We start from the raw sequence: 144,179 nt of genomic DNA, 5'->3' as shown, positions 1-144,179 counted from the left end.
TTGGCGCGCTTCAGGACGAGATGGTTCGCGACCAGCTAATCGAACACACCAACAACGCAAAGGTGCGTGAGACTCTCCTGCTGGAAAAAGACGGTCTGCTGCTGTCCACAGCAATTACCATCGCACTACAAGTTGAGGGAGCAGCTGAGTGGGCTGCTATGCTAAATACACAGCAAGTGGCCACCTCCAGTCAAGCTGCCAACGACTCCTCCCTCTACTCACGGCTGCCCCTCGGGACGCAACCCAGCCAGAGCGAGGCGGGCGCCGACTCCACTGGGGACGTCTTGCAACTGCAACGACGGCGTTCTCGGCCCCGCCCTCAACAGTCCTGTGGTAACTGTGGGTCTCGGTCTCATGTTTCAAGGGCTCAGAACTGCCCTGCCCGTGGCCAGACATGCCGTAGCTGCGGTAAGCACAATCACTTTGCCAACGTCTGTCGATCTTCCCCGGCTGGGTCAGAGGGCCACACCCCCCAGTCTTCAACCGCCGTCATTCACAAGGTGAGCTCTGGGCCAGTGTCATTCAAATCATGCACAGTCAACATTAATGATGTGTGCATTCCCCTGCTGTTGGACACCGGTGCAAGTGTGTCTCTCCTGAATGTTGATACCTACAGTCAATTTTTCGGTTCACTGCCACTGTCCGCACCCTCAGCTGTCCTCTGTGGGTATGGTGACTCCAAAATCGATCTGGTTGGCTCTCTCCAACTGACTGTCCGCTATGGAACCAAGCTGGTGCCTAATGCAGTTTTTCATGTGGCACGCCGTGGGGCCAACCTGATGGGCCTGGACCTGTTCTCCGCTCTGGGGTTCTCCCTCTTAGACACAAGGGGGGCAGCAATCCTGACTGTCGCCACACCTTGGCAGCAGAAGTGGCCATCGCTGTTTATGGGGCTGGGCTGCCTCTCCGCCTTCACCCATCAACCTCTCCTCAACCCTGCTGTGAAATCTGTCATCCAACCACTGCGCCGCATCCCGTTGGCTCTCCGTGATGGGGTCTCCGCCGAGCTGCAACAACTGCTGGAAGCTGGCATCATTGAACCGGTGGACGCGTCACCTTGGGTCTCAAACCTCGTGGTGGCTAAGAAGAAGTCGGGGGGCCTGCGTGTCTGCGTCGATCTACGTGCAGTAAATAAGGCAGTGGTCCCGGATAAGTATCCACTGCCCACCTCAGAAGAACTCACTGCTCAGTTCTATGGCTCTGAGGTGTTCTCCAAGCTCGACCTCAGACAGGGGTACTTACAGGTGCCCCTCCACCCCAGCAGCCGAAACCTCACAGCCTTTGTGACACATGCAGGAGTGTTTCGCTACACCAGGATGCCTTTCGGTCTCAGCTCCGCCCCTAGCTGCTTCCAGAAAATCATGGTCTCCGTGCTGGCTGGCATACTGGGCGTGGCCATTTATCTGGACGATATAGTGGTACACGGGCCCACCAGTGAAATCCACGACAAGCGCCTTAACATGGTCTTCGCAGCCCTGTCCAAGCACAAGCTAACTCTCAATGCTGAGAAATGTGTCCTCTCTGTGCCAGCCATCGACTTCGTGGGGTTCCGGCTGTCAGCGAGCGGTGTAACTCCACTACAATCCAACGTGGACGCCATTCAGGCCATCCCTGAGCCCAGCTCGGCCGCCCAGGTCGCCTCCATCCTGGGTATGACAAGTTACTACCTGAGGTTTCTTCCCCAGTACTCTGTGACCACAGCCCCCCTGCGCCAGCTGCTGCATAAGGACGAGCCATGGGTGTGGTCAAAGGCATGCAGTGACGCTGTGCGTGATCTCAAGACTCAACTGACTTCACCACCAGTGTTGGCTCACTTCAACATCTCCAGCTCCACCTTTGTGACCTGTGACGCATCAGCCACAGCGATAGGGGCCGTGCTGTCTCAAACCCAGAACGGTGTGGAGAAGCCCATTGCCTTCGCCTCCCGTGCCCTCAACCTGACCGAGCAGCGGTACTCCGTGGGTGAGCGTGAGGCGTTAGCCTGTATCTGGGCTTGTGAAAGGTGGCACCTCTACCTCTATGGCCGCTCCTTCACCCTCAGGACAGATCACCAGGCCCTGACAGCGCTGCTGTCCACATCTGGGACAGGCCACAAACCCCTGAGGCTGCACCGCTGGTCTGACCGCCTCCGCCAGTACAACTTCAGCCTGCAGTTCACCCCAGGCAGAGACAATGTTGTCGCCGACCTGCTCTCTCGCTCTGTCTCCACCCCAGCTCCACAGACGGACACTGACTGTGTGGAAAAGGACATTGTATAAATGCTACACACACCCCTCCAGGCCACTGTCTCTCTGCAGGAGCTGAGGGCAGCCTCCGAACAGGACCCTGTCCTCTCCCAGCTCCGCACCTACATCCAGAACGGCTGGCCTCACAAGGTCCCAGAGGAGCTGGCTGCGTTCGCCCGAGTCAGACAGGAGCTCTCCTGCTGGAACGACACCTGCGTGGCACGTGGGTTTTGCACAGTGGTCCCAGCTGCTCTCCGTGCACGTGTTTTGAATACGGCGCATGAAGGCCACCTGGGCATTGTGAAACTGAAACAGCGCTGCCGAGACCTGGTGTGGTGGCCGGGGATAGACAGAGATATTGAGGCTCTGGTGAAGGACTGTTCTGCCTGCCTTGTGAGTGGCAAGACCGGCCACCAGGCTCCCCCACCCCTGCAACCTCTCGCCTGGCCCTCTCAGCCCTGGGAACACCTGCAGTTGGACATTTGTGGTGAGATCCATGGAGTTCCCCACCACCAACGCTTCATGGTGGTCGCCTACGATCTACACTCAAAATGGCCTGAACTCACCACTTCCGGCACTGTGACCTCACAGATCATCATCGACTTCCTGGACTCTCTTTTCTCTCGCTGGGGCCTCCCAAAGGCCATCACCACTGACAACGGCCCTCAGCTGGTCTCTGCTGAGTTCACTGCTTATCTCGAAAGCAAGGGCATCCGTCATATACGCACTGCGTACTACCACCCCCAGGCCAATGGCGGCGTTGAACGTTTTCACCAGTCACTGAAGAACGGCCTCAGAGCACACATGGCCCAAGGGTGCTCTTTCACGCAGGCCATCCGTCACACTCTGCTACACTATCGGGCCACACAGCACTCGACCACAGGCGTCTCCCCAGCCTCTCTCATGCTAGGCCGGGAACTGTGCATGCCCCTTGACAGGCTCCGCCCCTCCACACCTCAGGCACCTCCCTCTGGGGTCAGAGCCTCAGTCACTCGTCAGCAGACGCGGATGAAGCAACGGTTTGACCAGTCAAAACGAACCAGGGTGCCAGACATCAATGTGTCAGACTGGGTCAGGGTCCGCAGGCCCCACAGGGACAATAAAATGGCTTCATACTGGTCCTCTCCTCTCCAAGTCACCCGTCAGCTGGGCCCAGCCACTTACCTCCTCAGCGATGGCACTCGGTGGCACTCCAGTCGTCTACGGAAGGTGTCAGCTCCGCCACACACAGCTGGTGACACAACCATAGCCATTCCCTCAGCATGGCGAGACGCCCCGGGGCTTCATGCAGCTCCTACACGGGCCCCAGACATTCCTGGGCCTCAGCTTCCCCTGCCATCTCCCTCCCCACCTCGGCCTGCCCAGCCTCAGGCCGCCCCGCGACCTGTTCGCACACGTTTACGCCCTGGCCACCTAGAGGACTTTGTGTCAACCTTTCATGTTTGAAATCCTGCCGGGGGGGGGGGGAATGTTATGTATGCACACATCGACAGTGCTGCATTTGATTTGGTGCTGTTCTATTGTGCTGGGATCGATTGGTGATGCCTGCGGGCTCTGGGTTGTTTGATCGGGTCTGCCTTTGATGCTGTGTCAGTCTAAATAAAGAATGCCACGGAGAGGTTGTGTCGAGCGACAGCGCTGTGTCCTTACGTGATTTCTAAACTTAATAGGGGGGGGGGATAATGTAACGAACACGGGTAAGTAGACTTGCTGACAGGGTGGACCCTTTAGTCGACTGGCTAACGTAGTCGCCCGTGGTGCGAAAGATGGCTAACGTAGTCGCCCGGCTAACGTAGTCGCCCGTGGCGCGTCCCGGATGCGGCTGTTCCTGGTCGCCGGCTCCCCCGTTACAATAATGAAGACCGTTTGAGCGGCAATAAACATTGATAAGTGACGTTGGTACCGGAAATTCTTCTGATTTTTACCTGCAGATCATTTTCGCTCAGCTCGAGATCCGCGTAAGAATCCCCGTTTGGTCATAAATAGTTGCGATCGTAATCTGATAAATTTTCAATTTAGAACTTTGTGACGGTTTTCTCTTTACAGTCTCGTTTAATTACATGATTTACATTGGCTATTCCTCACTAACCTGGCATGATTTAATCAGGTGAAAGGCAGTAAATGGACGTTATATTTGTTTCACACACACACACACACACACACACACACACACACACACACACACACACACACACACACACACACACACACACACACACACACATACATTATACAAACCACTTATCCTGCTGTCAGGGTCGCGGGGATGCTGGAGCCTATCCCAGCAGTCATCAAAATCCCAACAATCAAAATCTTAGGTTTACTTGGGGCAGATCTCCCCATGATCGTTAAGGGAAAAAGGCATTCAGTTTTCACTTTTCAAATGTATTTCTACCGTATGAGATTACATCGTACAGGGTACCCATCCCACCACTAGAGTACTTTATCACATCATGCACCACTATATGTCTTTAATTACACCGATAAATCAAATACTGTAAGTATGAAAAATTGTTTTAGACATAAAATAAGGAACGCTTCACGAATTTGCGTGTCATCCTTGCGCAGGGGCCATGCTAATCTTCTCTGTATCGTTCCAATTTTAGTATATGTATTGCCGAAGCAATACAACCTCAACTATTATCGCGTTAGTTATATATAGGGGACTACCGCGACAAGAATAGCCGTAACGGTATATATCTATTTACAGCTTTTTGGAAACACCATAGAGGCAACAAATAGTAAGAGCCGTGTGAGTTCGATTGGTTTAAAAAAGTTTGTAATGATTCTAAACTTACTTGGTGTAACACTTTATTTGCGAGCAATAGCAGCGTGGAACTCTGGGAGCTTTTGCGTCAGTCAACCAGGATTGGTGTGTGGTAGTGAGGAGACACGATGATTGGATAAAGCCACTCCCGCGCCGAAGAACGAGAAGGCAGACCACACAGCAACAAGTAGCAAGGACACCACCCTTCGAGAAGAGGAAATCGCGGGTATGTGGAGCGATCGTTGCTATAAATAGTAACATAGTTAACGCAATGTATGTCGGCTGTCCCCGCTTCGAATCCCGTGTCTACCAAAACGTTTTTTTGCAAACCACATACGAATGGATGGCTTTGCGCTACAATAATGTATGTACATACGCTGATTTTGCAGCCTTAACTGTCTAAATTAACATTTGGTTTTTAAGAGTGTTATGTACTAATTTGGATTTATTCCACTACTCGATCTTCCATTATTGTTCTGATTTTCTTTAGTCTTCTAAGGGCGTGAGTGTGATCGTTCAGCCAGGGGAGGTTATTTGATTTTTGTTTACTAGTTTTGAATAGTGCAACTTGGTCAAGGATGGATAGGCTCTGATTGAATGAATTTAACAGTGCATCTGGATTGGGGGGGGTATAGAGGAATTAAAGGATGAATTAAAAGCATCGCAGAATTTAACTGCAGAGCCATTGTTGAGAATCTGAGAGCATGTTTTAGGATAATGACTAGTAACAGTGAGTTTTGGTGGAACCTTAAAACAACAGTTTTATGGTCAGTTACAAGCATATCCACCAGATCACTTGAGAGAGAAACCAGATGAGAGTACAAGGTCAAAAATGTGACCTATGGAATGTGTGGCCCCTTTAACAGATTGAATTAGGTTAAAAGAGTCAATAAGATCCCCCCCCCCCAAAAAAAGAAGAAGTGAAGTCAGGGAATGGGAAGGACAACACACATAAATATTAAAATCACCAAGAATAAGCACCCTGTCATATTTTGGCATGACAATAGATAGGTCAGAAAACTCAGAAATAAAACTAACTGAATTAGATGGCCTATAGATTAAGATGCAAAGTAAAGGGGGAGGGCCAGTGATTAAAAAACATACAACTGCAAAGGAGGTGAAATTACCAAATGTAATAGGATGGCACTTAAGACCTAACTTATATTTTTTTTAAAAACCCAAAAAAAACCCCAGCTAGGCCACACCCTTTTTCAGGGGGCCTGGGAATATGCAAAATCAGGGGGCCTAGCCTCAATCAGGGGAACAGTTTCCCCTGGGGACAGCCATGTCTCAGTAATCACAAAAAGTCCAGATTATTAGAAACAATAAAATCATTAATGATAAAGGTCTTATTACCAAGAGAGCTGACATTCAAGAGGCCAACATTGTTTGGTGTCAAAGCAGAGTTAAAACCAACGGGAGTACAGCAAATAAGACGCAGATTGCATATATTTCCTCCAGATATTCGGTTGTTGTTGTTTCTCCTATTAGATACATCGTGTGGATGAGAGGCACGGTGCCTAATGATAGCATGTATGGGGGAAACTCCCGGTGAGAGGGTCAATGACAGATGAGGCCTGTGGAGGAAGCCAGTGGGCGGAAGAGTACCGTCGGGTGACACCACGCGGAGGCTCCGGGAGGGAAGCGTGGGACGTAAACTGTCAGTCACGTGGAGAAGACTGTACGGCGTGCTGCAGGGTGGCCGCTAGCAACCAGCTACCCAGCCTGTTTGGGTGGACTCCGACGGTTTTGAAGAAGGAGAGATGATCCCAAAACAGATTAAAATTGTCAATAAAACCAACATTGTGAGCAGGCTGAGGATTCTGCTGAAGCGCCCTGCTCCACGGGCCAGTGCCGGAATAGGACCGGAAATAAAAACACTTTCACACAAGTATTTAAAAAGCTGAAAAGGTCAATAAAATCCTTTTTGGCTAGTTCAGACTGCTGACGAGCTGCATTAGGGTCCAACGATGTCGTATACTGTTGTATCTTGTACTGATTCCAAAGCCATTTGGGACTACATTGTGAATTTGGGCAACACAAATAAATTGACTTGACTCGGTTTATGGTCTCCATCTGTGAAGCAAAGCACGAACCCATTATCCAACTATTTTAAATCTGGGTCAGATATAATAGTTGACTGGATATATCTGGTGAAGAATTGCACACTCCTCTGACTGTATCGGTGCCACATTTTAACAACTTCTATATAATGCAAACAATGGGTTTCTTCGTGATCTTTGATGTTTCCTGAGCATAAATGCCATTGTTAAAAGGACTTTAAATCGTATGCTTTTATTTTGGAAAGCAATACTCCGTAACCGGAAACGGTACTTCCATAAACGCATTAGAGCTTGACAAAAATACTCCCTTGCTTCTGGTGAACCACGTGATTTACCGAGAGCCAGAGAATGGGTGGGGTGTGGAGGAGGTGTGGGGAGATCATGGCAGAGACCCTGAGCGCTGCTCTCTAGTGGGGTATGAAAGAATTGTAATGGGAGGGTGGTGGTGGTGCTGCAAGAAACATGAAAATGTAATAGGCTATTTCACATTGAAACAAGTAAATAAATAAAATATAAATACATATATTAAGCACCAATAGTGTACGCTTGTAGTTTAATTTTGATATACTTTTATTGCTACAATTTCTAAAAATAATGGGGGTGAGTGTTAGAGGCATAGAGAAAATACATGATTTTTACTAGCACAGCAAAACGATTTGTAAACCATCACCGGACAGTTAACATGTACTGTTGAAGCGCACATTTTAAAGGTCAGTGCCTGTGTTTCTGTATGTTTTAATCCCCTTTATTAGAAATATATAGCATACTTTGCGTTACTCACGACCATTTTCCAACAGCATAATATTTCATATTGTAGCAAATTCGGAGGGCCAACCGCAGGAACCACCGCAGCCGGGACGCCAACACGTATCTCCCACACCGCAAGCGACAACGTTAACCAGTGGACGGAAGGGTCGGACCCCTTATCCAAGGGCTACCGGGCCTATTTATCCGTGATGGTTACATTGCCCCCTTCCTTAAAGTAGGGCGTCCCCGGCCGGACCGTCACAGCCGGGGCGCAAACTCGTGTCATTCCGCACCGCGGGCGACTACGTTAACCAGTCGACTAAAGGGTCCGACCCATTAGCCAAGGGCCAACGTGTCTTCTTATCTGTGCACGTTACAATATTTTTCACGCGTTTATTGTACCCTGCAGGAAGCCATTGCTTTCCATCCATTTCAGCACAGCATGTAAGTCAACTTGCAGAGACTTGAAATTTGATTTTAAATAGGTAATCCATCACAGTGAACATGTATGTATCAGAATCAGAATCCTTTATGTATGTACGTCAAGGCTATGTTATCGTTGCGGGATGAGCACACCACCCCAGAAAACTTCTCGCATGAATCTCCTCAAACAAATACGTGTCAATATGTTTTGTTTTGTTTGCCTCAGAGCCAGGCAAACAAAACAAACCCAAAAACGGCACTCTTGGTGGTCTAGTTATTTAGTTATATTTTGCATTGTCATATTTTAGGGAACTTGTTGCCAACAGGGGCGGATCTACGGGGTGGCAGGGGTGGCAGCTGCCACCTCTGGGACACAGTCTTGCCACCCCTGTTGCCACCCCATTTATAAATCAGATCATATGTTTTTAAAGTATATTTTAAGTACATGCATGGTGAAGGTCAATGAGACCCGCACCAAACTCATCTCAAACAGAAGTCGCCGATTTAGAATCCCCCCCCCTCACAGGCGCGGATCTACAGGGTGGCAAGGGGTGGCAGCTGCCACCTCTGGGACACAGTCTTGCCACCCCAGGAAAAAATCTCTAGATCCACCACTGGTTGCCAAAGCCCGTATATCAAAATGTGAACATCAACATGTATACATTCAGATACGGATACACAGACACTATTACATAAGCTACATAGTGGCGACTGCTGACCCAAATTTTTGGTGACGCAACTAAAAAAAAAGAAAAAAAGACGCAGCGGCAATCTCACTTTTTATCTCTTGAACGGTAGCAGCAATGGCTTCAATCAGATCATTTTGTATGGTCTTAGAAATCCCACAAAACACAGTGGATGATTTCAAATGAGCAGCCAGAACATCGGGAAAACACTTCTACTGTCTCACTGTAGTTTCATGCCCCCTAAATGCTGCTCCCGACGACCCAATAATGACACCGAATCAATCATCCTTTTCAGAATGTCACGGTTTGTCCGGACGGTGTCGTTATGCTTTGCGAGTATCAAGCCTCACATTTCCCAACAGACTTGATTGCACGGCTGCACTGACATGCTCCTTTGATTTTTCATGAAGCTTAACAGATCTGTCAAAATTTCGTAGATCCTCAAATCCATCTCTTGCAAACTTTGAAGAACACCCATCTCCTGCAGCAGGACACTGTTATGTCTGCACACATCGACAGTGCTGCATTTGATTTGGTGCTGTTCTATTGTGCTGGGATCGATTGGTGATGCCTGCGGGCTCTGGGTTGTTTGATCGGGTCTGCCTGTGATGCTGTGTCAGTCTAAATAAAGAATGCCACGGAGAGGTTGTCGAGCGACAGCGCTGTGTCCTGACGTGATTTCTAAATACAATATTGGCGACGAGGATGGCTGATATCTCTCTCCCACCACCTGTCCCCTTCCTGGCATTACCTGGCGAGCCTCCGGTACCATGGACTCGCTGGCTACATAGTTTTGAAAATTACATCATCGCCTCAGGGCTCGACGACGTTAGCCAGGCTAGGGAGACGGCTCTGTTGCTACACTGCTTGGGAGCAGAGGGTCATCGTGTGCTAGGGACTCTGGGGAACGTCACAAACTTTGACGAAGCTGTGGGACTTACGAGCACCCATTTCGCTGCTCCACAGAGTGCCCTCCTTCGGCGATTTATATTCCGTCAGCGACACCAACTGCCTGGTGAGTCTGTGCGGCAGTATGTAGCTAATTTGCGAGGGCTAGCTAGCTCATGCAAGTTTGGCGCGCTTCAGGACGAGATGGTTCGCGACCAGCTAATCGAACACACCAACAACGCAAAGGTGCGTGAGACTCTCCTGCTGGAAAAAGACGATCTGCTGCTGTCCAGAGCAATTACCATCGCACTACAGGTTGAGGGAGCAGCTGAGTGTGCTGCTGTGCTAAATACACAGCAAGTGGCCACCTCCAGTCAAGCTGCCAACGACTCCTCCCTCTACTCACGGCTGCTCCTCGGGTCCCAACCCAGCCAGAGCGAGGCGGGCGCCGACTCCACTGGGGACGTTTTGCAACTGCAACGACGGCGTTCTCGGCCCCGCCCTCAACAGTCCTGTGGTAACTGTGGGTCTCGGTCTCATGTTTCAAGGGCTCAGAACTGCCCTGCCCGTGGCCAGACATGCCGTAGCTGCGGTAAGCACAATCACTTTGCCAACGTCTGTCGATCTTCCCCGGCTGGGTCAGAGGGCCACACCACCCAGTCTCCAACCATCGTCATTCACATGGTGAGCTCTGGGCCAGTGTCATTCAAATCATGCACAGTCAACATTAATGATGTGTGCATCCCCCTGCTGTTGGACACCGGTGCAGGTGTGTCTCTCCAGAATGTTGATACCTACAGTCAATTTTTCGGTTCACTGCCACTGTCCGCACCCTCAGCTGTCCTCTGTGGGTATGGTGACTCCAAAATCGATCTGGTTGGCTCTCTCCAAGTGACTGTCCGCTATGGAACCAAGCTGGTGCCCAATGCAGTTTTTCATGTGGCACGCCGTGGGGCCAACCTGATGGGCCTGGACCTGTTCTCCGCTCTGGGGTTCTCCCTCTTAGACACAAGGGGGGCAGCAATCCTGACTGTTGCCACACCTTGGCAGCAGAAGTGGCCATCGCTGTTTATGGGGCTGGGCTGCCTCTCCGCCTTCACCCATCAACCTCTCCTCAACCCTGCTGTGAAATCTGTCATCCAACGACTGCGCCGCATCCCGTTGGCTCTCCGTGATGGGGTCTCCGCCGAGCTGCAACAACTGCTGGAAGCTGGCATCATTGAACCGGTGGACGCGTCACCTTGGGTCTCAAACCTCGTGGTGGCTAAGAAGAAGTCGGGGGGCCTGCATGTCTGCGTCGATCTACGTGCAGTAAATAAGGCAGTGGTCCCGGATAAGTATCCACTGCCCACCTCAGAAGAACTCACTGCTCAGTTCTATGGCTCTGAGGTGTTCTCCAAGCTCGACCTCAGACAGGGGTACTTACAGGTGCCCCTCCACCCCAGCAGCCGAAACCTCACAGCCTTTGTGACACATGCAGGAGTGTTTCGCTACACCAGGATGCCTTTCGGTCTCAGCTCCGCCCCTAGCTGCTTCCAGAAAATCATGGTCTCCGTGCTGGCTGGCATACTGGGCGTGGCCATTTATCTGGACGATATAGTGGTACACGGGCCCACCAGTGAAATCCACGACAAGCGCCTCAACATGGTCTTCGCAGCCCTGTCCAAGCACAAGCTAACTCTCAATGCTGAGAAATGTGTCCTTTCTGTGCCAGCCATCGAGTTCGTGGGGTTCCGGCTGTCAGCGAGCGGTGTAACTCCACTACAATCCAACGTGGACGACATTCAGGCCATCCCTGAGCCCAGCTTGGCCGCCCAGGTTGCCTCCTTCCTGTGTATGACAAGTTACTACCTGAGGTTTCTTCCCCAGTACTCTGCGACCACAGCCCCCCTGCGCCAGCTGCTGCGTAAAGACAAGCCATGGGTGTGGTCAAAGGCATGCAGTGACGCTGTGCGTGATCTCAAGACTCAACTGACTTCACCACCAGTGTTGGCTCACTTCGACATCTCCAGCTCCACCTTTGTGACCTGTGACGCATCAGCCACAGCGATAGGGGCTGTGCTGTCTCAAACCCAGAACGGTGTGGAGAATCCCATCACCTTCGCCTCCCGTGCCCTCAACCTGACTGAGCAGCGGTACTCCGTGGGTGAGCGTGAGGCGTTAGCCTGTATCTGGGCTTGTGAAAGGTGGCACCTCTACCTCTATGGCCGCTCCTTCACCCTCAGGACAGATCACCAGGCCCTGACAGCGCTGCTGTCCACATCTGGGACAGGCCACAAACCCCTGAGGCTGCACCGCTGGTCTGACCGCCTCCGCCAGTACAACTTCAGCCTGCAGTTCACCCCAGGCAGAGACAATGTTGTTGCCGACCTGCTCTCTCACTCTGTCTCCACCCCAGCTCCACAGACGGACACTGACTGTGTGGAAAAGGACATTGTCCAAATGCTACACACACCCCTCCAGGCCACTGTCTCTCTGCAGGAGCTGAGGGCAGCCTCCGAACAGTACCCTGCCCTCTCCCAGCTCCGCATCTACATCCAGAACGGCTGGCCTCACAAGGTCCCAGAGGAGCTGGCTGCGTTCGCCCGAGTCAGACAGGAGCTCTCCTGCTGGAAGGACCCCTGCGTGGCACGTGGGTTTTGCACAGTGGTCCCAGCTGCTCTCCGTGCACGTGTTTTGAATACGGCGCATGAAGGCCACCTGGGCATTGTGAAACTGAAACAGCGCTGCCGAGACCTGGTGTGGTGGCCGGGGATAGACAGAGATATTGAGGCTCTGGTGAAGGACTGTTCTGCCTGCCTTGTGAGTGGCAACACTGGCCACCAGGCTCCCCCACCCCTGCAACCTCTCGCCTGGCCCTCTCAGCCCTTGGAACACCTGCAGTTGGACATTTGTGGTGAGATCCATGGAGTTCCCCACCACCAACGCTTCATGGTGGTCGCCTACGATCTACACTCAAAATGGCCTGAACTCACCACTTCCGGCACTGTGACCTCACAGATCATCATCGACTTCCTGGACTCTCTTTTCTCTCGCTGGGGCCTCCCAAAGACCATCACCACTGACAACGGCCCTCAGCTGGTCTCTGCTGAGTTCACTGCTTATCTCGAAAGCAAGGGCATCCGTCATATACGCACTGCGTACTACCACCCCCAGGCCAATGGCGGCGTTGAACGTTTTCACCAGTCACTGAAGAACGGCCTCAGAGCACACATGGCCCAAGGGTGCTCTTTCACGCAGGCCATCCGTCACACTCTGCTGCACTATCGGGCCACACAGCACTCGACCACAGGCGTCTCCCCAGCCTCTCTCATGCTAGGCCGGGAACTGTGCATGCCCCTTGACAGGCTCCGCCCCTCCACACCTCAGGCACCTCCCTCTGGGGTCAGAGCCTCAGTCACTCGTCAGCAGACGCGGATGAAGCAACGGTTTGACCAGTCAAAACGAACCAGGGTGCCAGACATCAATGTGTCAGACTGGGTCAGGCGAGTCACCCGTCAGCTGGGCCCAGCCACTTACCTCCTCAGCAATGGCACTCGGTGGCACTCCAGTCGTCTACGGAAGGTGTCAGCTCCGCCACACACAGCTGGTGATACAACCTTAGCCATTCCCTCAGCATGGCGAGATGCCCAGGGGCTTCATGCAGCTCCTACACGGGCCCCAGACATTCCTGGGCCTCAGCTTCCCCTGCCTTCTCCCTCCCCACCTCGGCCTGCCCAGCCTCAGGCCGCCCTGCGACCTGTTCGCACACGTTTACGCCCTGGCCACCTAGAGGACTTTCTGTCACCCTTTCATGTTTGAAATCCTGCCGGGGGGGGGGGGGATGTTATGTCTGCACACATCGACAGTGCTGCATTTGATTTGGTGCTGTTCTATTGTGCTGGGATCGATTGGTGATGCCTGCGGGCTCTGGGTTATTTGATCGGGTCTGCCTTTGATGCTGTGTCAGTCTAAATAAAGAATGCCAAGGAGAGGTTGTGTCGAGCGACAGCGCTGTGTCCTGACGTGATTTCTAAATACAATAGACACCTCTGCTGATTTTTTACTCTGTACATGATTTGAATTGTTTTGAATAGACCGCTACGCCACCCGGACGATTGCCAATGAGTTATTTTGAAGGCAACAGATGTTGACGGGAAGTCACATTGCAGCAGCTTGACGCAGCGACTGTTCCGTTTGTTTTTGTTTTTTTTCTTCTCTTCCCTGTACTTCCCGAGAGTGCCGTGATTGACAGAGTCGCGTGGAGGGGGAGAGACAGACAGACAGACAGAGAGAGAGAGAGAGAGAGAGAGAGAGAGACAGAGAAAGAAAAGCAGCGGAGATCTTCTCATTAAGACCAATCTACTGAACGGTAAGTCACGCGTCTTGCAGAGACGACATCGTAAATAAGAAACATCACATCTTCGAAGTTCTGCAATGATCGCAACCATTCAGATGAATTTATACAACTTAATCTGAATTTAATCTGAATTTATACAATTTATATGTTCACTGGCTCATTTGTCGACCGACTTCGCCTTATGATGCAATTTTGCGGCGAAATAAAGACGTTTTGAAATGTCAATGCTAAAGAAGGGATGAACATTTTTTGTAACGTGCGTTATTGTTATCGAAGTCCGGAATTTTAGTTTCTTTTGTAAAATAGTGCGTGTTTGCCGTCTAGTTTTTTTTTTTTTTACAGGTTTTAGTGGCGCCCCCCCCAAAAGTGTCATAAATTCATTTTGGTCGCATAGCGTGATGCTATGGGAGAATGACATAATCGCCGTTCAGACCAAAACCGAAACAAATACAGGGACTTCTTCACGGCAACACCGTGTATGATTTGAAAAAAAAGAAAAGAAAAAGATGTTACTTTACTGTGAACATGGCTCCTCTTCTTCCGCCATCGTCTTTTGAACTACAGTTTACAAATAGACCAGTCTCGATTATTCCTTCGAGACTGGTCAAATACGATCCACTGGTTAAGGTGGTACGTTTACATGTTGATTGGGCCTTTGGGCTCGAGTTTAATTATAATGATAAAAAGTTTATAATTTTAAATATATATACACACCCTATGATCATACGAGACTGATGAATTTCTGAACAGGCTAGCCTTTGCTCATTCTTTTATTGAGGACAGTGACTCAACTTGTGTCCATGTAATTGGAGATTTTAATGCTGACTTGTCAGATAACAATTCTATATTTGCAAAACATCAGCTGCAGTTTTGTGATGATAGCAATTTAATACTATCTAGCAAAGTATTCTTGCCTGATAAGAGTTTTAATTATGTAAGTGAAGCGTGGCATATTACTTCTTGGCTTGACTATTGTATATGTACAGCAGCTGCCCATGCCTTTCTGGATAATATACACTCACTGGCCACTTTATTAGGTACACCTTGCTAGTACCGGGTTGGACCCCCTTTTGCCTTCAGAACTGCCTTAATCCTTCGTGGCATAGATTCAACAAGGTACTGGAAACATTCCTCAGAGAGTTTGGTCCATATTGACATGATAGCATCACGCAGTTGCCGCAGATTTGTCGGCTGCACATCCATGATGCGAATCTCCCGGTCCACCACATCCCAAAGGTGTTCTATTGGATTGAGATCTGGTGACTGTGGAGGCCATTTGAGTACAGTGAACTCATTGTCATGTTCAAGAAACCAGTCTGAGATGATTCGAGCTTTATGACATGGCGCGTTATCCTGCTGGAAGTAGCCATCAGAAGATGGGAACACTGTGGTCATAAAGGGATGGACATGGTCAGCAACAATACTCAGGTAGGCTGTGGTGTTGACACGATGCTCTATTGGTACTAAGGGGCCCAAAGTGTGCCAAGAAAATATCCCCCACACCATTACACCACCACCACCAGCCTGAACCGTTGATACAAGGCAGGATGGATCCATGCTTTCATGTTGTTGACGCCAAATTCTGACCCTACCATCCGAATGTCGCAGCAGAAATCGAGACTCATCAGACCAGGCAACGTTTTTCCAATCTTCTATTGTCTAATTTTGGTGAGCCTGTGCGAATTGTAGCCTCAGTTTCCTGTTCTTAGCTGACAGGAGTGGCACCCGGTGTGGTCTTCTGCTGCTGTAGCCCATCTGCCTCAAGGTTCGACGTGTTGTGCGTTCAGAGATGCTCTTCTGCATACCTCGGTTGTAATGAGTGGTTATTTGAGTTACTGTTGCCTTTCTATCAGCTCGAACCAGTCTGGCCATTCTCCTCTGACCTCTGGCATCAACAAGGCATTTTCGCCCACAGAACTGCCGCTCACCGGATATTTTCTCTTTTTCGGACCATTCTCTGTAAACCCTAGAGATGGTTGTGCGTGAAAATCCCAGTAGATCAGCAGTTTCTGAAATACTCAGACCAGCCCGTCTGGCACCAACAACCATGCCACGTTCAAAGTCACTTAAATCACCTTTCTCCCCCATTCTGATGCTCGGTTTGAACTGCAGCAGATCGTCTTGACCATGTCTACATGCCTAAATGCATTGAGTTGCTGCCATGTGATTGGCTGATTAGAAATTTGCGTTAACGAGCAGTTGGACAGGTGTGCCTAATAAAGTGGCCGGTGAGTGTAGAGATATGCAATGGGTTGGCTACCTCTGATCACATACCTGTTGCTATGTTGAGAATGTACCCCTGCTGGCTGTTACTGGTAATGCTGCTAATACAGGGACGCTAGATTGGACAAATCTGACTGAGGAGGATATTGACAGATATTCTACCCTAACTAACAGATTGTTTGATAATATTGCACTGCCTAGGGATGCTTTAATGTGCCTAAATATGAATTGCGAAGACCTACATCATGCTGCTGACCTCTGCATCATGTACGATAATATTGTGACGGCTCTTAATGTCTCCAGTGACCCCTTCCGTAAACAAAGGAAGGAATAAGGTGCATAATATCAAACCTGGGTGGAATGAGTTTGTGGCTGAACAACATCCTGCAGCTAGAGAAACCTTTACACTCTGGTCTGAGTCAGGAAGGCCTAGACAGGGGGCGTTGTTTGAGCATAAAAAACTTACAAATACAAGATTTAAATATGCTCTTCGTTTTAAATGAGAACACAATGAGAGCTGACTCACTTGCCAGGAAGTTGCAAAGTAACAATCATAATGACTTCTGGAAAGAGGTCAAATTCATGAATAATCATAAAACCCCTCTACCGTCTGATATTGAGGGTGTTTGTGGCTCAGACAAAATAGGTGAGGTATGGCGAGAGCATTATTGCAATTTATTTAACTGTGTTAAAAGTAATGCAGTTGTAGTGGGTAATGCTGATCTCTCTGTTAACACGGTAGTCGGGTCAGCTGATGTCTCAGATGCCATTATGAAGCTACATAATAACAAGACTTGTGGTATGGACTGCATTACTGCAGAACACCTAAAGTATGCCAGTCTTAGGCTCTTCCCAATGCTTGCCATGTGTTTCACTGGTCTTACGGTTCACGGGGTTCTTCCTGATTCTGTGATGTTTGTACTGTTCTATGATGTTTGTCCTTAAAGACAAGGCTGGCAAACTAAGTAGCCTGGACAATTATAGACCTATTGCCCTTGCCAGTGTTCTGTCTAAAGTGCTGGAAAGAATTCTCCTAACTAGGTTGGAAATATATATTCTCACGACTGACAATCAGTTTGGATTTAAAAGAAAACACGGCACTGATTTATGCATTTATGCTCTAAAGGAGATAGTGGCCAAATATAGAAGCCAAAATTCTACTGTATTTCTATGTTTTGTTGATGCTTCCAAGGCATTTGACAGGGTTAACCATTAGAAATTATTTATGAAATTGCTGGCTAGAGGTGTTCTAGATTATATAGTCAGAATTATTGTCTTCTGGTATGCTCATCTGAAGTTTCAGGTTAAATGGGACAATGATGTGTCTGCCCCATTCCATGTAGGCAATGGGGTTAGCCAAGGTCGAATTTTGTCTCCTTTTTTGTTCAATGTGTATATGGATGACCTGTCGAGACAGCTGAATGGGTGTAACACGGGCTGTCTTGTGTGTGGCTCTGTCATCAATCACCTCATGTATGCTGATGATTTAGTTTTAATTAGCCCATATAGTGCTGGACTTCAGCAGCTACTGAAGGTGTGCTTGCAGTATGGTGAAGAAAATGACATTAAATATAACTCCAAAAAAAGTAATGTCATGATTGTCAGAACTAGAGAGGACAGGAAATCAAAATTTCCTGTGTTTCTGTTATCAGATAGTCCTCTCGATACATGCAAGGAAATAAAATATCTTGGACATGTCCTCACTGATGATCTGACGGATGACAGAGATATATACCGACAATGCTGTAAAATCTATGCCCAGGCTAATATGTTGCTCCGGGAGTTCTCTATGTGCTCTGTTGATGTCAAGTGTTCATTGCTTAGAGCTTACAGTGCATCTGGAAAGTATTCACACCCCTTCACTTTCCCCACATTTTGTTATGTTACAGCCTTATTCCAAAATGGATTAAATTCCTTTTTTTCTCATCAATCTACACACAATACCCCATAATGACAAAGTGAAAAAGGTTTTGTAGAAATTTTTGCAATTTTATTAAAAATAAAAAACTGAAATATTGCATGTACATAAGTATTCACACCCTTTGCTATGACACTCAAAATTGAGCTCAGGTTCATCCTGTTTCCACTGATCATCCTTGAGATGTTTCTACATCTTGATTGGAGTCCACCTGTAGTAAATTCAATTGATCGGACATGATTTGGAAAGGCACACACCTGTCTATATAAGGCCCCGCTGTTGACAGTGCATGTCAGAGCAGAAACCAAGCCATGAAGTCAAAGAAATTGTCTGTGGACCTCCGAGACAGAATTGTATCGAGGCACAGATCTGGGGAAGGATACAAAAAAATTTCTACAGCTTTGAAGGTCCCGAAGAGCACAGTGGTCTCCATCATTTGTAAATGGAAGAAGTTTGGATCCACCAAGACTCTTCCTAGAGCTGGCCGCCCAGCCAAACCGAGCAATCGGGGGAGAAGGGCCTTGGTCAGGGAGGAACCCGATGGTCACTCTGACAGAGCTCCAGCATTCCTCTGTGGAGATGGGAGAACCTTCCAGAAGGACAGCCATCTCTGCAGCACTCCACCAATCAGGCCTTTATGGTAGAGTGGCCAGACAGAAGCCTCTGCTCAGTAAAAGGCACATGACAGCCCACTTGGAGTTTGCCTGAAAGCACCTAAAGGACTCTCAGACCATGAGAAACAAGATTCTCTGGTCTGATGAAACCAAGATTGAACTCTTTGGCCTGAATGCCAAACGTCACGTCTGGAGGAAACCAGGCACCTCTCATCACCTTGCTAATACCATCCCTACAGTGAAGCATGGTGGTGGCAGCATCATGTTGTGGGGATGTTTTTCAGCGGCAGGAACTGGGAGACTAGTCAGGATCGAGGGAAAGATGAATGGAGCAAAGAACAGAGAGATCCTTCATGTTAACCTGCTCCGGAGCGCTCAGGACCTCCGACTGGGGCGAAGGTTTACCTTTCAACACGACAACAACCCTAAGCACACAGCCAAGACAACGAAGGAGTGGCTTCGGGACAAGTCTGTGAATGTCCTTGAGTGGCCCAGCCAGAGCCCAGACTTGAACCCCATTGAACATCTCTGGAAAGGCCTCAAAATAGCTGTGCAGCGACACTCCCCATCTAACCTTACAGAGCTCGAGAGAATCTGCAGAGATGAATGGGAGAAATACCCCAAATATAGGTGTGCCAAGCTTGTAGCTTCATACCCAAGAAGACTTGAGGCTGTAATCGCTGCCAAGGGTGCCTCAACCAAGTACTGAGTAAAGGGTGTGAATACTTATGTACATGGAATATTTCAGTTTTTTATTTTAATAAATTTGGAAAAATTTCTATAAAACCTTTTTCGCTTTGTCATTATGGGGTATTGTGTGTAGATTGATGAGAAAAAAAAGGAATTTAATCCATTTTGGAATAAGGCTGTAACATAGCAAAATATGGGGAAAGTGAAGGGGTGTGAATACTTTCCGGATGCAATGTATGTTACACCTCTGTATACAGCTCATCTCTGGTCTTCTTACAGGAAGAGAAGTATGCAGAGGCTCAGAGTAGCTTACAATGATGCTATGAGGTTGTTGCTTCATGTACCCAGATGGCACAGTGCCAGTCAGTTGTTTGTGTCCTCAGATGTGCCTACATGTGATGTACTTTTTAGACAGCTAACGTATAATTTTATGTGTCGCCTGGATGTGTTGGAGAACAGCATCATAGAGGCTCTAACCAGCCCTACGAAAAGCTGCTATCGGTTCACATCCAGAATTCAAACGCACTGGCGAGACAGCCTGTATCTGTTATGAACTGACTGTGTTGTACGGTGCATGCGTGGACGCCTCGTGTGTGTGTGTGTGTGTGTGTGTGTGTGTGTGCATCATGTAGGCCTAAATGTTTTTTTTTTTAAATTGTATTGTTTTATTTTATTGTATTGTTGCTTGTATGCTATGGACCGGCTGTGTGTCCGAAATAAAGATTATTATTATTATCATTAATAAAAGCCATAACTTGTCTTGGACAGTTTATGTAAAAGTACCGTATAAAGTTAACACCACCGGCGTGAGAACCTGAGAGGACTAGGGTTTCATCATTTCTATTAGTTAATGGCAGTAATCATGCTTAAAAGTGTGTACTGGAATATTAGCAGGAAACTCGCTTGTTACTTTTGGGGGGCATACATTCCCAATTTCAATCCAGTTTCTCAAAACCTGTGACGGTTCCTGGAGTTCTAATGGTGGCTTATTCCGCTGTGCAACTGTAGATGGCGCAATGGCAGAAGGTTCTCAAACTGGATCCAGCCCGACAGGTGGCGGTGAGCAGGTTGTATGGAGAAGTTCTCCCTCGGGAGTACCGCCATTGCCTTGGCGATTGGATCGAGGACCAGAACTGGCAAGTCCCCTAATTTATGTCATGAAAATGCGTGTGAGCAAAAATACGTAAAACATGGTGCCTGCAAGGGACACGGTTACATAGAGTGCACACAGTGCGTCCGAGCCCTTATTGTTCCTGAGGGGTGGGGGCACTCACTCGCCCCAAATTGTAGTAATTACTTAAAATACATAAATAAATAAATAAATAAAACAACTATCAAACGTCATGGGCAAGTAAGTCCACAGAAGACCTCGGCTGTTAAAGACATTGGTCTGCTAGTTTGGGGACAGGTAGCGTGCAGCAGAAGCCCACAGTGATTTGTTTGGTTAGTGGAGAGAGACACTGGTGTGATTCAACATAGAAAGGCAGTATCCAGAGATGAACTGGGATTTCTCTGTTTTGCTCGGTTTCAATGCAGGGATTTGGCAGCTGATGATGAAGATAAAGCAACGGAATGTTTCCACAAACTCCTGTGCCACTTGGAGTTACAGGAGAAACTTTCTTATCAGATGAACAACATTTTACAGGGGCCGAACTTTCCAAGGATAAAATGTCACTTTGAGGTAGGACCCCTTTCTAAATTGAATGCTACCATTGACCCAGAACTGCGCTTGGTGTTGCTGTTGTTGTTTTGTTTTGTTTTGCTTTTTGCAAAGATGCTGGTATAGCAAAGAAACCTCCTGAGATGTAACTTGTGGGACCTGTGATTCTATGCAGAGCGAGAATAGTCTGTCTTGAGAAACCTAGAACAATTAGAAAATAGACGATTTTCCATTTTGCCTTGTTATGAGGTGAGTCCACGTATGGTTTCTCTACTCAAGAGATTCCAATCTCAGGTGAGGGCCTCCGAGTAACCTCCCTCATAAAAAAAAAAAAATCTTGTAAAAAAGGTACTTACCTTGGCTGGCCAGAGAAGATTGTTGCAAAAGAGGATTCCAATCTTTGTTATTTTGAAGGTATAGAGGTCTTGACAGAGGCCACGTCAGGGGGTTAAAGATGCAGTGTGAACAGTTGCAGCCTGGTTCAGAGCTTTAGATTTTTCCTTGAAATGGAGTAATAGTATGCTTCATCCTTTTTTAGGGAGTTGTTCCTTATCCGATGCGAGGGTCTAAGGACAGGATGCTGTGTTGCTGTAAAGCCCCTTGAGGCAAATTTGTGATATTGGGCTATACAAATAAAATTGACTTGACTCTTCTTTTTATCGCCTCAGAAACACTTTAAAGATTATCCCGTGAAGTTGGCCAAGCTTATTTGTGATTGTCTAAGTAAGGAGAGGAAGATCCTGGACTCCACCATTGAAACACAGGTTACACACTACCTACCCACCTACAGGTTACACACAGGGAGACACAACATGACTTTAAGGCCGATTATTATATCTTTAATTTGGTAAACAATGCCAATATTCCAGAACGGACCTTGTCAGTGTTAGTTTTGAGCAATTTCAGCAGGCAGTCTGAAAAGATGGCCTCATAGTTTATGATTGGTCCAGGACTCTAATCTCATTTCTTAACACACCCAGCAGCACTGGAGCTGTTTTTCAAGATGGTTGGTTTTTACAGCTTGAATCTAGACTCTGGTAAAGTCCGTCCATATCTTGGGGGGAAAAAACACAAAGACAGTCCGTTTATTTGACGTATTTATTTTTATATATTGTTCTTATATAGAGTTTTGTGTAGCAGGGATGTTAATGTAAGTTAATGCAAGAGATTGTTGAATTTAACTTGTAATGTTCAGTTAGGACCCCCACCAAATGAAAGCAAAGTAATGTAACCCTCTTGTTTTTGCATTTTTCTCAGGACAGCGAACCCAGAAACCAGGAGCAAAGTGACATGGGAAACAAAATCAGTGGACTGAGGAATGAAATTCTGGTAAACTCACTTGGACAATAAGATAACATGTTTTCCCAAGAGTTTTTTATTTTTCAAAAAATTTTTTTTTGTAGTACACAGATTTCAGTAACCAGTGATTTACTACCTGCAGGTGGTAAATAACATAAACTTCCAGGTAAAGCAAGGGCCTCACATTTTTTTATTGCAGTGTTTGTCATTCATTATCACATAAATTCATAGCAACTCATCCCTTTGTTTTAACGCCAAGCATCTCTTCTAAGTGGAGAGTGTGCAAATAGGAAGACGGATTAATGCATTGAAGGTGCACTTCCTATGATGAATGCAAAAAAAATGACTCATATACGCTATTCAAAGTTAGTGCTTGTAAAACAATGTGAGGCTGTGATCTTCATGCAGACCGCAGAGCAGCAGATCAAGTATCTGGAGAACCTACACGGTGAGCAGATTCACAGGATAACACAGGTTACAAGGAAAACATACTATGACACGTCTGATGTCGTGTCTTCGGCTTCATTTTGACAACCTGTGGCTTTTTGTCATTTCCAAGTTGAGCTGCTGAATGAACTGCCCCTGTCCCCGGCTCTTGCGAGAGATGGTTTGCTTTTAAAGGCCAAGAGTGACACCCAGAACAAAACAAAAGAGGTAATGCTAAAATGTGTGTTCAGACGAGTTTTAGTTTTATTTATTTGTTTGATTGTTTATTTATTTTGAGATTGCCCGAATGTTTCTAAACCAGAATGACTCATATACACTCATTGAGTATATACTATGTACATTGTTTGCATTTCGAAGATTGAGCTTACCAAATCACTTAATCTTCAGTCGAATATTAAATATAGTTTTTCATATGGTTTTTTTAGACAAATGAAACTCTCTGCCAATGTCTCAGTTTTCTGTAGTTCAAATTAAGCTGTTTGGATTCTTTTGAATTATTGTTTTGTTATTGTCGTGATATTGATAGTCTGCCCTAATTCTAAATGTGGAAATTTATTTCTTGGAACAACTCAAATTAAATTTGAACTGGTGATTTCTCATCCCACTCTTTGTGAAGACAGAATATGAAACAAAAGAAATATGGAGTAAAATACTCGTGTAATTGCTTTCTTCTCTAATAGTTTACTTTTTCTTTTTCTTTTTTGGCTCTGTAGATGTTGATTAAGCAGCTAGAGAGCATTTTAGGTCTGGCAGGGTCCATCGTCTCCTCTCTCATCTTTGAGAAGTTGCCTAAGTGGAAGAGCCAACAGCAGAACGTCTGCATTGGAGGCCCTACTGGCAGTTGCATTAACGAACTACAGTCTTGGTAAGAGTCAAATCAAGTCATCAAGTTCATTTGTATAGCCACAAAATGCTTGCGGTTCAGATGGGGGGGGGGGGGAAACCATCTATCCATCCATTATCCAAACCGCTTATCCTGCTCTCAGGGTCGCGGGATGCTGGAGCCTATCCCAGCAGTCATTGGGCGGCAGGCGGGGAGACACCCTGGACAGGCCGCCAGGCCATCATAGGGCCGACACACACACGTTCACACCTAGGGACAATTTAGTACGGCCGTCTTTGGACTGTGGGAGGAAACTGGAGCACGTAAAAAAAACTTTATTTAATTTTACTTTATAATTTTATTGTCTAGCCAGGTCTGGAAATTTGTCTTTAGCCTCACCAGGCACACACATTAATCACATATTGTACATACAATGCAGTACACAAGTATATTAGATGGGCTTCATGATGTATAGTACATAATATACAGCACATAGAATTGAATTACCACGGTTTATTGCACTGGCGATAAAGGACTGTTTGTACACCTTTTTATTTTTTAAGTGACTGGTATGACCAGTTTGCTGTCATCACTGATCTTCTGTGTTTATCACAGCTGGAGTGAAGGGAAATTTCACCGATGGTTTTGTGTATGTGCAGTCAGTACTGATGAGTACTGTAGTCGATTGAAGCAATAAAGCCCTCACCTTGTACTATATTGACGGCGAAATCGCTGATCGCCTGCTCACAGATTCTTTCCCACGGTGCCTACACATACCAGAATGCATTGCTGCATGCTCGCTTCTGTATTGTCATCTATAAAATATTCTGCGCTAGTGTTGCAGGACGTCATTTTCACCATCGCAAACATAGTTTAGCCTATAGAATGAGGATGTGTGTGTGTGTGTGTGTGTGTGTGTGTGTGTGTGTGTTTTTAACAGGATGTTTAGAGTACATTAGAGTATTAGAGTATCAGAAAGGTTGGTGCTAGATTGGATTAGCCAGAGCGATAGGAGGGACGCTCGCTCCGTGGGATGAAAGTGTTCGCATGGCTCTGATTGGCTCACCCCAAACCTAACCTTAACCGCTCACCTTAACAGAATAGCCGGAGCGTCATCAGTTGCCTGACAGTGAAACAGCCAATCACAGCGAGAGTGTCCCACCAACCCTACAAGGTTGTAGTTTTTTCGGCCGCCAATTGACATCACCATATGTAACTTGGCGGGCACAAAAAAACTCAGTTTCACTGACCAACCAAAGATGCAGAAACGATCGGGAAAACTGTAGGTGTTCTTCACGTGTTATCCCTGTCACAGATAAACAGAGATAAGGTTGGAAATCTATGAATTTTCCCTTTAAGCGTGTGTGTGTGTGTGTGTGTGTGTGTGTGTGTGTGTGTGTGTGTGTGTGTGTGTTGTTCGTATGCACATATTAGGTTCACAACAGTGGCAGAAGACCTGCAACAGCTGCGTGGGCAGCTGAAAAAGTTTCATGAGCAGGAAATGAAATATTCCTCAGGTGAACCATTTAACCTTCTCACTCAAGTGACACAATATGAGGAACACACGCATGACCTACTCAGAAGACTTCATGAAAAGTAAGCTATAGTGTATTTTCTGCTTCTCACTATTTTCTAGGTGGTACTTAACACAAACACATACTTACAGAAGGGGCTACTATTTGCTGGAAATGTTGACATATTTTGTTACACCCTTGCATTGCAGCGCTCTTGTGGTTGAGAAACAGCCCTGCATGAAATCTCTGCCTCAGCAACCTTTGATAGTCAAGACTAAAGTGGCTTTCTCTGTCAAAGTCAGGTAAAGTTACGCTGGAATTCATAAATTCCTCACACAGATCTACAAAAAGCTCCTGATACAAGCAACACTCAGGATCCCAGGCCAAAGCAGGAGCCAGTCGTGGCATTTGAACCAGCAGCACCCTTTGGCTACTGTCTTGCTTCTCATGCCAGATTAGTCCTCAAAACTCCTGTTATGAGGTGGTTTATAGTTGAGCGTGAAATGGCCGGGATAAAAGTCAGCACCTCCAAGTCTGAGGCCATGGGTCTCTTCCAGAAAATAGTGGATTGCTCCCTCCGGGTTGGGGACAAGTTGCTGTCTCAAGTGAAGGATTTCATGTATCTCAGGGTCTTGTTCACGAGTGAGGGTAGGATGGAGCGGGAGATTGACAGGTGGATTGGTGCAGCATCAGCAGTAATGCGGACATTGTACCGGACCGTTGTGGTGAAGAGGGAGCTGAGCTGGAAGGCAAAGCTCCCAAATTTACCAGTCAAGCTTCGTTCCAACCCTCACCTATGGTCATGAGCTTTGGGTAGTGACCGAAAGGGTGAGATCGTGGCTACAAGCGGCTGAAATGAGTTTCCTCCGTAGGGTGTCTGGGCTCAGCCTTTGAGATAGGGTGAGGAGCTCGGACATCCGGAGGGAGCTCGAGTAGAGCTGCTGCTCCTCCGTGTCGAAGGGAGCCCGCTGAGGTGGTTCGGGCATCTGATAAGGATGCCTCCTGGGCAACCCCGGGGAAGTGGCTGATGATGAGATAAGATGAATTAAATCACACTAGTTGGAGATTTTCAACTTATTTCAAGAAAAAAAGACCTCAAAACAAATTTAAAGAAGTAGATAAAAGGAAATTAATTTTTAAACTGGATATTTTTTAGTGTGTCTCTAACTTTATATTCTTTCCATAGGTATTTGATTAAACTCAAGGAGTTTTACAGTCTGCTTCTGGTCACACCTTTTTTTGACAAGTAAGTGAAAGCATGTGTGTTAGGAGCACAAGTCAGCAGCGTATATGCCCATCTGTTGCAAAACCAACAACCTTGCTTATAATTATGTTTTGTTCTAAATTTAACTGCAGCATTCTTTATTTGAACAGGGATGTCAATGACATCACAATTAATGGGTAAGTCATGGCATTCAGTATCTTTCAACTTCAAATGTAAATGAATCCCTTGTTATAATCACTTTTATCATCTTTAAATATCACTTATGTAAAGGAATACCAAGACTGACCCTTGTTTGATGTAAAATAGAAATAATGATTGTTCCAAGTTCCGGAAATTCAACCTCACTGCAAACAAGAGTCCTCGCATCAGCAAAGTGTTGGCTTTGGACTTTACCAGTGACGCCCTGGTGGCAGAATTTGAGAATCTGGTATGAAACTTTGCATGCTTAATGTGTAAATGTAGGCTAAAGTCTCTTTTCTCTTGGGTTATGGTAGGGACACAGTGCTAACAAGTACAGTGGACTAGGTAGGGATTCAGTATCTCGGTCAATCGCAGGGGATCAAACTCTAAACCTCTGGTTTGATGGCGACCTCACCAACACAGACCATCCTGCAGCCAAAAGTGAGAAGTTATGCTAATAAAATGTGAAAATTCCCTTGGACTGTATCCAGACGAAGTGAGTTTTAATATTCATATAGGGCTGTTCCAATTTGGGGCCACTTTTTGATTGTTGCTCTGGGTCACCACCATCTCCCCCCGGTCTTAAAATCAAGAGTAAAAGACAACTAAGTTTCTTCTGGAAAAATATTACGAGACACATAGAGTAGCAAGGGTTACCTACATAATGGTTATTTATACACTTCCTGGAATTTGTAAAAATACATTTGTGTATTTCACTTAGGTGGAACAATATGCTGTCATTGCTCAGTGCTTATTCTTATGAGTTCATTAAAGGTTAACCATTAATTTGGCCTCTCTGAGGTCACCGTAATAAACACTGATTGTATATTTGCTTTCTAAAAACCCTATTCTTCATACCTTACCATTAGCAGGGGTACAGCGGGTTTTTACTTTTTTTATGTTTGCATGTATGTGTATAGTATGTCTGACTTTCTGTCTGCTTGTCTTTTTGTCTCACCCACAATATTCATATTCTGGAGCACTACTTGTACTCGAAACATAGAAAGACATTGAACTTTGTGTTAACGATGCCTCATGTTTCAAATATAGCAGTGCAGTCTTTCATATTTACTGTAACCTGTTTCTGATATGGATAATAATAGAAGACCCTGACATGCATTTAAACTTCAGGGCTTGTAAAAATCATTGTGGATGATGATATTAATGTTTTTTTTTCTTTTCTTAAAATGTTCTTTTTACATTAGACACTCACAGAAGAGAGAGATGCAGGTACCAGATCAAATAATGTAAGTATGCACTGTTAAGTTCAGTTGTAAGTTCACTTGAATAGAAGAATTCATGAATAAAAATTCATGTTAGGAGAGCACACGCTATATTAACACCAATGTCTTAAGTATACTGTCAGAGAGGAGTTGTGTTATTTAAAGACTTGTATCCACAACTGGCAGAAGTGCTGATCTCAACTCATCTTCTGCAGAGACACTGTATTTTGACCTGCTCTTTAAATCAGTTCTAAGCAATTGAAAAAAAATATTACTGTATGACTATTTTTCTAACACTAGTATAATTTTTGATGATTTTTCCTGTTTGTGCTAGGTAAGACTTAGACAGGTAGTTGTTACACTGAAATTGGTTTCCTGTTGTCTATTCGGTGATCTCCCATTTTCCAGTATGGGCCTTGCGTCTTTTCTTCATTGTGGGAGAAATACCTTTTGATTAGAAAACAATGGGGTCAAAAGGAACTTTTTTCATAAAACATGAAATCCCATTAATATCTTGAAACAGATTTCTGAAAATGATGCATAAAAAGAATGCTACATAAAAAGGTCTTGTTTAAGACCTCTCTTGAGGTCAAACCTTGGAGAAGTACCATTTCTGAGTTTAATCGAACAATTACAGTAACTATATAATGCTTTGGGCACGGTGGCACAGTGGTTAGCATGGTCACCTCACAGCAAGAAGGTCCTGGGTTCGAACCCTTGGGGGTCGTCCTCTATGTGGAGAGTGCATGTTTTCCCCGTGGGTTTCCTCCGGCGGCTCCAGTCCAAAGACACGTAGGTCAGGTGAATCAGCCATACTAATTTGTCCATAGGGGTGTGGGTGTGCGTGCGCGCGCGTGCGTGCGTGCGTGCGTGCCGCCCTGTGATGGTCTGGCGGCCTGTCCAGGGTGTCTCCCTGCCTGCTACCCAATGACTGCTGGGATAGGCTCCAGCATCCCAGAGCAGGATAAGTGGTTTGGATAATGGATGGATGGACATAAAAAGAAAGAAAAGACAAGGGGCATATATCTTAGGGGAGAGATCCCTCCTTTGTTGCTCCCCCTGAGGTTTCTTCCTATTTTTTCTCCCTGTTAAAGGTTTTTTTTTTTTAGGGAGTTGTTCCTTATCTGATGCGAGGGTCTAAGGACAGGATGCTGTGTTGCTGTAAAGCCCCTTGAGGCAAATTTGTAATTTGTGATATTGGGCTATACAAATAAAATTGACTTGACATGCTTTGAAAAACTGTGGTGCCAAGCTTCAAAACGAGAGCTCCCTAAGAACCCTACATACTGAGCTTGTATTTGTGTTGGCCCGCTAGTGAGCACCTTGGCTCCTGAGAGTGAATATGACATCACTAGGGTCACTGAATACGACAGGAAACCGATTTCAGTACACAGGAACACAGTATCAGTGCAGCAAACATGTCAGACACCACATTGGTATTACGTTGACATAATATAGACATACAGTGTATTTTTCACATGATTAAACGTCTATATTATATACAAAGCATCTAAAAGTACAATTTTCTGGGTGTCCAGGTAGCATAGCGGTCTGTTCCGTTGCCTAACAACACGGGGATCGCCGGATCGAATCCTTGTGTTACCTCCGGGTTAGTCAGGCGTCCCTGCAGAAACAGTTGGCTGTGTCTATGGGTGGGAAGCCATATGTGGGTATGTGTCCCGGTCGCTGCACTAGCGCTTCCTCTGGTCGGCTGGGGCGCCTGTTCAGGGGGAAGGGGGAACTGGAGGGAATAGTGTGATCCTCTCACGCACTACGTCCCCCTGGCGAAACTCCTCACTGTCAGGTGAAAAGAAGCGGCTGGCGACTCCACATGTATCGGAGGAGGCATGTGGTAGTCTGCAGCCCTCTCCGGATCGGCAAAGTGGGTGGAGCAGCGACTGGGATGGCTCGGAAGAGTGGGGTAATTGGCCGGATACAATTAAGGGAAAAAAATCCAAAAAAAAGTACGATTTTCTTTTGTCCATCACTACACTGTCATTGAATTTCAGCCACCACACATTCCCTTTGATAGAAGCAGTCAGCGCACAGACAAATATTACATTATGCTGTGAGTATTAAGATAGCTACCCGTAAATTCATCACCCGTCCTTATACTATAGAGGTTAGTCAGTTAAGTCTTTTGAAGGGAGGAAGATGGAAAATAAAAATCAGCAATTGGGAGTTTTACTGGAATATGACACCAAAATGTAACTTTACTTGCCACTAGGGATGTGTGATCCTTGCAAATAGATAAATGGATCTTGTTGTGGCTGGACCCAGCACAAATTAACCCCTTCCTGTCAGATGAGGTTTTGCACTGGCTGGCCGAGTTTTACATGGTCCTTTTATCTTCCAGCAGAGTTCCCTGCCTGTCATGGAGGAGCTTCACATCATTAAATTCGTGACTCAGCTTCAGTGGCTTGGACAAGCGCTTGATGTTGAGGTGAGGACGCCGTCTGTGTCCCTGCTGTGGTTTATTTGCTCAAAAGAAAACCCAGTTGGCGAACACAGAATTTAGTCAGTGCACACAAACACTGGATGATCTAAGCAGTGGCTTGCTGCTATGATAATCTCTGGGTTTGGCAAATGATACTGAGCCTTAGATGAAACCATTTGCTCTTAATTGCCAGGTGATATTTGTCTTCCTTTTTATGTTGAAATGTTGACACAACCTAATGTCCAGCATGAAACTGAATAATTCTTGAAATTTATGCATTTTTTTTTTGGTAATTTTATTCAGTTAAGAAACTATAGCCGGCCTCTCACTTATAATTAATAAATTTGCATTGGTTGCGTTGTATACAGTAAAATCTTAGATTAGATAGATACACATGAGGGGGTTTGGACAATATTATTGAGTGGGATCATTTTTTTTAATCATCATTCCTGCTGGGTGACAAATAGCCACATTGAAGCTATACGAGATATGTTTCTGGCAAATCCAAGCTAAGTTAGCAACCTTGAGAAGTGAAATAGTTTTGGGTGTGTCTATGATATGTCTGATTCGTTCCCTCTCTTTGCTCTCTCTACCTCGGTTATGAGGAATTTCCTTTTCTGTCCGGGTGCTGGCTCAAGTGTAAATTGGTGTGTGCTGATTACTACCAGCAGCCTTTTTTTTTAAGTGTTTCTATGTGGTTAAAAACAAAAATAAAAAAAATGTTCAGTCCAAAACTAATCTTCCCCCAGTATGATTGGGAAAGTGCACAGTAAAAGGTGTAAGGTTACTTAAAAGTGAACCAGGTATGATAGTCCTGCCTGTTGTTTTGTTGCAGACCAGCACTCTGCCCCTTGTGGTCGTGTCCAGTAGCAATCAGACACCAAGTGCCTGGGCCTCCCTGCTGTGGTGCAACATGCAGACCGGTGAACCCAAGGTAAATCCATGTTACCACAATGGAACGAATGAAAAAATGTAAAGCCAAGGGCAGTTACATTTACAACAGCAAACAGGAGCAATAGAAGGTTAAAATAATTTTTTTGTCCATCCATCAAGTCGTTTTCTTTACGTGTTAAGCATTTTCTTCGTCATGCTGAGATAGTTTTTAGGGATGTTTGTTTTTCATCATGAACTGACATTTGGCCATAGCCCTTGAGGGGGTCCCATAAAAATCATTCCAAGTATACAAACGTTCACTGGATCTAAAAAAAAATAAAAATCTCACTTGTGCATTTTTTTTTTACCTTTTGTCTTTCTTATTGCGTTTTCTCATGAAAAATTTGGTAGTTTCTTTCTTTTTACCGTGCTTGATCACTTTGTGTGTATTATCTTGAGACGGTCATGTGTCAGTGTCACTTAAGTAGCTTCTATTCTCAAACTGACTTAAGCTCTGAACTTTGTTTTTTTTTTTAAATTTTGTTTTGTAGAATCGATCATTGTTTCTCAGTCCACCCTCAGTCACTTGGCAGCGGTTGTCAGAGGTTCTGAACTGGCAGTTTTTGTCCATCAGCAAACGAGGGCTCAATGAAGACCAGCTTTCTATGCTAAGAGACAAATTTGTGGGTAAGTGTGGATAGCTGCTTGTATCCTTACCTTAAGGGAGACCTCTAAAGTGTTGACGTCAATTTGAGTTCCTCAGAACACATCTGATTTTTCATCTGTTAATAAATAAACAGGACTCTTGGATCCCTTTTCATACCAATATTAACATCAACATCTGAAGAGTAACAGGACAGTTATTTAAGAATTAATGAGTGTATCATTAAGTTTGATAAGGCATAGGTCACCCTTTACACCAGTTCCCCTTATGTCTATACTTACAAACATATGTAGTATGTACATACGTATAAGATACCTTGTATATAATGGCAAATGATACTTACATTTGATATCATGTTCCACACCATACACAGAACATATAGTAAGGAGCTGCTGGGGACCAGCACTACATGGACTAAGCGCCACAAGATCATTTGCATACATAATATGGTTCACGAGAATTACCAGTCATGGACCTAGTATTACAGGATTTCAATTGGTTGGATGGATCATCAATATATAGATTATCATAGTCATGTACATAGTCTGGTGGGCATACCATTAAGCCAGAATTCTCACAATGTATTTGGGCATTCCTCTTTGACTCAATTTAACAAACAACTTTCTATGATTAACACGATCCGAAGCTTTGGAAGCATCAATAAAACACATAAGAACTGATGAGTTTTGACCTCTATATTTGTTTACAACTTCCTCTAAGGCATATGTCATTTATAAATCATCATTTGTAAATGCATTAGAGATGCTTCAGCAAGTGTAATTGTAAACCATTTCCTATTTTTTGTTACATTACTACAAAATGTGTAAATGGAAAGTTATTTTATCCAGCTTCCATGATGAGGAAAAATGGCAATTACATCTCTTATAGATCACTTGAAGCGGAGATAAGGCTGACAATGTGTTGTTCACTATGTGTTTCTTGACAGACCAGGCTGATGGCCTCGTCCACTGGACCAGGTTCTCCAAGGTGGGTGTTCCATCTTTAATGAGTATTTGAACCTGCAGAATAGGTCGTTTATACCTAAGGAACACCACCTTGACACGTTTTAGATTGCAGGCTAGCACTGAAGCTGTATGATCCTTCAGTTTATGTATGTGTATGTACATGTGTCTGCTTATTTTAACGATAAATAATATTTTTGTTTTTGTTGTGTTCATGTGTGTCCAGGAGGGTGTTTGGTTTTGGATTTATGGAATCCTGTATCTGATCGAAAAACACCTTCTGGATATTTGGAATGATGGGTAAGATACTTTCACTGTGTAATTTTCTTATGCTAACCAACCATGCCCACCCCTTGGGCTGAGAGATTCATATCATAGGCTTGTAGAAAAAGTCATGCTGAACAAGCTTATAGCTTGCTCATAGAATTGTAAGTGATTGGAAAATGCTATTATGTGATAAATTACATGAGTTTGTTGACATGGATTCAATTTTATTGTAATTGCTGTATTTTTTAAAAAGGATTTACCACAACTGAGATTCTGGGTTATGTGTTTATGAAGCACTTTTTGCCACTGCCAGGTTCATCATGGGTTTTGTAAGCAAAGAGCGGGTGGATTCCTTGTTGCGGAACATGCAAACTGGGACCTTTATCCTACGCTTCAGTGAGACTGTTAAAGAGGGAGCCATTACATTCAGCTGGGTAGAGCACCTAAATGGGGGTAGGTTGCTGTGCTTCGACAAAATGAAGAATATACAAGGCTCATAACACATTTCAAAAAGACGTTAGCAAATATCGAGCTCATACAGCACACAGGGCCAGATTGAGAAACCAGGGTGCCTTTTTCACAACCATTTGGTGCATGCATTCATTTGCTTCCAGTTGTGATGATGTGTTGGTATATGCTCTGCACGCAGGGACCCATGTGCATGCAGTGGAGCCCTGCACTGAGAAGGACCTTGAAATGATGTCCCTCCCTAACCTCATCCGCTGCTACAATTACGTTTCCCCAGAGAACACACTGAGGAACCCTCTACACTATCTATACCCAAGCATCCCCAAAGAGGAGGCCTTTAAACGCCACTACAGCAACAGTACTTTCTGTCTTGTTTGGTTTTCTGCATGAGAGAGGATATAGGCATTAGTGCAGGCCAAGCATGTTGGATAACATGAGAATTTGTCTTTGTGGCATTGGTAGACAACAGTAAAGAGACATTCAGGTTTGAGTTCCATCAGGTTTGAGTTGCAGATAGAGAGAACAAAGAGAAAACTTGGAATAGGATGCTTATTAAAAATCAGCTCTTTCTAGTGTAGAGCTTGTAGTCACTCATATCGACATAGTCTATAGTCTATAAATAAAACTAGTTTAAGCCAACTGTTTTGATTAAATTTCTCTTTGTTGAGGCATCCAGGTAGTGTGGCAGTCTATTCCGTTGCCTACCAACACCAAGGATCGCTGGTTCGAATCCTTGTATTACCTCTGGCTTGGTTGGGCGTCCCTACAGACACAATTGGCCGTGTCTGCGGGTGGGAAGTCGGCTGTGGGTATGTGTCCTGGTCGCTGCACTAGCGCCTCCTCTGCTTGGTCAGGGCGTCTGTTCGGACGGGAGGGAGAACTGGGGGGAATAGCGTGATCCTCCCACGCGCTATGTCCTTCTGGCTAAACTCCTCACTGTCAGGAGAAAAGAAGTGGCTGGTGACTCCATATGTATCAGAGGAGGCATGTGGTAGTCTGCAGCCCTCCCCGGATCGGCAGAGGGGGTGGAGCAGCGACCAGGACGGCTCGGAAGAGTGGGGTAATTGACCAAGTACAATTGGGGAGAAAAACCCCCCAAATTTTTTCTCTGTTAGTAATATACACTCCCCCCTTTTTATAATATGTGCCCTCTTTTGACTTTTTCTTTGTCAATGCAGAGACACGGAGATCCATTTTGAACGAATACCTGAGTAGAAGATGGGCCGCACTTTCAAGGTAAGTAAAGGAAAATGTTCAACTTTGCTTACTCAGTCACTTTTGGAATTTGAGTTGCTCTGTCAAGCGAAATCTCTCAGTGACAGATGCATTTGGAGGGGGGGGCAGTGGAACAGTTTATTGTCAGAAAGTTGTCGACTCTCATTAAACAACTACTACTGTTAAGCAGGACACTCAAGGCCAGAGCAGTAATTGTATATGTATGATATGTGTACATGAACATGTTGCTAAAAATCAGCACACATGCCTAGCAAAGTTGTAAAGGTAAATTCTGAGCTAAAATATGGAACATTTGTGTAAATTTCTGAATGTTCCCAAACACTAAAAAAAAAAAGTAAAAAATTCCAACATTCTTGCCACTGCTTGTTTTGGTCACCATGGAGTGAGTTCACCTGCCTCAGATCTGTGTTGCATCCAATCCCCTTTCTCAATCTTTCCCGTCCGATAAAGCAGAAAATTCAAAAAAACAAAAACAAAACATAAAAACAACAAAATTAACATGAATGAGAAAATTGCAAACATTGAACTTGGTCATGGTTTTCCTCTGCAGTCTGCCCACCCCTCTTCTGTCTCCGGATGAAGAGATGGATTCACCTGAAGAGGAATTCATCGAAGACATGGACATTGTGGTGGGTTTGAAATTTTACAGCTCTTTCATTCGTGTTCCCCCTAACAATCTCACAGTCAGAATGACACTTTTTCCCCAAATATGTGATTATCCAATTATAAAGTAGATAATTAAATATCCACCCCCACTCATGTTAAACAGTAAATGTCTGTGAATGATCTGTCTCTCTATAAACTTTTTTTTTTCTTTAGCTTGAGCACTTCTCCCCAGACTTGGAAAAGCTTATCATGGAAGAGCTTCAAAAGGAACTAGACAATGAAAAAGCAGAAACCAGCACCAGGCAGCACCCTTAAACAAAGGCTGAAATCCTGTTTAAAGGCTTCCTGGAGTGAGTTTATTACTTCATTTATCAGAGGAAGATCTGACTGATCAAAGTGTTGGTGAATAAATTATTGTTTTTGGGGGGCAGCATTTCAGGGTGCACACCTTACTCCTTTGTTCTAGTTCCACAAGTTCTGTTGATTTTTTTTTTTTTTTTTGCCATTTTCTGCCTTTTTATTCGAGAGAGACAGAAAAGGCAGGGGCGAGAGAGGGGATGACATGCAGCAAAGGGCCCGGACCGGATTTGAACCTAGGCCGCTGCGGTAATGATGCAGCCTTATGTGGTTAGCCACTGGTGCGACCCCCCCTATTGACATTTTGTGCATAAACAGTTTTGCATGTGTATATTGTATTGCGACAGGTTGCTCATGTACTGCTTAACAACCATCAGTTCAAGCCAAGTCAATCTGACTTAACAGGGATTTTGGCTTGGTGGAACGCTCATAGGAAAAGAAAATGGACATGGTGTACGTATCTATGCATTTTTATGATAGTCATTCATATTTTCAATTGCACTTGAACTGGATCTGCTTTGGTTATTTGAAAATAAGGATTTGGATGAGCAAGTTATGTGCAATTTGGACTGCTTTTTTGTCTTTTTAAGAGTTGAATTTTGTATTTGAACAGTCTTTCATGTAAACTTTAAAATTTTACATAAGTTTTCTCTGCAATATTAAATTAGAATGTCAAAGTAGCTGTTTTTTTCTTACTTTTGTTTATTAAAATAAACACTTTCTGGCAGAAATCTCATACACTGTTAAGAACTTGAATGAAAATAGGGCATACAATGTTAAACACATTAGAACCAAAATGCCTTTATGGTTTGCAAGTCATTGTTTTCTTGCCAATGATTGAATATCTGCACAAACAAATACATTTACATCATTTGTATGTCACTGTGTGTTTATAAACAGACACAATTTAAAGCACTGAATAAACTGCTAATTTTAAGCCTGTGTGACTGAAGTCGTATTTGTGGACACTACATACATCTCAAAGCTTCTTTTTTTTTTGTGTTTAATAAAGCCTAAAGCAGATGTCTTGCAGACTTTAATACTACAGATCATGAAGGAAATGTAATGATGCCTAATGTGTATATCCACTGACAATTATATAAACCATCCTCAGGTAGAATGGGTTTCAGAGTATGTGATACACCAGTTTACCTCTTGGGTAAGGGATATTGTATAAGGAAAGTTCAGATTCATACACAAATGTATTGAGAATTGCCTTTTAAATGCTTTTCCTGTGCTTGTCTCAACTCTGGACCTTTTGAGTTGTTTCCGCATAGTAAACCCGCACCAATATTGTACCCCCAAGCAGGTTAAACATTATTTACAACTTCTGCCTTTGCCAGGTCAGTTTTTAATTTTGACGAATGGCCCAAGCCGAACGACCGTATGGAAGTGTCATCTGCTCAGCTTTAAAAACCAACAGAGGATAAGCAACCTGGGATGCTGCCTGGAATTGGGAGCACTTATACTGGAGGCAATGCACAATGTGGATTCAAATAAGATAGAGCAGGACCCTTAGTCTAAAGCTCTATATTTCTGAATGTTCTTGTACAGGCAAGAATTAAATACTATTGCCCATGTTGAAACAACCAGTAAAATGAAAGAAATTTTTTTTTGCTAGAGCATTCAGCAAATGCTATAGAATTAGTTCAGGATTTTTAAAGATCCCCAATCCCCCCCCCCCCCCCTTAGCTGAGCTCTCATTTAGGACAGGATATTTGTCGCAGAGGAAGAAAAAGCGGAGCCTTTATCAGAAGTCTTAAAATGCATCAGCTTCGAGGAGTAACCTATAAAATGATCGCACCATTCCATTTCAATGAAAGGCCCAAATACACCATTGCACATTACATGTATGATTACAACTCTCATGTGTCTCTGAGGGACAACACAGAGCGGAACACTGTAGAAATATATACGGGAAATATCTACAGGTTTGAACAAAACAAAAATTATATATATATCAAAATAGCTTGCAGCATGCGAACATGTCTTCTATCATTCTGGGAGTGTACCTGGTGCTGTAGAACATTTTTTTCAAGCCAAGTGCTACTGCTATTGAAAGATGTATGAAGGCTTTCAGTCTGATCACACACTACACTGCTTGGGGAAAACTCAAAAGAGGGGGTTGAAATCACCCATCCCTTATCTGCTTCTTCTTTTTGAGGTTTATAGCGGAGCTAGTGCTCTGCCATAAACCCTCTGTTGAGCCACTCACCAAATCACACATACCTATGGACAATTCAAAATATCCAATTCACTGCTTGGTGGGGGAAGGAAAACGAAGCGACCAGAATAAGCACATGCGAAACACAGAGACAACATGCAAATTCCACACAGAGGGGGAAGGGTCAAATGCTGGACAGCCTCATTGCAGGGTATCATTGCCAATGGCCTCGTTCTCCCCCACTACTCCTGGTGGTGTGTTGATGCCATCCAGAGGGGTGAGAGAGAACGACTTGATGCAAGTGGTACAGTGAATAGTGTTTGGTTATAACGACACCGTGCAGGTAGTTGAAGAAAACGTCCAGTCTTACGATACATGTGGAGTCGCCAGGCGCTTCTTTTCACCTGACAGTGAGGACTTTCGCCAGGGGGACGTAGCGTGTGAGACAATCCTGCTATTCTCTCCAGTCCCCCCCGAACAGGCGCCCCGACTGACCAGAGGAAGTGGTAGTGCAGCGACCAGGACACATACCCACATCCGGCTTCCCACCCGCAGACATGGCCAATGGTGTCTGCAGGGATGCCCAACCATGCCGGAAGCAATACGGGGATTCGAACCACCGATCCCCATGCTGGTAGGCAATGGAATAGACCGCCACACTACCTAGATGCCTGAGTTGAGCATCTTAAGCAAACACAGAATTGGCACATGTCTGTGAGTCTTAGGAAGATATACATACTGTAACTGGGCTCGATTATGTCGGCAAGGTTAAAAGTATGATACGCACACCTTAGGATCTAACAAAACTACTACAATGAGTGAATTTCTTGGCTATACCCACTGCAACCATACCTGATAAAGACCAATAAACCAAGATACAATCCACATCTCCAATCTTTGACACCACAAACCTAATCTACCTCCAGAGTACAGAAAACAACTATTTATATGATACATAATACAATTTCAGTTAGTGTATCATTACTTCAAATAGTATCAATGTTGTGCCCCCGCACATAAAATGTACAGTAGATTGAAGGGGAGGAAATAAACCATCTGAAATAGAAGTAAAGCGTTCATCAGAAATATTATACAGCCTGAAAGAAAAGCACACTAGCTAATAACTACTGGTGCAAGAGGGAATCTCAAATATCAAATCCAACAAAAATAAACATAGAAAAAAAAACAGTTAAAGCACACATTTCAACAGCACAGCACTATTGTACAAAGTCACTCCCAAAATAACAGTGCAGTCCACAACTTTAAGAGCGAGTCTTATTGAGATGTTCGAGCAGCCATAGTGCTCTCCTATATCCAGGGGGTCTACAGCAGACCGTCCAAGTTCTTCTCAGCCGTCTCCTTATCTTCGGCGACTTTTTGCGGGCAGTATTTTTCATGGTAGTCCTGCAGAATAGTGACGACATCATGGTGGCCAAAATGCAAGGCTTCATCCAGGGGTGTGTTCTCCCATCTGCACGTGTGATAGGAGGAAACATATCTCAATCAATTACAGATCTAAAAAAGTATTCGTCCAAAAGAAACGGTCATAACTTCACTAAATAAATAATCAAGCGGCGTACCTGTCTCTGGGAACAGGGTTCACTTTGCAAGCCTCCAGCAAGAAGCGCACCACCTCTCCATGTCCTGAAAGCAGAGCAGATGTTGAAATTTAGAAATACACACAAAGACACGCACAAATACAGTAACACCATAGAGTGTATATATCATGTGTATTTGTTACTTTAGCTGTAAAATGACCCAATGACATTGGGGTGACTGGTACTTTATTTTGCAGGTATTTCCACCCTTATCAAATAGATGACAGCTTTGTGTATATGATTCCCTCATTCCAAGGGGAGAGAGCATTTGGCAATATTCACTTTGCATTACCCTCAAAGAAATTGTGCTGATTCAAACCTATAGTGATAAAGACACAGGCAAATGTCATATCTGTATAAAATCTAGATTATGCTTGCTTTTGCACTCTGTACAGAAAGATCCCCAACATTTACTGATCGCTTTGTTACGTGCCAAATTTAGATATTTCGTACTCTTAGGTATGTAAATACTCCCAAGATTTTTTCCTTTCTACTTTGTAAATTAATCTTTGTGTTTTTGCTGAATATCCACTAAGTAAAATGCATGGTATGTTCAAACTGGCTTGGCCATCAATAAAACCTTCACTCAAACTATTTCTTTTAATTTTTTTCGGACCCCCTCCCCCTTTTCTCCCCAATTAACCCTTTGCTAAGCCACGCCCCTGAAATGCAGACCAGCCAGTCACAGCACAGCATAGGTCAGCGGTCCGACACTTTCATAGCGGCGCTCCGTTGACTCCGATGCAAAAGATTCAGATTTTCTTCATTTTCGAGCTGGCTTTGTGGACTTTTAGCTAGTTATGGTTACACATTGTGCCTGGGGTACTTGTAACAGTGACACTTGTTACCTGGAGAGGTTGGAAGGAGATGTACGTTTTTTTCCCGTTCCAAAACCAAAATCAAACCCTGAAAAGTGTAGGCTGTGGATAAAGCTATGTGGACATCCTCAAATCCAGCTGAACCCCTCAAAGATCAACAAGCACAGCTTTGTCTGCTCCAAGGTAAGTAATTACTTTTATTAACCGGAAAATAATGTTAAAGCTTGATGGACTTAGCAACAGTAACTAAGTGGGGCGGGCCTTAGCGAAGGGTCAATTGTATCCGGACAATTACCCCACTCTTCCGAGCCGTCCCGGTCACTGTTCCACCCCCTCTGCTGATCCAGGGAGGGCTGCAGACTGCCACATGCCTCCTCCGATACATGTGGAGTCACCAACCACTTCTTTTCACCTGATAGTGAGGAGTTTCACCAGAGGGACGCAACGCGTGGGAGGGTCACGCTATTCCCCCCAGCCCCCCCCCCCCCCCAACAGGCGCCCTGACCAACCAGAGGAGGTGCTAGCGCGGCGACCAGGACACATACCCACCATCCGGCTTCCCACCCGCAGACACGGTCAATTGTGTCTGTAGGGACGCCCGACCAAGCTGGAGATAACACGGGGATCGCTCGAACTATTTGATAAACGCCTGTCTGAAGATGTTCGGAGTTTGCTGGAGCTTGACTGGTTGACTGGCTGCAGGTTAGATTGTCTGTTGTATGAGCTGCATTGTACCTTCTGCAGCTGCCACATGGAGGGCAGTCCTGGAGTCATAATCCCTCTGCTCCATGTCCATGGATGACAGTGCGAATCTAAACACACACACGCACACGCACACACACAGACAGGCACAAAGCTTTTACAATGGACATATACAATTTGCTCATAGGGCTATGCTCTTATTAACTTTTTTCCCCCTCCTTTTTCTCCCCAATTGTATCCGGCCAATACCCCACTCTTCCGAGCCGTCCTGGTCACTGCTCCACCCCCTCTGCCAAGCCGGGGAGGGCTGCAGACTACCACGTGCCTCCTCCGATACATCTGGAGTCACCAGCCGCTACTTTTCACCTGACAGTGAGGAGTTCACCAGGGGGACGTAGCATGTGGGAGGATCACGCTAGTCCCCACAGTTCCCCCTCCCCCCCGAACAGGCACCCCGACCGACCAGGGGAGGTGATAGTGCAGCGAGCAGGACACATACCAACATCCAGCTTCCCACCCGCAGACACGGCCAATTGTGTCTGTAGAGACACCCGAGGTAACACGGGGATTCGAACCTGCGATCCCCGTGTTGGTAGGCAACGGAATAGACTGCTATGCTACTCTGACACGCTTCTCTCTTATTAACTTAAACGCAAAGTGAAAAAACGCTTTAGTTCCCAGGTCACCAACATCACAGGCTACCAATAGTTAATGGCTGAGATAGAGCCACAACACATTAATACACATTAATACTAAATACGTCTACAGAGTGCTCCTCACCTCCTCAGTGCAGATACATCTCCTGTGTAGGCAGCGAACAGGAGGTTGATAACAGACTTGACCTGTGGGGGGGGAAGAGAGAACAGTTTGTAGGAGACCAATCACTGAGTTACGCCAATTCACTGTTCCTCCTCTGCCAGTCCCAGCGGCTATGGGGAAGAGAGACAATACAGTATTTTACTGCAGCGTAAAATTCACTTGCTCCATCTTGCGAGAGGGATACACCGGTATGAACGGATGAGAATTTCTTACAGTGCACTGGCTATCATTGACATTTCATTTCAAGCCAGGGCTGCGGGGAATTCGGTTTAGATTAGTTGGTTCAAAAAGTAAAGATACACTGCAGTTAATGCTCCGACAGTAAAACATTAATTCCAAGTTATTGTGAGGATGGATAACAAGAACTTTCTTATGACATTGGTCTGACAAAATCTAAGCTTTTACAGAAATCCATGTGCTTCAAGAACTGAACTCAATCATCCCCATTTCAGACGCTACATTGTCTACTAACAATGCTAACATGGTTTAACTATTCTGGACATAGTAAACACAGATTCCTGCTCATTCAGAACTTACCCTATGAGGAACAGGAATGAGTCAATTCCTAAGCAAAACGTCAAGGGCAACGGCCGAAATCTTTTGAGGAAAAATTGAACATGAGATGGTGATGACAAAAATCAGTCCCGGTGCAGTCCTGCTTTGCAGAACCGAGACAGCTAACTGAGATCAAGTCATTCCTTTCCTCTGCAGCATTAGAAAAGGTCATCCATGATTTGATCTCTTCCAGACTTGACTATCGCAGTGCATTTTATTCTGGTATCAGTAGGCGAAACACCCAAAGACTGCAGCTGATACAAAATGCTGCTGCCTGGCTTTTAACAAGTACTAGGAGAAGCGACCACATTACACCAACCACGCTGCCCTGCACTGGTTACCTGTGAGTTTCAGGAAGATTTTCATGCTTGTTGTTAAAGCCTTGAATGGTCTGGCTCCTGCCTATGTGTGTGATCTGCTAAGGCACTATGAGCCTGATGGCTGCTTGAGATCTTCCAGTAGCGCCCTGCAAGCGGTTCCACAATCTCCACTTGTCTCTAAAGGTGACCGGGCCTTTGCTGTTCGAGCCCCTCAGCTGTGGAGCTTCCCGCCTGCAGACCTCAGGCAGGCGAACTCAGTATCCGCCGTTAAATCTCTTCCTAAAACTCACCTTTATCTTATGGCTTTTTCTTAACTGATAGTATTTGTTGTAGTTGTTTAAATCACTGTCTTGTTTATATTGCAAGATCCGGATCTGGTTTACTTTTCCTATCTGTTTTTATTGTAAACCACTTGGTAACTTTGTTTTTGAAAGGTGCTATAAAAAAATGAAATACAAAATGGATGACTGTTTGTATAGCTTGAGTGATGATAATGGTCCTGAAACAAACTGCCTAATGTAAGACCCAACATGTTACATGTAAGGCTAAACATAACATACCCGATGCTTTGCAATATATATTTCTTTATCTTAAATATACAAGAATCTAAAACTGGAGCTTAACCCAAGAATTCTTACATCATTCTAGTTTTTTCTATTTGTTAAGTAAAAGCGGACAGATTTTTGTGGCGTCTGTTGTGCACGGCATGTCATCGGCAGACCCACACCACCTAGCTGTTGTACTAGTTAAAACAAAGGGAAGAATCATGTCAACTTTGGGCCACCGAAATACGAGACAGACAAGCGTACGAGGCGTGTGCTATGCAGAAATACTGCTCTCTATACAGTGTCTGCTGTCCGGTTGGTGATCCTGTTCAACAAAAGCTTGCAAGAGCATCTTAAAAAAAAAAAATCAAGTGACTCCATCCTTGAAAAGTTCCATCCTACACAAAGAGGTCAAATGGATCAGTCAAAGTTAGAACAGGGAAAAAAAAAATTCAACGTGTTGGTGTTGACATTTGCGAGCATGACAGCGAAGCACAACACATGACAGGAGAGCAAAAAAGCTACGCACTGAAGGTTTTTGCAATGCAGCTCAAGTACCACAGGTCCTTCTAAGCTGCATTAGAGCTTCTCATTTAGCTAACCAAGCTAGAAGAAGTAGTCACCCATCCTGGACTGAGAAAAGCACATATTTATCAATGGAGGAAAAAATAAAAAAGAAACAGATGGTGAGAAATGGTGTAAGGCTGAGGTAGAAAACATACACAGGAATAAATAAATATACAGGAATAAATTTGCCACTGAAGAACAGAGAACGATCAAGCAAAACTCACTTCACCCAAATGAAAACACTTGGCCACAAGGCTCCTTCAGTGTGGAAATTCATCTTTTCAAGGAAAAAAGCAAATGTCATGGCGCTACACATCACCAGCAAGGGCGTAAGGCAGTAAAATAAAGCTCGAAACAAAACTTCACAACCACGAGAGACACCACAAAACCCAAGAAGCCAGAGCAAGCAAATCTTGTAACTCACCAGAAAAAAAGAGCAGACGAGTTTGGATGCAAATCTGATGTTTTTTCTTATAAGATTTTAATCCCACCTTTTCTTAGTGACCAAAGAAAGAGCCAGATTTAACCTGGTACCATAACCTGGTACCAACTTTCCTCTGTTGAACAGACTGCGCACGTTTACATCCAAACTCGGGTATTCTGTATACGCCATATATATATATTTATTTATTTTGGTGGATTTTCTCCCCAATTGTACTTGGTCAATTACCCCACTCTTCCGAGCTGTCCCTATCTCTGCTCCACCCCCTCTGCTGGTCCGGGGAGGGCTGCAGACTACCACATACCTCCTCCAATACATGTGAAGTCGCCAGCCACTTATTTTCACCTGACAGTGAGGAGTTTCACCAGGGGGCCATAGTGCGTGGGAGGATCATGCTATTCCCACTAGTTCCCCCTCCCCCCTGAACAGGCGCCCTGACTGACCAGAGGAGGCACTAGTGCAGCAACCAGGACACATACCCACATCCGGCTTCCCACCCGCAGACACGGCCAATTTTGTCTGTAGGGACATCCGACCAAGCCAGAGGTAACAAGGGGATTCAAACCGGTGAGCCCCTTGTTGGTAGGCAATGGAACAGACCGCCACGCCGCCCGTATGCCAGATGGTTTATATAAATGCTGCAAGGCCACTGGCATGCAAATCTACTAAAGACTTAATTCTTGTCAAAAGACTGGCAGCTAAACATGGTTGTATCTGTTGTCGTCTGTGTCGCTACCTTCAGAATCAATGGAAAGGTTTGTTGATGTTGGTAACTTTCAAGTTACAGTGGACAATAAGAAATAAAAAAAATGTATTTCAACAGTAACTCAAACTCAGGAGGAGTTTGGAGTAAAAGTCATGTGGCGAATAAATTGTTTTCAGAGTTCAAAGTTCAAGTCCCAAGGTGAGATCCATTCCCTTTGCTTTAGGGGACGAGGGGGGGACAGATGTGCATATATATATATATATATATATATATATATATATATATATACACACACACACACCCACCAAAAAAAAAAGCTATACGATTGGAATTTGAGAAACACACACACACACTAAGGCGCACATCCACGCCAACGAAGACAAAAAGCAAGAAAAGCCCTGCGACTGTACATGGAAGTGTATGTATTTTGTACAACAGCAGAAGCCCTACTCATCACTTGGCAAAGATGTAGTATAATGAGGATGTCCAGCACATGGGGAAGATGGTTTTGAGCAATAAAATAAAATAAAATAAAATAAAAAAATGCACATTGACAAACAAGTGAAGGTTGTTGCACTTCTTTGCAAAGCTTTATACCATCAAGGTCATCATTTTCAATAAGATTAAAAAAAAAACCTCTTTTATCCCCCGTGCAACATCCATATAGTTTGCTGAATAATGCGATTGTATCGCCAATACCAACCACAAAAGAATGAATTGAAGTTGTGTGGGCAAATACAACTAAAAATGTACCTTTCATTTTTTTTCTTTTTCTTTTTTTTACAAAAACTGAAGGAGCTTCCTGAGGCTGCAGAACCTCTTTTCAGCATTTCCAAAAGAGGTCAAATATGATTCCTTGTCTTTATTCCAATTTGGCACAAAAATCCAGCTCCAAATAAAAAAATAAATTAAAAAATTAAAAAAAACAAGAGAAATATCCATCCATCCCTTCGGAGGGTATCTTAACAAAATAAATGCTTGAGATGTAAAAAAAAAAATTTTTTTTTTTGAAAAGACGGTGTTGTGAAAGAACAGCTATGCTATGGAGAAATTGATCTTAATGGATAGTGCTTTATTGGAGTTTTTTGTTGTTGTTTGTTTTACATGGGACATCAAGGCAAAGTTATTTCAATACTGACTTTATTTACTGCAATTCTTTCACAGCCACATTAGTTTTGACATTTCTTCCAATGCTTTAAGGAAAACGGTCAATGCCTTCAGATTGCCTTCTTCTGACCTTACTTGTTAGAAGCTTACAAGGCAGTTAAATATGGGAGGATGTGACATACAGCATTACAGCACATCAGCTTTTAGGATAAACAAAAAGAAAATCACAAGGAGTCATGAGCTTGGAAATCTAAGGTTCAATCCATGTTTCTTGTAGTTAAGGGAAGTCAGCAAAGTTTTTTTCTTTTTTACATTATCTCAACATGAATAATAAATTAATAAACTGTTAGCCAACAGTATCATTTTAGAAATAAAGAGTCCAAGTTTAAACACATGTGAGGACTCATTTCAGCTATATTATAAATAGCTTTTTTTGACCCAAATCTTTGAGAGAACCTTACATTCCAACATCATCAAATTATGATTTCTTTCAAATTTATATGCAATTTTCATATAGCAAATATGATGTCCAGGACACATTCAGACAAATAAGTACATGTGGTAGGTAATAAAATAAACTTAAATATATGACATTGCAAACGGATAGATTAAATCATACAAAAATATGCATGCAAGAAGGAGAATGTGAATGGAAGAGGAGGGTGAAAAAAGAAAAACATTTTAACAGAGCCCAGGAAACATAACATACATGATATAAAACCAGAAGAGTTCAATGGGAACACTGGTACTGCATTCAAAACCCCTCCCTCATAAGGTTGATTGGAGAAATTATCACATTTTTCAGGTTTGCTACAAGGGTTCTGATTACCTCAAAACTTCAAGCAATACAACTTATTGACCCTCATGCAAAACGAAATTAATCAAGACAATGAGAAAATATACAGCAAGAAGTGAGTTGCCCAACGCACAATGTCTGTTACAAATTACTATGAAGATTTAGACATTGATTCCCGCCATGTTGCTAAATGGTTCACCCAGTGTTCAAGCCGGTCACTGCTGTGGCAGCAACGCAAAGACTCCCATACATTGATAAGAGACTGATTTTGTTAACTAACTTTACTAACTGTAAATGACATCATTGACCTTTTTCGCCAAAAAAAAAAAGAAGCAAAAATCTTGGCATGTGGAATCTGGGAATTAGACTAGGCCACAGGTATTGCCAATCTTCAACATGTATTCTCTGCAAGGGCCCAGAGGGCCAAGACAATTTTGCTGTCATACTTTTTATACTGTTTAATATCTTAGCAGAGATGAGTCATAGCAGCAAAGTGCTGCTATATGCTGATTTCAGGAAATGTGGCAAACAAAATAATTATGAGTAAGGACACCTATCCCATTGCTATGTACTATATAGTGACTTAATTATAATGAATTCATTGCATGGATTAAAGTCACTTAACTAATGCGGCAACTAAATAATTCATTTTGTTATTGGCTACCTCACTACCAAAACTCCTGTGACAACTTAATCTGCTGATTAAATTGTTTAATACAAGTCATGGACCCCATTCATCTTTATGTATGTGTATATATATATATCGATGCAGAAGAGACCATTGAGAAAATGTGTTTTATAGAGCAAAGGAGCTTCTCTCTGCAGTTTCGCGCCAGACCTTGAGCATCTCTATACTGGACCCTAATAATGATGGAAGCTTTTGAATGCATTGTACTATAGGATACTGAGTAGATATCTGCAAACGCATAACACAGTTTTTAGAGGAAGGTCCATTTCAAAATAAGGACTTAAAAACCAGCAGGGTTCCAGACTACACAAAAAATGTGAGGAGCCCATCCAAAAAATAACAGGGTTTTTTCAGCTCTGGTTACAATAGCTTAGAGCCAAACCAAAGCCTTTGATAAAAATACATGTTTTACAGCTTGAAGCATGTACTGAATCAAATGTAAAACTGCACCCAAGCACAGCGGAGCAACCCCTAAGGCATCCGCTGACTCTTGTGTCCAAATATATCCAACACATCTCTGAAGGGGGTTGGGATGATTTGGAACATCTTAAGTGTACAAGCTACTCAATTCACATTCTGATCTGCTGTTGACCATTGACCATCATGAGATGCAAAGACACACACACACACACACACACACACACACACACACACACACACACACACACACACACACACACACACACACACACACACACACTTAAAGCTACATACACTCAGGTGCCCTTTAGGACAGGCCTTGTGATAAGTGTATCACATTAGGTTCATTAGGACTGCTTATGTTGTGTTGATGTTGTGTTGCTGTAAAGCCCCTTGAGGCAAATTTGTAATTTGTGATATTGGGATACATACAAATAAAATTGACTTGACTGCGGAGCCAGGGGATTCCTTGCAGTGCACCTTTTTATGTTACCTGTATATGTCACACCTATGAATATGTATGTTTTGGTACACCTCTTAATGTGTGCAAGTATGTAGAAAGATATCCTAACCTTTCAATAATTCCAAAAGGAGTCTAAAAATGGTACCAATGATATTCAGAATAGGTTTTGTTACTCACAAAATCTATTCTGAATATCAGTTAAGTTTATTTCATGCGTACTAATACTTACGTTTCTGGATATGGCAATGTATGTTTCTGGATTACTAGAAATCAGACAACTACATCAGGTTGATAACCAATTCCAGGCTCCTGATACGATACACTTCAAACTTCAGGTTCCAGGAACGGTTTTGAGTTTTATCATACAACGAAGCTCCAAAACACTGTTTTAAATGTTAAAATTGTTTTTATGCCCTAGGAGCTCTGTGATTTCTTTAAAAAGGAAAAAGCTTTTTTTTTCTCTTGAAGGGGGCTTGATGCAGCTCTGAAGCAGAGCCGTGTTATCAGTGTTTAACTGAGCCACCCATTAAATTCAAATCTACACTTAAAGGCTCCTTTCTACTTCAGGCTGTATTTGCTGTATTCACAGTTACATCTAGCCAAAGGCATTCTCTGTCGATGTAAGTATGTTTTGCAAGGTGTAAAAATGCTGTATTGTAATTTTTCTGAGACTGTACAGTCATGGGAACACTACGATTTCTGAGAACTGTTATGGCTTTTGAACCCACAGAAGCCGCGAGGAGGTACAACTTCAGGACACAGCCAAGAAAACACCCTCCGTCAGCGTCGGTGGGTCAATACTGTCAACGGACAAGGACAAATGTGGCATGTATTCAGACGTGCACAGATGCACATACAAAGCTACTTCAGCCAAACTCAACAGCAGCTCAGAAAACTCTCAAAAACAGCCAACATCCTATCCGGCTACACTGTGCTTGAGTAAGACTTTCTTTGGCTCTATTGCGCCAATAATCCACGTTATCGCCGGATTATCATTCAAACCAAATGCAGGGATGAGGTTGAACATGAAATAGAATTTTCTCATATACCAAGGGGGTTGGATTTTACTTTAGAATTCATTATTGAAACAATCTAATGATAGTTATTTCAGTTGTGGCAAGTAATCATTATCGGTCAGTCTGATGTGGATAAATTAATTCTTTTGGTTCCCAAAATTCACTTTTAAACTGTAGACAAGCTTGTCTAATATACAAGAGGCAAAGACAACATTCTAGCAGAAATTTTGACAACTATATAAACACGCCTCTGGAAAAATTGCTAAATACACTTTTACGTAATATAAATCTTTGATGATATTGATCAGCAAAAAAAAAAAAAAGCCTAATTAGCAGCGATACAAACCCTATGGGAGGGTTGATTTCAGTTTGACTTTGTTTTTCGTTTTTGAGGTCCAGAATGGAGATTCAAAACGGGAGAATACATTACCTGTGTTGTTATTGGACAATTTGTAGTGTTTGTTTAAAAGTTGGCAAATTCTCCCTTGTAGAGAAAATAACTTGTTAACCAATGCATTAACACTACCATCAAGCAAACAGCAAAAAAAATAATATATATCTATATAGATATATATAGATATCTATATAGATATATATAACAAATTTCTCCACTAGACATGAAACGACTTGCCTTTTGCGCCAAAGCTTCATCTAATTATTCCCAAATGTGATTTGTTTATGTGGCCTATCGACCAGCTACTAAATCCTCAATCTATAATACGTATCTTTTACTATTTGCCAGCATGGATATCAAAGCACATTCAGTGACAGAGCTGAGGTTTTCAGCTCTTGTGACGTATCTTGAGCTTTAGTGTGAGCTAAGCAGTCCTTTCAGACACCCTGTCCTGCTGAATTCCACACTGGTGGTCTGAAGGGTGGTTTACAGTAATTCAATGGACTCGCACATATTTATGCGCGCGCACACGCACGCACGCACGCACGCACGCCCGCACACACACACACACACACACACACACACACACACACACACACTTTTTACATGACAAAAGCTGAATTTCAAATCAATTCCCAGCCAACAGTTCTCAGCAAATGTCAAATCTGAAAAGTATAAAATGGTTCGAAACAGCCAAAAAGGAGAAGGAAGAACAGAACTGTAGGTGCGGCAGCGGTAGGGGGGGGGGGGATTATTTAGAAGTGTAACTGCTCTACTGTACATCAGATCCTATGTATTCTAAGGCCACGAGGAGGCGGGGGCTGGGATTTGATTTGGAAATCGGGGGAAAAACAAAAAGCAGTAACTGATCTTTCATTTCAAAAGAAAAGAAAAAGCAATCCACATAGATATCTCTTCATAAGAAATAAATAATCCTCTTTATAATTTACATAAATATTTGAATTTAAAGGGTGTTGAAGAGGGGGCAGAGGAGAGAAGAGAAAGTAGGTGGATCTGGTGGGAAGAGAGGTTGAGGTGAGGAGGTAGGTAGTCTCCCTTCTAGTTGCGCTCCCCGACACTTTCCATCCTATAGACTACAGTGGTGGAGCTGTCCTGGTGTGACTCTGTGGGGGACACCTTTTTCCAAAGAGGGGCTTTCAGAGCTAGCTCTTGTTGGAGACTCTCGTAATCCATGGGTCCAAAGGTGTGCTGCTGTTTCAATTGACACGGATAGCAAATTAGTCTCTCTTCATTACACTCTGTGTGTGTGTGTGTGTGTGTGTGTGTGTGTGTGTGTGTGTGTGTGTGTGTGTGTGTGTGCCCGCACACGAGCATACGTGAGCATGTCTTCATCTGATCTGTGGCCTCAGCACATATGTGGCTCCAAGCACTGTACTGTGTGAATGTGGCATATGTTTGATCAGCTCCCTGAATTATTTAATGAAACTGTGTCACATGAAGGCTTTTAACTCCAGGCTCATATCTTTGTCAACTTTTTTCTCTTTGTCTATGATACCCCCTGTTGTCTATTTTCAGGCTACTAAGTTGATGCTGTAATGCATTGTCATGTTTTGCAACTTGCTGCAAAAGCTTTGTAATTCGCACCATGACCGAGCATTATCTGTTTCAAAGCTCATAGCTAAACAAAACCAGTCCGCTTTAAAGATGACCAAACCTCAACCAAAAAGAAAAGTTCAGCATGCCCGTTCAGAAAATACCCACAGTAAGCCTCAGAAGTATGTGAAGAGTGACATACTGTTAACCATGCATCCTTAAATAATAGGGTGGAGAAAGGTACAAACAAAAGGTGCAATAATTTTTGCTTCATAAACATTACATTTGTAATTTCACATTTTAAGTGTATGAAATTATTTAATGAAAGGATAAAACAGTATGTTGCTGCCCAAACACTTATGAAGCTTCACCGAATATGGCATTGCCGAACCACAAACAAAGTCAGCATGACATACGACGCAGAACACATTTTAACCTCAAAAACTCGGAACCCAATACACACAAACTCCCAACCAATCTGGACTACAACAACCTTAGCATCACTTGTCCCAAACAGCACCTTTCAGAGGAAGGGTGTGATGGCTATCAGTAGCAATAGCAGAGGTGTATGTGCAGGGTTTTTTTTTTTTGAGTGTTTTGTTTGTAATGATGGGATGTTGCCATGCTTACCCGTTGGTCCCCTCCTTCCCTGCGAGGATCGTGCTTCTTAGCAAAATGCCTCAGGTTGTCATAGTTGTGGAAGTTGAAGAGCTCCACAAGGTCCTATGATGAAAAAGACAACGATTCACTTAGGGGCCACTAGTCACAGAAAATAACATACCATGAAAAAATAATGCAGGTATAATGATGCAATACAGTTATGCAATTATTAAGAAAGTTGTCTGAGGCGCAATTTCTTTTCATCTTACTATTATTACATGAATAAATATACTGCAAAAAAGCCTGTGAGAAATCCAAACAAGCGTAGTCCAATTTGCCATTAATCAGGATTTTTTTCTGTGGCATTGAACAATTGACCTTCATTTTGCACTCAAGTTCTTTTACTTTCACACTTAGACTAAAAGTGTTTCAAAGACCAGGAATCACAGAAGTAATCCCATCTACATTGAGAGGGTCTTCCAGAAAAAAATTAGGAAACCCTTGTAGTCAAGGATTCACAGACAGCGTGCAATTGAGAGACAAAAAGTTAACACTAGACTACTGCAGTGCACTTCCCCAGGTCTCCCAGCCCAGGCAATCCAAACGCTGCAAAGAATCTATAGAGCAATGCTGCAGGCTTGTTTTCAACCTGCCAAGATGCTCTCATGTCTCACCTCAAAATATAAACATGACCCTTATACACTAACCCGTGTCGGCTGCATGTTGCGTGTTGGTGTAAAAGGGTTGCACTGTGTCCAGCAAACCATGTAATAATAAATAAGAATAGGAATAAGAAAAAGAATAATACATTTTATTTAATGCGCCTTTCATGACACTCAAGGTCACCTTACATCATATACAATAAACAGCAAAGCAGTAAAAAACATCAGTACAATCAACAATAAAACATACAATAAGCAACAGAGCATAGCTCAGCAAGGTGTTAAATCAAGATGAAGTTGATGTAGTTAAAGTGAGTAAGCTAGTTTAAAAAGATGGGTTTTAAGAGCAGTTTTGAATTCTGTAATCAAGTATAGCGCTTTTAAAAACATACAATTACAAAGTGCTTTACACTCAATCCAGAAAAATACGAGTAAAATACGAGCATAGGACAAAGCCCTGGCACTCATTGTGCTGAGGTTGATGGCCGTTAGTGCCAATAGACCTGCTGATGAAGACCGCAGAGAGCGAGAAGGAGTGTAAATCTGTGAGATGAGCAGAGGATAGAGTATGAGGAGCTCTAAATGTTAATAACAAAATTGTCTCAATTCCTGTGACACAGGAAGCCAGTGTAATTGAATCAGCAGGGGAGAGACATGTTCAGTGGACTTTGAATGTGTAATAATCCATGCTACAGAATTCTGGATGAGTTCAAGTCGGTGAATAAATTTGTTGGGAATGCCTGCCAGGATCGCATTGGAGTAGTCAATGCGTGATGTGACCAAAGCATTGACTAAGTCTTCTGTGGAGAGCTGTGTTAAAGAAGGGTGTAGTCTGGAGATGCTTCGCAGATGGAAAAAGGCAATCAGGAAGACATTGTTTATATGACTGTAAAAAGAAAGGGTACTGTCGAGGGTAACACCAAGGTTCTTAACCTGTGTGCAGACAGGTATGGTGGCTGCAGTAATGGAGAGTGAGCAAATACTAGTTTTCAAGAGTGCAGATTTAGTGCCAATGAGGAATAGATCCATTTTGCTATTGCTCAATTTCAGATAATTGTTTTTCATTCATATCTGTAAATCCTGGAGACAACCACTGGCACAAGCACTTGCTAAGTGGGCTTAGTGGACACAAAGCTGTGTACCATCAGCATAACAGGGAAAATGGATACTATAGTGCCAGCAGATGTTGCCAAGAGGGAAGAGGTAAATAATAAACAGGAATGGACCCAACACTGAACCCTGTGGAACGCCATGATGAACTATGAAGCTTTCTGACCAATAATTCAGAATCTGTACAAAATGTGTCATGTCTGTAAGGTAGGAAACAAACCACTAATACACAGTGCCCCCAACTCCAGTGCTAGTCAGATGATTCATGAGGAGCTGATGGGATATAGTATCAAAGGTTGTGGTGAGATCAAGGAGGATGAGGTTAGAGAGTAGACCGGAATCAGCTGCAAAAAGGAGGTCGTTTGTGATCTTAACCAGGGCTGTTTCTGTGCTATGTTTAGGGCGAAAGCCAGATTGGATTTGTTCAAAGAGATTATTGTTATCAAGGTAGATCTGGAGTTGAGATGCCACTACCCTGTCAAGAATTTTGGAGATGAATGGTAAATTGGAAATAGGCCAGTAGTTTTGGTCATTAAAGTCTAAACCAGGTTTTTTCAGAGTTGGTCTGATTATGGCAAAATTCAGTGAAGGGGGAACTGTACCAGTGGACAGAGAGGAGTTGATGATAGAGGTTATCAGGGATATGATAGAAGGTAGGCATGTTAGAGTTGTGGGAATTGGATCCAGGTGACATGTGGTGGTACTGGACATAGTAATAAGTTCAAAAATGTGATTTACAGTTGGAAGACTGAAGTCACATAGGACAGTGCAGGTTGGACAACTGAAGTCACATAGGACCTGCAGTTAGTTGAGAAGAAGTCACTTAAACAAGTGATGAATCATTTCTCCTAATAAACACTGTCCAAATGAACTGATTCAACTTTCTGTGACTTCCTTACCTTGATAATTGAGCATGCATAAAGATATTTTGACTCATTTAGGCAAGGATTGCCTTAAACTTGTGAGTATGAGCGAATGGCATGTTAAATGGCAGACTACAGGAACAACATCCGGTGCAGACAGAGCAGCATTTCACCTAAGAGCCTGCAAATGAAATCTTTGGTCAAGGGCCACTGAGCTAGCAAGATCCTCCAGAAGGCAAAGAGCCAACTGTTGAACGAACAAATGAGACAAACCAATTTTACCACTGATGCTTTGAAAGCCAAAGAGGAGTAGATCTAACAGAGACTTATGTTGTGTCTAGATGAGACCACTTTCCAACATGTGATTGAGTTCATGGAGAAGGCTCATCTAGCACAGCATGGAAAGTCGAAAACCAGGCAGCAAAAGAAGTTCAACCTACTTGCTGCACGCTAGAGACATTGGCAGACAATGGACGGTGCCCTCAACGACAGACAGAGAGATGGACGCCAGACATGCACCGACAATGTGGACAAGTGGATGAAGAATCTGTCCAACAGACAACTCACCCAGATGGAGAAAGACATCCTTGCTAAGGGGCTGAATTTTGCTCTCATGCCAAGCAAATCCTGCATGTGGAACTGATCACAGCCATTGAATCTGTAACAACAACATCACGGACCCACAAGTGGAGCAACTGTGGACAAAAATTTCAGCCTGCCTCAGGAATGCAAAGCCACCACCATCCAACATCAGCAGAGACGAGAGGAATGCACTCATGACTCTTAATAAGGACAATAACATCATCATCCTTCCAGAAAACAAAGGCAGATGCACTATTGTATTAAACCAGACTATCATGAGAAGGTTATGACGTTACTCGGCGACATAAATACTTATGAACCCCTGAAACAAAATATAGGCAGTGGTTTCAAGAAAAAGGTGATAGATTGTCTGAAGCTGTTATAACAGGACAATGGTATTGACAGAACTTTGTACCATAGATTAAACCCAGGGAAGCTACACCTAGTCTGTATGGTTTACCTAAGATACATAAACGGGGTGTGCCATTACGGCCTATTGTTAGTATGATTAACTCAGTGACCTATAACATTTTTTAAGTTTCTGGCATCTATTCTTAACCCGTTGGTAAGCAGTAACAAACATTACATTCAGAACACTATGGATTTTGTGGATAAGGTGAGGGACATCATTATGGAGGGGGATGAAACAATGGTCTCTTATGATGTTACATCTTCATGTGCGTTCCTGCTGATGAAGCAGTGTAGGTAGTCCATATGAAATTACAAGACAACTCCACCCACCCTTAGCAATAGGACCAACCTTAACACTGATCTAGTGTGTCTGATCCTGAAGCTGTGTCTTCAGTCCACGTACTTCACATACAGGGGGCAGTACTACAGGCGGAAGCATGGGTGTGCTATGGGTTCCCCAGTTCCACCTATAGTGGCCAACCTGTATATGGAGGAAGTGGAATATTGCACTCTGGTGTCCTATCCAGAGGCACCACCTAGCCATTAGTTCAGGTATGTGGACAACACCTGGGCTAAAAGGAAGTCTCAGGGCATACCACAGTTCAATGACCGCGTTAAATCTGTGGACAACCACATCAAGTTAATCATGGAAGATGTGAAAAATGAACAGTTACCCTTCCTAGACAGTGAAATTGCTGTTGGTGATGTGGGGCATTTTATTGTTGATGTTTACCATAAACCAACACATAGTGATCAGTACTTAAGGTTTGACTCTCATCATCAACTGGAGCACAAACTAGGAGTCATCGGGATGCTGTACCACCGAGCTGACAATGTCCCCACTGACACTGCGGCCGGGGAAGGGGAGAAATCCCACATTAAACAGGCCCTGGTAAAGTGTGGTTATCCTAACTGGGCATTTGTCAAAGCCAGGAAGATGCCCAAACAGTGCATCAGCTGATTGAAGAGAGAAGGCCAACAGTTGCCTAAGCGTAAACCAGTGGTGATTCCGTATGTGGCGGGAGTGTCTGAACAGTTGAAACGCATATTTTCAAAACATCATGTCTCAGTTCCTTTCAAACCCCAAAACACGCTATGCCAGAAATCAGTCGACCCCAAGGATTGAATCCCCTGGCACAAACAGAACAATATAGTGTATGTATGCTGCTAAATGCTAGGGGGATTGCTGTGACTTGTACATCGGGGAAACCAAACAGCTGCTGGTGAAGAGGATGGCACATCACAGAAGAGCTACTTTGTCAGGTCAAGACTCTGCAGTCTACAACCATCTACAGGCCAGTGGCCACTCCAGCAAGGATGAGGATGTGCACATCCTTGATATGGAGGAACGATGGTTTGAACGCAGTAACGTGCAGTGAGGTCCATGGCTGGGTAGGCAGAAGACGGCAAGCCAGAGGGTGGGAGGGAGTCAAAATACATCTGTTCACAAAACGCGAGGCCGGTTAGATGTGCCTCATCGTTGATACTGAAAGACACTGTTAGAACAGACTACGCATGCGCAAAACTCCGAAACCATTTACTTTCATTCCACACGCCAGAGAGAGGCACAAGCAGACTCTGCCTCAGCAGCCTGCATTCACGAATGCTAGCTTTGGGAGCAAGCCATCCTGAATAGGGCATGCCTTTTATTGATAAAACAACAAGTTTTACATGATTTTTATAAAATTATTTTTTACAACAATCTTAACAAATTAAAGTTACACAAATAAATAAATAAATTAAAACAAAATTGTAACTATCATGATATTTCATTTTTTTCTTCTTCTTATTAGCCTGGGTGAGGCACTGCCTACCATGCCTCCCCTGACTGCACATCACTGTTTGAACGGGGAGTCAAAGAGGCCATCTTTGTGAAGAGGGAACGACCATCCCTGAACCGGGAGGGTGGGTGGGGGGGGCCTAAGAGTACATCTGTCACCATCTTACAATGCTGTAATTGCAACTATTCCCTCCAATCCTCTATGAATTGTACAAATGGGTCATTGTAACTCTAATTAATGGTCACATCAATTTGCATATGAAACTGATTGTTGTTTTTGGTCGTTATGTCACTGTGCTGTTTATAAGGGCGGGAATACCTGCTGTCAGTTGAGACTGAAAACGTCACTTAGATGAGTGATGAACTGTTTCTCCCAATAAACATTGTGTCCAGATGAACTGATTCAACTTTCTGTTATATCAAGTGAGGGAGATAAACTATCACTGTAGTAGTCCATTAGATCAGGGAATGAGGAGGTGGGAGCAGCAATGGGGTTCGAGGTAATTAAACTGCTGAGATCTTCTGGATTAACATGTCTAATGCCGCGGTATGATATGGTACGATGCACCCTTGATTTACCAAGCAGTAGGTTGGTATTGAATAACACAACTTAAAGGTCAGAGATGGGTAGTTTCGCAGAGGTGATGTTATATGGTGTGATGCTGGAACAGCAAACTAAGTCAAGGATATATATGACCCGTGGTGTGGGTTGTAAAGTTGACGTATTGTGTTAGATCAAAGCATTCTAACATTGCTTTAAAATCTTTAGTGAACAAATTGTCAGTGTTATCAAAATGAACATTAAAATCCCCCATTAGGATTATATTCAGAGGTGGTTAAAACTGTCAAGAGTTGGCTTGGGTGGTTTTACAGAACAGCAGTAACAGTGGGTGTAAATCCATACAGCTTAACAGCCAGCAGTTCAAAGGAAGATTGTCTCACTGTGTTGAGGACGTGCGCCAGCTCTTCCAGAGACATAAGACCAGGAAGGCACCATGCCCGATGGCATATCACCATCCTGTCTGAAAGTCTATGCTGACCAGCTGGCCCCCATTTTCACACTGATCTTCAACAGATCGCTAGAGCTGTGTGAAGTCCCCTCCTGCTTCAAGAGCTCCACCATCATCCCGATTTCCAAGAAACCCCGTATCACAGGATTAAATGACTACAGGCCCATTGCCTTAACGTCTGTGATCATGAATTCCTTTGAGAGACTGGTGGTGAGCCACCTGAAGGAAATCATAGGCCACCTGCCAGACCCCCTGCAGTTTGCCTACCAAGCAAACAGGTCAGTGGAGGATGCAGTCAACATGGGATTGCACTACATCTTCCAACACCTCGACTCCCCAGGGACATACACAAGGGTCCTGTTCGTGGACTTCAGCTCGGCGTTCAACACCATCATCCCAGATATCCTCCACTCCAAACTCACCTGCCTCACTGTACCAGCTCCCATCTGATAGTGGATTAAAAACATCCTGACAGACAGGAGGCAGCTGGTTAGGCTGGGGAAAATCCCATCCAGCACCCATACAATCAGCACTGACACCCCCAGGGATGTGTACTCTCCCCTCTACTCTTCTCCCTCTACACAAATGACAGCACCTCAGGAGACCCATTTGTTAAATTCCTGAAGTTTGTGGACGACACAAACAATCATTGGCCTTATACGGGATGGTGACAACTCTGCATATAGAAGGGAGGTTGATCAGCTGACCCTCTGTTGCGGCCATAACAACCTGGAGCTGAAAATGCTCAAAACAGTGGAAATGACAGGGGACTTCAGGAGGAGCCCCCCCCCCCCAACACTGCCCCCCTCATCATACTCACCAGCACAGTGTCTGCGGTGAAAACCTACAGATTTCTGGGTTCCACAATCTCTTAGGACCTAAGGTGGGCATCCAACATAGGCACAATTATCAAAAAGGCCCAGCAGAGGATGTACTTTCTCTGCCAGCTCAAGAAGTTCAACCTGCCTCAGGACCTGCTGATTCAGTTCTACACTGCAATAATCTAGTCTGTCCTCCACACACATCACTGTCTGGTTTGGATCAATCACCAAACAGGACAGGGACAGACTACAACGGACAATTAAGTCTGTAGAGAAAATCATTGGTGCCAACCTGCCCTCCATTCAGGACTTATACACCTCCAGAGTCAGGAAACGGGCAGGCAACATCAATGCAGACCCATCACACCCTGGTCACAACCTATTCCAACTCCTCCCCTCTGGTAGGCGCTACAGAGCACTATACCCCAAAACAACCAGATATAAAAACAGTTTCTTTCCGTGGGCTGTTATTCAAATGAACGCTTAACACTGTCCAATAAATCCAACCATTTTGTATATACTGTACTGTACATTGTACGTATACTGTTACTCTGTCATGTCCATCTACCTCAGGCATGTATGTAAGTAACCTGCTAACATTTATTTCAGCATCTCTGATATATTCTCTGCACTTTACCACCTCATTTCACCTGTATATAGTCAATCCTTGTGTATATATCTGAAAATTGTTGTGTTGTTATTCTATGTTAAGTACACTGAGAGAGCCATGAAACTGGAGTCAAATTCCATGTATGTGCAGACCTACATGGCCAATAAACATGATTCTGAGTCTGATTCTAGTATAAACAGCTGGTTTAGTTAGCAGAGTTAGCACACTGTGGTCTACACGCTAGTCAGAGCCCTTTGGATGGCTTGAACCTGCTGACCAGAAGGAGCTGACAGTCTTAGCATTGCTACCACCAAAACTGAGGCTATGACAAGATCCACACTTCCTCCCCTCATCCCCATTCCCCCAAACTGGGAATGGGGATGAGGGGAGGAAGGTTTTTGTTTTTTGTTTAATCTGTGCAACTCATCAAATGTAACTTCCATTAGTTCATGGTTTGTGTGTGTGTGTGTGTACACTATGCACATGCATGAGAGAGAGAGAATGTCAGCATTTACCTTAAGAGTTTAAATATTTACATTGTAGGAGCCATTTGGTCACATCTTGTAAGCACTTAATTGGTCCAGAGGTGTCACTCTAATTGCCATGGGCTCACAACAATATAGGTGGGAACATTCATGTAGGTGATAGGTGTTGCTTGACGGAGGGGAGCACAGTTTTTTACTGCTTCGCTGCTGCAGACCACGCTAGGCTGGCAAGCGATACGAGTGTGAGTTCGGAATATTGGACTGTTTATGGATCTATGATGTTTTATAGATTATGGACTGAAACATCGTGGTGAGTAATAAATATCATAACATTTCAACTTAAACAAATCTGAACTTTATTTCATAGACACGCGTAACGCGAAGTGCCTACAAGTGTGTAAATTAGGTGCCTGTCTAGCAACCCCTCAGGGACTTAAAGTGTAGGCTTAGTCTCCACATACTTTATGAAATAAAATAGTGTGGTGACCCACATCTATATAACTAGAGACATTCACCTAAGAGGACAGTGTACCTTTAAGGGAAGAGGTGAGGGGTCAAATAATGCACTTCCGCTTCCGGTACAGAGTTCAGTGTCGTTGTCGAACGTATGACATGCAAAGTTGGAGCTAGTAAACTACCTCGACTACGTCTACTCTCACGTCTCCTGTCTCGTTGTTTTCTAACTCCACAATAGCCTATTTACCTAACTAATCATACTTGATACATACATATACATACCCTGAGAGCAGGATAAGTGGTTTGGATAATGGATGGATGGATCATACTTGAATATTGTAGATCTTGTATTATTTTTCACACGCAGTTACACACTGCCAGTTAAAACAAGAAAGTGGCCGGTCCGCGGTGGTGTAGCTGTCTAAGCATCGGCTTTGTGTCGATGCAGTTGCCCACTGGGGACTGGGGTTCGTGCCCCGGTCTCATCAGATCCGACTATGGCCGGACTCGATGAAGCAGCAATCATTGGCAACGCTGTCTTCGGGAGGGGGGCGGAGTCGGCTTGCGTTCGTCACGTGAATGCGTCTCTGTGTGTGTCGGAAAAAACAGTGGTTCGGCCTGGAGTCGCCTTGTCACGAAAGTGGGGAGGCGGTCTCCTTCGAGACTGCCGGCCGAAGAGATGCAGTTGGCGAACGCATGAAGTACGAGGGTGGGTGTTTGAATTAAAATAGGGATCGATTGGCCACTAAATTGGGAGAAAAAAGGGAAAAATCTGAAATAAATTTGTAAAAAAAAAAAACAAGAAAGTGGCTGCTAAAAAAATTGAGTGGCTAGTAGAATTTGGAATCCACTTGTCACAAAAATAGTTATTTTCCAACCCTGTATGTGTGTGTGTGTGTGTGTGTGTGTGTGTGTGTGTGTGTGTGTGTGTGTGTGTGTGTGTGCGTGCGTGCACACGTCTTTACAGTAAATCCATATGCCCTTAATTTTCTTGGGATATTCCATACCGTGCAGAACTGGATGCCTCTAACAGAGTTGCCCAGCTTGTCCAGTGGTGGTGACCAGCACATGATGCCCATCACATTGGGAACGACCAGTAGGATGCCTCCTGCTACCCCAGACTTTGCTGGCAAACCCACCTGCAACAACAAAAACAGAACAAGCTTTATTTTCATTTAATGTAGAAACTGGAAAACTGTGTATACATTTTTCTAGTTGGAGTGGGGCGGGGGTGGGGGGTAAAATTCATCAGATGGTATTTCTGCTTATCCCACTTGAAAAATACAGCAACTACAGCCCAGTTGTTCATATATCTGATTGAAAAGGGATCATTCTTAAAATGCAAATTGGTACTGATCAGTAGAATTGATACTGGGATCATTGCTTATATCTGGGTCTCACAACCAAAATTTCTCATAGATCAAGAGGATTTTGAAGGAAACACTGGATTACATCTACCATCTACCAACAACATCATAATAACAAATTCCAAAAGTAGAGGGTTGGGGGGGGGGACTAGAAGAGTGCACTTAGTAGAGTAGTAGAGTGCAGATCCCCACCAGGCATAGCTCCCCTTCTCTGGTGCTCGGACTGGGCTACAAATCACCCCTTTTTTCGCCTACCAGAAGGGAAAAAAAGGGAGGCACTGTCTGCGTATCTCACCTTCTCTGCGAAAAACCAGCTGAGGAGTTAGCCCTCAATTGTGGTATAAAATAGGGTTTTCAAAGGGTTTGAATCACTGCAACCACGAGAGATTCTTGATCAACCACTCATAACTGTGCACAAATATTAGGCTGACAGGCCCAGCAGTTTGCGAGATTGGCAGCAGACAGATACATGCACACAAGGACAGAAAAATCAGTATTTTTTTTCTTTCATTATATGGCTTTAGCGCAGTCGACTCAAAGGGAAATATGGAAAAGAAAGCTGTTTTTGAATATGCAGCGCTCAAGCTAAAAAATCTACCAAATAAAAATGTTTTGCCTGTCAGTCTGTGGATGCTAAGCCTCGGAACCTCGCACGAATGTGACCAAGTCTAATATGAACCTGCACTATCCAAAAAGAAAAGGTTTGCTATGTGACCATTATGGTCTATCCCTAACCCTGTCTTTATTTTCATAATATAATAAAGCTGAGTAAACCATTTATGCTCATGCATGCATGACTCAGATCAGGCAGCGACAAGAACATGCAACACTTCATGTTTTGACTGCAACCTAGAGGAAGTTGTTCCTTTATAACTTTCACATTTTTTGGATTATCAAAATTCTTTTAATAACTTTTGATTATGTCACTGCCCGATATGAGTCAACTGTAGATGTGAGTCACGCATGTGAGCATAAACAGTTTACCCAGCTTTATTAGGGGCCGTGCCTATAGTCCCCGGGTCCTATATTCCCCGGGTCCTATGTCCCCCCTTTCGAAAAAAAAAGGGTCCCATATTCCCCGTTTTCCCCTAAAAAGGTCCTATAATCCCAGTTGCAATAGACACCGGGGAACATAGGACCCTCTTTTGGAAAAAGGGTCCTATATTCCCCGCTGTTTCCAGGGGAACATAGGACCTTTTTCCAAATAAAGGGTCCTATATTCCCCGCTATTGCCAATCGAGGAACAAACCGGGGAACTTAGAACCCTTTTTGCAAATTATTTCCTTAACGGGTCCAAAATAATAAAAACTGGGGTCATGGCTGAGTTGTAGGCTACGACAATCTATTCCTCCGCTGATTAAATTAGGCCGTATTACCATTGTTGGCTGTTGTATATCTCAGGCCACCTTGAGTGTGTATCCAAATTCGGCCTAGAGGAGGCTGTTATTTGCTTTATTGTTATTTCTTACCAATATTTACTGCAGTAGGCCTAGTTAGTTGGCTCTCCGGCTCAGCATGGACAGTCGGCAATCAACGCAAGTTTGTCTTGCAGAAGGTCCGCCTACCAGTATAACCTAGCCATTTCCACCTTCGCTCAAAGTTCAATTTGCACAGCACTGGACACTTCAGCCACTTTCTTGTTATTTTGCAGTTCGTTTTCCATATTAAATCACTTGGCAGACTTTCTTTCAAAAAGACTTTAATGATGAACTTTTTAGGCAGAGAACTTAGACCAGGACTTGGAATTTAGGACCAGCACAAAGTATCCATCAACGGGGGCCGCCTACCTTACACGATAGGCTAATTGCCTAATAATAATAATATGTGCTTCTCAAAAAACTAAAGGCTTGTGGAGGTGCTAAACCAAAAACATGAATCAAAGACGAACATCAAAGGATGTAAGGTAACACTCACCAAATGGTAAAAAAATAACAGAGGCAGTCCTCTATTTCACCATTTTATTGTTTGGCATCAGTCATTAAGGTTTCTGAAGAAGACCACCCGGCCAAGTTAATGACTGATGCCAAACAATGAAATGGTAAAATAGAGAATTGTGTCTTTTTTTTCATTTGATGAGTGCTACCTTACATCCTTTGATGTTCTTCTTTAATAATAATAATAATAATAGTAATAGTAATAATATCAATAATAATAATAATAATAAATAATAATAATAACAGCCTAATAATAATAATAATAATAACAATAATAGCCTAATTATAAAATAGGCCTAATAACAAATAACAATTACAGGCATAATACTATCAATAGTAACACTGATAATAGGCTATTAATAACAAAATGCTTCTAGTAAAACCTTGGCTGAAAAAGGGTTGGTCTATGGCAGAAGCCCCCCAGAAAAGGCATGGTCTAAAACAAAAATCTCCAAGGCCTAACTAGCCTAACGTTAAGGCTTTTTTTCTTCTTCAAAAAAGCAAAATGAGTAGTCCTAGTCCATTAGGCTACTCAACAAAGAGGGGCTAAAACCTCTACTCAGCCTATCTGAAAATGTGGTGGCTTACAGCCCTCCAATATGATTCCAAATGTCTGTGACCAGCATCCAGTTGACCCTTGAGCCGCAGGAGACGGGCCTCCAACCTCCTCCACTTGGGCTTCCGCCTTGGGGGAGCATCTCCTCGCTCCGCAATCGAGCACCTGCCGGTAGTGCCCAATTGTGCGCTGGCCCATCAGCGCATGCACCAGAGGGATAACGAAGCCATGCATGTTTCCAAGTACTGTAAAAACTTGGCTGAAGGGGCGGGGGCATGTTCTGAACGTTGCATCCATATATACGGTTCCACAGCCTCGCAGCTTCCTGATGTTTCCCTCTGTGGCAAACACAGCGATAGCCCACTCGTTGTCTTGGTGCAGGAGGAACTGTTCCCTGTCCCATGTTTCAGCCCATGCACCTTCGATGACGACATCCTCAAGTGTAGCTGGAATCGGGGGCGTGACTGCTGCGCGTGCTCTGGCCATAACAGTCCTTACAGACTGGAATCCTTGTGGTGGTGGTCTGTCGCCGCCACCCTGGATTTGACGTTGCCGACGCAGCAGGACCCTTTGCGCATTATAGATCCTTCTGATTGGGACTGTTGGCTCCCTCGCAACTTCTGCAGTCACCCCCTGTCGGAATTCTGCACGGTGCACCATTTCTCCGTCAGGGGGATGCACGTGTTCCCCAACATCGTGCACAATAATGTTAGCTTCCACGTCCTCCACTTCAAATCTATTTGTGATCAGTGGCACTCTACAGTTCCACCTCCAGCACCTCCATCTAATGGTGTCTTTATTGGTGCGGTGCTTCTGATATCTGAAGTTCTCATGTACCAACACTTTGCCCCCTCGATCACCATCCATAACTATCGCCATTGTTTGTCTTCTTGTAGGCTAGTAAGCACATGACAGTGAGTCCACGAGTTATCACCGATAACAACCGATTGTTGCAAATTGTTGCAAGTTGGCGGGCGGTTTAGACATTGGTGAATTTTGATCATGTGGTTTAGAACGCTAGGAAACTTGCGTGCAGATGACCACACATCCACGACAAGTCTTAAATATTTCCAAACTCGAAATCATGTGTGCATTTGGCTATTTAAAAATTATTTTTCGAGCAATATGTGTTTTGTGATTCAGCTTTAGCGTTGTTGATTAGCCTTTCATTCATATTTTGTCAAAAAAGCGTATTCATTAGCCTAGGCCTATGTCCCGTTATTTCTGTAGCATACAGCATCTTAAAATCTTAAGAGAACAGGCAGATATTGTTATTATTTTATTGTTATTACCATGCTATATTAGCCTACTTTATAATTATAAATATTTCAATTATCCAATTTTTAGCATTTCTAATATAAGGCTATATTGTTATTATTATTATCATTATCATCATCATCATCATCATCATCATCATTATTATTATTATTAGGCTATTATTATTGTCAGTATTATTATGTTATTATTATTATTATTACAATTATGATGCTTAAAGGGCCTTACTGAGCAGATGGTTTCTATCTAATATCTGTCAGATGCTTTTCTCAATAAGCTGGTGTGGTTATGATGGGAACGATGGCTTTCTAGGGAACATAGAAAAAGTGGGTCGGAATTGGCCTATTGTCGGTATCAGCCAGCTTTTGCAGGAGTCTATCCCTGGTACAATGCGCTAGACCTCTGGGAGATGGACTGCTGAGGACGGAACACAACACCTATCCTCAGCGCCCAGCACTTCTCGCACAACGTGCTACTCATGCACTGAGTTGGCGGCACCGGGGATCGAACTCACGACCCTGCGATCCATAGGCGAGAGCTCTACCGACTGAGCTATGCCCGGGTACAATTGCCCAAGGAACATAGGCTTACTATATTACATTCAGACACAGACGAGCCAGCTCACCTACTCGGCGAGGCGCATTTTCCTCGATAAGTGACACATTTCACGCATAAATATCAGAGAACTACCGGGGTGGGTTATGCGCCCAAATATAGGCTATAGCCTAATAAGTTGAAATTGGTTTAGTGTCGAAAGTTTCCACATACTTTAGCTAACCTGGACTTTGTGAATTCGTTTTTGTGATATAAAAATAGAAATCGTATGATTCATTGTCTTCTTAATAATCTGCCCTAAATAATGCATTATTGAAAATGCACTTTTTGCGCCAAACAGCGTCAAACCTGCTGACAGGGGAACATAGGACCTTTCTTTATAAATAGGGTCCTATGTTCCCCTAGGGCACCCGGGGAACATAGGACCCTATTTATAAAGAAAGGTCCCATGTTTCCCTGCACATACAAAACGGGGAACATAGGACCCTTTTGGGGAAAAGTGGGGAATATAGGGCCCTCTGTATACAAAAAGGTCCGATATTCCCCGGTCTCATACAAAGCGGGGAACATAGGACCCGGGGACTATAGGACCCGGGGACTATAGGGAGGACCCCCTTTATTATATTATGAAAAAAGGTTATTATTTTTGGTTCATCTGGTGTTCCTCCTGTTTTCGTGCTGAGAAAAGCAGTGAATGATTTGCTGACTTGCAAAATACAATCGACTTCTTATTTACTTTCAAGACTCATACCCTAATATATGTTTGACACTCTTAGTGCCCTATCCAAGTCAACTGGTTGACTTAGATAGGGCGGCGACAGAGTGCAGCATTGGTCAAGCAAGTTATAGGGTGAGTGAAGAGAGGGAGCGGTGGTAGTGAGAACAAACATTTTCAAAGGTTTGAATCACCGCAACCACGAAGAGGTTCTTGATCATACAGTCATAACTGTGCAATTTTTTTTTTAGAATGATAGGCCCAGCAGTATGCGAGATTAGCCACGAACAGACGCACACAAACACATGACCAAAGGATATATTCCCTAAAGACTAAGGTGGAGTAAGCTGTTAAATTTTAATCGAAACGTACCGATTACTGCAATTCAGTCATTTCAGAATGACAGCATTCTGGAAATTTAAACACAAGTTATTTCATTTCTGTTTACCGAAGATATTTGACACATTCCAAAGAAAAAAAAGAAAGATAAATTGACCTCTGAAATATTTTGAATAACTTAAAAAATGGTATTTAATAGTTTTTAATTAAAGTATAATGTATTAACTGCACAAAAGCAGGGTAAGAGTGATCTGAAGTATATCTGTGTCTATCAACTTTCAGGAGTACAACTCTCAACTCCGAATAATCAAGCCTATTATAACTGATGGTAAAATGTCCTTATAAATCCAGAATTTGAAACCTTATCTACATCTATGACAAAAAAAAGAGCATTAAGAAGCATACTTTAATTGTACGAAAATAGTAGCACTAGTTGTTACAAACAGGTTTTCTTGGTAAAAAAAAATAAAAAATAAAATAAAAAAAAAACAAAACCAAAAAAAAACAAAACCAAAAAAACAGATTAGACTGAATGACAGACTGACTAACTCATTTCTTTCGCTTTTCTCATCCAGGAATTATCCTTGTTTACTTTAAGCACCACAATTAAATTAAAAAGTATAAATAATCTTGGCTGCAGAGCCTGTCTGCTCAGGGGCACTACAATAAATAGCGGATTTCAGACATCAGAATTAATTGGAGTTAATCCTGTGCACTCACAGGTGGACACGTCACATGCACATACACACCACTAGCATCTGCCTCACACACTCCCTGGAACTGGAAACTCTTCGATTTACATCCTTCTTGTTAGCCCCCCCTTTTTTCCCCCTGTTTTCATTTTTATCATTATAACTGCTACCCTAACCTAAGATCGATAAGATCGATTAAATTGTCTTGTCGGACACATCAGTGCCTGTTAATGTATCCGTGTCTTTGCAGATAAAAGTTGCCATTTTTTGTTTCTAAGTTTCCTTGTTTCACTTGTGGTGACTGTCCCCCTCTTGGAAAAGCGATGCTGATTTGTTATTTAGCTTATCAAACATGCAGAAGAGGGGGAACGGTGGTGATTATAAATGTATAATAAAAACCTGTGCTCTTGTCACCCCACAGATCATCCAAGTGGTTCTTGATAATTAATAAAGACTGCCTTTGCAGGTGGAGAACCTGAACTCCACTTGCAGATTAACTCTGTCTAGGACACATTGGCATACATATTCCGTGTTGTATTCCAAGCCTGCCAACAGCACAGGTTTATATAAAACAAAAAAAAAAAAAAAAAAAAAAAAAAAAGACAATCCACAAAAAAAATTCATAGTCTAACGTGTGCATAATCTAAATGACAAGTAATTCAGTTTAAGTCTATCCTGTTTTTAGTTTTTCAAGTGTTTGTGATCATTTTTTCATTAAGCAAAATTTGGATTCAATTCATAGGTAAATTATCCAAATGACAACAGAACTGGTGAAGGGAAAACAATATATTAGGGTTGTCAAAATAATGAGTTAATTTCAATTTTCTTACCATCGGAGCACTTCAAGTCTGAAATATCACCTCAATGCAACGCACTTAGCAGCGAGCTCGGAGGTCTGACATGACACAGCCCCTGATGCTACCGTGAGCAACCAGTCTCGTCAAGCCACACTCGAACAGGTGTTTAGACGCAGACAGAGTGAGTCTACCTGTGACAGATTAACCTTTAATCACTAAATGGATTGCAATGTACTGCAGGCCAATGTCAGTGGTCAAAGACGGGGAGTTAGCTTTACAGCTTGCGTCCTCTGACACAATTTATAAGCTGTCATCGAAAAATACAGTTGTATCCAATTGTGTCCAAAATCCACCAGTTTATGACACCGAAAAGAGAGTAAAAGAGGATGTATTGGCGGAAGCCGAATGCTCCCATGTGTGCAGACATGTGGAATGGGTAGCAACAGCAATGTTGATGTTTCTCTTGGCGAGAAAACGCGTTTAAAGCAATAAATGCCTGCTATTCATCAGTTTTGACCAAGCTACCAATCGTACACATTCAGTTGGATTGGTGAAATAGCAAATTGATTTATATGAGATTAATCTAGATTAATTAATAACAAAGCATGTAATTAATTAGATTACTACTTCTACTACTTTCGGCTGCTCCCGTTAGGGGTCGCCACAGCGGATCATCCGTTTCCATTTCTTCCTGTCTTCTGCGTCTTCCTCTGTCACACCAGCCATCTGCATGTCTTCCCTCACCACATCCATAAACCTCCTCTTTGGCCTTCCTCTTTTCCTCTTTCCTGGCAGCTCCATATTCAGTATCCTTCTCCCAATACACCCAGCATCTCTCCTCTACACATGTCCAAGCCCTCTCAATCTTGTCTCTCTTGCTTTATCTCCAAACTGTCCAACTTGAGTGGTCCCTCTAATATAATCGTTCCTGTCCTTCTTCGTTACTCCCAGTGAAAATCTTAGCATCTTCAACTGTGCCACCTCCAGCGCCGCCTCCTGTCTTTTCGTCAGTGCCACTGTATCCCAACCATATAACATAGCTGGTCTCACAACCATCTTGTAAACCTTCCCTGTAACTCTTGCTGGTACCCTTCTGTTGCAAATCACTCCTGACACTCTTCTCCATCCACTCCACCCTGCCTGCACTCTCTTCTTCACCTCTCTACTGCACTCCCCGTTACTTTGGACAGTTGACCCCAAGTATTTAAACTCGTATGCCTTCGTCACCTCCACTCCTTGCATCCTCACCATTCTACTGCCCTCCCTCTCATTCACGCATAGGTATTCCGTCTTCCTTCTACTGACTTTCATTCTTCTTCTCTCCAGCGCATACCTCCACCTCTCCAGGCTCTCCTCAACCTGCACCCTACTCTCGCTACAGATCACAATGTCATCCGCGAACATCATCGTCCATGGAGACTCCTGCCTGATCTTGTCCATCAACCTGTCCATCACCATTGCAAACAAGAATGGGCTCAGAGTCGATCCTTGATGTAATCCCACCTCCACCTTGAACCCATCTGTCATTCCAACCGCACACCTCACCATTGCCACACTTCCCTCATACATACCCTGCACCACTCCTACATACTTCTCTGCATCTCTAGATTTCCTCATACAATACCACACCTCCTCTCTCGGCACCCTGTCGTATGCTTTCTCTAAATCTACAAAGACACAGTGCAACTCTTTCTGGCCTTCTCTATACTTCTCAATCAACATTCGCAAAGCAAACTTCGCATCTGTGGTGCTCTTTCGTGGCACGAAACCATATTGCTGCTCGCTAATCGTCACCTCTCCTCTTAACCTAGCTTCTATTACTCTTTCCCAAATCTTCATGCTGTGGCTGATCAACTTTATACCTCTGTAGTTGCTACAGTTCTGCACATCGCCCTTGTTCTTGAATGTAATTAATTAGATTAAATGTTTTATTAGCTTCACAGCCTTACTTTATATATAGTCATGTTCAAATTTTATTTAGTACAGCAGTCATTATGTTCAATATGACTGAGCGGCTATACAACGGCTGAGCCACCTATTCAAAGGTCACTCTGGTTCATTCCAGAGGTCGACAATGTTTTGTGCAATTGGATAATCCATAGTGGGAGCTTAGTCTGACAGCTGTCCCCATTTGATTTGGCCTATAGCCCAACTGCAGTTGGTAATGGACTAAAATGTAGCAGACCTGAGTCCAATTACCCAATCTGGTTGACTAGAACGTGAGGATTTTAAATAACCAAGGAATTTGCTGTTCCTCGAAACAATCTTGAAATCAAGCCTACATTTTCATCACAGCAAATCAAGAGGGTGTCCATTTATTTAATCAGAAAATAGTAAAATTAGATATGCTTTCATAAAGGGAACACAGTCAAAAAATAGGAACATTTAGTCCAAAAAAAATAGTGAAAATAATAATAAAAAATAAAAACCTTGGCCAAATTCAGATTTAGCAGAGCATGTATTTTTCTTAGTAACTTACTGAAACCACATATGGCAAACTTTACCTATTCACTTAACACACTAACAGTGACAAACACTTGGCAAGATGATGTTTTTTTTTTCCTTCTACTGTATTGTCAGATACAGTAATGAGTGCATTGGCAAAAGGGCTATATGTTGTGCCATATGAAAACTACATACTGGTGAGGAAGACAACCTCTTTTTCATTAGAGAAGTTTTGGACTGCAGTCCTAACCTCCCCAGTCTTTGACCAAATGAATGCAAATCAATGAAACATGAATTACTACTAAAAAGTTTTTTAAAAATTTTCCTTTTGGGTCCCCGGTGGTGTAGCGGTCTAAGCATCGGCTTTGTGTCGATGCAGTTGCCCACTGGGGACCAGGGGTTCGCGCCCTGGTCTCGTCAGATCCGACTATGGCTGGACTCGATGAAGCAGCAATAATTGGCAACGCTGTCGTCGGGAGGGGGGCGGAGTCGGCTTGTGTTCATCATATGAATGCGTCTCTGTGTTTGTCGGAAAAAGCAGTGGCGAGGCCTGGATTCGCCTTGTCACGAAAGTGGCGAGGCGTCTCCTTCGAGACTGCAGGCCTGAGAGATGCAGTTGGCAAACGCATGCAGTACGAGGGTGGGTTTTTGAATTAAAATAGGGATCGATTGGCCACTAAATTGGGAGAAAAAGGGAAAAATCAGAAATAAATTTCAAAAAAAAAAATTTGTTTTCCTTTTTAATTGTCCAATACAGCAACTGAAGTTATAAAATTAATGGGCTGTACCCCAGTTACAGGTTAAAAAAAAGTGTCCTATTTTGAGTAATAATAAAAAAAAACATTTCAATATTGGCTACTATAGCCAGACCATTATTTTATGCTAGATTCAGCTTAAAATACTATGTAAATGTCAGGACATTCTTACACAGGTTTTATACTCCCAGACCCAGAGAATCAGGAGCACACGGATGGTAAAGGACATTTCTAAAAGTTCTACATGAGAAGTTTCTAGTCTGCTGCAGAGAGGCCACTCTTCATTTAAATACGCACACTTTTTTTTTTTTTATAAATTTATTTCTAGTTTTCCCCTTTATCCCACCCGATTAACCCAATGGCATATGGCCGGAACTCTTGTCGAATAACTCCCCTGGCTCACGTTTCCACAGGAAGGAGATAGTCGTTACACCAGCTTCCTTCAAACTCGTGTCGGCTGCTCTCGCTATTTTACACGCTGAAGCCTTGCATGGATTGCATCACCTTCAGGCCGTGAAGGAGGCATACGGAGAATGCTTTCAGTTGCTTGGCTGCAGGCGCCTGGGTGGGCCAGAGGAGTCGCTGGAGAACGACGAGTCCCCGAACACTACACCGATCTACACCCACTATCCCTCGGGTAAGGGTGGCCTAATGAATGCCTTACCCCGTGGATGCTCTGGCCATGACCGGTTATGGCGAGTCTGGGATACGAACCTCCCAGCCACATGACAAGCGGGTTGCAAGAACTGCGGTTTATTCCGCTTGGCCACCAGAGCGGCCTAAATACGCACACTTTTATACCATTTGCAGCCAATTGTATACACCGATCAGCCAAAACATTAAAACCACCTGCCTAATATTGTGTACGTCCCCCTCATGCCATCAAAACAGCTCTGACCCGTTAAGGCATGGACTCCACAAGACCTCTGAAGGTGTCTTCTGGTATCTGGCACCAAGACATTAGCAGCAGAGCCTTAAAGTCCCGTAAGTTGTGAGGTGGGGGCTCCATGGACAGGGCTTGTTTTTCCAGCACATCCCAAAGATGCTCGATTGGATTGAGATTTGGGAAATTTGGAGGCCAAGGCAACCCCATGAACACTTTTTCATGTTCCTCAAACCATTCCTGAGCAGTTTTTGCAATGTGGCAGTGCGCATTATTCTGCTGAAAAAGCCACTCCCATCAGGGAATACCATTGCCACGAAGGGGTGTACTTGGTCTGCAACAATGTTTGGGTAGGTGGTACATGTCAAAGTAACATCCACACAAATGCCAGGACCCAAGATTTCCCAGCAAAACATTGCCCAGAGCATCACACTGCCTCCGCTGGCTTGCGTTCTTCCCAGAGTGCATCCTGGTGTCATCACTTCCCCAGGTAAACGACGCACACGAACCTGGCTGTCCACATGATGTAAAAGAAAACATGATTCATCACACCAGGCCACCTTCTTTCATTGCTCCATGGTCCAGTTCTGACGCTCACATGCCCATTGTAGGCGCTTTCAGCAGTGGACAGGGCTCATTATGGGGACTCTGACTGGTCTGTGACTGTGCAGCCCCATATGCAGCAAGCTGCAATACATTGTGTGTTCAGCAATTTGAGCTACAGTAGCTCTTCTGTGGGATCGGACCAGATGTGCTAGCCTTCACTCCCCACACACATCAGTGAGCCTTGGGCACTCATGACCCTGTCCCTGGTTCAGCGGTTGTCTTTCCTTGGACCACTTTTGGTAGCTACTGACCATTCCATACCGGGAACACCCTAAGACCTGCCGTTTTGGAGATGCTCTGACCCATTCGCCTAGCCATCACAATTTGCCCCAAATGGGGCTTTTTAGATTGCGGCCAGGTTGGGTTTGTGAATTCTCTGCCATCTTTACCACATGATTGTTGTTGAATTATTCGCTCGTTTCAGCTTGACCTAAATTTCGTTTTCTTTTTTTCTTTCTTCGACCCCCCCCTTTTTTTTCTCCCCGACTGTATTCGGCCAATTACCCCACTCTTTTCTTCCGAGCCGTCCCAGTCGTTGCTCCACCCCCTCTGCCAAGCTGGGAAGGGCTGCAGACTATCACATGCCTCCTCCAATACATGTGGAGTCACCAGCCGCTTCTTGTCGCCTGACAGTGAGGACTTTCGCCAGGGGGACATAGTGCATGGGAGGATCATGCTATTCCCCCCAGTTCCCTCTCCCCCCCAAACAGGCGCCCCGTCCAACCGACTGACCAGAGGAGGTGCTAGTGCAGCGACCAGGACACATACCCACATCAGGCTTCCCACCCGCAGACACAGCCAATTGTGTCTGTAGGGACGCCCAACCAAGGCAAAGGAAACACGGGGGATTTGAACCGGCAATCCTCGTGTTGGTAGGCAATGGTATAGACCGCTATGCTACCCGGATGCCCCTTAATTTCATTTTCAACCAGTGAAAGTGACGGTGTGCAACTCCTGTCCCTCATGCAGCATATCCAGTGCAGTGGCTAAGGCTTTCGCAAGGCAGACAGCTGCGATAGTGCTTCCCCGCCCCCCCCCACAAACAAATATTAATTTTCACACTTGAATGTCAGTTTTTTTTACAATTTGGTTATAAATTTGAATTTGGAATATTCATTGACAGCCCTAATGGAATAATCCTGATTCCAGCATAGTAATATTCAGTTGTACGAGGTCTGGAGTCATCATTATAACAAGGGGGTACTGTTGGCATCACTGCACAGTTTAGAGCCTTGCAATGACATAATGCCTTTACATTACAGGAATAAGTCACTCATCTGGTATCACAACATAGATATGATCATTCAAAAAGTAGCAATTTCAACTTACATGGAAGGCAAACTGGCCTGAGAAGTCATACATGCCGCAAGAGTGCATGAGACTCAGGGTGTCCCGCACCGCCTCAGGGCTCAGCACACGTTCGCCCGTGATTGGACAGAAACCGCCGTTGGCCAGGGTGGCTGCCATGACGCTGGCACTCTCGCAAGTCACCTCGATGGAACACAGCTGTGGGAGGGCGCACACAGCCACAGACATTTTTTGAGTCAGCCTTACTGTAGCCAAATTACATACAAAAACACTGAGAAGACCAACATACAAAAACACTGAGAAGACCAACTACTCCACAGAAGAACCCTACACAGACTGTGGTAAAGTATAGAAAAGCTTACAATTAAATACTTAACACATCAGGGTAGGAGTGTCATGATATATGGGTATTGACGGTCACCGTGATATTTTAAAAATTAAATTGATATCATGTTAATAATACACATGATATCATGGAAATAATTCAGCACTTCTTAAATAATTTCCATTTCTTTCCGTTCTCACTTTGTATCCACCCCGTAACACACTAACTAGCTAGTGTGGTGATCGCCCAAATTATGTTGTTATGAATAATAAGACATGTGTTTCTGGCTATCAGTCTGTTTTTACTACCTCCAAACACCCATCAGTCCTGTCAACAGGTTATATGGCTCTGATTTACCCGCTTTTGGAATGACTGGACTCTTACATTCCTTTATGATGACTCATACAAATCAGCAACTGATGCCAGTGAGTAAAGAGCAGGGAGAAGTTGGACCTCCACTTTGTCAGCCTACCCAGGCATTTGTGCCGTGTCCTTTTTTGTTATATATTCACGTGTCCTCGTGCAAAATCATCTCCTCTCATCATCTCAAGGAATCCATCGAGGATCTGACAACTAAACATCTCCAGAGACTTGACAGCTCAACAATCGCTCCCCGTGGTACCCGGGAGTCAGCGAAAGCCAGGTGACCTTTTTTTTTTTTTTTTGCCTTTTTTCTTCTTGACTGACATTTTGGAGGTTTGTGGAATTTTATTTGTGAGTTAACTGAACTGAACTATGGTTGGGAATACTTCCTTGTTTTTTTTTGTTGTTTTTTTTGCATAACCAGGAAGTCCCAAAGTGGAGCAGTTTTGTTGCCTGAACTGAATTGATGGTGACAACTGGGAAATCTTGAAGTGGAGTATATCTACTTTAAAAACTGAACTGAATTATATGAAACTATTTTTCTATCCCTTTTGCTCTAATATACTAGTATTACTACTTTTGGCTGCTCCCGTTAGGGGTCGCCACAGAAGATCATCGGTTCCCATTTCTTCCTGTCCTCTGCATCTTCCTCTGTCACACCAGCCATCTGCATGTCCTCTCTCACCACATCCATAAACCTCCTCTTTGGTCTTCCTCTTTTCCTCTTGCCTGGCAGCTCCATATTCAGCATCCTTCTCCCAATATACCCAGCATCTCTCCTCCACACATGTCCAAGCCATCTCAGTCCTGCCTCTCTTGCTTTGTCTCCAAACTGTCCAACCTGAGCTGTTCCTCTGATACAATCACTCCTAAATCCTGTCCATTTTCACCATTCCCAACAAAATTCTTAGCATCTTCAACTCTGCCACCTCCAGCTCCGCCTCCTGTCTGTTTGTCAGTGCCACACCGTCTCTAAACCATGTAACATAGCTGGTCTCACTACCATCTTGCAAACCTTCCCTTTTCATTCTTGCTGGTACCCTTCGGTCGCATATCACTCCTGACACTATTCTCCACCCACACCACCCTGTCTGCACTCTCTTCTTCACCTCTTTTCCGCACTTCCAATTACTTTGAACTGTTGACCCCTAGTATTGAAACTCATCCACCTTCATCACCTCCACTCCTTGCATCCTCACCATTCCGCTGTCCTCCCTCTCATTTACGCATATGTATTCCGTCTTGCTCCTACTGACTTTCATTCTTCTTCTCTCCAGTGCATACCTCCACCTCTCCTAAACCTGCTCCATACTCTCGCTACAGATCACAATGTCATTCGCAAACATCATAGTCCATGGAGACTCCTGCCTGATCTCGTCCATCAACCTGTCCAGCGCCATTGCAAACAAGAAAGGGCTCAGAGCCAATCCTTGATGTAATCCCACCTCCATCTTGAACCCATCTGTCATTCCAACAGCACAGCTCACCACTATCACACTGGCCTCATACATATCCCGCAGCACTCTTACATACTTCTCTGCCACTCCTGGTTTCCTCATACAATACTACACTTCCTCAATCATATGTACATACTTCTCTGCCACTCCCAGCTTCCTCATACAATACTACACCTCCTCAATCTACACCTCCCCTGTCATTTGCTTTCTCTAAATCCACAAAGACACAATGTAACTCCTTCTGACCTTCTCTATACTTCTCAATCAACATTCTCAAATCAAACATCGCATCTGTGGTGCTTTCATGGCATGAAACCATACTACTCTTGCTAATCATCACCTCTCCTCTTAACCTAGATTCCACTACTCTTTCCCATATCTTCATGCTGTGGCTGCTAACCTTTATACGTCTGTAGTTGCTACAGCTCTGCACATCTCCCTTATTCTTGAAAATCGGTATCAGTATGCCTCTTCTCCACTCCTCAGGCATCCTCTCACTTTCCAAGATTGTGTCAAACATTAAACAATCTAGTTAAAAACTGCTCTAACATAATATTGCTCTAATATTTTGCTCTAATCTAACCTTTGAAAATGTACTACCGATGGTGTGTTTGAGTTTATTAAAATTTAATGTTTTATTTCCCTGCCTTGCAATTAATTACAAATTAATTCGTGTTGTAAAAAAATAACCAGGGCTCGTGTAATCTGAATGGGTGTATCCTTTGTGGGGTTCGACACTGACTCTGACTGGTTTAAACTTGGTCAAATCGCTACACTTGCTAGCCACTACCACAGTGTGTGGCTACTACTGCTGTGCAAAATCATGTCATGAAAAATGCAAGGTGGAAAAAAATTATGTAAGGACGTGGTCAGTGGACATTAAACAGCATATCAGAGTGGTTAGTTGTCAGCCTGTGGTCTCACACAACTTCTCTGGTCCTTGCTCCCCACAAGTGATTTTGTTTCAGTTGACATTGTAGTGAAGGCAGATGTTAGACCTTGTGAATCTTTTGCTTATCAGTTCATCTGGTTGCCTTTTCACTATCCCATTAAATGTAATTGTTCTTTTTGTATGCTTTTTTACAGTTATGGTTACAGACTCTCCCTCCACCTCCCTACACTCATATTTTGAGGGTAATTAATTTTCCAAAACAGAGAGAAAACGCACGATAAACAAAGTTAAAGATGACTTTGACAGATAGTATAATAGTTTTTTTAATTCTCTATAGACATCACGATAGTATCGTTATCGTGATTTTTTTTGGCGACGATAATTGTGTAGAGAAAATCTAATATCGTGACAACCCTACATAAAACCGATTCGGTACATGTGGCCCCAAGTCTGTTATGAGGGGAAAACAGTTTGGCACCTTGTCCATGCTTAAAGTCACACTTGAAAAGTTGTGCAATTACAGCTATCTGACAATTCTAATGCAAACAGTGCGTTAGAAATGAAAGAGAAAATAAGCAAGGTAAAAAAACACAATAGAAAGGCATGAGATGAAAAGAGAATACATGATGTTTGTCCCCAAATATTTACTCGAGTCATGTGTATGTAGGTTTTCATTCCAATCACTAATTAGTTCTCACCTCCCTGCTGGAAGGTGTGCACATCGATGAAATAAATACTACACAAGCCAATTTCACCAAAGTTTAACCGGAGAAGGGTAAACTTGTAATCAAAAAATAAGTTCTGTAATGCTTGCTGGAATCATAGCCAGCATACAGATGGCTCTTGGTAAGACATAAATGGGCACCACAAAAGGAGTGAGCTGATGTAGAGAATGATACAAGTGGAAGGGAAGAGAATGTAATAGTGACATATATGGATACAGGAATTATTTAGTGATGTCAGAAACTGACTCCAATTTTATAGCCTGGTTTAGCACTCTTGGAGAGATGCCAAAAAGGGCAGCAACTAGAAAAGTAATAATCTCATCTAAAAAATTATGCAAGCTGAAAACTGGATGCTGAGAGGAGGCTCAATCACTGATGTACGTACTTGGAAGTAGAAGTCCAGGATTGACGTCATGTCTGTTCCCTCAGGGAAACACTACAGAGGAACAGAACAGGGTGATTGACTTAATAATTAATGAAACCATGTTAAAAACAGTGCAGGGGATAAGAAAGATCCAATGTGTTCGATCTGTAAGTTAAGAAGATACAACCACCATGACAACAAAAACAGTCGTATAGATTGCTGCATGATAATGTTTGTATAACCTTTGCTGCTTTTTATTGCTCCTATAAATGTCATATCAAAGTTGGCAAATGAAGAAATTGCTACCATTTAACCATTTTTATAATTACTTGATTAATTACAATCATCTCCAACCGACTGTTGAACCTCAGATCCAGGAAGAACAATGCGGATTCCATCCTGGCCGTGGAACAACGGACCCAACTCTTTACCCTTGTGAAGTGCTGAGGGGGGCATGGGAGTTTGACCAGCCAGTCTACATGTGTTTTGTGGACTTGCAGAAGGCTTACGACCATGCACCCCCGGGGTGCACGGTTGTAAGCTCTGTGGGGGGTACTGGGGCAGTTGTTACAGGCCATCCGATCCTTGTATAACCAAAGTGAGAGCTGTGTCCGCATTCTTGGCACAAAGTCAAACACGTTTTCGGTGGGTGTCGGACTCCGCCAAGGTTGTCCCTTGTCTCCAATTCTGTTTGTGATATTCATGGACAGGATCTTAAGGCACAGCCAAGGTGAGGGGTGTGTCTGTTTTGGGAACCACAGAATTGCATCTCTGCTCTTTGCAGATGATGTGGTTTTGTTGGCGTCATCAGAATGTGACTTCCGGTGCACACTGGGGCTGTTTGCAGCTGAGTGTAAGTCAGCACCTCCAAGTTTTAGACCATGGTTCTCTACTGGAAAATGGTTGATTGCTCCCTCTGGGTTGGGGATGAGTTTTTGCCTCAAGTGAAGGAGTTCAAGTATCTCGGGGTCTTGTTCACGAGTGAGGGTAGGATGGAGCAGGAGATTGACAGGCGTATTGGTGCAGTATTAGCAGTAATGAAGACGTTCTACCGGACTGTTGTGGTGAAGTGGGAGCTGAGCCAGAAGGCAAAGCTCTCAATTTACCAGTCAATCTTTGTTCCAACCCTCACCTATGGTCATGAGCTTTGGGTAGTGACCAAAAGGGTGGGATCGCGGATACAAGCGGCTGAAATGAGTTTCCTCCGTAGGGTGTCTGGACTCAGCCTTAGAGATAGGGCGAGTAGCTCGGACATCCGGAGGGAGCTCGGCGTAGAGCCGCTGCTCCTTTGCATTGAAAGGGGCCAGTTGAGGTGGTTTGGGCAACTGATTAGGATGCCTCCTGGACGTTTTCCTTTGGAGGTTTACTGGGCACGGCCAACTGGGAGGAGACCCCGGGGTGGGCCCAGAACTCACAGGAGGGACTACATGTCCAATCTGGCCTGGGAACACCTTGGGATCCCCCAGGAGGAGCTGGAGGGCATTGCTGGGGAACGGAACGTATGGGGTACCCTACTTAGCTTGCTGCCATCGCGACCTGACCCCGGAGAAGCGGCTGAAGATGAATGAATGAATATAATTGCGCGACTGTTCATGAAGGTTGACCCCAGAATTTTAGCAGATATAAACAGAGGCAATCAGGCAGCAAAGGAAACTGAATCGCTTTCCCACAAGGTGACACAAGCAATCGTGAGAATTTAGACCAACTTCAGATGACTGGGCACTAGTCTGGCCAGCAAGCCTATGCACGCTGAAGAGGCTGAAGGCAATACAGTGCTTTGATTTCTCCACAAAACATGCTCCTCTTGCTCAAACAAGTTGGTAAAATTCCGTATCCAGTCGGTACGCTGTTTGCCTAAATAATTTATTTTTGTGTTAGACTGAGCTAATTAGGTTTTAAAATCCATTTTCCCATATGGTGGCAAGCTTTACAGATATCACTCTGGTCACCAGTTTTACTAGAAAGAGATACACACACACACACAGAGATGAATGAACGAAGGGGCATGACAGGGAGCGAGACAGACAGACAGAGAGAGTTACAAAACCGTCAGTATCTTAACAGCTCTTTGGATTTGAGGTCAAACCTTCTTCTCTTTCAGGTAGTAACCAATGGCAAAATTCCTGTCTCCTGACTCACGCTCCGACTGGAATCTGAAACCCAAACATGAGATCACATCACACAGAGGAAGGAACATTTTTTGTGTGTGCGTTGGAACTGCATTGACCCAAACGCTCCACCCTTCATGTATATAGTACAACCAGTCCTCTCAAAGACTCTTGAGATGGCAACATGAGCGCCAACACCAATTATTCTCCAGTAAACATCATTAAAATTTACAATCTCTGCAGAACAGATATGGGAGTGGCTTTCACAATAAAGCTTGGTGAATAATACACAAGCGTTCCAGAGACAATGAAAATATAGCTTCTTGTCCAAGAGAGTGACTTACGTGGCATTGCTGAAACCCACATACTCATTTCCCGCCATCTTGTTCAGAAAGTTCATGACCTGGAAAGAAATAAATGGAGGCCTTGAATGAGTCCTACAACAGTTACCAACAGTCAACAATATCCTCTTAAATTCTATAATTGTTTATTGCACTATACCTCTAAAAGATTTGGGAAAAGTACTAGCAAGTACTTTTCAAATACTCTGGTACTATCTGAACCATGTTGGTGGGATAAGTAACTAAATAACTACTAGTAATAACTTCTAGTACTTACATAGTCAAACTTCTCTGCGTTGCTCGCACCTTGCTGAGAGAGAAATAAAAATATGCATTAGGCAGTGCTCATTCCACAAAAGACAAAGCAAAGGAAATACAGTGACAATAATCTTCAAAAGAAAATGTTAACGCTTCTACTAAAAAGTTAGACCTACTGAATTAGCAGATTTACATAATTCTTTTATATATATTTTATTTTTGCATTCATTCACATGAGTTTTTGAGAGGGTCACACAAATAGGTACAACATGTTAAGATTGGCTTCTATGCAAGTTACGGAGAGTAAAATGTTTTGGAATTAAGAGTGATTTATGTGTGTGCAATGCGTAAGTTGAGCCAATTAAGCCATTTAAGTTGGGCCAACAAAGAAAACGTTACACCACACCAAACCAACTTTTATCATTTTATGGTGCAGCATATGATTCAGTATTTTAGTTTCAGGCTGAAAACTGAAGTACAAGAACACTTGCCTCTAAGGGCAAAGGACACCCTTTTTAAAGAGCTCTAGCCCTTACTGCATGTGTATTTCTATATAATGTATGACTGCAAAGAAATGTGGGCGCTTGCATGAAAGTTTGTGTTATCGGTTGCTATAATGCATACAGTACATGTGTGTTTGTGTATGTATGTGTGTGCATGCATGCTCTTGTTTTAAGGTCAACACATGTCGTCTGTGCAGTGACATCAGCTTGCTTGACAGATGGCAGCCAAAACAGAGAAGAGGAAGGGGGCAGGGAAGGGATGAAGGAGGGGCTGATAAAGGGAGACGTTGTCCTCCTCAGGACAAAATTCTTTCCTTGCAGCCTGAACTATGTACATTTTAAACCTGATATGGAATATTCCCAAAATGGGAACAAAACAAAAGTGGAGATACATGCATATAGCTACGGTGCTGCCATCCTTTATCGATCCAAACTACCAGAAAATGATTTGTGTTTAATTGGCATTTTTATTTTGTTGTCTATTACTACATGTGTGACTGACAGAAGATTTAAAGGGTTCTACAGTTCACTATGCAGAAGGAAAAAGAATATGTGATACTGATGGATGCGTTAAGAGTTACTAAAATATTTTTTACAGAGCTGATTGGAGGAAAGAGGGGAGGACAGGTCAGGGAAATGGGGGAGTGGGAGGAGATAGATATGGAAAAGGAAGAAAAAATTACCAACGTCATTTGACCTGCAGCAGCAGTCATTATTTCCCACAGATCCTAAGTCTGGAAAATATGCAACAACATACAAAAAACAGCAGCAACAACATGTAGCCTTCAAGCACCATGAAATATCAGTTTGGGATTTTGCTCGCCCGCATGATCAGGGCAGCCATCCTACTGCGTCTTCCGATAGGCTAAACTGGGCATTCTGAACAATAGCTTGACATTTTGCGCAAAGAAGGAAAAAAATAACATTGATAGACTGATGATGATAAAAGGATGGGGCACAGACATACATTGCAATCCTGAAATACCTAAGGGTTTGCCTTTGAAATTTGGCCAATGATTTTGATGAGTTTACAGACAATGTCACATGACTCACATCGTATGGCAAAGATGTTTTCACGGCCTGCACTGCATGATCCCACAAAGGCTGTGGTTTGTACACATCCTCAGTCTTTTAGAGCACTGACACGAGACCATTTTTACTTGTGTGATCTTACTAATGAACATAATCAGTATGGCTACTCTTAGACAAAGAGCACAGGTCTGTGTTGTAATGTACTGACTACAATGTACCAGTTAAGGGGATGGAAGCGTTTACTGAGGACTAATGAGACTGACAAAGGCATGGGTATAAAAATTATGTTTTGTCTATAACCATTTTTTGGATATAGATAGTGTCAGGGAATATAAGCCATGTCATGGGAATTTAGCGATGGGCTGCATTTGTGGAGCCATCTATGAATTTAGCCATTTTACACAGTAATACTCATGAGTAGTTTCTGTTCCCTGCACAGGTCAAATAATCAGTTTATCAAATCAAAAGAAAAAATTCTATAACTCTCATCTAAGCTTTTTTCCACACTGTTTTCCAAATTTCCATCCAATTTCCATGCAATAGTTTGAACAAACGCTTGACAGACACGGCTTGCATTATGCAAAATTACTGATTACAAGACGGACAAAGACATTAACACATACTGGTTTACTGCCTAAGGGTCTTTTTGTGTGTCTCCTATTGTTTAAGTGTTTCTCTGTAAGTCATGAGGTCTGTGAAAATGGTGGTCTTGAATGTGTGTGCAAGTTGAACAAGGACATATATGCATGATGATGCAATACACGAGGCGCACAGGTAGAAACACACACACACAAAAAAAAAACAATGATGAAGAAAAAGAATGACCTCTTGACAACATGTGGACACCAACATGTGTCCCACGCCCTCAGACTTGTGACAATGGTCCTCTTTGACTTGTATTTTAACTTCCTCAAAGCACAGAGGTCAAGACCAGAGTAGACAAACCAGCTGCTTCGTCCTGCCTCCCTTTACATACTGTAGTTGATTTATGCAAAACCATCCATTTCATTCCATCTAGAAATGTCTCCCTGGTCAAGTGGAGAAAAAAAAAAGCTAAACTGGAAAGTTCTCCTACTGTGTCTTTTCTAACACTGAAACCGATGAGGGTATGCGTTGAAGCCGATGCTAACTGATGACAAAGTATATAATATGAAAGACAAGCAGGAAGAGAGCCTAACGGGCTTAGAGTCCAGCACAAAGATCATCCCAAGCAAAAGTGGTGGCTTGTAGAGAACGTTTTTGTTTCTGACCCATTCTCTGAATTTAACTAAGTTCCAAAATTAATTTTTTTTAAAAATCCAATTAAATAAATCTTTGTGAGTAAAAATTTGCTGTTAAAGTCCCCCCAAGTAATGAGATATATGGGTGATGGCAAATGCAATGTAAGGAATGATTGTAAAATGTTAAAAATTAACCTCAGAACTTCAATATTGACAAGATTTTGGCTAATGGCAGACCATTACAGGGAATGACAGAGTGTAACAACTTCTTATACAGTTGGCATTTAAGCCACACCTCGTCTGTCCTTGGTTTTGGGTGAACCTGGGAGGTACGTGGTCAGTCACCAGCCCGATGGTACTGTTTGCTTAATCAACAAGAATAGCCATCACCATTGTCACTTCAAGTCACTCTATTGTAATGCAGGGCAGACAGAATGATCAATAAAAGGCAGCTGACTTTTTGTTTGTTTTGTTTTAAACCAAGTGGAGTGGTGATGTTAAACCCTGTGACGTGATGGAATGGCCATGGTGGGTGACATGTCTTTGCCTTCCTAGCATCTTCATGATGGGGTTTTGTCTACCTGCGTGCACCTGTATTTGACTAACTCTCCACCCCAGGTTATTTTCAGCAAGGACAATAACAGCGTGTGTGCTGCTGCTGCTAAATCCTTCTCAGGAAGGATTAGCACACGTCTTAATCACTGCAGTTGCATGGCAGTCAACAGAGGCAGTGTCCTAAAGATCCCTCACTGGGGTCAAAAGTCATTTTCAAAGATGCTAATAAATGTTTGGACATAAGAGTGTCAACGGACTATTCACATACATACAGCAAAGAGGTTCACTTTGTGAGAAACATTTGTCCAAATCTGGGTGTCGACAAGGTAGTGATTCAGTGAGATAAAACCAAACCAATATCATGAATGGCAGAGAGGGTCATTTTCTTGTGATCCAAAAACTAGGTTATCTACACCATTACATATATATTAAAAAAAAGAAAAGAAAAACAGTCAAGCTTTATCGGTTATCAATATTTAAATTACCTTGACATTATCTACTAGATAAAGTAGCTTTGTTGATATTATCCAAACAGCAGCGGACAGTTATCTACCTTGGGCTTCAGAGGAAATGGCACAGACTACATATATAAATACACAAGAAAACAAAAAGAAATCTTCATTGCTTTTACCTTTATCAGCGAAGTACAAACAATAGCGCCAGCATTCACCATGGGGTTGTGGGGCTTATCTGTAACAGAAAAGGTTCAGCAGTGAAAACAATGTATAGGATTTCAAATCTCAGTTAGCAATGACTTGTGTGACATAAGGTGCAAGATCTGCTTCTATAGAGATTAAACAATGTGATTAAAAAAAACTGATCCATTTAGGATTGGTTTTTGACAAGCCAAACTCATCAAAGTTGCTCGTCAACTTTTGAAGACACAGATGAAATATTTAGGCCTAACTGACATTTCTTGTTCTATGAAACAGGTAATAAAACTAACAGTATTAGCAAATTCCTTGTCTTTGACAGCAGATAAATGCAGCACGTTGCCTTTAATGGGCACACAGAAAAGATAATGGCAGCTTGTTTGTGTTAATAGTTCAGGCCTTATCTGTATATACACACATGGATACACATTTTGGCATGTATTGTGTTCAGTTTACAAAGTGTGTAATACTCTATGTAGAAGCCTTAATCTTACTGATGTAATTATGACATAGAGCCAAGCTATTGTATAAATACACGTTCCTTGAACACATACGCTACTGCAAGTGTGAAAGATTGGCTTAAACAAACTGTCACGATAATTGGTCTTTGTCTTGACCTCCTGGCTCCAGAACTTTCTTTTGTATCTACTATATTTGGAGAAAATGGCTGCTGTGATGCAAGCGAACTGAATTAGACACGACACTTAAAATGTTCAAAGTGCCATACAGTCAAAAGACAATCAACTGCTGTTATACCAAAACCAAAAGTACTCCGGTGACACTTATTTTGATTTTTTTTTTGATATACTTTAAGGATACCCATAGGGAAAGTATGCTCTGCATCTAACCTATCTTGCTGTGTAGCTAGGACCAGTGGGCAGCCGCCATGTAGCGCCCAGGGACCAACTCCAGTTCGTCTTGCCATGCCTTGGTCAGGGGCACAGACAGGAGTATTAACCCTAACATGCATATCTTTTTGATGGTGGGGGAAACCAGAGCACCCGGAGAAAACCCACCGCAGACACGGAGAGAACATGCAAACTCTACACAGAGGACAACTTGGGATGACTCCAAGGTTGGACAACCCCTTGGTTCGAACCCAGGACCTTCTTGCTGTGAGGCGACAGCACTAAACCACTGCACCACCATCCTTATTAGGATGGAGTCAGGCTTTGTATTAGGGTTAATGATTTGTGGACTCGTAAGGTCTGCCACTTTTGATGCTTTTTACACCTCAGGGGGGTTCACTAACGAAACTGACTGCATTCCATTTCAGACAGCTGTTCCCTAATACCAAACCTCTTTCAGTTCCCCATATGTCTGAAAATGCTGGTTGGGCAAACAAAGGTGACAAGGTTTGAAAGAATCTTCTGACATACTTTCCTCCATTCTATAGCGGAATGTCCTCCATTCTATAGGGAGTGGGATCTGACCAAGTACAGCCATTACATCACCTTGGTTCCCTGACTGACTCATGACCCCTTTACACAACAGGTCCAAAAGCTCGAGGTCTATCATAGTACCTCCAGTGGGGGCATTCTCAGTACAGGTGCATATGACATCAAAATGGCTACTCTCTGCATGCCAGCCCAGGGATTAGAGGGTTTCCTGACTGGCCACAGGCTCAGGACTCAAATAACCTTGATCACATTTATCTTCATTAACAGCGACGCTTCCGCAGAGGGGTTAGAAGTTTTCTACTAAATGAAAACGGATGGATAGTCAGCAATCTCCTCCAAGTGCTACAACTCATCAATCTTTTCAACAGGGTGCTTTGCACAGTGAAGTACTTTTACGCATTAATGTGAAAACAGAAAACCATGTCTGGGCTTGAATATAGTACAGTTTTTGATATTGCTACAAAGTGTGTGTGTGTGTGTGTGTGTGTGTGTGTGTGTGTGTGTGTGTGTGTTGACAGCCATATTCTTTTCTGGACCTGCCTTAATGAATCAATATACACTAATCAGCCAAAACATTAAAACCACTGACAGATGAGTGAATAACATTGACTATCTTGTTACAATGGTACATGTCAAGGGGTGGGACATATTAGGCAACAAGTGAACAGTCAGTTCTTGGAGTTCATGTGTTGGAAGCAGGAAAAATGGGCAAGCATAAGGATCTAAGTGACTTTGACAAGGGCAATCCTGTGATGGCTAGATGACTACGTCAGAAAATCTCCAAAACGGCAGGTCTTGTGGGGTGTTCCCGGTATGCATTGATCAATACCTACCAATATTGGTCCAAGGAAGGACAACCGGTGAACTAGCGACAGGGTCATGGGCGCCCAAGGCTTATTGATGCACGTGGGGAGCCAAGGCTAGCCCATCTGGTCCAATCCCACACAAGAGCTACTGTAGCTCAAATTGCTGAAAAAGTTAATGCTGGCTACGATAGACAGGTGTCACAACACACAGTGCATCGCAGCTTGTTGCATAATGCGTATGGTCAAAGTTCCCATGATGACCCCTGTCTACCACCTAAAGCAACTACAATGGGCACACGAGCGTCAAAACTGGACCATGGAGCAATGGAAGAAAGTGGCCTGGTCTGATGAATCACTTATTTTTTTTATATCATACAGCTGGCCGGGTGTGTGTGCGCGTCTTTTACCTGGGGAAGTTATGGCACAAGGACGCACTATGGGAAAAAGGCAAGCCAGCCGAGGCAGTGTGATGCTCTGGGCAATGTTCTGCTGGGAAACCTTGGGTCCTGGCATTCATGTGACTGTTACTTTGACACGTACACCTACTTAAACATCATTGCAGACCAGGTACACCCTTCATGCCGATGGTACTCCCTGATGGCAGTGGCCTCTTTCATCAGGCTAATGGGCCCCCACCACATCGCAAAAATTGTTCAGGAATGGTTTGAGGAACATGATGAAGTGTTCAACGGGTTGCCTTGGCCTCCAAATTCCCTAGATCTGAATCCGATCAAGCATCCGTGTGGGATGTGCTGGAGAAACAAGTTTGATCCATGGAGGCCCCAACTTGCAATTTACAGGACTTAAAGGATCTGCTGCTAAAGTCTTGGTGCCAGATACCAGAGGACACCTTCAGATGTCTTTTGGAATCCATGCCTCGACGGGTCAGAGCTTTTTTGACAGCACAAGGGGGACCTACACAATATTAGGCAGGTAGTTTTAATGTTTTGGCTGATCGGTGTATAGATCTGTCAAGAATCAATCTCTCCTCTGTATACATTCTGTTGTTTTCCTTTTCAACTGTTGTCAAACATAGCTTTATATGGAGAGCATAAACAAGGATTATACTTTGCTTTAAAAACAAAAAATAAACATAAAATAAAGGATATGGATTCTGCACTGCTAGAGAAAATTCGCCACCGTAACAATTTCATTTGCATTTGAGATCAGGAGGAATCTGAATATTTGCAGCTAAGGTTTAAATTAAAACTAGAATGCGGGACTTTTACATATAAATGAATTTCCATGACATTCAAGCCCTTGCCAAGTGAGTTCGCACAATGATGATTAAAGCCTATCACCGCCAGGTAAATCTCTCTGTATTTCAGAGTTTTAAATCTGGTATCTGGGGTGACATTCCCATGCTGGCGCAATTAGCGTCATAGAAAAGTTTCTGATGCTCCAGAGAAAAAACAAACTCGGCATTCAGAGGAAGGATTAAAGTCAGAAAAAGAAAGCGATCAACGGCAAGGACAAACACTGATATCCATTGGTGAAGCTTTTCCTCATTAGAGAGTGCTGAAAGAAGACAAGTAATCACTCTCGCTGCCCGAAGCCGGAGACAAAAATTCCACACTGCAGGTTTAAAGTTACTTTTTTTTTCTTCTTTCATAGTTAAGATGCTGCTCAATAAAGAACAGATACGAGCTACTCAAACTGATTTTCTCAGGCGCTGTGAACTGTGACACCACATGTATAATAGAATGACGTATCTCTACCTCTGACTAACTAATCTAAATCTATCTAGTCTTAGTATCTAAGTCTATTAGATGTCAGTGCCAAGGAAACAACAGCACTGTGGTTAAAAAAAAACACTGAAAGCTCACCATCCTCATCCAGGAAGAGCTTGTTGAAGCGCAGGCCACTGGGTTCCTTGCCAATGAAGCTGTGCACATAATCAGTGCCATGGTCGTGCACAGCGATGGCATACTTCAAGGGCTTAACACAGGATTGCAGACAAAAGGGGACCTTGGTGTCTCCTACTGTGTGTCTAGAGAAGGCGACAAGATTAAAGCAGGGATATTTAGAGCAAAAAAGATAAATTCCGAATTTAAATATGGAGTTCTGGAGTGAGTACTGAGCAATTACCTAAAGGTGTGGTGACATGGATATTTGTACCCTATCACATGTCTTTAGGACAAAATAATAGTTGTTCAAATATCCCAAGGAGGATTTAAAGAAAATTGTGAAAAATCAATAACAACTAGTGCAGTACCATTCAAAACATGCCTTTTTTGGAACAGGCCAGCTGCTCCTATGAACTTGCACATGCTGTGGAAATTTGTAATCTGAATGTGGGGACTGTTGATCTGAGTTTTTTATACCCGTGACGTCATCACGCGCGTGACGTCATCACGTCTGTATCACGTACGTGGCGTCATCATGTCTGTACGTTTGGCATGAACGTATAGCATGCTAAGTCGATTGGATAAGCGGTTGTCAAGAAAATCGAAGGACAGACAGGCAAGACATACATACGGAGATCCCTTCTATTTCAGTATGAGAGTGCTGCAGCATGATTACACATTGCATCATCCCCTTGAATCTTATCTTTATGGCTTCCTCTGTTAAACAAACATAACCTGCATATTCAACTGCTTATGAGGAACAGCCTGAACTAAATGATTGAAGACAACAGTACTCCAAACCCACTTAAGATGCATATTCAAATTTGCCCAACTACACACTCTACTTTCCTTGCTTGAAGTCAGGTAGGGGAGCTACTTGTATAAAGCAAAACATCAGCATATTTACCATTTTCCACTTGAATTTTGTTGGTTAAAAAGGGATACACTGACATTTCAAATTTCGGTCTCATTCTGTTATTACTATGTACTTGTTGCATTATTGTGAAAGATTTGTAATAATAATAACAATAATAATAATAATAATGACTTTATTTACATTTTTCACCAAAACCAAAGGTTGCCAAAGGCAAACCATTTGGCGTACGGCTAGTGGAATCGTAAAAACGAATGTTTGAAATACCAAATAGCCATTTTAAAAAAGTAGTTGAAAGATGAGGGCAGAAGGATTTTTAAACCAATACGAAAATTTCTTTACAAGAAAAGTACATTCAAACATCATGATTTCTAATTGACACTCAAGACTTGACATTGACTATTGACTTTAATCTTACCTCTGTCCATCAACCGTACACAAAGAGACAGCCCACAGGTCAGGGCTAAATTTGGCAAGCTGTGGAATGTAGTCAGCAACCTGAGGAGCGGAGGACGAATATTTGAATCTGTTCAGTACAAAGGTGTCTCACTTTACACTGCTGATGTTGGCTGAGGCTCATATTACAATGAGAAAATATTGACACTACATTCTTTGTGATTTTATAGCTCTGGATGCTCCATTGCAGCATCAAGGATGGCTAACAATAAATATAAGCAGTCTTCTTCCTTCAGCTGCTACCGTTCGTTGTTGCCCGTTTCCGTCTCTTCCTTTCCTCTGCAGCTTCCTCTGTCACGCCAACCACCTGCATGTCCTCCCTCACCACATCCATAAACCTCCTCTTTGGCCTTCTTCTTTTCCATTTGCCTGGCAGCTCCATCTTCAGCATCATTCTACCAATATACCCAGCATCAGCATCTCTCCTCCACTCATATCCAAACCATCTCAGTCTTTCCTCTCTTGCTTTGTCTCCAAACCGTTTAACCTGAGCTGTCCCTCTAATATACTCATTCCTAATCCTGTCCATTTTTGTCACTCCCAACCAAAATCTTATTCAACTCTGCCACCTCCAGCTCCGTCTCCTCTTTTTTTCAGTGCCATCATCTCCAAACCATACAACATAGCTGGTCTCACTACCGTCTTGTAAACCTTCCCTTTAACGCTTGCTGGTACCCTTCTGTCACATATCACTCCTGACACTATTCTCCACCCACTCCACCCTGCCTGCACTCTCTTCTTCACATCTCTTCTGCACTCCCTGTTATTTTAAACAGATGACCCCAAATACTGAAACTCATCCACCTTAGCGACCTCTACTCCTTGCATCCTCATCGTTCCACTGTCCTCCCTCTCATTCACATATATGTATTCCATCTTGCTCCTACTGACTTTCATTCCTCTTCTCTCCAGTGCATACCTCTACCTCTCCAGGCTCTCCTCAACCTGCACCCTACTCTCACTACAGACCACAATGTCATCCGCAAACATCATAGTCCATGGAGATTCCTGCCTGATCTCAAAATAAAAAATAAGATAGATAAATATAGGCAGTGATGGGTGAAAACTATGGCTCATGAATCAGTGAGCTTCATGATGATGATAATGATGATGAATTGTTCTTTGACAGCTTCACACATTGCTCCTCTGGCAACAAACCTGTCCTCCAGACAACTTTTTGGCACTCTCGTACAATTCATCAATGTGGGAAGTGAAGGACTGGAAATCTGGGATAACAAACTTCTTACGGAAGGCTTGAGTGAGCAGCACAATGTTGCTCTGGACACACCTGATGAATAAAAACAATGCCCAAATGAAACAGCATGAAATATTACTCACCTCATAGAAAATCCTCTTTTTGACATCGTGCTAAGAAGAGCTACAGTTATCACTTCAAACAGTTTTGCCACACCATACCAAATCAGTATGCAATTGCATTCAGTTAGCCAACCAAATCTGCAACATTGATTGCTGACTTGTAAATTATCACAAAAAAATTGATTTTACTCTGATCAGTCCCTTTTTAGCCAAATACAGCACCATTACCACAGAAAAGAAAACATATCATCTTCTGGTGTCTTTGTCAAAGAATAACACAAAAGTTGCATCCGATTTGAAAAAACAATTTTGACATACAGTCTAGCGTGGATTAAAATTTACGGCATTAAATTAACCATTTTTGGGTTGATCAAGTCATAAGCTACTGGCCCATCAAATGTGCAAAACATATATGCAAAATGAAACCTAAATAATAATGATAATAATAATAAAAATGTTCAATTTGTATGGGACTGGTGCCATTGTCCATAATATCTTTCCATATTGTTCCCACTGCCCGCTAGGATAGCCTTCAACTCCCTTTGACCCTCAACTGGATTAAATGGATATGAAAAATTAGTGAATGAATAAATAATAACACCAATAGAATTATTTTAGGATACAGGAACAAACATGATATTTTGAGATTAAAGGTTTTTCATTCGCTACATTTAGGGCTTGCAACACTTAGGTGGAGGTGTATATGGACCGGGTAGGAGGCTGAGGAAGGCTTACTTCTTGAATAGATGCCTGTCCAGCATGACGCCATCAGCTGTGCTCTTCAGGGTAACTTTAAGAGTTTCCATGCATTCCTTCAGTCGAGGGTCTCCAGTGCGTAGCCCGGTGGCTTTAAGTGCCTAAAATGAAGGATAGTTGTGAGCACCACCTGACAATGATTATACACACTGACAAATATTCTAAACTAAACATTCAATTTTATCCCATATAAGCTGCTGCCTCGTTTGTAATAATGCATTAAGGGGTCCGCGGTGGCGTAGCGGTCTAAGCATCGGCTTGGTGTCGATGCAGTTGCCCACTGGGGACTGGGGTTCGCGCCCCGGTCTCGTCAGATCCGACTATGGCCGGACTCGATGAAGCAGCAATCATTGGCAACGCTGTCTTCGGGAGGGGGGCGGAGTCGGCCTGTGTTCGTCATGTGAATGCGTCTCTGTGTGTGTCGGAAAAACAGTGGTTCGGCTTGGATTCGCCTTGTCACGAAAGTGGGGAGGCGTCTCCTTCGAGACTGCCGGCCGGAGAGATGCAGTTGGCGAACGCATGCAATATGAGGGTGGGTGTTTGAATTAAAATAGGGATCAATTGGCCACTAAATTGGGAGAAAAAAGGGAAAAATCAGAAATAAATTTAAAAAAATAATAATAATAATAATGCATTATTAGCATCTCAAGTGAAATGTGGTACATTCAGAATGAGGTATGATAAAGTGATAATCCCAACTATAACTTTTGGGCGAGCACAGTCTGAATTCAGTCTTACCGTGATGAACTTGTGAGCAGGGATCTTCTCCTGGCCCTCTGCAATTGTGTAGAAAAGCAAATCTTCCAAACTGGGAAGAATGCCAGCATTTCTTCTCCTGGGTAAAAGACACACGTAAGCATAACATAAGCACCGATCCCACAGAGCAGGCAAAGAATTAACACTCACTAAAAGGTAATAAATACCAAATGTTTTCTCCTTCAAGAGGGGATAACGTAAAGCATCTGTAGCGAAGTCTCATTTTAAAAAATGCCAACATATTTTGTAGCTGAAAGGAATCGCGCTTGTATGTATGTATATATATATATATATATACACACACACACACACACACACACACACATATACATATCTCAAAATTTATTACACCTTGAAAATAAACTTTTTTTTGAAAAATTATTTTGGACAGCGTATTTGTGCCTTATGTATTTTTGCAGCTTGTTTAGTTTATCTTCATATCCTAAATGACTATATATATATATATATATATATATATATATATAGTTTATGTAGTGTAGCAAGAGAGCTGAACCCCCCACCCCAAAACATCAACTCCAATTTATCAGTATGTCCATTTCCACTGTACTGACAACAGTGTAGAATCGTCCCATTTGCACCAGCTGCAATGAAGTCCCTTTGGCACGAGTGTTTCACCAGTGTAAATAAAGAGCTAATCTGGCAGCTGTTGATAGTCTTATCACATTAAAGAGATTTCTTTGGCACGATATCAGAAATATAGAATTCGGGTGTTCTGTCACAAGTGTGAGTATGCAAATGATAGTAAGCATAAAGTAAAGAACCATGACAGTGCTTCTTGGAAGATACAATAGGAATGCAGACAATAACTGGTAGCTATATAGCTGAAAATGGACACTAGGCCTAGAATCTGGCATTTCACTGAAGGTATGCAAAATAACACTTGTACAACAGCATATTTACTATTGCAGTGTCCTTCAAATATCTACGACTCCAGAGAAATTGTCATTCTCCCAGTGTAAATTAAGGCATGTACACTAGGAGATGTCTTAACCTGAAGTCTTGAAAAGACAGAAAGATATGAGGCAAGGCAAAAGCAAACAACGTAAGGAGTGGTATGGGGAGAGAATATACAGACTAGTCAGATCTTGTTTAAAAGCTACCCTAATCAGCTTAGGATACAAAAAAAATAAGAGTCATACTTACACAGAGAACATGTAAGCAGGCAGAATGAGAGAAAAACATGCCAAGGAAAACACCAAACACCACAAAATTAGACGTGACAAGTGACACAAAACACAGATATTGACATGTAAAGGCTTGTAGATACATGGTTTGTAAAACCTGTAAAACATAAAAATTAACACTTTTTGAGAGAAATACCAGTCTTTCAACCTAGTAGCCATGAGCCTTTAAAAGTTAACATGCCTCTGAAAAAGCCTCTAACTGAGAAGCACTACACTTATTAGTTAAGCTGTGCCCACCTACCATGCTATAAAACGTATGTGAAGTGCATTTTCCAATTTTGTGTATGCAAGTAGTGCCAGGATGTATACTACTTAATTGCTTAAGTATTTCTAAGTGTACAGTCGATGTGAGAGATGGCCTAATAATTAATTGCAGCTGTTTAGCATCTGTAAATTGTAATGTCTTCCATGTTCATTGTCACTTGACAATTCCCCAGACACAGTGGAAAAAAGAAAATCCGGACAACCGATTCAGTTTACACATATGATTATTTAGTCCCTAATTTTTACAGCTGAAAGATTTAATGAACTGCGTCTAATCTACTGTGCATAAATTAGTGATTTAGTCACAATGAGGGGTTCAAGTGGATCTCTGGAGCTGCAGTGTTCATGTCCCTGCATGGGATTTGTTCAGCTGTTGCAAGGTCTACACATTTTATTCAACTCTAATATCATTTTATCAGATTATCTCAATCAGGCATCCGGGTGGCGTGGCGGTCTATTCCGTTGCCAACCAACACGGGGATCACCGGTTTGAATCCCCGTGTTACCTCCAGCTTGATCGGACATCCCTACAGACATAATTGGCCGTGTTTGCGGGTGGGAAGCCAGATGTGGGTATGTGTCCTGGTCGCTGCACTAGCGCCTCCTCTGGTCGGTCGGGGAGCCTGTTCAGAGGGGAGGGGGAACTGGGGGGAATAGGATGATCCTCCCATACACTACGTCCCCCTGGCAAAACTCCTTGCTGTCAGGTGAAAAGAAGTGGCTGGCGACTCCACATGTATCAGAGGAGGCATGTGGTAGTCTGCAGCCCTCCCCGGCTCAGCAGAAGGGGTGGAGCAGCGACCGGGATGGCTCGGAAGAGTGGGGTAGTTGGCCATGCACGACTGGGGAGAAAAAGGTGGCAAAAAAACAAAACAATAATAATAATCCAAAAAAAAAAAAAAAGATTAGCTCAATCATCTGGTGAGGTGTTATTTCAGTAAGATTGTTAACCTTATCAGTATCATGTCAGCAGATGCAACTTCCACCATAGTCTAAGCGTCAACCCGAACTCTCCTGCCTAAGGTTACACAGCCACCATCATGAGAGAAGGTTTCATGCTGGCGTCTCCATTATTCAGACCACGTCTAAACTAACCTCCGCTACTGCGTGTTGACTCACACGTACAACCAATGTCAGTGTCCCGAGTCATGCCGGACCTAAATTCCTGGAATGCCCTTGCCATTGGCACTGTCCAACTCTCCATGGCCCATGGATTAATAAAGCCAACATCCTGGTTTGTTCACACGGCACCAATGACACAGCGGTAAAGCAAATTGTGGTACATGACCAGCTCAGACCAGACAACAAATCCCAATACCCCAAAGTAAGAAATAACCATGAGTAAAGAACATGTTAGTATCTGTATTGCTTGATTACAGTAATTCTCTGGTTCACAACACTGTTTTTTGCACATTAAATCCTTCTTTTCAGATGAAGAAATCCCTGAAATATACAGAGACACACTTGTGGCTGAATTTCACCATTCCAGTGTGTTGCCAAGAGAGGTCTGCCTTACGTTCTCTGCCTTACTTTCTAAAACCCATAATACTCATTATAAGTACTCCTGGTGAACTCCATTTCCAGCATTGTTTCTGCTGAAATTCTCTGGGCAGCAGAGAAGCAGCCTGTATGTCCCACATCAGCATTTCTGATTCCAGAATTCAGTGAATAAATCCCTCCCTCCCTCCCCTCAACGCCCATTTTCTCTCCCCTTGTTACAGTCCATTTCCTGCTTCACAAAAATAAACACTCTGTGCTTAGCCAAGGTAAATGTCCATGGATGCATTCAGATTTTTAGACTAGCTTCACTAAAATGTTGTTCATCAGGCATGCCTAATACAGAGAGAGCATTATGGACCAGACATCTGTTGTTCAAACAGACCATTAGTCAACAGACTGTGATGCCACAGAGGCACGAGAAAAACTCTTACAACGGTTCCAGCTGCAAAGGGATGTGTGTATACATCAGTTTCTCCTGTTTGGTGAGACATTTTTGCAGTCTACAAGTATTGCCAAAATATAGCTGGTGTGAAAAAAAATTGCATTCCTTTTGAGGACAGGAAAGATGGGATAACATAAAAAAGTTGAAAGCAATATTTTAATTCAAACATTTCGCTTAAATTCCAGTTTTAGAGACAGAAGTGTTTGTATATGCAAGCATGTTCACTTCCAAGAAGAACTCGAAAGTTCTGTGGAGCAAATGGGATTTGACAGGTGATCATAGTCAAACATGGCGCTTAATGTACAAAAAGACAAAATGCTTATTTTTGTTTGTATCATTTATAAAAACGAAAATAAAAAAGACTGCTGTACTTTTGTTACAAGATGGTGAGAGCTGTGGAAAAACCAATTTAACCCATGGTCTGTAATGTAGAGGAAATGAGATACGTGACTCTAAAGCAAACACTTCCTGCTCCAAAACATCGGTGGGGACCAGATGGAGGCACTTAGTATAGCACCTGTACAGAGTATCCAGGACAAATTGACAACCTGTGAACAAATAAAAGAGCATCGCTCTCTCTACTTTTGGGGAAACTCAAAATACCCTGGGCCCAGTCAGAGGCAGATGGCTCAATCCATTTGCTACTGAATGACTGTTCTTTATTGTGACGGCAACACTAAGGAGTTTCCTAGATACAAGACAAATAGATGGGATTTCAACAATGCCCTAAAACATCGTCTGAAAATGTTACACAAAATTAGATTGACATGATGGGAAATATTTTAATACAGTGTCCAGCAAATGCATTCACATTGAATGTTAACACTGCGCCCTCTTGGATGAAACTTCATAAACTCCTCTATGGTCCTCAGCTTTTTTAGCAGGCCTTTCTACTGTGACTAATATCACACCAACAAATTATGGGTCTTCCCCGCAGGATCACAAAAGTGACTAGAAACAGAGTACCCAACCTATATTATAATAATAAAATCAGTTATTATTATCATCATTATCATGAATAATAAAATCTGCCACCAGTCACCAAATGGTAGTGAGGAAGCAGAGGTTTGGCCTTTGACCTAGAGGTCTGGACTAGTGTCCCATTCTGGGAGGTTATATGCATATATTTATATATACAAATACTACAGATACCTAACATGCCTAATGGGCACAATGGGGCTCAGTTTCAACGACTGGGGCTACTGTTTTAATCTTTGGACTTGTTAACTCCTCACATATTGTTAATGACAGTCATTTGCCCGTTTTTTGACAGCAGCTTAATCCTCTTGGCCTCCACCCACTAAATTTGTAGCGTGCCTTTGAACATATGGCTTTGTGCCAAATAGACTCCTGCGAACTTGAAGTGTCACAAGCAACACCTGTGATGTTGACAGGTACCACATTGTACTCTTTTTTTTTTTTTTTTTTTGCAAATGTACTGGATGTGAACAATTATTTATTCAATTCTTCTTACAGTTCCTAACACAAAGATTGATTTTTGGAATATTTTATGTAGACAGCAGGTTTTCCCTTCATTAAATGACAGCAACATTTTTCAGTGCATAGAATGACTTTTAATCAATTTCAATCATGATCCCATAGACATCCTTGTTAACATGAAGCTGTAATCCATCACTGCAATGAAAGTGGATATACACTGCGCAGCATATATTTTCCAGACCCAAGTCTCTAAATAAAAAGTGTTTTCACTTGTCCTACAGAGGATCCTGGATCCCACAGCCTTTTTTTTTCCTTTTTTTTTTTTAGAATGCATCACAAGCTCCATTCCTGTTTGCAAACAGTGCAATCTTTCAGGGCTAAATGGCCAACAGTTGTGCGATATGTCAACAGCAGGATCAGACTGAAGCAACATTTTTACGTTTTTGAATCAAGCAGGGGGGCAGTGGTTATGATATGCTCATCAAAGGCAATGGTTCATGGTCATGGGCTATCAAGACCTAGAAGTAATCAGTTTCTCATTCCTTAACAAAAACTATCCCTGCTGATTTTGCCGAGTCAATTCCCCTTTCTTTGGTTGAAGATATGTTATTGGTGGAATCCCCTAGTGACTGGTTGAGATGAAAACCAGCCTACCCTTAAGCCTCAACAGCACATTCTTGAGAGCCATTTACCCAAGGTTAATCACTTTTGCAATGCAATTTTTAACCATCTGGTTATGGACTGGAAAGGACAATGTCCTGTCCTTGTGTATTCTGGATTGGCTGTCATAAATTTCCTATGACCCTTGGCTGCACTGAGTTGCATCATAATATCGACCGGCTTCAAAGAAAAACCTATGGAAATCTGCTTGAAATGTGTTAAACCCAGCAATGTGAAATGACCTACAAATACTCAATAAGCAAGAAAATGAGCAAGAAAATTAAAAATTTCAGAATTTCTCCAAAATACCAGTAGTTTATGCCTTACAACATCTGAATATTCCAGGGTCAATTTCACAACTATTAACAAAACAATTCCAAATCATAAATACTCAATTATTAATCTATGTTGTACTTCTTGATTACTACTTTATTTTAGTTTCTTTGACTGGCAACACTTAACTTGGCAACATGATGTTTTTACTTGCAGATTTTTCCAATTCACACACAGGTTTAGTGGCAATAATGGGCTTTGTGTGTTACATCTGATTGCAAATGTGCATAGCATTGATGATCAAGCATTCTTTCTATAGCAATTTGAAAGTGTTTGCAAATGCTTTATGGGCAGCAGCAATAGGAATCCACTGTGAATTTATGCTTTGTATGTTTGTATCTGACTGTTGACACAGTAGATCTACAAAGATAGTATGCTTTATCAAATTATTGCAAAATATACTCAAGCATAGGGGCAATTTATATTATGGTTATAGTTGTATAAATGGCAGTCAGTTACAAAAACTAAAAATCAAATAAACTCACTCAGTAAAGTTAGAATACATAACCCAATGAGAGGTCAAAACAGTGCCAACATATGGGCTTAACAAATGTAAAATGTCCATACTGGGTGAGAAATTAATTTAAACTGCCAGATAAATCAAATGTTTAGCAAATAGACAGCTCTTGCGATTGAGAAGAATCTCAGTTCACATCAGTCAGTGTGTTAACTAATGACTGCTAATCGACATGCCAATAATGTTAAACATGTGTTATTGAGCGGGAGGTCGCTGTGGAATCCCCTAGAAGCTATATGGGTTAAAGTTTCTAAATGGCATTGGTTGAGGTTACTCATCACACATAGTAGGTTGAAGTAAAGACGCATGTGTAATAAGCAGTAGGCCAAGGTCCTTTACTGCACTCACATGGCTTTTGTTTCACTTTCAACGAATCGTGAAGTTGATTGCCGGATATGTGCATGGATGTATACCGTTAGGCCAATTCAGGGCGTTCAAGGCCTACCTCAGCTCAGTCAAATGGGTTATAAAGGGTATTACGTAGCACAATGTCATTAGCAAAGAACATAGGAACAATTACGTCTACAGCCGTTTCGTTAACACTAAATTGGTAGCTTCTTTAGAGAGATTATTCTATTAGGATAATACATTAATCTGTCAAAGTGGGCTATTTGTATGGGTGCTCTTGCTGAAACTATTTTTAAAAACAAGATGATGACAGAGAAGGCAATATGTGCTGAATAACATCGTAATAAAACAAACTGTTTTGTCTGGGACAAGCCAAGCGCATACTGTCTACGATTTGCCGATTTGCGCCAGCGTGCGTCATGACTGGGTTTACATGGTGCGCCACTGACAATAAATTAGACAGATAGCAGGTTCATTCAAGAAGGAAGGCAAAAAAATAAACCTACTTATCACTCGCTGGTTCGCCATTAATAACGTCCTTCTTTACTTGGTCCTCCAAAGCAACGGCGCCTTCGGTTTTAACGCAGTAGGACCTGGTGGTCCAAGGTGTGGCGCACAGCAATGGGCGGCGAACACCGGCATGAAGGACCTTCAAACTGGAGACGGCTTTAGCATCCAAGGAGGCAGTGCTGAAGCAGTAACAGATCGGTAACCACGTTTTACGTCGCGAAACAGTCAATGGACGCTTGAGATTGGTTTGAAACAACTCCTTCAGCACTGTGGGAAACCTAAAATGTAACATTTCAATCCTATCAGGCAATTTTTAGAAAACGTTAATTCCAAATATCCAAAAGCGACCTAATTTAGCGGAGTATCAAGACAAGCACACAAGCTTCTCTATTCTCTATCTCAAAGGCAATGACTCGCACAGGAACCGGCGTCGGATTATAGAGGCACAATTGACGCCTCCGGCTTCTCCTATTGGTGAAATATTAGTGATGCACGCCTACGTTCAAGGATGACGAAGGACGCTTTAACGCCGGCTACTGGCTCGCCATCGTGTCTATCAACGTCCTGTAAATTTTGAAAGCGGTGCCATGGATATAGGAAGTGCGCCGGGTTTTGAAGCAAATTTGACGTGGCCAAACCGTGTAATTACAACGTCACGTGACGCAACACTGGCCCATAAATACTTTTCCCCATAGACTTACATTGTGAAAGAGACGTCTGTAAATCAGCGGATAATTTTTTTTTGGTACATCAACTTCCTAGGACGAACACTAAATAGCCCTTATTTGAATAATTTAAACAAGAGAGGGACGTCTGGAGTGCCCTACTTAGTTTGCTGCCACCGCGACCCGACCCCGGAGAAGCGGCTGATGATGAATGAATGAATGAATGAATGAATGAATGAATGAATGAATGAATGAATGAATGAATGAACGAATGCATGCATGAATTTACTCCCTTTCCACCAAGGTAGTTGGAGGGCTGGTCCGGAGCCCTAGCCTTATCTCGAACCAGTAGCGTCTCTCGGCCAGGAAAACAGGTTCGAGAGTGGCACCAACTCGTTTTTATTATTATTATTATTTTCAATAACCGCATATGAACTTACAAGCATGATATTTTTATTATTATTTTAACAACTACATATGAACTTACAAGCATGATCGCTTATCGAAAAATATAAATGCCAGGTGGTGAAAATTAGATACAAAAAAAAACCTCAAGAAAAATAACCGTAAGAATATGCCCAGCAATGCTATTAATTCTGTTCCCATAATAAAAAGCCAGACATAACGTCATTGGGCCTCATTTATTAGTCGTTCGTATATACAAATTTGTTTTTACACACCCTGGGATTTAAATCCCTGAAGTTTTTCTCAGAGACCAGTGTCATCGGCGGACACTTGGGGTCAAGTATGACCGTCCTCCCTCTGGGTCACTCTGAGCCCTCAAGTGGTCGCAGAGGCCGATCCTCGAGCTGCATAATGGGAGGATGCCTGCACGTGACAGCTTTTAACGTGGACTGGCCGGTGCACCTGCAGGCACCACACAGTCCTTGGCAGGGGGTGGCCAGAGTCCAACGGCATGGAGAACCAAGACGATTGGGGACCACCCTCTGTTGCAGCCTTCATCCACCTTCACTGCCATTGTGACCTGGAGACATCTTCCATTGAACTCTGTTGAGGTATTTGTTGAGTCATGCTTCGTCTGGAACCTCCCCATTGACCAATCCACCTTGGGTGACCCTACCAGGAGCCAAGCTCCAGATGGCACAGCTCTTGGGATCATTGGTACACGCAAGCTTCTCCACCATGGCAAAGTGGCAATCCATGAGAAGGTAGCCCCTGAATTTAGAAACCAACCACACGTTTTTGCAAGAGGTCCAGGGATGGGCAACATAATGCAGAAAGGGTCGATCTGGATGCAGGTCTTTGTTCCAACCAAACAGTTATACACCTGAGTCGACAAATCAAAGTCCTTAGCAAAGACTACTGGTTAACTAATAGAATCAGGTGTGTAACTGCTTGGTTCAAACAAGACGATTGGTTGACTAATAGAACCAGATGTGTAACTGCTTGGTTGGAACAAAGACCTGCACCCACACCGCCCCTTTCTGGATCATGTTGTTCATCCATGTACAATGTACAATAGACTACTACTTTCGGCTGCTCCCGTTAGGAGTCGCCACAGCGGATCATCTGTTTCCGTTTCTTTCTGTCCTCTGCATCTTCCTCTGTCATACCAGCCACCTGCGTGTCCTCCCTCACCACATCCATAAACCTCCTCTTTGGCCTTCCTCTTTTCCTCTTCCCTGGCAGCTCCATAGTCAGCATCCTTCTCCCAACCCAGCATCTCTCCTCCACATATGTCCAAGCAATCTCTTTTTTTTCTTTTTTTTGTTGTTGTTGGATTTCCCCCCCCTTTTCTCCCCAGTATCCAGCCAACTACCCTACTCTTCCGAGCCGTCTCAGTCACTGCTCCACCACCTCTGCCGATCCGGGGAGGGCTGCAGACTACCACGTGCCTCCTCTGATACATGTGGAGTCGCCAGCTGCTTGTTTTCACCTGACAGTCAGGAGTTTCACCAGGGGGACGTAGAGCGTGGGAGGATCATGCTATCCCCCCCCATTACCCCTCCCCCCCTAAACAGGTGCCCCGATCGACCAGAAGAGGCGCTAGTGCAGCGACCAGGACACATACCCACATCTGGCCTCCCATCCGCAGACACGGCCAATTGTGTCTGTAGGAACACCCGACCAAGCCGGAGGTAACATGAGGGTTCGATCCCCGTGTTGGCAGGCAATGGAATATACCGCTATGCTACCCGGACGCCCATGTCCAAGCCATCTCAATCTTGCCTCTCTTGCTTTGTCTCCAAACCGTCCAACCTGAGCCATGCCTGCACTCTCTTCTTCACCTCTTTTCTGCACTTCCCCATTACTTTGAATAGTTGTCACCAAGTGTTGAAACTAATCCACCTTCACCACCTCTACTCCTTGCATCATCACCGTTCCACTGTTCTCCCTCTCGTTCACGTATATATGTATTCCATCTTGATCCAATTGACTTTCATTCCTCTTCTCTCCAGTGCATACCTCCACCTCTCCAGGCTCTCCTAAACCTGCACCATACTCTCGCTACAGATCACAATGTCATCTGCAAACATCATAGTTCACGGAGACTCCTGCCTGTACAATAGATGTTAGGGGGTAGAAATTTTAAATAGCCATCACGCTTTGTCACTACCTGTCAGAAAAACTTGGGGGCTAAAAAAGTCCATGGGTGTGTAAGAACAAATTTGTATGTACGAACGATTGATGAATGAGGCCCATTACTTTTACAGCCTTCTTAATGTAACCTGACAGTATTATGTCCATGTAATGCTCCAAGTCCTTTATGAAAACATTGTAAAGAGGAATGCTTTTATAAAACTTAAATTAATGAATGTGAAATTTTACCAGAAAGAAAATTAGGTTAATCACAAAAGCACCTTTTTCCAGATTCACAGACAGTTGAATCAGTTCATCTGGACACATTTATTTAGAGAAACTTTTCATCACTCATCTAAGTGACCTCTTCAGTATCTGAAACATTTCCTCAATCATCTAAGCGACCTCTTCAGTCCCTGAACCTCCGGTTTTGATTGCAAATATATCCCAACACCACTTTTCTGTCAGTGTAGAATGTGATTCGGTCAAATTTCAGATCCAGTTCTTCCATGAGGAGTTCAGACATCTCCACAGCAAGAAAAGCTCAAGTCTTGGTACCGTGAGCTCTGGTTGATGTGCCAACTTGGTTTTACCCAGGATGAAGCCTACTTTACTATGACCATGTTTGTTGGTGACTATCAGGGGACATTTGATTGTCGATGTTTACCGTAAACCAACACAGACTTTTAAAACGATTGGAGTAAATGTTTCTGCTCACACGGCCAGTTGTATATAGCTGCCTCCACAACTGGTAGTGCCGAAATCCTTTCTATCCTAGCGCCAAATAGTAAGACCCACAATGTGGTTTACCCTGAGGCACTTGAGCACTGAGCGACTAATACACATATTGGCAAAGAGGCTTGATGAATGCATTGAAATTTATGACATTTGATAATTTTCGTTAATAACGTAACGATCACGGATGAATAGGCTCGGGGGCACTTGGCTAGGGGGTTGTCGCCCGTGGTGCGGGAGGGGGCTGCAAGCGAACGAGGGGAGCCCGTGCAGCCCGGCCGGATCGTCACAGCCGGGACGCGAACTCGTGTCTCTCGCACCACGGGCGACAACGTTGACCAGTTGACTAAAGGGTCCGGCCCCTTATCCAAGAGCTCCCGAGCCTATTCATCCGTCATCGTTACATTACTCTCTTCCTTCGGGAAGGGCGTCCCCGGCCGGACCGTCACAGCCGGGGCGCGAACTCATGTATTTCGCACCGCGGGCGACGACGTTAACCAGTCGACTTAAGGGTCCGACCCGGTAGCCAAGGGCTAGCGAGCCTATTCATCCTTGATCGTTACATTAACATTCGTTTATTCGACATTCGTTTATCACATGTATCATACCATAAATTATCCTATATTTCCTCATTATATCGTAAATATCAGATCATGTTGGTTGTTTTGGTGAGAACATTTCCCCCGGGCAACGCAGGGTACCTCTAATCAACACCAGTCTTCACTCTTTCGGTGTAGATGTATAAATCTATTCGCATTTCTTATTATTTATCCTTATACACAAAAAAATAAAGTTATTATGCCATTGTTTCTTCGGCATAATTTTTATCCACAATAACGGAATTTAGTAATAACACCGAGATAATGGCCTTGATTGGGCAACTTTTCAACATGGCCTTATCACGTCATTCAAGTCGACCGACGTGCGTTTTTAAAGCTCGCGTGGAACTTTTTGAAAAAGATCGGTCTCTATATCTTGTATTCACTGAGGCTAAGGATAAAACCCCCCTCAACCGTCCACTAGTCTCCCATATTATCCATCTAGCTGTCCATCGTGTTCGGTAGGCGTAAGGTCCCAACAGGAACCTCGTCGATGCTTCTCTCGGGAGAAGCTTCATGGACATTATCTCGGAAACCACGTGATTATACGACACTAGCCGAACCTCCGCAAACCTTAAACTTTAACCACTGCCTAACCCAAATCCTAAACTTAAACAGTGAATATAAAAGGGAATTTAACGGGGGGAAAAGTCATATGAGCTGCACACGAAAATTTAATATTTTGCATTTGAATTGCACGACATTATCAGGTGGCGTTGTTGTACGTTTCCCAATGAAACCGTAAATCGGCAGTCCTCCGACGTTGACGTAAATTCCGAGAGAATGTGTACGGGGACTTGCTTGCGTCTCCACGTCACCTCCGAACGTCGTTTTCAGAAGGTGCCACGAACACACACTAAGACGTGATGCCGAAGTTAAACCTCTTACTTTGCTTACTAGGCTTTTTACTCCCGTTTTACTTTTTTGTGCCTGCGAATGCAGAAGAACCGAGTGGTGACGTAAAGATTGAAGTTTTATTCATGCCTACGGAGTGCAAACAGAAGAGCAAACGGGGGGATCTGGTGAACGTTCATTATGATGGGTACCTTGCTAAAGACGGTTCCCAATTCTATTGCAGGTAGGGCACGTGAGCAAGATAGTGCTCTATCATAGTCTATGATTTTCTTGTAGTGACAAATTAATTTTCTTTAAGCAATTACATTTGCATGGCTGACTGCATGTAAACAAAATGTGTATATGTTTACTTGCAATGGAAAACTGTTGATGATTGTGACTACCGTCGTCTACGTTACAGCAAGAATATAAAATAAGATGACACTTAATTAATCCACAAGAGGAAATTCAGATGTCACTACAGCATGAGAGCATATATGCAAGTTAGAACACACAAACTGTATTCAAGAATACACCAAAAGTACAATGGTCATGGAAGATACTGCGGTGGGAGGTAGTCACTGTGCAAATGGCAGTAACCCACAATGTATAAGTATATTCCCACAGAGGTAGTACGTCTTTGTTCATATTATGATCTGGCTTCTTGCTGCCATTTTTTTTTGTAATTGGGGTTATCATTTGATTGATTGACTGATAAGTAAGGCAAGGCAAGTTTATTTGTATAGCACCTTATCATCGCAGAGGTTATTCAAAGTGTACTATTCATCCTTAAATTGCTTTTGATGGAGAGGAAAAATAATCTAGAAAGTTAATTACATATTTACATATCATATTGGCGGTCCCAGCTAGGATTCATCAACTGTTAGTGGTGACAAGTTTCTGCTCTCCATAATTGCTTGCTCCATTTCTGCCATTCTGTTGTGCTAATGAGATGGGACAATATATATATTTCTTGTACGTTAGCAACAGCTAAGCTTGTCCACTCTGATTTTCACATTTCAGTCGGTCAGACAAAACCGGACATCCTCAGTGGTTTGTTTTGGGTGTTGGACAAATCATCAAGGGCCTTGACTTGGGAATGAAAGATATGTGTCCTGGAGAGAAACGAAAAATAACAGTTCCACCTGCCCTAGCGTTTGGGGAAAAAGGCAAAGGTAAATATAATTGTAAGGGTGTGTTTGAATAAGGGACTTATTTTGCCTACTAGAGCCAACTATAGTGCAGAGACTGCCCTGCTAAAAATAGCTGATGATCTCAGAATTACTGTTGATGCAAATAATGTAGCTGACCTCATGCTGCTGCATTCAATATAATTGCCCACAGTATTTTAACTGACAGACTTGAGAATTTGGCTGGTCTCTCTGACACTGCCCCTAATTGGTTTTTCTCAAATGTTAGTGGGAGACAGGCACCTGTCCGCCTAAGTGATAATGTATCAAAAACATTTGATATCAATCATGGCATCACTCAAGGAAGCATTCTTGGCCCCTATTCTATTGAATCTATATTTTCTCTTTCTTTCTTCTCTCTCTCTCTCTCTCTCTCTCTCTCTCTCTCTCTCTCTCTCTCTCTCTCTCTCTCTCTCTCTCTCTCTCTCTCTCTCTCATATGTCATCACAATAACAATATCAACGATTATTGATAGGCAGATGATTCAGTTCTGTATACTTGATTTCCTGGATGATATGAATGATCTGGATGAACTACCTGTCTTATTGACATCATTACCTGGATAAATAAAAAAAGAAGAAATAGATTTAAGAAAAGACTGATTGTTCTTATGACCTTACAGCTAAAAAAAGAGATCTGCTCCACTCAATTCTAAGCCATATAGCTATCACTTCTTTTCTTGCTTTTTTATTTCCCGTTATTTCATTTCCTCTTAACCCGTTTATTCTTTTATTTTTGAAACTTTGACAACAAAACGTCATTAGGAGGGGTTATTATGCATATGCATGGAAGTAAACCTACTTTGTTACCATGCAAATTTATTAAGAAGGGTTATGAAATTATAGGAGTTGTTTTCATTAAACTTAAAATACACTAGTGCAGATGTAATAATAAAATATTGGTTCTATGACAGAAAAAAATGCATTGATACTGTGTGTCTTCTCTTTACAGCACTTTAGTTGAAAGAGCATCCCTTCCTACATACTTCTGTATGCCACTCATCTTCCCACGGCATGTACTGTGAGCATGCAAAGGTTTTAAGATTTTCTTCTCTTTTTCACTCTGTGACTTGCACCGTGGCACTTTGCTAATGCTGGAAGTCGTGTTGCATTTAATATTATGAGCACATCATGGGGGTATCTTAATTTTCTGTTATATGGCTTCTATGAAATTGGACGTTGTATGCCCACTGGATTAGTGGTCTACCGTGACACTGGAAACTGCATTTTAGGGTTCAACTTTGGTTTTGCGTTTTATGTTTTTAACTTTTTCCAACTGCGCTTAGTTTATGACATGGCTTGCTAAACACGCATGCTTTTTTCAGCCCTGGTCTGCTTCACGTTTATGTTGATGCACATATTCAAGCCTGAAAGCTGCTGGGTATAACCTGAGCCCACTATTGTTGGCTGCAGGGCAGTTGCACTGGAGCTTCTATCCTTTGTGATCTAGCTGTCCTTCACATTTATCAAGATTTAAAATTTTATGCTTATTGTCTTATATCTGACCTTAAATTATGACCTTTTGGGTGTGTTTTTTTCCTTTTGCTGTATTTGCATATCTTCTCACTAACACGTCCTTTAATTTTTTTTTTATGAATCAGTACTTTTCTTGAAAATACTTAGTATCAATATTGTTACCGCAAAACAAAATAAACAAATTCCTAAATGGATCAAAGAATTAATTTGTCAAGTAGTTTTTCAGTCACTTTTCTCATTATCCAAGTGGGTGGCTGTCCACATTTTGGTTAATCACTACATGGGTAAAAAATAATTTTAAACTTATTGAGCTGACTATTAAAGATTTGTTTCCACGGGGCGTTCAGGTAGCATAGCGGTCTATTCCGTTGGCTACCAATACGGGGATCGCCGGTTCGAATCCCCGTGTTACCTCCGGCTTGGTCGGGCATCCCTACAGACACAATTGGCTGTGCCTGCAGGTAGGAAACCAGATGTGGGTATGTATCCTGGTCAGTCGGGGTGCCTGTTCGGGGGGGACTGAGGGGAATAGCATGATCCTCCCACATGCTACATCCCCCTGGCGAAAGTCCTCACTGTCAGGTGGAAAGAAGCGGCTGGTGATCCACATGTATCAGAGGAGGCATGTGGTAGTCTCCAGCCCTCCCCGGAGTGACAGAGGAGGTGGAGCAGCGACCGGGAAGGCTCGGAAGAGTGGAGTAATTGGTCAGGTGTAATTTGGGATGGGGGGGAGAAAGGGGGGGTACTTTCAGAATGTCCCATGGTTAACATGTATCTAAAAATGTCAGTACTAAAATAAAATAGGCATTATTGAAGTCTATTTGGTCCTTTAGAATCTTGATTTTTGAATCTTTTTTTTTGTTTTGTTGACCAGCTCCGGTCCCACCCAATGCCACTGTTATCTTTGAAGTAGAGCTCTTTTCGGTATCCAGAGGACCGCGTACCATGGAGGCATTCGCAGACATGGACCTTGATAAAGATCGATCTCTCACAAAGGCTGAGGTAAATGCTTTCCTTTGTTATTTAAGTGTAAAGAATATTTTGTTTTTGCAAAAAAAAGCACATAACCAAAATGTTGGCTTATCATTTAAATTGGATGCTGCGCTTTAGTCAAGTGAAGAAATTCAGTTTACAAAGCCAACAAAGTGATTGGTTGCCTTGACCATTCATAATCACCTCTTATATTGCCATCGTAGTTTGTAACACAGTATGCTCTTTTTACGTAAGAGAACTGTACCACAGGTATATCACTTAAATTACAATTTAAACAATGAATGTGTCTTTTATTTTCAGGTGAAAATTTACTTGAAGGTGGAGTATGAAAAAAATGGGCCTCCACGTGATGAGCCTTTTTATGAAAAGATTTTGACTGATCTATTCCACAAGAATGACCATGACAAAGACGGACTGATTTCTGCAAAGGAGTTCAACATTTTCAAACATGATGAGCTCTAGGGTCCAACTGTGACTGAAGCCATTGCACTAGCTATTTTTGTTTTTTTGTTTTTTTAGCTTATTAACTTTTTTTCAGTCAAGAGAGAAAACTGAAGTAAAGAAAATAGGTAAGGAATGTACTGGGAAGACACAATGGCTGGGATTTAAACAAGCCCCACTTGAGTTCCAGAAACTTTCAATTCAACAAGTCCTTTCCAACGCGTTGTCCTTTTGGCACACCTGAAATTGATTTTATAAAGTATTTTAAAACTAATACTGTAGATGGAAGAAATTCCCCGGCTTATAATCAGGTTTATTCTTAAGGCAAATACCACTGAAATCTTTGCAATATGTATTCAATACCCACACTTTACCATCATTGGTCTGTACTGAGTAGTATGCACTGTTGTCTTCCTTCAGGCCAAATCACCTTTAGCACAGAACTAGCCCACATGATGTGGAGTGCTGCAGATTTTGTTTCATTCAAATTATCCATGGAAAGCTCCAGAATGCAGCGGTGTGTCATGCGAGGATAGAATCTGAATTGTGCCGTAGCCAGAGACACGGCAGAGGAATGTCCCTTCCTTCCTTCAGAGTCCCACCCATCAGTGTTCCCATTTAGGTTCATTGAGAACGAGTTCAAAACACGGCAGTGTACTGTAATGCAAGACCATTTCTGACTTACAAATTCAAATGGGTATTTTAACGCTCTACAAATTCAGCTTTCCTCTCATTTACAATAGGACGATGCCTTCATACCTTGATATGACATCACAGCTTAGGGCCCAAGTTCTCAAAGCTTAATTTTGTGAACCGTAAACTCAGATACTACTTGACTGTTCAGGGCAAAGGTACTTGTGAATTCTTTGAATGGTCTTTCCAGTGAACAAGTTTATGAATAAGACTGCAGTTCATAAAGAGCTCAGCACTTGCTTTGTAAATGCCACTTCTACCTTTTTTGTTTGCGACATTTCCATATCACTGTACATGACTCCAGATTTCACCCATGTGGAGAGGTGATACAGTATCTATACCTGTGGCTCATGGTAATTACTTTTCCTTTACAAGCCCAAATCAAAAGCTGTATATACATTTTGAATAAATAAGTTTTTATTGTACCTGTGGTCCACCATTCCATTTATTTCTAAAACAAAGAGAATTAGGACTGACGGTGCTGTCATTTATTAAACAAGGATCTAGGTAAATCACTAACCCCTTAAAAAAATATCAGTTTTGTTGATTTTGTGTTGTGTCAATCATTTTGTAATAGTGAGTGTCATTTTTTTCCCAAATGGTGTAATATCAGTTTTTGGGAAACTTTTTTTATCAATATTAATATGGTTTGTTGACTCTTTTTTTTAAATAAATATTACTTTTGGGACATTTCAGTCTTTAGTAGACAGAACAGTGAAGAGCGACAGAAAATACAGCGTGAAGAGAAAAGGGAAGGACATAGCAGCAAATCACCCAGAGTGGAGTTGAACCTCAGACACTGTTCGGTGCTGAGTCAAATGGCAGCCACTTGTATGCAAATAAAGGCTGGTTCCATATACAGCAATTTCAGAAATTTTGATTTGCAGTAGGTTCGAAGGGATCCATCAAATGGTGTTGTTGTACCACAAGACGGCTCACAACATACTGACACACAAGGTGCAGGACACAACCTAACAGAACAGTATGGTGAAGCAGACAAGCTCACAGACTACACCACCACATTCACAGGTATACACTCAGAGCTGGAAAAAAACCCAGTATCCCTCAAACCGTTTCTTTTACCAACTTATTCTGTTTTAAAGCCTGTCAAAGAATACTCCGGGCAGAAGGCAGGGTGCGTTCAGCGACAAGGTTATGGCTGAAATGAATGTGAACCAGTGGCTGTCTGGTGAGGAAACACACATTTCAAAAAATGTCTTGATGCATGCTCAATAATCCAGTAAGAAAATCAAAGAAGGCTGAATCAGGTCATCTGGCTACAATGTTTATTGACAGATACGTTTGACTGAAGAGGTCATTTAGTTGAGTGATGAAATGTATCTGTCAATAAACGTATCCAGATGAACTGATTCATCCTTCTTTGACATTCCAAAAACACAAACAAAAATCAAACACTTCCGTATGGTTTGGAAAATGGTCGGGAGTAATGTAAATTATGTGATTTGTAGTAGCTACATGGGCTAGAAAAATGTAAACACCTTTGTGTTCCTCAAAAAAAAAAAAGGGGGGGGGTTGGTTGGACACAGATGTTGCTGCCTCTCTAGAGGAGGTTAAACAAAGTGGGGCGCTTCCAGGGTTTCCAGCTTTGTGGAGAAGGTGCCGGCTGCAGCCCGGAGAAGGTGGCGGGGCTACACATACATCCCCAAACCCTAACCCTAACACGGGGATTAAAAAAGTTTTAGCTGTAGTAAGCTAAAAGGTCCCCCCCCCGCCGTCTTTTTTTGATTTTCATGATGATGTGGCGCACATCTCTCAGCTTGCTAGCAAACCTGTTGTCATTGGTTATTGTCAACGATGCTGATGCTAGCTATGTAAATCTGTCGTGTAATTTTGTAGGCCTGACTAAGTTTATATGTCGCATTCATTCATTCATACATAATTGATTGGCCTCAGTGCTGCCTGTTGTTGGATCCAACCACACCATAACATTTCACCAGCGTGTTCTGAATTATCTAAGCAACGGGACAAAGGCAAAGACATCTTTTTGTTGCTCAAACTTTTTGATTATAGTGGTACAAACACACAATGTGACCTAGGTTTTATGAATTGTTATTTTTCCATTAACTGTAAGGCAAGGCAACTTTACATATATAGCACATTTTATACACAAGGCAGACTCAATGTGCTTCACATAGAAAAAATGAAAATGAAAAAAATTGAAACAGAAAAAAAATGGAAAACATGCAATAAAAAAAGGATTTGACAACTAATTCATAAAGACATTCAAATAAAATCAAAATATAATGCAAGGTTTACAACTTTGCAAAAGTCAAAGTACAAGGTTTGCAGTTTAGCAGAAACCAATGGTAGACTTAAACGTTTTTAAGATGGATTTTAAAGTAGTCAGTGTTGGAGCAAGTCTCAGATGTTCTGGAAGTTCCCTCCAGCTATTTGTTGCAAAGACCTCAAAAGACATGCATGTTGGGGAAAACACTGCCATCTGTGCCCCTGACCAAGGCAAGGCAGGGCAAGGCAAATTATAGCACATCTCCGCAACATGACAATTCAAAATGCTCCACACAAAACACAAAAGGCATCAAGAGAAGCCAATTACTCCACTCTTCCGAGCCGTCCCGGTCGCTGCTCCACCCCCCCTCTGTGGCTCTGGGGAGGGCTGCAGACTGCCACATGCCTCCTCCGATACATGTGGAGTCGCCAGCCGCTTCTTTTCACCTGACGGTGAGGAGTTTCACCAGGGGGGCATAGTGCGTGGGAAGATCACGCTATTCCCCCCAGGTTCCCCTTCCGCCCGAACAAGCGCCCCAACTGGCCAGAGGAAGTGCTAGTGCAGCGACCAAAAAGGGGGGAAATTTTTAAAAAAAAGAAAGAAGATCTACAAGTTCATTGACTGAAGCCTGAGAGAGGGCGGGTGTGGAAGAGAAAGCCTGAATAAATATTTCACTGGTGCTTTCTGTGATATGCCATTTTGTGATTACCTCTGAGTATTTGTGCACACGGAGACTACTCTCAAAGAAAGCACAGGAATGATTGGAGAGAGCGACATCAGTCACCACTACCTGAGCAATGTTCAGACCCTTGGAGATAATTATTAAGTCGGAGATTATGAAGTTATAATTAAGTTAATTAAGAGTGTGCCCCTTGTTGGGGGTGGGCTCCGTCACATGCTGAGCCAGTCCCTAGATATCAAGAACACAACACAGTTCTTCAGTTCCTCTGTCCTGGGGGTTGTCAGCATAGATGTTTAAATCACCAACAATAACAACACTGTCAAATTCAGTACAGATGATAGACCGCAGCTCAGTTAAGTCATCAAAATAGTTTTCATTGTAATTAGGTGGCCTGTAGATATTTAAAAATATAACTCGAGGAGAGGAATTCAACTTAAGAGCCACATATTCAAAAGAAGCAAAATTCCCATATCTTCTTGCATTTGAGGAAGTCATTGAACAAATTGGCCACTCTTTCTTATGCTGTCTGGTTTCTCTCACCAAACGGAAGTTGGCAGGGGTCGGCTCAATAAGAACAGTTGCACTGTTGTCTCACCAAGTTTCAGTTAAAAAGATAAAATTGAGATTATGCTTGATGATAAAATAATTGATTAAAAATGTTTTTCCTGCCAAAGAGCTGATGTTTAGTAGCGCTAAATTTAATGTATTAAAATTAATACTTGCACTGTTATTTGAGACAGGCCGTGACTGCTGGCGTTCAACTGGAATCAGGTTAGATGGAGTAGCTGTGCACTGGGTACAGTTTGTTCTACTGAAGCTGGTCAAAACAGGAATTGCAGACATTGCGGTTGCTCTTTGCTGTACACAGTATTGCGTTTATAAGCTGGTGAAATTGTTTGTGTTTTTGTCCCCCCCCCCCCCACACACACACACACACACACAGTTGAACAGTCTGGGGTTATGTTTAGGTTACTGCCCTCAAACCTGAATGTTATGTTTTCAACCACCTGAAGTGCCTGTAGTGTTATTTAACAGGTCATGTCATGGTGCTCAAACAAGATTTGCTGGTTTGTTCGAATAGATGTGAGGACAGGTGTGTCTTTTCTTTTTTCTTTTTTTTTTTTAGTCAAGTAAGCTAGGGTGAGTTCAGGTCTCTGTTGGTAAGATTATGTCTGTTCTTCTAACCAACTACACTGTAGAACATGTGACTTTTGCACAATATTCTCTGGTAAATATTTTGTCCACACAGGATTGTTTATTTTAATTTTGTTGGCACTGACTATTTTTGAATGTGCATTGTTTTCTTTCACAAGTAGCCTACTTTTGGGGGTACAATTTCTCTAAAGAATAAAGTATGGAAGCTTTATATTACAACACACAATCACAACAGATAATACTGCTCAATGCATATACAACAATCAATAATCAATAATCAAATGGTTCTTACCTTTAGAAGTTCCCCTTTCTTGACTTTTTCTTTGCAAACTCTGTGATCAAGTCCTCAAAATCCAGCTCCCTCACAAGCCATCAAAGAGAGTGCTGAAAGCCTTTTCTGACCCATGGTTGTTCCGAGTTCATTTCTTATCCGTTTCAGTTGTGAAAATGTTCTCTCTCCCTCGCAGTTGGATACAGGCAGTGTGAGAAAAAGCCCGAGCACACCAAAAACGTTGGGGAAGGTTGTCTGGAGTCCATTCCTCAGCACAACTGGCAATAGGTTTGCAAGAGTCTTATCTTGCTCGGTGCTAACAAAAGACCTAAACTGGCTCAGGTCTGTCCCCCCAGACCCTCTGTAATAATAATCCATCCATCCATTATCCAAACCGCTTATCCTGCTGTCAGGGATGCTGGAACCTATCCCAGCAGTCATTGGGTGGCAGGCAGGGAGACACCCTGGACAGGCCATCACAGGGCTGGCTGGCAGACACACACACACACACACACACACACACACACACACACACACACACACACACACACACACACACACACACACACACACACACACACACACAATTTAGTATGGCCGATTCATCTGACCTACATGTCTTTGGATTGTGGGAGGAAACCAGAGCCCCCAGAGAGAACATGCAAACTCCACATAGAGGATGACCCGGGACGACCCCCAACGATGGACTACCCCGGGGATTGAACCCAGGACTGGACAAATAACATTGTCCAGTAACAGGTCCCTGTTAGTGGTCGACCCACAACCGGGTACGGGTAAGGTTACTAACTAGAAAATATCACGGGATTGGGCAGGCGGGTCAAAAGGTGACAAAGCAGCTTTCCGAGTAAGTTATAAAAACAGTAATTTAGAGAAATATTGCATGCAATAGGCTAGGCTGCGCATTACTAAATTACCTCCTTCCTCTGTAATCCCCTTCATCTCTACTGCACTCTGCTGCCCCCTGCTGTTTCTGTCTCCTCCTCTCCATCTTTGCCTCCCTCTTTTCTAATCCTTTCTTCAATTCAGGATATTATGGTTGACAGAGAGCCTTTCTTGCTTGGACTTGGTTTTCCTTTGTGGCGCTTACCTATCATTACAGTGTACCTCTGATGCTTGGTGCTGGTCCAGATGTCTAAACAATACTGCTTTATTAGTACCTGTCCTGGTTTATTAGTTAACACTAACACGGGTGTTGCTAAACATCGGAACGCAAAGAGCCATGGACATCATTAGCTCTGATAACGACTCCAAAGAGGATAAAACAAATTACTTTAACTTAACACATTTTAAAGCTAATGTTGCCCGATAATGATAAGCTGAATGATATATTGTGCACTCCTGGTATAGAACTGTTTAGTGAGAGATGGTGAATTCTACTCATTGTACATGAACAGCTGAATAAGAAGAATTCATTTTATCCACAGACCAAAATGTCTAGTTACAATGTCTCTGAAGAGAAACATGTTTGACTACATCAAGCAGGTCCTTCTTTATCCTGATTACTACTGAATATACTAGTGAATATACTTAAAACTATCCCCCCCGTACTACCATACAAATGCCTTATCAGAATCAGAATCAGAATACTTTATTCATCCCCGAGAGGAAATTGGGTTGTAAAGGCAACCATGAAAACACAGCCCATACCCGGAAAAGTAATGCAGTCTTGAAACTCTCCACTGATTCATGAAAGGAAATGTTTTTTTTCCCCTTGCAACAGATCGGTCAGAGGTCAGGGTAAGCCATGGAAGAGCACCACTGGTGCTTGTAGGAATTTGGTTAGGGCCTTGCTCAAAGACACAGTGTGGATGCTTACTGTTAAGGGAGCATTAAACCCAGGAATCCTTGCTGAAGGACGGTTGGTTTCCAGCCCCCTTACTCAGTGTAAACCCCCTGCAGCTTTGCCTTAGTATCATGGCCTTAAGCACATGACAATTATAGACCTAAGGAAATTCAAACCAAATGCACGCACACACACACACACACACACACACACACACACACACACACACACACACACACACACACACACACACACACACACACACACACACACACACACACACACACAAAATACTTACTGTGCTATTTGCTTTCACACCTGTAACAAAAACAAAACAGAGCTCTGCCTAATTGCTGTTGAGTTTGTCTCTCCACCAAAATAATCTATTCACACCTCTTTGTAAAAGTGGCAAGTGGTGATAAACACAAGTTCAGGTACGGCGGCATGGTGGCCCCGTGGTTAGCACTGTTGCCTCACAGCAAGAAGGTCCTGGATTTGAACCCCAGGGTCGTCCAACCTTGGGGGTCATCCCAGGTCGTCCTCTGTGTGGAGTTTGCATGTGCTCCCTGTGGGTTTGCCCCGGTTTCTTCCCATAGTCCAAAGACATGTAGGTCAGGTGAATTGGACTTACTAAAATTGTCGCTAGGTGTGATTATGCCTGAGATGGAAGGTTTCTGGCTGGAGAGCTGGCGTTGGATCGGCTGGGGGAGCCTGGTCTGCTGTATCCAATGGGCCCAGGGACAACGGCCCTGCCCTAGAGCTGCACATGAAGAGAGGACACCGAGGGCAGTCTGACGGGACACGGGAAGTGGGGCAGGCTAAGCTAACTGCTAGCCTTTGCAGACTGGCAGTTCCAACAGTCATCCTGGCTGGCATTCCCCCCTTTTTGAGCGTAAGGTCAACTCTGAAATCAATGCCCAATGATATACTTGAATAAATCTTTATCATTAGCATGCACATATCTAGGATGCAAAGTTTTGCAAGAGGGGCAGTCATGGAAAGGAGGTGCCTTTCCATATGTAGCCGGGTGGTAAATCTGTTAAATATGTTAAATGATTTTCCACTTAAATTTAGTATAGTTTAACTGTTAATATATGTAATTGTTACACTGTCAAGCCATGTAAAATGTCATTTGATGTATTTAAATTGTGAGGCAGATTGTGAGTGTATTTTTATAGTTTTGGTTGTCATTGCATGTTTTGACCAGTAAGTGGCAGTGGCGGACTTTTATTGTAACTCCGTGCAAGTTATCCAAGTGCATCTTGGGTATTCTTTCTTTTTTTCTTGTGTGGAGCGCCTGAAGATTGCGGTGTGACGAGGCTCTGACTCCGTAGTAAGTAAAGGTAAATATCTTGTGAAATATACCTGTAACATTATTCCAAACAATATTGTATGTCGGTAATTTGACACGATGGTTTGATTTAGACGCTACTGGAGTTGATGTTCGGTGATTTTGGGCGCGAGCCGTCGACCGCTGTTCGCCATTGCAGGCATGACAAGGTAATGTTGGCGTGAATAAAGCCACACCATGCCATTGTATTTGGGATGTAAAGGTTTTATATGCATTTTAATTCTGTTTAAAGGTAACTGACAGAGTGAGAAGTTGCGCGATCTTCAGGAAGTTCCACATGTCTTTGTTAAACCCTGTTTAACGTACATAGTCCACTGCCGTATTTTGCACCGTATTTTGTATTTATTATTTCCCTTTTTAAAATCTTTTCTGTTAAACTTGCCACATCTGTGAACATTTATGAGCTGTTTGCTCGAAAGACACAGGAATGTATGCACTCAGTAAAACGATCTGCATTCGAAGGTTCAAACAATAAAATTAAAGCTACAAGAACCCCGGAAGTAATTGTGTCCTGTGTGGTATCTAATTCCACGGGCTACATAATTTTGGTACCAGGAGTGGGGTGTAGCTAAAACATTTTTTTTTAAATTGGCAACAGAGTGGCTTATTTTTACTTACAAAAAAAAAATACGGCAGTGGTGAAGATTGCTTGTGACGTCCGTTGGTGTTGAGTCTGAAGCCATCCTGCTGTGGAGGTGGTGACCAGCGAGAGACGACGTGAGGGCATCTAAGAGGTTCTGGTGCTTCCTGTTTCACACGACTCAGCCGTACCAGCGCAGAGGACTCCAGCGCTAACTTCAGCTACAAAGACCAAGATCCAGCAAGGCTCCAAGTTAAAGACTGTCCTTGTAGTATCCTTGAACCAGGTTTTGAACTAAATATCTTCATTTATACTGGACTGAGTAAAGATTAATATATCATTATGTCTAGTGATTCTGGTGATGAAGGGAGTTCACGTAATGATAATGGCCACACCTCAGGTGGCATAACGGGTATAGGTGAAGGTGCTACAAAAGAAATGCAGACCACCATGCAAGAGCTTGCCAGACTGCGAGATGAGCTCATCAGGTTAAATGGTGAAGCAAGGGCTCAGAGAGCAAGTGATAACAGTGCACCCACACGTTCATACATCTACGTTCCAAGAGAACGCCAGATCCAAGCATTTAGTGGGGAGTGTGGTACAGACAGGAGATCTGTCGAAGAGTTTATTGAAGAGGTTGAAAGGGTTTTAAGATACAGAGAGCAAACAACAGAGGAACAATGTGACTATATACTATCTCTATTGCATGGCCCTGCATTGGAAGAGGTGCGACTATGCATGAGGGGTCAGTCAGTGGGGCCCAGTGATTTATACTCTTACCTGAGCAATGCATTTGGGGAAAAGCGCAGTTCCACACAGCTTTTGCAGACCTTTTACAACCGTAACCAAACTGATGGAGAAGACCTCCGTGACTACTCCCATGCACTATCCCAGATTTTGAGCTCTGTAGTGAAACAGTCCACAGATGTAATACCTAATGAGAAAACTGTGCTCAGAGACCGGTTTATTGAGGGTTTAAGAGAAGCAGCACTCAGGCGTGAACTCAGGAAAATGGTTAGGGACAAACCAGAGAGCAGTCTTCTAGATGTGAGGAACGAGGCCCTCCTGTGGGAGATGGAGGACAGCAGGTCTCATCGTCCCAGGGTCATAAAGAGCAACCAAGTTACATCAGAGGTTCCGGAAACCCAGTGCTCTATTATTAAAACAAACAATGACCAAGGTATTGCATTAAATGATGTTCGGAGAGCAGTAGCCCATCAAGAAAAACAGCTAGCAGAGTTAGGCAAAACACTCGCTGATCTAGCCTTTGCTGTAGGTGAACTGAGTAAGCGCAGCACTCAACAGACATTCCTAGAGCCCAAGCCACGACCTAGACCCCAGCCAAAGTTCACACCAGATGGTCAGCCTATCTGTTTCAAGTGTAGAGGCATAGGTCACATTGCAAGAAAATGCTCACAGGCCAGAGGGGGTCAAGGGGACGCAACACCTAGTTCTTATGTAGTGCAGGAAAACTCGCACCCTCAGTTGTCATGAGCCACACAACTCGAGGGGAGGAAGCTGGCTCACCAAAAGAGACTCCAGACAGAAGCAGGATCTTAGAGCGTGCAGTCGGAGAATGTAAAACTGTTGAGGTGAAACTACGAGGTGTTACAGTGTCCTGCTTACTTGACACTGGTAGCCAGGTCAGTACAATTTCTGAGAGTTTTTTCAGGGAACACCTGTCAGTGAAAGGTGAAGACATTCACCCGGCATTTGAGTGGTTAAAGATCACTGCAGCTAATGGATTAGACATACCCTATATGGGCTATGTGGAGCTTGATGTAGAAGCCATGGGTCTGACTATCCCAGAGCGAGGTTTTCTGATAGTTAAAGATTCTGAACACTCTTCCTCTGTTCCAGGTCTAATAGGGATGAACATTGTCAAAAAATGCAGAGAGCTAGTACACACTGAGTTTGACACCACACTGCAGGAGAGGTTTGACTCAAACTGGAGAGAGGCTTTTAATCATCTTCATGCAGTACATGCAACAGACAGACTCTCTTTCGCTAGGGTAGCTGGTAAGGATGTAGTCCATGTACCTGCTTCATCTGCTGCTACAGTTATGGCCAGGGGACTCAGGACCGTGAGTGAGGATGGTTCTTTTTTGTTGCTGGAGTCTGTGGGTGTCCCCGTTCCTGGAGGTTTGGTTGTTGTGCCTACTTTGGTTTCATCGGGCAATCACATTTTTCCAGTCCGAGTCATGAACATGTCTGATGAAGATATCTGGCTAGGGCCACGGACTAGGCTAGGGGTTTTGACTCAGGTAGACTGTGTGAAAAGTGATGAGCTTTGTGAGGTACAGTTCCAGAGAATCTCAGCGGACACTGAACAAGTGAGTATCAGTGAACACCCTGAAACACCGACAGATGTGCAGGAAATTCTCGGCAAGCTCAATTTTTGTGGTAGCCCAGAACAGCAAGCACAGCTGACTTTGTTACTGGAGAAGTACTCTTTTGTGTTTGCAACAGAAGATGAAGATCTAGGCCACACTGACAAAGTACAACATGAGATCCATCTGACAGATGACATACCTGTAACACAGCCATACAGACGAATCCCACCCACACAGTACAGTGAAGTCAGGGAACATATTGGCAAGCTGCTTAAAAAAGGGGTCATTCAAGAAAGCTCTAGTGCTTATGCTTCGCCCATAGTACTAGTGAGAAAGGCAGATGGTAGTCTGAGGCTATGTGTTGATTACAGGAAACTCAACTCAAAGACAAGACGTGATGCATTCCCGCTCCCGAGAATTGATGAGAGTTTTGATGCGCTGAGAGGGGCAAAGTTCTTTTCGACCATAGATCTGGCGAGCGGATACCACCAGGTAGCTATGCATGAGAGAGATCGGACTAAGACTGCATTTACTACACCGTTTGGTCTGTATGAGTACGTGAGAATGCCTTTTGGTGTTTGTAACGGTCCAGCTACATTTCAGAGACTTATGCAAGTTACTATGAATGATCTCATTTTTCAGATACTCCTGGTCTACCTAGATGACATCTTGGTTTTTTCAGAGACATTTGAGCAGCATTTGGAGAGACTTGAGACTGTGTTTAAGAGACTGGCAGAGACGGGCCTTAAGGTGAAGTTGCAGAAGTGTGCTTTTCTACAACAGTCAGTAAAGTTTTTGGGTCATCAGGTGTCAGCAGAAGGTATAGGAACTGACCCCTCCAAGGTCTCTGCTGTTAAGAACTGGAAGGTCCCAACCACTGCCAAAGAGCTGCAGTCGTTCTTGGGTTTCTGTAGTTACTACAGGAGATTCATTCGAGGCTTCTCACAGATTGCCGGGCCACTGCATGACCTAGTCAACAAATGTTCAGGTGTGAAAAAAACAGGGAAAGTAGGTCACCAGTTTTGTAATATGTGGACACCAGAGTGTGACTCTTCCTTTGAGCAGTTAAAGGAAAAACTTACCTCTGCTCCCATTTTGGGTTTTGCCGATTTCACACAACCATTTGTAGTTGAGACAGATGCTAGTCAGCATGGATTAGGCGCTGTATTGTGTCAGCAGCAAGGTGACACCAGACGTGTCCTAGCATATGCTAGCCGCAGACTACGCCAGGCTGAGAAGAATGACCGAAATTATAGTAGCATGAAGTTGGAGTTGCTTGCCTTAAAATGGGCAGTTGCTGAAAAATTCAGGGGTTACTTGCTTGGTTCAAAGTTTGTTGTCCTGACTGATAACAATCCCCTCTGCCACCTCAAGACAGCCAAGTTAGGTGCTATAGAGCAGAGGTGGGTAGCGCAACTGTCTGTTTTTGATTTCGAGGTTAAGTACCGTCCTGGTTGCAGTAATGCCGCCGCAGATGCTCTCTCTAGGCAGGAGTTTGCAGGGGAGCCTGAAACAGACCCTGACTCGGATTTTGACGACTGTATCACTGTGTGTAACCTGATTGAGCGAGGAACAGTTCTGGATCCTGGTCTTGTCTCTAGAGGTCTGGAGTGTTACAAAGTGAGACAGATCCGTGCTGGGGAGTCGAGGTCTGGTGAGACAGGTACTAAACAGGGCAACACCCCCACACTGCCAGGTTATACCAGAGAGGAGCTGGTAGGTTTTCAGGCCGGTGACCCCACCCTAAAAGAGTTTAGGGCATTTTGGGATCGGGGGAGGAGGCCATGTCCCAGAGAGAGAGCAGCCCTGTCTAGTCAAGTGAAAAGATTGTTGAAACAATGGAGATGCATACAACAACGAGAAGGGTTGTTGTACAGGGTTATCACAGACCCACGTCATGGAGAAGTGTGGCAGTTACTTGTGCCTAGTTGTTTGAGGGACCAAGTTCTAGAAAATGTACATAACAACATGGGACATCAGGGCAGAGAGCGCACTGTAAACTTGCTAAGAGGGAGGTGTTTTTGGGTAGGGCTATGCGAGGATGTTGAAAGCTGGGTTAAAAACTGCGAGCGGTGCATTTTGACCAAGATGCCTCAGCCAAAAATCCATGCTCCAGTTCAGGCATTCCTGGCCTCCCGACCTCTAGAAGTGGTGGCTGTTGATTTTACAGTGTTGGAGGCAGCTTCAGATGGCCGTGAAAATGTCCTTGTTGTGACCGATGTGTTTACAAAGTTCACACAAGCGTATGCTACCAAAGACCAGAAGGCTGACACTACAGCTAAAGTTTTGCTCAGGGAGTGGTTCATGAAATATGGGGTCCCAGAGAGACTGCACTCAGACCAAGGTCGAAATTTCGAGAGTGAAATTATAGCAGAGCTGTGCAAACTCTATGGGGTTAAAAAGACACGGACAACTCCCTACAGGCCACAGGGAAACGGTCAGTGTGAAAGATACAATCGCACACTCCATGACTTGTTAAGGACACTCCCACCAGAGAAAAAAAAAGCGTTGGCCAGAGCATCTGTCTGAAGTAGTATATGCCTATAATGTCACTCCTCATTCCACCACAGGGTACTCGCCTTATTATTTGCTTTTCGGGGTACAGCCACATCTCCCAGTAGATGCTTTATTAGGGCGTGAGTGTGTGTCAGACAGGAAACAGGATTGGTTGTCTGTTCATCAGGAGAGACTCCGACAGGCACATGAGAGAGCCAGAGAGTACTCAGAGCAGAAGGCAGCTGAGAGGATCTCACTGCAAAATGAGAAGGTGTATTGTCCTCCTGTGGACATTGGTCAGTTGGTTTTCCTACGTCACAGACCCCCAGGTAGACATAAGATTCAGGACACATGGACCTCAACAGTCTACAAGGTAGTTGACATCCAGGGTACCACACACACTGTTGAACCTTTTGAGGGAGGTCCCATTAAAAGAGTTCATAGGTCAGAGTTGCGACCTTGTGCGAAACCAGTTCCCAAACCAAGAACTAGAACTAGGTTACAGACCACTACACAGCCTGTAGCTGAGGATGAGCCTGAGTCACCTGAGGCTGATTTTGTTATTGTTGAGGAAGTCATCCCTCGCCGGCTTGTGCAAGTACCTAACCTGCCTCTTGCAGCAGAAAGTGTTAGTTTACCTGTGACAGCACCCACAGATGAGAGTGACGGTGAAGGACCTGAGGAAGGTTATTCAGATATGAGAAATTGTGGCACAGAAAGAGAATGTGTTAATGATGTGCATCCAAACGTTAGCGACAGTGACTTGCCCATTATTGAAAACAGGGACAGGCCCGCACTAACAGAGGATGCTGGTGGAGCAGGACGTAGAACCTATGCACCTAAACCTGCCATTAGGAAAAGCAAGCGGGAAATGGCTGGATCTCATTCAAACCCATTTCATCTGCCAAAGTCAGCCTGTAATGCAGTCTCAGTCAGCACAGACATGGTCTCTACGGTTTTGACAAGCCTGGGTGCTGCTCTCTTTGAAAAGGCCTTGCAGGGAGTATTTGAGTCAGTTCATGTTTCGTAGTCACCGAGGACGTTGACTATATTTGCAGGGGAGTATGTAGCCGGGTGGTAAATCTGTTAAATATGTTAAATGATTTTCCACTTAAATTTAGTATAGTTTAACTGTTAATATATGTAATTGTTACACTGTCAAGCCATGTAAAATGTCATTTGATGTATTTAAATTGTGAGGCAGATTGTGAGTGTATTTTTATAGTTTTGGTTGTCATTGCATGTTTTGACCAGTAAGTGGCAGTGGCGGACTTTTATTGTAACTCCGTGCAAGTTATCCAAGTGCATCTTGGGTATTCTTTCTTTTTTTCTTGTGTGGAGCGCCTGAAGATTGCGGTGTGACGAGGCTCTGACTCCGTAGTAAGTAAAGGTAAATATCTTTTGAAATATACCTGTAACATTATTCCAAACAATATTGTATGTCGGTAATTTGACACGATGGTTTGATTTAGACGCTACTGGAGTTGATGTTCGGTGATTTTGGGCGCGAGCCGTCGACCGCTGTTCGCCATTGCAGGCATGACAAGGTAATGTTGGCGTGAATAAAGCCACACCATGCCATTGTATTTGGGATGTAAAGGTTTTATATGCATTTTAATTCTGTTTAAAGGTAACTGACAGAGTGAGAAGTTGCGCGATCTTCAGGAAGTTCCACATGTCTTTGTTAAACCCTGTTTAACGTACATAGTCCACTGCCGTATTTTGCACCGTATTTTGTATTTATTATTTCCCTTTTTAAAATCTTTTCTGTTAAACTTGCCACATCTGTGAACATTTATGAGCTGTTTGCTCGAAAGACACAGGAATGTATGCACTCAGTAAAACGATCTGCATTCGAAGGTTCAAACAATAAAATTAAAGCTACAAGAACCCACTAATTCCACGGGCTACACATACTACATAGCAGGAAACATAAATCTTAAATCGCATGTTCATACAGTTAATCCACCGATTGAAATGTTTACAATATTTAACTTTAACAAATACAGTAGGAAAGGTATCAAATAAAAGTTTGTAGGACTGATATAGATAATGATAACTGAAAAAGGAATGATGGGGAGGTTTACTATGAATGAGGAGATGATGTCGATCTAGTGAAGTCAGTTTAGAGAGGCAACAATGAAAACCAGAAAAGAACAGTGTAGGTGTGGATGCAGATATGTATACGTGAATGCAGGAGTGAGGCTACAGTGACATGGGAGGAGTGATTTGTTTTTTGTTTTACAAGGGAAAGAGTTGTACTGAGAGATTCCCCTCAATGGAGCGGTGGCACCATGGGTAGGCAATGGGTGAAACAGCTCCACTCAGGGTTTTAAAACTATTGGTAACATTGTGAGATGCAAAAGAATGTGGTTTGCAGTAATTATCGAATTTGGAGTCCTTATTTTCATTCTTAAAATACAGACACGGTTACACTAAGTTGTTCCATGCTAATATAGAGGGTGGAGGAGGAACAGCCATGAGTCCAATGGCATGGAGAACCAAGACGATTGGGGACCACCCCCTGTTGCAGCCTTCATCCACCTTCAATGGCTTTGTGACCTGGTGACGTTGACTTTCCATTGAGGTCTTAGTTGGATCATGCTTAGTCTGGAACCTCCCCCTTGACCTACCAAGGGGCCAAGTTTTGGGTGGCATAGCTCTTGGGATCATTGGTACACAAGCTTCTTCACCATGGCAAGGTGGCGATCCAGGAGAAGACACAGATTACACTATATCTAAATAAAACATTGCAGGCGTAACACTGATTTGCAACAACTCACTTATCCACACAAACGAGTTTTGACTCCACTTGTGGCATCACCTTGTTGTATCAGACAAACTGCAGCGTCTGTACAGAGAAGCTTAGCATCACTTCTGTGTAGGCAATTGCCTACTGTGTGAAGAACAATAGAAAGCATTAGACGATGCCATGATCTTGTTGTGTATGGGATTGTAAAAATATGGGTGGTACTGGCAAAAAGCATGTTTTTTCCCCTTCCATGAGACGCAAAAGTGGCAAAAACGACATCGTACTCGGCTTTTGAATGAATTTAGTATCTTGCCTGTTATGTGGTCACACACAGTTCAAAATATCAAGCTATCAATTTATTTATCTTCAACGGAAAAAATACAGGGAAAAAAGTTGTTTTTTATATACGCCACATTGCCTAACTATTCTGTTGCATATCTTATGCTCCACGTCCTCTTTCTTGATTAATGAGTGGGGAAAGTGGACTACATGTAAATTATGTCGTTGGTCTACCGAAATCTGTGACCCGCGGATTCTGTGACGCTAGAGGGCGCCAATGACACAGTTTCCCTTTTTGTTCTTAATTTTGTCACAAACCATCTGTTCACTTTATATTTAAGGGGGACAGCTTTTAATTAATGACGATAATAATAAATCAATTTATATTTAGTAAATAGAGAATGTAACATGTTAAAGATCAAAATGAAATCCATCCATCTTCAATTAGGAAGCTTTTAACAGTATCATAAAAGGGAAAACGTGAATGATTTTCTTTTGTTTTTTGAAATGTGAAACTGCCAGGTCCCGACTTTTACTGTGCCTGTTGGTGTTCAGCACAAACGCCAATGATACTGTTAACTGCATTAGATAACATATTAGAGGTATAAAACAAAAGCAGAACAGGACTGAGATGGACATGACACCAACTTGTCACTGACGTGCATTCCTTTGCTGGGGTTACACCCTTCCAAATTCCTCTTTAGGATAAGAAAGACCTACAGGAATGAATGGTCTCCCGTTGGGGGTTGATATCTGACAACGCCCTGGCCCAATCACCATAAAGTTTACACAGTAGTTTCAAGAGGCCACAAATAGGAAGGCGTTTGTGCATTATTTTCCTCATACGCCAGCCAATGGTGAAGACTGAGCAGTATTTTTCTTTAATGACTGACACGTGTGAAGTACACAAAATGTTTTGTAGTAAGTAAGCACTGAAGTATTTAGTATATTCAGGGGATCCCCCCCCCACACACACACACTGTAGTTAAAGATTTAATCGCCCTTTATTGTTTCTCTTTATTGTTTATCTAATAAAGTATTAGCCCAACTTGTCATGGACAGGTTTTAAAGGCAGTTTTATCAGCTGCACCCAGTCCCAAAATTACAACCTACTGCAGACATACGCAATCTTGTGTAATATAATGCTGATAGTATGCACATTTTTGTTCCAGGTAATCAATATGACAGGCAATTGGTTTGAAGGAAAACCTTCATACTTTCGGCACTCCATGTCCGGGCTACCATATCCTTGTGTTAAAGTGGACGTAGACAACTTTTTTCCCCTTTACCTTATTATTATGAAGTAAATGGCGATTGCACAGTGTAATGGCTATTGAATAATGACACCATCGGCGTTTAGATTGGTTCTCTATGTAAGCCTCGCTTTCATTATGAAATTCTGTTTGCCACCAGGCATGACTTTTCCCAGTAAATCATGTTGTAGCGAATTCGGGAGGCAACCACAGGAACTGCCACGACCGGGAAGCGAACCCGTATCGCCCGCACCGAAGGAGACATCACTAACCGCTCGACTCAAGGATCAGACCCGTCAGCCAGCGGCCAACGTGTCTACTTATCCATGCACGTTACAATATTAACGGCACAGGAAGAAGCCTCCCCACCCCCCCAAGTAGCGGGCTAGCGCAATGGCGGATGATACAGGTCGATTCAAGATGGTGATCTGTGCGGCTTGAGTGTGGTGAGCTCTGAAGCTATAAATTGTACCACAACAAAAAGAGAAAGATAAACCAAGAATTATGACTGATGTGCCTACGTATTGAAAAAGAAGAACATTATGAGTAAAAGGAACGGAATATCACCTAACACGAATTTCTTGTAAAATAAACCTGGCATGTGTTGCACTCTTGATAAGACCAGGACTCTTGTCTTTCTTTTTGGCAACTTTGACGGTTCTGCTTCTTTTTGTTTTATTTTCTCACGAAGCAGGCGGAGCTCACATACACATGTACAACTCAGCTCTAATCCACCGCATCTCCTAACTGCGCATTCTGATGATGTCATATTATTGACACTTGAGCTCTTGGCAATAACTACGCACAATAATATTGAGAATACCGAATGCAAATACAATTACAAATACTGGAATAAAATTACAATGTACCATGAAATAAAAATAAATTCTCCTTTTTAGTAAATTATCTATGCAAAGTGCTTAGAATATTTCTGGGTCGCAACACCCTCCCCCACTAAAAAAAATGTTGCCAATGTAACCTATTGTAACGTGCATGGATAAGAAGACACGCTGGCCGCTGGCTCGCGGGCCTGGCCCTTTAGTCTAGCGGTTAGCGATGTCTCCTGCGGTGCGGGCAATACGGATTCACGTCCCGGCCGCGGCAATTCCTGTGGTTGCGTTGTCCCCCGAACTCGCTACATTATTTTTCTGGACTTGCCTGTTAGTGATTTTAAGTTCCTGTTATAAGCTGTTGCCAGAGTATATGCCTTGAACTCTTATTTTGAAGGCTGAAGAGAGAGCGGAAGTGCTGTACGCAGTGTTGTTGCTGTGGAGTTCTGTTGGGGAAGAATCCAAATAAAGTGGTCCTCGTGTGAAAGTGGAACCTCCGTATTTCCACATGTTGCTCCTCAAGTATCTCAGAAGACAGCAGCAAGATGAGTTAAGTCTTCGTGCACACACCGCGCCGGGTTTCCAACACGACGAAGCTCCGTGGTTGCTAGCTGAGAAGCTAACTGACTCTCCGAACCTTTCTTTTCGGTAATTTAAACATCTTTCTTTTGCGGGACGTTGGCACAAGCATCCCACCGCTGCCACCAATGTAACCGGTTATTTTCTTGCCCGGTGCGGGATTCGATACGGAGTGTACTGCACCACAAGGAGACATCACTAACCGCTCGGCTAAAGGGTCAGACCCGTTAGCTATGGGCTAACGTGTCTTATTAGTAGTTTACACCAACATTTTCTTTTCTGTCTCCTGACAATACAATTCTTTAACAATGTCAACAACAGTAGAACACTTGGTTTAAGGTGAGTACACATGTAGGTATCTTCACACACATCACACATTACAGGATAATTGGGTTGTACTATCGCTTCTCAGGTTTCTCTCCCTTTTCATGAACTCATATGGCAGTAATACAAGACTAAATGCCCATAGTCCATTAGTATCGAAGGATGAAAAGTCCATAGAAGTATTGGTGGGTCCCCCAATCTTCACAAAGAGACGAGGAAAATACCACATACACCTGAAATTATGTTTCTACATATTTCAAAGCCATGTCTTCAGCAAGTCTATACCACTAGTGTACACAGTTCTCTTCATCTCATTACTACGTGTACCACAGTATTGTAGTAACCCATTTCTGTACTTATTCTTAAACAAATGTCCATATTCTCTGTTTCTACATTAAGTGTAATATGTGCTTTCAATGCTAACATCACCATGAACTGTAACTTGTATTAAATCAAATTTTAAAGTTAAACTAACTTATGACAGTGTCTCCCGTCCTTTTAATATATACTTATTGCTTTGAAAAGGATACATGAATGATGATCTGGTAGAAGGTTTATGGCTGGATTCTGAGGGCCTTTTTGACACTGATAGGGCAGGTCTTCAACACCTTAAAGGTCGGCTGGCCTAGCTGGTTATAGGTGTAGAGATGCCGGGGTTGTTTCAGCATCACTGATTAGCCTCAGATTCAGCAGCTGGATCATCAGTCTCTTCATCCACGCAGTGTCTCTCCTCCATTCACCCCTTTTCTGGATTCTCCTCAGGGTCAAATGCTCTCTCGGGCTCATCTCTGAGTGTATCCGTCCTAGGGCAGAATTCTTCTCCTTTGCAATGAGGCGAGGACCAGCTCGTTGCCCCGCTGTCCACATATGATACTCCTCTTCACTGGAACTGTCCGTGTCTGTCAGGTAGGTATCCTATTTGGCTTTATGCGTTCTTCTCACTGTTTCTTTTGCTTTGTTTCCACTAGCTTTCTCTTTCAGGTTAGAACCATGGGTCTCTGGCTCTTCAACCAGGTAAAGACACGGCAACAGCAGGTTATGATGTAACACTCTTTTCCTTCCTGTTCCCTGCAACGGTTCAACCACATATACTGGACTGTCAGGCTCCTTCCTTCCTTCCACAACATAAATCATGTCTTCCCGGTAGCTACGCAATTTCCCAGGGCCCCCTCTGGGTGTGAGGTTTCTCACCAGGACATGGTCACCTAGCTCAAGGGTGGAGCTCCATTTGCGCTGATTGTAGTTTTTCTGTCCTCTTCTCGCGCACTTCTTCATATTTTGCATTGCAATGGCATAAGCTTCTTACATAACCTCTCTCCACTTCTCTGCGTAGCCAGAATGTGTCTGGTTCCTCTCTTCTTCCTTCTTCGGAAATATTAGATCGACTGGCAAGGTGGGCTCACGACCAAAGAGAAGGAAGAATGGAGAGAACCCTGTTGCTTCATGCACTGTTGAGTTATAGGCATGGACCACTTTGTTTAGGTGTTCCTTCTACCTCGACTTTTGAGTCTCTTCGAGTGTGCATAACATACCTAGCAGCGTCCTATTGAAGCACTCTGCAAAATTCGCTTGTTGGTAGTATGGGGAGGTGCGAGAGTGGCAAATACCACAGTAGTCTTGGAGCTTGCAAAAGAGAGTATTTTCAAACTCTTTTCCCTGGTCGTGGTGTATTTTGGATGGGAAACCAAAACGCGGGATAAAGTCGTCCAAGAGTTTTCTGGCTGCAGTCTTCCCTGACTTGTCTTTGGTTGCATATGCCTGTGCATATTTGGTGAAATGATTCACTACTACGAGTATGTATTCCTCACCTCCCTTACACTTCTCCAAGTGCAGGTAGTCAACTGAGATCATCTCAAATGGTGCAGAAGTCTCAATGCTCTGAATAGGTGTCCTGATTATTCTGTTAGGTTTCTTTCTTTTTATGCAGCGACACCTGCGTAATGTAGTGCTCCATCTCCTGTCTCATCTTAGGCCAGAAAACACATTCCCTGGCAAGAGCCACCATTCTATCTGCGCCTAAGTGTCCCAGCTCTTCCTATACGTGTTTGTAAACGATGGGCGTCAGGGACTCAGGAACAACTAACTGCGCTCTGGTCGCTGTCTCTCTCCCAAGGATCCCATCTCCATCTATCCGCAGACGGGGCCACTCTCTGATCAGCTGTTGGACGGCTTCAGACTCTACCAACTGTTGCTTACATTTTAAGTAGGCATGTGTTCTCTTCAGGACTAGGACTTTGTTTATAGCTAGGTCTGTGGTTTGAGCAGCTTTGATATCTCCCGCTACAAGCGGCTGAATTGGCTCTGAAATACTGCCCCCATCTGGCAGTGCATCTACATTACAGGTCACAGCAGAGATCCAATTCACTTCTCCTGCTTTTTCTCTCTCCAGAGCTTTCCCGATGGATTCCATGACATCCTGTTGGCACTCCTCTGTGCATTCCCATATGATTTCTCCGATGGGCTTGGCTCTCCTAGATAAGAAATCTGCATCTCTGTTTGCTGATCCAGGCCTGTACTTGAGGGTGAACCTATAATCCACTAGCTCTGCCACCCAGCAGTGTCCCGCAGCATTGAGCTTCACTGACTTGGTGACATACATCAGGGGATTATTGTCACTGTTGACTGTAAAATGAGGTGGGTGGATCAGGTAGTCATGGAAACACTTCATTACAGCCCATTTCAGCGCCAAGGATTCTAATTTGCCAGAATGTAACTTGTAATTCCTTTCTGCTGTTGTCAATGTCCGAGATCCATATGCTATCACTCTTAGAACTCCATCTTGACGCTGGTATAAAACTATGCCTAGGCCCTCTTCTGAGGCATCCGCATGCAGAATAAAGGGTTTCTCCAGGTCTGGGTATGCCATGACTGGTGGATTTGTCAGCTGGGTTACAATTTTGTTCACTATCTCTTGGTGCATCTGCGTCCACTGGGCTGGGTGTGATGGTGGCAGCTGAGCAGATTGGCGGCTAGCGCACTTTTTCTTTGGCCTGTGCTTTTCCTCAGACTTGGGCTTCGCTAACAGCTCATAGAAGGGCTTGGCTATCCTGGAGAAGTCTGGTATATAGGACCTGTAGTAACTGAGGAAACCCATCAGCTTTCTCACTTAATGGACAGTGGTCAGTGTCTCATGATTCAGCGCTTGCATGACTTCCACCTCTTTAGGATTCATTCTGTATCCCTCCGCAGAGACCACTTGTCCCACATAACAGACCTCACATTTGAAAAAGTCGCATTTCTTAGGCCTTAGCTTGATACCACACTCCCTTTGTCTTTGCAGCACCTGCCTCACATTTTGGATGTGTCTTTCGAAGCTGAAGCTGAACACAAGGACATCATCCAAATATGGGACACAAACTTCATCTCTGAGGTCCCCCAGGCATCCCTCCATGTAGCGCTGAAAAGCAGCTGGTGCATTGGTAAGACCAAACGGTATCCTAACCCATTCATAGAGCCCCCACATTGTTACAAATGTGGTACAGGGTCTGCTTTTCTCACTCATGAAGCCCTGGTGATAGGCCTTTCTCTGGTCCAATACCGTGAACCAGGAATTGCCCCCCAGGCTTTCCAGGATCTCCTGTATTCTCGGGATTGGATGACGGTCTGGCAGTGTTTTCCCATTCAGCAGCCTATAGTCTATACACAACCGAAGACTCCCATCTTTCTTCCTAACGTGTCTGCTATATTCACTGGATCTATTTCAGACAAAGAGATCTTTAATCAGTGTAATATCATAGAGCTACTGCAGGGTTGTATTCAGTGTGAATACCTTAAAGTTGGAGATGGATTAATGACCGACAAAGGTTTTCTGATTGAAAAAGAAGTGGAAGAGATTGGTCTCCGACTGAACATTCCACCTTTTGGTAGATCTAACCGTCAGATGCCACATGCAGATGTTGAGATGACCAAAAAAATCGCCAAACACAGAGTTCATGTGGAAAGGGCAATTGCCAAAATTAAAAGTTTAAGATTGTTTCTGGTAGAATACCAATGTCCTGACTTTCCAACATAAATCAGATATGGTACGTGGTTAGCATGCTGTCCAACTTCCAACCACACATCATCAAAGACCAGTGATCAGGAGGTGCGCAGGTGGCTAAGGGGCCCCTCCTCTCGTACCTTTCTGCCTACAAGGTATCACTGTCCTATAATACAGGTACATATCCATTACATCCTTTTTCATGTTTCTTTAGTCATATAAGTCCTATGTAATATTGTATGATACTAACCTACTTGAAATTACTTGTACACTATTGCCTATGTAACAAGTGACTTTTGGATACAAAATAAATACTTATGTTGACTCAGTCAAATCCTTTTTCATTGACCTGTTGGCTCAAACCACTTCCAAGGGGGTATTTGTTTTCCCCTATAGTTATATCGATAGGTGGTCTGTAGTGACAGTCAACTGGTCTCCGCTTCCGATCCTGTCTAGCCTTTGCGACCACCACCGATGATACGGGCACAGTCTTTATTTTACCACCTCTTGGTTTGTGCCATTGTTGTGGCAAACTTGTGCAGGACTTAGCTGACTCTTCTGTTCTTGCCTTTATAAGATCCAGTGTATGGACCAAGCCCACGATGTGTGAGCAATATCCTGGTGCACTTTAAACAAACGGGAAAGTGCATGTGAGCTCCCCTGATCCAGCTGGCTAGCCTGGCTAGCTAAAACATAGCCTAATGTTAGCTAGATATGAAAGCTAGCTAGTAGGCTATATGGACTCATAACTAAATGTCAGCTTAAAATACAACTTAAAATACAACTATCTATATTATCTTACCCTGCTGTACACGAGCATTGTTGTTCATTTATCTCCTTGTCCTTAACGTGAATTGTTAAGACGTGGGGTGCCTGGGTCTTATTATTGTATTTAGAAATCACGTCAGGACACAGCGCTGTCGCTCGACACAACCTCTCCGTGGCATTCTTTATTTAGACTGACACAGCATCAAAGGCAGACCCGATCAAACAACCCAGAGCCCGCAGGCATCACCAATCGATCCCAGCACAATAGAACAGCACCAAATCAAATGCAGCACTGTCGATGTGTGCATACATAACATCCCCCCCCCCCGGGCAGGATTTCAAACATGAAAGGTTGACACAAAGTCCTCTAGGTGGCCAGGGCGTAAACGTGTGCGAACAGGTCGCGGGGCGGCCTGAGGCTGGGCAGGCCGAGGTGGGGAGGGAGATGGCAGGGGGAGCTGAGGCCCAGAAATGTCTGGGGCCCGTGTAGGAGCTGCATGAAGCCCCGGGGCGTCTCGCCATGCTGAGGGAATGGCTATGGTTGTGTCACCAGCTGTGTGTGGCGGAGCTGACACCTTCCGTAGACGACTGGAGTGCCACCGAGTGCCATCGCTGAGGAGGTAAGTGGCTGGGCCCAGCTGACGGGTGACTTGGAGAGGAGATGACCAGTATGAAGCCATTTTATTGTCCCTGTGGGGCCTGCGGACCCTGACCCAGTCTGACACATTGATGTCTGGCACCCTGGTTCGTTTTGACTGGTCAAACCGTTGCTTCATCCGCGTCTGCTGACGAGTGACTGAGGCTCTGACCCCAGAGGGAGGTGCCTGAGGTGTGGAGGGGCGGAGCCTGTCAAGGGGCATGCACAGTTCCCGGCCTAGCATGAGAGAGGCTGGGGAGACGCCTGTGGTCGAGTGCTGTGTGGCCCGATAGTGTAGCAGAGTGTGACGGATGGCCTGCGTGAAAGAGCACCCTTGGGCCATGTGTGCTCTGAGGCCGTTCTTCAGTGACTGGTGAAAACGTTCAACGCCGCCATTGGCCTGGGGGTGGTAGTACGCAGTGCGTATATGACGGATGCCCTTGCTTTCGAGATAAGCAGTGAACTCAGCAGAGACCATCTGAGGGCCGTTGTCAGTGGTGATGGCCTTTGGGAGGCCCCAGCGAGAGAAAAGAGTCCAGGAAGTCGATGATGATCTGTGAGGTCACAGTGCCGGAAGTGGTGAGTTCAGGCCATTTTGAGTGTAGATCGTAGGCGACCACCATGAAGCGTTGGTGGTGGGGAACTCCATGGATCTCACCACAAATGTCCAACTGCAGGTGTTCCCAGGGCTGAGAGGGCCAGGCGAGAGGTTGCAGGGGTGGGGGAGCCTGGTGGCCAGTCTTGCCACTCACAAGGCAGGCAGAACAGTCCTTCACCAGAGCCTCAATATCTCTGTCTATCCCCGGCCACCACACCAGGTCTCGGCAGCGCTGTTTCAGTTTCACAATGCCCAGGTGGCCTTCATGCGCCGTATTCAAAACACGTGCACGGAGAGCAGCTGGGACCACTGTGCAAAACCCACGTGCCACGCAGGTGTCGTTCCAGCAGGAGAGCTCCTGTCTGACTCGGGCGAACGCAGCCAGCTCCTCTGGGACCTTGTGAGGCCAGCCGTTCTGGATGTAGGTGCGGAGCTGGGAGAGGACAGGGTCCTGTTCGGAGGCTGCCCTCAGCTCCTGCAGAGAGACAGTGGCCTGGAGGGGTGTGTGTAGCATTTGGACAATGTCCTTTTCCACACAGTCAGTGTCCGTCTGTGGAGCTGGGGTGGAGACAGAGCGAGAGAGCAGGTCGGCGACAACATTGTCTCTGCCTGGGGTGAACTGCAGGCTGAAGTTGTACTGGCGGAGGCGGTCAGACCAGCGGTGCAGCCTCAGGGGTTTGTGGCCTGTCCCAGATGTGGACAGCAGCGCTGTCAGGGCCTGGTGATCTGTCCTGAGGGTGAAGGAGCGGCCATAGAGGTAGAGGTGCCACCTTTCACAAGCCCAGATACAGGCTAACGCCTCACGCTCACCCACGGAGTACCGCTGCTCGGTCAGGTTGAGGGCACGGGAGGCGAAGGCAATGGGCTTCTCCACACCGTTCTGGGTTTGAGACAGCACGGCCCCTATCGCTGTGGCTGATGCGTCACAGGTCACAAAGGTGGAGCTGGAGATGTTGAAGTGAGCCAACACTGGTGGTGAAGTCAGTTGAGTCTTGAGATCACGCACAGCGTCACTGCATGCCTTTGACCACACCCATGGCTCGTCCTTACGCAGCAGCTGGCGCAGGGGGGCTGTGGTCGCAGAGTACTGGGGAAGAAACCTCAGGTAGTAACTTGTCATACCCAGGAAGGAGGCGACCTGGGCGGCCGAGCTGGGCTCAGGGATGGCCTGAATGGCGTCCACGTTGGATTGTAGTGGAGTTGCACCGCTCGCTGACAGCCGGAACCCCACGAAGTCGATGGCTGGCACAGAGAGGACACATTTCTCAGCATTGAGAGTTAGCTTGTGCTTGGACAGGGCTGCGAAGACCATGTTAAGGCGCTTGTCGTGGATTTCACTGGTGGGCCCGTGTACCACTATATCGTCCAGATAAATGGCCACGCCCAGTATGCCAGCCAGCACGGAGACCATGATTTTCTGGAAGCAGCTAGGGGCGGAGCTGAGACCGAAAGGCATCCTGGTGTAGCGAAACACTCCTGCATGTGTCACAAAGGCTGTGAGGTTTCGGCTGCTGGGGTGGAGGGGCACCTGTAAGTACCCCTGTCTGAGGTCGAGCTTGGAGAACACCTCAGAGCCATAGAACTGAGCAGTGAGTTCTTCTGAGGTGGGCAGTGGATACTTATCAGGGACCACTGCCTTATTTACTGCACGTAGATCGACGCAGACACGCAGGCCCCCCGACTTCTTCTTAGCCACCACGAGGTTTGAGACCCAAGGTGACGCGTCCACCGGTTCAATGATGCCAGCTTCCAGCAGTTGTTGCAGCTCGGCGGAGACCCCATCACGGAGAGCCAACGGGATGCGGCGCAGTGGTTGGATGACAGATTTCACAGCAGGGTTGAGGAGAGGTTGATGGGTGAAGGCGGAGAGGCAGCCAAGCCCCATAAACAGCGATGGCCACTTCTGCTGCCAAGGTGTGGCGACAGTCAGGATTGCTGCCCCCCTTGTGTCTAAGAGGGAGAACCCCAGAGCGGAGAACAGGTCCAGGCCCATCAGGTTGGCCCCACGGCGTGCCACATGAAAAACTGCATTAGGCACCAGCTTGGTTCCATAGCGGACAGTCAGTTGGAGAGAGCCAACCAGATCGATTTTGGAGTCACCATACCCACAGAGGACAGCTGAGGGTGCGGACAGTGGCAGTGAACCGAAAAATTGACTGTAGGTATCAACATTCAGGAGAGACACACTTGCACCGGTGTCCAACAGCAGGGGAATGCACACATCATTAATGTTGACTGTGCATGATTTGAATGACACTGGCGCAGAGCTCACCTTGTGAATGACGGCGGTTGAAGACTGGGGGGTGTGGCCCTCTGACCCAGCCGGGGAAGATCGACAGACGTTGGCAAAGTGATTGTGCTTACCGCAGCTACGGCATGTCTGGCCACGGGCAGGGCAGTTCTGAGCCCTTGAAACATGAGACCGAGACCCACAGTTACCACAGGACTGTTGAGGGCGGGGCCGAGAACGCCGTCGTTGCAGTTGCAAGACGTCCCCAGTGGAGTCGGCGCCCGCCTCGCTCTGGCTGGGTTGCGTCCCGAGGGGCAGCCGTGAGTAGAGGGAGGAGTCGTTGGCAGCTTGACTGGAGGTGGCCACTTGCTGTGTATTTAGCATAGCAGCACACTCAGCTGCTCCCTCAACCTGTAGTGCGATGGTAATTGCTCTGGACAGCAGCAGATCATCTTTTTCCAGCAGGAGAGTCTCACGCACCTTTGCGTTGTTGGTGTGTTCGATTAGCTGGTCGCGAACCATCTCGTCCTGAAGCGGGCCAAACTTGCATGAGCTAGCTAGCCCTCGCAAATTAGCTACGTACTGCCGCACAGACTCACCAGGCAGTTGGTGTCGCTGACGGAATATAAATCGCCGAAGGAGGGCACTCTGTGGAGCAGCGAAATGGGTGCTCATAAGTCCCACAGCTTCGGCAAAGCTTGTGACGTTCCCCAGAGTCCCGAGCACACGATGACCCTCTGCTCCCAAGCAGTGAAGCAACAGAGCCGTCTTCCTAGCCTGGCTCACGTCGTCGAGCCCTGAGGCGATGATGTAATTTTCAAAACTATGTAGCCAGCGAGTCCATGGTACCGGAGGCTCGCCAGGTAATGCCAGGAAGGGGGCAGGTGGTGGGAGAGAGATATCAGCCATCCTCGTCGCCAATATTGTATTTAGAAATCACGTCAGGACACAGCGCTGTCGCTCGACACAACCTCTCCGTGGCATTCTTTATTTAGACTGACACAGCATCAAAGGCAGACCCGATCAAACAACCCAGAGCCCGCAGGCATCACCAATCGATCCCAGCACAATAGAACAGCACCAAATCAAATGCAGCACTGTCGATGTGTGCATACATAACACTTATATTGGGACCTGTAGGCTTTAGCCTCTATTTTAATTTCCCCTTCATTCACACGCTGACAAATTATATCTTGGATGTAGCTTTCAAATGCATATTGCAAGCCTTTCTGTCTACTTCTCTCTGATATTTCCTTGCTTTTCCAGAAATTGGATGTCAATTCACCTGGAATATCTGTCACTGACATGACAGTAAACGCCATGTTTAATTTTCGCGGACGATAGCTTGCCAGGCGTAGCAACAGTAACCAAGGGGGGCGGGGCATCGTGATGGGTGAATTCCGATGGCTTGCCATTTCCGAAGTCTTGCACTGAAAACAAACAGTCCGCCCGCTCCACCTCTGATATATACTATAGCGAATTAAGGGGGGCAGCCCAGGAACCGTCGCTAATGCCGGGACGCGAATCCGTATCTCCTCCGTGTCTACTTATTCGAGTACGTTACACACTCCCGGGCTGCCCCCCCCCCCCCCGAGTTCGCTACATCGGTGTCAGAAGTGGGTAGTGTAACGTCCACGAATAAGTAGACTTGTTAGCCCTTGGCTAACGGGTCGGATCCTTTAGTCGACTGGTTAACGTTGTCGCCCGCTGTGCAGGAGATACGGGTTCGCGTCCTGGCTGTGGCGACGGTTCCCGGGCTGCCCCCCTGATTTCGCTAAATTGGTTTCAGAAGTAGGATGGTAAGACGGTGAGGTCATCGGGAGCGCGTCCCAGAGGCGTGAGGGAGCTAATTCCCGAAGGAGGGGAGTAGTGTAACGTGCATGGATAAGTAGGCACGTCGGACCCTTTAGTCGACTGGTTAACGTTGTCCCCTGCGGAGCAGGAGATACGGGTTCGCGTCCCGGCTGTGGCGACGGTTCCTGGGCTGCCCCCCTGAATTCTCTGCCATACATATATGTGTGTGTGTATTGTGGTGAGCCGGTGTGGAAGAAGGAGTCGAGAGGCAGAGATTTATTCTTAATGGCAAGTCGTCCCCCCACGTAGTTTGCTTATGTAATATGCTTGTGTGGTGAGCGTTCTGGCGCAAAATGGCGGCCGTGCATCACCCAGGTGGGTGCAACTCATTGGTGGTGGTTGACGTGAGATACCCACTTCAACGTGAAGCACTTTGGGTGTCTAGAAAAGCGCTATATGAATGTAATGATTATTATTATTAATCAGGAATCTGAAAGACTTTTTTATCATTTCACTTCATGCACTTGCGTACACTAAATGAAACGAAATGCCGTTTCCCCAGCCCACAGCAGTACAACAAATGGACAAAAACGTCCTAAAATTGCAAGAACACACATCCAAACTAACTCATATATCCAAACTAAACAAAAATCACTGTCCAAGGGAACGAACGCCAGACAGGATGACTGTCGGAACCACTGGTCTGCATGGGCTAGCAGTTAGCTTAGCCTGTCCCACTTCCACGTCCTGTCAGACCGCCCTCGGTGTTTCCTCCTTGGGCGATGCTCCAGGCAGGGGCCGTGGTCCCCGGGCCCACCGGATGAGGTAGACCAAGCTCTCCCAGACGATCCAGCGCCAGCTCTCCCAGCCAGACACCCTCAACACACCTCCCCACACTCCTCACAACAGCATCAAAAACACCAAAGTCAACGTTAGGTGAGGCCGCCGCCAGACCACCCTCGGTGTTATTGGAACTGCCGGTCTGCATGGGCTAGCAGTTAGCTTAGCCTGCCCTGCTTCCATGTCCTGTCCCTGGGCCCACAGGACTCCGCAGACCAAGCTCTCCCAGCCAATCCAGCGCCAGCTCTCCCAAACGGCCTGTCCAGGGTGTTTCCCCGCCTGCCGCCCAGTGACTGCTGGTATAGGCCCCTGAGAGCAGGATAAGCGGTGTGGTCACCCTAGGGAACCACACTGTGTTAATCCAGGCCCAGGGTGAGGGTTTTAGCGGAGTGATACGAGGCAGCAGAAAGAGAGGCAGGAGGATTTGCATTGGAATGTTCAGAGTTACCTGCTGCAGATTTAACACTTGCCATTAAGCAAATGCACACAGGCATACATTTTCACTCAGCTCCTTAACCAAGGTTAATTGCCCTTCCTCTACAAACATATACACATACACTCGGACTTGGCTGCCATCTCTGGGGATGGAGTCGCATTGCTATATATGTAGACGTTAGTGGGAAAATAAGAGTACCGACGCTTGGAAGGTTTGGTAGACATTAGTGTTAAGAAATTGGGAGGAAGTTTGGAAGTAGCTGGGCTGAGTTTATTTAAAATGGGAATATAGGGAATGGGTGATCCAGGACACTGGGATGCACTAGTTGACGTGAGCACAACTTCAAGCAGAATCAGTGAAGAGAGAATCCTTATTAATAATACTAATGACATACTGACATACACACACACACACACACACACAATCCTGGTTGTTGCCTCGAACATGTGTTTTTGAATTCTAAAGAGCACAGCCATGCCTCTTTTATGCTAACCACAGATAGTACATAACGTTTAGACACGAGTTAGTGTGTTCGCTGGTTTGAAGTTGGCTTTTCTGTGATAACTCTCAGAGGAGCAAGGCACAGGGGATTACATCATATCTAGTGTATTCAGTGTAATTATGATATGGCAGTGGTATGGGGCTCTGAGAAAATTAAGTGGACAGAACAATCACCAAATAAACCCAAAGACAGGCGATGTACAGCCTCACTGCAAGACATTCAGTTGTACCTCATTGGATTTCTAATGATTCTAACGATTCCTAATGATTTATAACGACTTGATTATTGCGATCACAATTAATCTCCGCTACTCAGTGCAGTTGGTAGGGAGATTCCTGAAGAGGGCAAACATAGCACTCATCTATTTTAGGATTTGCTCGCCCTTTTTTCAGCGGGAGAGGGGGGCTCATGTAATCTGAAAGGAGGAGGGATTGTCGGTGTTTGAAGCCTACACCCACACCAACAAATTGTCCGGCTGCATGCAGACAGAGCAGAGCAGAGCAGAGTACTGCCTCCCTCAACAACTGTTCAGCTGTGTGAGCAGGCATGGAGTGAGCAGGTGTGGGTTGTGCGCGCATGTGTGTGTGCGAGTTATTGTATAAGTGTAGGCCTGTGTGTGTGTGTACGTGTGCACGAGTTAATTTATGCAAGATAGTAACTGTCTCTCTCTGTGGGTGTGTGCGACAAAAGAAGACAACACCGCTGCACAAGCACTTTTTGTTGTTGTTGCTGAAATGTCCTCATCTTATTAAAAAAAATCCCTTTATAAAACCTTGAAGCTTTTTAACCCATGCCACCGCTGAGTTACATGAAGGAGTCCATTCACCCTCATGACCACCAAGAGGCCCAAATCCATTCATCCGCATATCAGCTCCATGGGAAATCATCATAGCGCAATTATGAATTACTTTATTTAATGAGATGAAGGGGAGGAACCCGGAGGAAACCCTGTGATGGACTGGCGGCCTGTCCAGGGTGTCTCCCCGCCTGCTGCCCAATGACTGCTGGGATAGGCTCCGCATCCCTGCGACCCTTAGAGCAGGATAAGAGGTTTGGATAACGGATGGATGGATGGATAATGGGATGAAATCCTGGGTTGGTAGCGAGGTTGCAGAGAAGGCCAAAAAAATGGCTAGTATTGCCTTACTTTGAGTAAGTTGATGCTGATTAATTTCATCATGTGCCCCAACTTCTTGTACCCCCAAAAGGAAAGGTTTCCCGCGATGCCACGTATGAGAGACATTGATATATGGGAAAGATCTTTTTTCTATTCTTTTTTTTTCATTATTAGATTCCCAACACGTTGTTTTTTTTTTTACAAAGTAGCATACGGAAATCAGACAAATTGCAACTGGAAAAAGCTTGTCTCAATCAATCAATCAATCAATCAATCAATCAATCAATCAATCAATCAATTAATCAATCAATCAAGTTGCATTTTATATAGCTTGTATGCAAGTATTTTGTTCGTAAAACCATGCTGAAGATCTCTTGATGCATGCTCAATAATCCAGGTAAGAAAATCAAAGAAAGTTGAATCAGTTCATCTGGACACAATGTTTAAACTACAACGTTGGTTTCAGTCGTTATGTCACGGTGTTGTTTTTAAGAGTGGGGATACCTGCAGTCAGATTAGACTGAAGATGTCACTTAGATGAGTAATAGTAATAATAATAACAATAATACATTAAACTTATATAGCGCTTTTCTAATACTCAAAGTCGCTTTACAATAAACGGGGTGAAACAAGACAGATGAACATAACACAGACTTACAGGGTGAATGGGAAGGGGGGCTACGAGAGGGAGACGCGGCAGCCGCACACGACGCCAGCAGTACTCTCCCACTTGGACAGATACAAAAGGGAAAGAAAAACAAACATCATAAATCACATAAATCACAGAAGAAGTCTGAAGAGGTGAGTCCCGACCAATGACCTGAATGTGGGCA

General features: G+C 43.8%; 3 protein-coding genes, 2 long non-coding RNA genes and 1 other non-coding gene across 9 annotated transcripts; 4 read left to right on the top strand and 2 right to left on the bottom strand.

Moving 5' to 3' along the window:
- Window positions 1–3,826: 3,826 nt before the first annotated feature.
- Window positions 3,827–7,014, top strand: LOC130120496 (uncharacterized). The gene is made up of 3 exons (XR_008810976.1): window positions 3,827–3,922; window positions 5,054–5,218; window positions 6,484–7,014. It is a non-coding gene; the product is annotated as an uncharacterized LOC130120496 (long non-coding RNA).
- Window positions 4,749–4,854, bottom strand: LOC130121351 (U6 spliceosomal RNA). Its single transcript, XR_008811059.1, has one exon. It is a non-coding gene; the product is annotated as a U6 spliceosomal RNA (small nuclear RNA).
- Window positions 7,015–13,955: 6,941 nt separating the features above from the next.
- On the top strand, window positions 13,956–35,815 carry LOC130120493 (signal transducer and activator of transcription 1-alpha/beta-like). 2 transcript variants are annotated; one of them, XM_056289051.1, is made up of 24 exons: window positions 13,956–14,150; window positions 20,592–20,719; window positions 21,120–21,264; window positions 21,912–22,007; window positions 22,501–22,572; window positions 22,951–22,990; window positions 23,102–23,196; window positions 23,703–23,854; window positions 25,247–25,408; window positions 25,536–25,628; window positions 26,513–26,572; window positions 26,683–26,727; window positions 26,858–26,978; window positions 27,937–27,978; window positions 30,311–30,397; window positions 31,227–31,325; window positions 31,816–31,951; window positions 32,875–32,915; window positions 33,117–33,190; window positions 33,471–33,610; window positions 33,807–33,983; window positions 34,804–34,861; window positions 35,412–35,490; window positions 35,681–35,815. In XM_056289051.1, exons 2-24 carry the CDS (start codon window positions 20,592–20,594, stop codon window positions 35,780–35,782), a joined length of 2,244 nt encoding a protein of 747 aa, XP_056145026.1. In that variant the 5' UTR covers window positions 13,956–14,150; the 3' UTR covers window positions 35,783–35,815. The 2 variants fall into 2 exon arrangements, with proteins under 2 accessions (XP_056145026.1, XP_056145027.1); XM_056289052.1 differs by having other exon boundaries at window positions 13,957–14,150; window positions 26,701–26,727.
- A 3,496-nt stretch (window positions 35,816–39,311) lies between these two features.
- glsb (glutaminase b) lies at window positions 39,312–101,732 on the bottom strand. Of its 3 annotated transcripts, XM_056289055.1 has the most exons (18): window positions 101,339–101,732; window positions 94,106–94,202; window positions 93,347–93,468; window positions 92,453–92,582; window positions 91,257–91,336; window positions 89,944–90,107; window positions 85,890–85,948; window positions 81,968–82,000; window positions 81,694–81,752; window positions 81,328–81,394; window positions 79,263–79,313; window positions 75,137–75,313; window positions 61,896–62,027; window positions 52,129–52,221; window positions 41,887–41,948; window positions 41,140–41,216; window positions 39,569–39,632; window positions 39,312–39,459 (listed from the first exon to the last, which is right to left on the bottom strand). In XM_056289055.1, exons 1-18 carry the CDS (start codon window positions 101,632–101,634, stop codon window positions 39,312–39,314), a joined length of 1,911 nt encoding a protein of 636 aa, XP_056145030.1. In that variant the 5' UTR covers window positions 101,635–101,732. The 3 variants fall into 3 exon arrangements, with proteins under 3 accessions (XP_056145030.1, XP_056145031.1, XP_056145032.1); XM_056289056.1 differs by lacking the exons at window positions 39,312–39,459; window positions 39,569–39,632; window positions 41,140–41,216; window positions 41,887–41,948 and adding an exon at window positions 46,129–51,156; XM_056289057.1 differs by lacking the exons at window positions 39,312–39,459; window positions 39,569–39,632; window positions 41,140–41,216; window positions 41,887–41,948 and adding an exon at window positions 46,129–51,153.
- A 4,984-nt stretch (window positions 101,733–106,716) lies between these two features.
- Window positions 106,717–111,916, top strand: fkbp7 (FKBP prolyl isomerase 7). Its single transcript, XM_056289975.1, has 4 exons — window positions 106,717–106,960; window positions 107,740–107,891; window positions 110,256–110,383; window positions 110,675–111,916. The coding sequence occupies exons 1-4, from the start codon at window positions 106,749–106,751 to the stop codon at window positions 110,834–110,836; spliced, it is 654 nt and encodes a 217-aa protein (XP_056145950.1). The 5' UTR covers window positions 106,717–106,748; the 3' UTR covers window positions 110,837–111,916.
- A 13,847-nt stretch (window positions 111,917–125,763) lies between these two features.
- On the top strand, window positions 125,764–129,327 carry LOC130121247 (uncharacterized). The gene is made up of 3 exons (XR_008811031.1): window positions 125,764–125,818; window positions 125,901–125,975; window positions 128,873–129,327. It is a non-coding gene; the product is annotated as an uncharacterized LOC130121247 (long non-coding RNA).
- Window positions 129,328–144,179: the final 14,852 nt, after the last annotated feature.

Source organism: Lampris incognitus, chromosome 11 (genome assembly GCF_029633865.1).
Source record: "Lampris incognitus isolate fLamInc1 chromosome 11, fLamInc1.hap2, whole genome shotgun sequence".
Lineage (NCBI taxonomy): Eukaryota > Metazoa > Chordata > Actinopteri > Lampriformes > Lampridae > Lampris > Lampris incognitus.
The sequence above is the reverse complement of the archived record's forward strand: the minus strand, read 5'-3'. Positions and strand labels throughout refer to the sequence as shown.

Bases quoted from the DNA above. Each gene is read 5' to 3' on its own strand.
- glsb (XM_056289055.1), bottom strand. From the start codon at position 101,634: ATGTTACATTTTAGGTTTCCCACAGTGCTGAAGGAGTTGTTTCAAACC. The intron at 85,949-89,943 runs GTGAGCTTTCAG...TTTCTGTTACAG, and splicing joins GCTCTTCCTGGATGAGGATG to ATAAGCCCCACAACCCCATG. The intron at 39,633-41,139 runs GTACAATGCAGC...CTCTGCTTTCAG, and splicing joins CCATGTGGCAGCTGCAGAAG to GACATGGAGAGGTGGTGCGC.
- fkbp7 (XM_056289975.1), top strand. From the start codon at position 106,749: ATGCCGAAGTTAAACCTCTTACTTTGCTTACTAGGCTTTTTACTCCCG. The intron at 106,961-107,739 runs GTAGGGCACGTG...TTCACATTTCAG, and splicing joins GGTTCCCAATTCTATTGCAG to TCGGTCAGACAAAACCGGAC. The intron at 110,384-110,674 runs GTAAATGCTTTC...TTTTATTTTCAG, and splicing joins GATCTCTCACAAAGGCTGAG to GTGAAAATTTACTTGAAGGT.
- LOC130120493 (XM_056289051.1), top strand. From the start codon at position 20,592: ATGGCGCAATGGCAGAAGGTTCTCAAACTGGATCCAGCCCGACAGGTG. The intron at 21,265-21,911 runs GTAGGACCCCTT...TTATCGCCTCAG, and splicing joins GGATAAAATGTCACTTTGAG to AAACACTTTAAAGATTATCC. The intron at 33,984-34,803 runs GTACTTTCTGTC...TTGTCAATGCAG, and splicing joins TAAACGCCACTACAGCAACA to AGACACGGAGATCCATTTTG.